Genomic DNA, 123823 nt, shown 5'->3' on the forward strand with positions numbered 1-123823 from the left:
CTGAAAGAAGCACACTTGAAATCACTGGTGTTGTAATGTTTTGTCTTCACCAATACACTCAAGGTCGCTGAGAAAGATCCTTTCAAGGCCAGTTGTCTTCATCTGTTCTGAAAAAAAAAAGAGACTAGAATAAGTATCGTGAATGTAACATCAAATGTCTGTGGCTCATCCAGGCCACACACTGTTAAGATTTCAAAGTACTAGTGGAAAGAAGCCGAAGTCTGCTCACCTCTCAGAAGTTCCCTATCAAGGGATCTTGCCATTCCTCTTGCAGGTTTTTGGGTCGATGGAGGGTTTAGGTGATGACAGTGCTCATGACTGACCTTTCACCTTTACTTTCATGCCAGTTCCTCCTCGTCTTTCACGTCGAGGAATCTGTTTATGTAGACAGGGAGGAGGCGCTACACTTCCTTCTTCTTTTCCTTAGTCTATCCCCGGGCTACTGTTGGACCTTAGGATAAAAACTCTTCTCTGTGTGGGTCATTGTTGACCCACAGACTTTTGTTTTGATGCTCACGGAATGATTTTGATGAGAAATGATGCGGAATCCGATCTATAAAAATCTCCCGGAACGCAATAAAAAAGGCAGGTAGAGAAAGAGAAAATAGAAAAAACAGAAACTACAATGCTTTCTCCAATACTCTCACATCTTTTCTTTGCCCCTGTCCCTTGTGGTAACAGGACACCTGAACCATTGATGTGCTGTGTTTATCAAGATGTCTCTAAGGGACAGTTAAGTGTGGTTCCTTAATGAGACTCTTTTCAGTGGTCACAGAAAAAGTGCACCTCTCCCATGTGATCCATTCTCCATCCTGACTAAAGAGCTAGAACTAAACTGAGGCCGAAACAGACAGCCATGACATGTTAGACTGTTTTACCACCCTTACTGACACCATCACTCTTAAAACGCCTCTGGACATGTTGGATGTTGTGTCCAAATACTTATTTTAGAGGGTTTTTTTTTTTTTTTTTTTTTGCTATATCATGGTCACATAAAAACTATTGGCATTGGATACTCTTTATCATGAGGTTTTGGAGAAGGGGTGGTGTGCAGGGGGATAGAATATACAATTTGTACAGTATAAATCCCAGTAACCCTATGGAATGTCACCATAATCATAGGAATACCTGTGTGTGTGTGTGTGTGTGTGTGTGTGTGTGTGTGTGTGTGTGTGTGTGTGTGTGTGTGTGTGTACCTACTTAACCACATGTTGGAGACAAATTGGTACCCAGAAGTGAGCAAAACCTGACAAAATCAGATTGATTTTCAGCAACAAAGGTGATTTGAAACGTGTATCTTGCTTTGAATGAACTGATTGTTAAATAAATTGAAAGAAGGTCTTACTGTTGTGTTTTGGTGATTAAACCAAATGTTCTCAATACATATCACAATGATCTTGTGTACTGAAACAGTGATTATGGGAAATGAAAATATGCGCAACTACCGGTACAATGAAATCAGGAGATCAGGTTTTGAAAAGATGACTAGCGGTGTTACACGTGTGATCAGTTTAAAGTTTTGTACTAAGAGTTTTGGGTAAAAAAAAAAAATGAACACCTGACTTATGCAAATAGTATCAAAGCAATTAAAAAAAAAAAAAAAAACGGTAATGCTGTAACATGATCTCTGGCTTCAGACAAAGTAGATAGCATTTCTCCTAGTTGGTTCTTATATTTGGCAAGTGTCCGTGTGCCATGATGGTGGTTCAAGAAGTGATGGATGTGCTTGAAATAGAAGGTCACTAAATGGCAGCTGAGGTTCATGGCAGGCTAATGGGGGCCAGATGTAAGGCAAGGGTCAAAGGTTATTTCCCATCTCTCTTCCTCTGTCAGTATGAATGCAGTGCATTGACACCCAAGTCCAAAGAAGCTTAATTTCTGTTCTGATGCGCTAAGCTGGCTATTGTGTTGTGGCATATCATGTGACAAATTTCGAGAGGAAGACAAGCAAACTGCTATCAAAATCCTGACTCAGATGTCAGAACGGATGGTGAGAATAATCTGGGATTTTTTGAAAAAGACAATTAAAGATGCTTTCTCAAGTAATGTTAGTTGACATGCTGATGTCAACAATGTAAATATCAAAAAACTAACACAAAGACAAAATGCAGAAAATCACTGAATAAAAGCAGAAAAACAAAAACAATTGAAATGTGTTGAAAGAATGCAACAATGCTGTAGTATAAAGTTGTGCGTGACATGGCTACAGAACTCCACAGATGTTTTCTGCTGGTTCCAAAAGCTTTATTATGACAAATAGTCTTTAGAGAGTTGCATTGGTCTTGTGGAATAGTCGTTCTCTAGATTTCAACAATTTCGGCGGTGGAATCTATGGTGGAAGCATTGGCAGCCCCTTGAGGCTGATGTTGGTAAACCTCTGAACTCCATCATGTGGTCATGTCTGTCACCACAGGCTTTGATAAAAATAAGCACCACACATCTTGAGTAGATGAACTAGACAAATTCATTTCAAAGTGGAAGAAAGATTATGGAAAAGGACCACAATCAGTGCTGGAGACTAATATAAGCAATGCTGTATTATTGCACTCATTAACTCGTTAACAATAATTAGCAATGATGTTAATTATGTTAAATATTTATTAATAACAGATGCAAACTGGCTCCTGATCAATGGGTCAATCTTCTCCTTCAAAACATATGACAAAATAATATTTTCCCATGTCATTTGTCACATGTGTTTTAGCAGTGAGCTTAATTTGGGTGGATATTAAAAATGGACATTTTCCTCGTCATGATTTTCTAGCAGCTCCAGAGAAATGGCACATGTGTGTAGACCTGTGTGTCAATGAACAAAGATGGCAGAATTCAAACAGCATACATCTTTTCGTCCTTTGCTAGCCGAGTTGCTGCCATTGAGATGAATAGGAATGCTAATGGCTAATGGGTGGGTTTCTCCAGGTATTAAAGCTCCTCGGTTCTCCCAGTAGGGATCTGTTTGGTTGGAGGTCGCATTTTGAGAGTTAAAAAACAAAGAACCTTGAAATACACAAGCTGTAGTTGATTTGTATAGTGTTTGGCTGTGAAACCAGTCTCTTCTTTTACATGATTTACCAATCCATCTGCCATCAGCATGTGGTCTTCATTTGGTTGTACTGTTTGAGGAAGATAAACTGCTTAAAACATACTGAAGCGGGTTCTGGACTGTGTCAGAAGATCTGTGCTTGGTTGATTTTTTACATTGCGTAATTGTAATTATAGCTCCAGTGTTGGATGAGCACTGGAAAAGTACTCAATGTACAAATTCCTCAAAAAAGGGAAGCATACTAACAGGAATAATTAAAGACTTAATCAGTTACAGATTGTTACTATACATCCTACTATAATGGTTCTGTTCCAAAACTTAGCTGTTTGATGTCTACTACTGTACCTACATATGGGCAACATCCTAATTGAAATGAAACCACAAAGTGGCTGATTTTGATTGTAAATGGGTGGCAACTCTTACGCATATTACAATTTGCAATTCTAACAGGAAGAGACTTGACTCAATTGTTTTCAAGAGAGTTTGGTTACTAAGCATAGTGCATTGCACACGTATTGGATAAAACAGTCAATTTTGAATCAGGTTTGAACCAATTTAATGCAATTTTATCTGACACTTAGACATTATTTCGCATTTTTTTCCCAACAGTCTGGAATTTTTATTATTATTTTTTTACATATATATTTATATAGATAATATATTAGAGTATTGTCTTCTCCTCAGGAATTTGGCCAAATTGAGATCTTGCAAAGCCTTAAAATGTGCATATAACAGTTCACTAATTTTCTTAGAATAGAGCTGGTCATACAACATTTGTTCTTTCTGTACTGAAAGTGTTAAAAAAAACAACACCAACGGCAATACTGGCCACTATTTGGGGAACATGCTGAAAAGTTTCATCAGGGAGGATCACAGGGCGACGTAGATTTTCCAATTTTCTTTTAATCATCAGAACTTAATGTACTACAGCTACAGAAACCATAACGGGTCACGACATCTTTGACTGTCTGCTTCCTTTCAAACTATCGTCACTCACCGCTACGGAAAAATCAGTAAAAGGACACAGCGAGGATGATGCTTTCTATTGCTTTGATCATGAATTTCCACAGTCTGTATTCCAGATTCATCACTCCCTTTATCAAGGAGATACAATCAAATCTCAACTGCAATCTAAAGCCCATTATACGAGACTCCAAGACATCACTCACTTTTGTTCCGATAATATATTTTGAGCGTCTTTATTTCTCTTATTATTTTAAGCATGAAAAAGTGGGGTTTATGCTTAAAACAAGGAAAAGATTCTCAAAGTCAGTTCTAATATATATGTATTTGACTTGCTTAGGGGTTTCTCCAAATCATAACAGACAAATTGAGGCAAAGAAAGCCATCACTTTTGATTTGTCAGTGCAGTGTTGTGGGCATCTTTAACTCTGTCTTTGTTTATAGTCAAACCAGATGGGCATAGCAAGTGTAATGTAACACAATGCTGGATTTACAAGGCAAACTGTACTAATATCACTTACACTTGCCTGCATTATGATAATTGGCCTCAAGCGCATTTGGAAAATGTATTTCATATGTGAAATATATCTTTGGAAAATCCCGGTAAGAGGCTTCAAACGGTCCTGTAAGAACATAAGACTTCAGACCATTAGTGTGCTCAAATGTGTCTCAGAATGCTTTTGAGTGATGTACTGAGGTTGTGTGGGTAATACTCAGCAAACCAAAGAATATATCAGGCTAACCAACAGTGTGGTAATTGGCAACCGCAATAAGTTTTGACACAAAAAGGCTCCTTAGACGTCTGGAACCTAAAACTACAGATCGGTACAGGGTGCTGAAACGATGTTTGTCCATGGGTGGCTAATATCTCGCCATCAGCCTGAAATTTGCTTGATTTCAACTGCGGGACGGTGGAGTCCATGTCTTGGACTAATTATGCTCCTCACCTCAAATCTTTTTCTGCTGGGAATGCCCATATTCCAAGTCTTCTGAAGCAGTCAAGTAGCTTCTTGTAAGCAGCAGACTGAAATTTAAGATGCTATTTTCTGAAAAACTGCCTTTCTGCTGTAGTTTTCATGCACACCGCAATCAAGCATGATGCTTGTGACAACATTTCAGAAACACTGACAAAAAAAAAATGAGTGTGAGTACAGTGGAAGATCATGACATCTTTACAATAAATATATCAATTCTAATAAATTGGTAATTACTGTTATTAATGTTCTTACCTACACACACACACACACATATATATATATATATATATATATATATATATATAGAATCTGGTTAAAACCCATCTCTTCCATCTTTGACCCTCTAACTTTAACACTTACTATTCTAATTCTATTTTTTTTTATTCTAACTACCTTTCTTATCTTTTTGTATTCTATTTTCTTTTCATTTATTATGCAATTGTGTGTGTGTGTGTGTATGTGTGTGTGTGTAAAGATCTCTAACACTAGCTTGCTCTATTCTTTTTTTATTCTATCTGTTTTCCATGCTACATGTACTGTGTTAACCTAACTGAGATTTGTTATAGCACTTATATATCATTGCTCTTTTTGTTGTTTTCCACTTCCACTGTCCTCATTTGTAAGTCGCTTTGGATAAAAGCGTCTGCTAAATGAATAAATGTAAATATATATATTGTTGTTATTATTATTATTTTAAAGATTATTTTTTAAATATTTGGTAACTCTTAAAGCCTAATTATATAATGCATTATACAAGTATTTATTTTTGTAATTATACCTTAGTGCACCTTATATGATCTCATGAATACTTTTCTTATAATTCATTATAATATTTATCTATTCATTAATTATTTATTAAAAGATCTAATGCATTACAACGCTCATAAATACCTGCATTGTACATACAGGTTTATTGCAATACCAACTTAAAAATATCACGATGATTTCACAATGCAAAATTCATAAAAAAAAAAATATTAATCAGTTTTTTTTTATATGTCATTGTCTTACAACATTGATATTGACAAGTAAAAGCATCTTTTAAATGAGATTTTAATTGTCTTGGAAGTCATTCTTAATCATTAAGTTTTTATAATGTTGACATATAAAACACCTTTTAAACAAGATTAATTTACTTGAAAAGCAAAATGAATTAAGATTATAGGATTTATATTTCTTACCACTTTAAAAACATATATTTTTACAACAAACCTCATTTATTTTTTATTCTTTTAATGTGCGCCCATGTTTAAAGAAAACTAAACATCAAAATATATTTTCTGAAAATAGTTCCTAATATCTTATGTAATTGCTTTAATATTTCTATTGTACACCTGTACCAGCTTTGGTTAATTAACCCTGTCAGCGCAGTCTCTGGTACTGTAACACCATTAATGGTTAGGCTCTGCCCTCCTGTGGTCGTCATGGCAACTCTCCATCGTCACCTCCAGTCACGTGACATCAGAAAAATCACTGCTTTAGACACCCCCACAAACCCTACGAAAACCTTCTGCCTTCGTTCATGTGCACAGGAACAGTGGTCCCCAACCTTTTTAGCACCAAGGACCGGTTTAATGTCAGACAATATTTTCACGGACCGGGCATTAAGGTGTGAAGCATAAATACAACAAAATAAATTCTGTGTATTCGTATTAGCAGCGTCCTCGTAACATCGCGCCAACACAACATGAATAATATATAATGAGCGAGTACATCATTAATCCATTTTCCAAACCGTGTTTTGGTCTTATCCTTAATCACTATGGTACACCTATAATAAGTGTTTATATTCGGACTATTTTATTCTGGTTGGGGTCGGCAACGCTGCAGAGTAGCGCAGTACCTGTGTGACTCGCCATAGATGTAAACAGAGAGAAGTAGACCGGCTGCAATGTTCTTCCGCCAGACGCGAGCACCAAAAGTTACCGACTGCAGCTTTAATGTAAGTTATTTATTCTTTCTTGTGCGGCCCGGTATCAAATGCCGCACGGACCGGTACCGGGGGTTGGGGACCGCTAAACACTTCCTGATTTGTGGCTGTGTGAAGGACAACCGAACTGAACTGAGTTACACAACTGGTCACCCCCCTCAGCTCTCCAGCTGCACAGCTCCTCTAGAGAGGGTCACTGCAGCACATTCTGTGCTATAGGGCCGGCCAGTGACTCTTTGATTCGTGTTATTCTAACTCAAAAGAGTTGTTTAGTGAACCGCAGCAATGTCAAGTCTTTTGTTTCAGGTCATCCCTCTGTTCTCTTGTTTATTGAGTCTGTCATTACAGATCTCATGCTGATGATTTAAGCCTCTGTTTAACTTGTCATGGTGGCCCGCCTGAGACAGGAACACATAAGCTCCTCATATAACGCCCTGCTGTGAACATGGAGCCGGAATTATGCAAAGAATTATTGAAAACTAATTCAACTCTTCCCTTCTTTTTTTGGATTAACTGATAGCAGACTTCAAAATGTAGGTATAAAGAAGCTGTTCAGAGTGGACCAGAGCTGTTCCCTGTTTCTTGGTGGTCTTTGCTCAGATTTACAGCACTCGTCAGCACTTGTGACATAAAAAAATAACAACAAATTTTTCTTCTTGTTTAGGAAATTGGAAAATAAATAGGGTAATATTAATGTGACTAATATGATGAGAATAACTGTAAAGCTGAATTATTACACAACGTGCAACAGAAGAATCAGTCAAAGTTCTTTATGGAACACAAAAGAAGAGTTTAAAAATGTCACATTGCATGATTTTAATTATGCAGTGAAAGTCAGTGGGGTCCAAAATATTACTGGAGCTCGCTGACGTCCACAAGCATTGTTGAAAATATACAAATATTTTGTTTTCCACAAAATAACTATTCCATTTAAGCAGTGACATGTTTAGGTTCATGAAATTCACAGAGGGGGCCCCAAAACACAAAACATGGCCCTCTCTTTAAAGGAATAGTTCACCCAAAAATGACTATAATATATTTAAATTGTTATTAGCAACATTAAGTGCATTAAACATTTTGTGAAGGAACTATAAAAATGAAATAAAATAATTAAATATTTTATTTGTTTACATGTAAGAAAAACCACGAACATGCAAATGTGAAAAATCTCAAGGGGTACTTCCAGAAAATACATGAGGTCAAAGAGGTTTGTCTTATGTAAATAAGAAATGATGGGAATTTGTGTGAAATATGAACATATAATATAAAACACGAATAATACCTCATGTAATCAATAAAAAAGTAAATGTATGAGTAATGGAATGTAATCAAATTTTTGGAATCTATTTATTTAATCCACATGACTTGTAATCGGTTGCTACACAGCTCTGAAATATAGCATTACATCACTTGCTCATCAATGGATCCTCTGCTGTGAATGGGTGCCGTCAGAATGAAAGTCCAAAAAGCTGTTAAATACATCACAATAATCCACAAGCAACCTGCACAACTCCAGTCCATCAATAAACACCTTGTAAAGTAAAAAAAACTACATTTTTGTAAGAAACGAATACATCATCAAGGCGTTTAATAACTTAGTTAATTTTTTAGCAAATTTCATTTTTGGGTGAACTACCTCTACCTAAACCTTTACAGGGAAACTGTGATTCAATATTTTTATGTGCAATTTGATTTGCGTAGGAAAAGCACCTCTCCGTGGATGTTGTCTTTTAAGTAACTCGAGTAAAGAAGACTGCTGTTTGTGAGCAAAACCGTACTAAAACATACACATGGCTAATAGATTTCATATTCATTTATTGTGTGCTGTTGAACTATGAAACCACACACATAACAGCAGGCTTCAAACGTCCCTTTTAACGGCAGCCAGAGACCACTGTCCTGTTGAGTTTTTATTTCTGACTCTCGATAAAGATTATTACTTATAAAGATAATTCCCTTGAATAACTTTTTACAGACCCTTCGAAGGCCTTTACAGAGTTTTTATGTGACCATGCAGTAAATTTCAAGTCAAGTGTGTAGATTTTCATTACTATATGCACATGTAGGCCATTAAACTTTTGTTGGTCTCGAGCTCTTAATTCGCTTTGAAAACATCTTTGCGTTCTCACATATACACGTTCATCAGTCCATATGGATGTCGCAGCTATGCTTTGATGGACAGATGGAGTCAGTCGCTCTCAACATCTTCAGTTTTGCAGCTAATGAATTCAATGTCATTTTGGGAGAGAGGAATTGCAAACACTGGATCTGTTTGCTGTTGTTTGTATTGGGTTTTTAAAGCGATATGGAAAATTCGACGTAATTCTAGGATGTAGGCTTACTCTGACTGGGTGTTGTCACAACAGTCAACCGCAGAAAGACACACAAATGTGCAACAAATCTGTGATCAGAGAGCGCTTCATGTTGAGTGAGTAACAGCATCAGAATCCTTGAAACTCTTGACAAGCATCCTGAAGGTCTGAAAGCCATCTGAATTTAAGAAAATGCATCTCATGAAATGTATGTTTATGCTTACAGATATGTCAGCTTCTGTAATTATGCATCTACAGGTGCAAATAACAGATAACAGGCAAATGAAATAAAAAAATGAGCTAAATGCAGAAATCAGTGAAACAATAGTGTAATATTGAATATTTAAGTTTTCTTTTCTTCTTTTTTTTACATTTCAAATTTAAAGCTTGCATTGTTTGAAACCATCTTACCAAATATTTTCAGCGTTATTTTAGTATAATAGTATAGTGTAAATATTTATGTATTTTTTGTATCCTTTTCATTTATATTTTTGTTTTAGTAATTGTATTATTTTGTCATTTTAATGTGTCTATATAGTTTTTATTCATTTTTTTATTTCTATTTTTTAGTACATCAAGTTAAACTAAATGAAAATGAGAAATGTTACCAACTAGCTGAAATAAGTTGAATCAAAAAAAAAAAAAAAAATCTGTTAATTTTTTTTTTTATTGTTTTATTTAACTATGAACTCTGATTTTGGCACATGCCAAATATACAGTATATTACATCTATTTATCAGATGAAACTGTAGCTCTTCAAGGTTTTTTTTTCTTCCGAGAAAACTTTGTTGCTGGAAATTGTCACCACTAGTGACATTAAACCCATAATGCCCTACAGAATATGAGATATTTAGTTTCCATGCCATTCAATTTAACTGTTATACCCAGTAACATACAGTAAGTGCACTTTTAAACTGATCTGATGGAGAGACCCTCTTCTATTCATCTTTCTAGACTCGCATCTAGAAATGGCAAATGAATAGAGTCCTTTATAATAACAACATGTGAAGTCCTTTTCAATTTTCCTCTCTTCAAAGAGGTGTGTTCGGCATATAAACCTCACACAATCAATAATCCAGCACTCACTTGCCCCATTACACCTCAATATCCAGAACCAGCACACAGCCAATTTTAAAAGCATGTTCTTTAATGAAATGTAAGCTTTACCTAGTTGGTAACACACTTTATGGCTTACTGTTACTTTATTTACAAATTCTAAAATCAATAAGCAAGCGCATCTAGTTTTAATGAGAGAAGCTCCATGTGAAAGGAGCCATGGCAGAACAAGAGACACATAACAATGCAAAACTGAAAAGTAAAGTTTTTTTTTCCTTTAGATGACAATGATGTTTAGGTCCACTTATGGAGTTAATTATTTTTGACAGAATGGGGTTGTATGGACATATAAATCCATCAGTTTAACGGAAAAGAACAGAAACAGAGCAGATCTGTTCAGCAGGGAGCGAAACTTCCTCTGCAAACGTCTGTGATGTTCCCCTTGAGGGACCAATAAAACCCAGCAAATCAAAATGGCTTGAAAAAAGCTCAGATAAGATTAATTCAAAGGAAATGAATATGATTCACCAACCTATAAAAAATAATTATTCCATTCTGGAATATTGCTTCTATTATGGATTTTTGGAAATTACCTTTCATGCAGTGTGTAACACAGCTCTAAATGAATGAAAACATCCGGCAAAGTTTTAATTTAAAAGTGCACCTGTATAAAGTTATCGTCTCTCAAAAGAAAAGACTCGACTCTGAATCATTGAAACGATTCGTTTTTAAAATGAATCCCAAGCCGTTTCATGTTGACATCAACATGATGGGACATTAGCATATTGCCAGCACACTTGCTCTTTTACCACAGATTATCCTATTAAAATGAGGGGTTTGGAAAAAATAAATCATTGAGCGTATCATTTGGGAGTCGTTAAGCAAGTAACGTAAAATAAATACATATAATACAATAAAAGTGAGTTCCAAAACCAAAATATGAACCTTTCATTACCCATAATAAGGGCACTTAAATAACCAAAAGCCTTATATTCGAGAGGGAATGAACTACAAGAATTCACCTTTCTGGGCTGCTGATATCGGACGAGCTTTATTGTGTTCCCGTTATAAATGGATTCACCTTAAAAATTTTTTTAGCTTAGATCATTATTAACTTACATTACCAACTTAAACGTTAATATGAAATTTAAATGTGTTTTGTAATACACATTTGATCTGATTTTATTGTTGTTTTGTACTTATTTCAATTCATTAATATTAACGCACAAACAAAAACATTTTCATTTCATTTTATGAATGTAGGCTAACATTATTTAATACATATTATCGACTGTTAATCAAGGGCAATTACCAAACTATAGTCAATGTATACAGCCTGAAGTGTTAAAAATGTATATGTAAAATAAAATGAAATGACAATTAACTTAATTCATTTTCTTAAAATCCTTAATTTCTTTTCGACTGAAGAAAGAAAGACATGAACATCTTTTTATTGACATGGTGGTGAGTAAATAAATAGCAAATCTTATTTTGGAAGTGAACTGACCCTTCAAAAAAAGTTAAAATTTTAAATCATTATATAATCCTGTTCCTTTAAAAAAGATGTATCTATTGACAGGTCAGTGTATAAACATATTACCATATACAGACACATTCAAAGAGTAGCATTCAAAGACTTTATTCATCTCAAACGTGTCCCTTCATGTTGCGCCGTTAGAGAAGTCAAGAGGTTAGAGTAGAAGGAAATTCTTTTAGATATTTCTATTTGATTCCACTGTTACTCATTGTCTGAGCTTTGCACACTCCTTTCCCAGCGACCTCAAAGGCAGCTCCCTTGTAAGTGGCCACACATTGTTCATTGGTGCGCAAGTCTGGCTGGACCTGCTCCCACACTTTCTTCTTAGGGTTCAGCTCCTTGTCGGGCTCACCTGGAACAACAAAACAGAGAAGCGGAAAGTTTGAAGTGCTGATTAGTTGGTGTTTTTTCCCCAACAGCTGTTAAAAGACTAAAACAAAAGCTGGTTTTGAAATCAACTCATTATCATTAATATCCCCTTGCACAGACCAATTCGTAATGAATCTAGAACGAGTTTAAATAATTAGTTCGAGCCGAGCCAAAATGAGAAGCTCCAAGAACTCATGGAAACCAGATGAAGACAGGTGTTTTTCCTACTACCTGCAATAAGCGGTCATAAATCAAACCAAAATGAATTCAAAAGCTTGATTTGAATGCAGACGGGGATCCTGTAACTTGCATCTGTTCTGCTGCTGACCTTTTCGCAACCATCATAACCGCTACAATCCAAATGAGATGAGAAATTCACAAGCGGAGGAAGGACTAAGAAAGGTCACAGCCTGTCTCCATTACTTTTAATGACGAGTTACAGATGCGTGCGTTAAATACAAAATAGAAAATGCAGAAATAAAGTCGTCGTATGAATCAAAAAGACTTTTACAGGAGAGAATATTGAACTATTGCGTGGCAATCCATAAAAAACGGCAAAACAATACAAGAAAGAGTAGAAAAAGGTAGTAAAAAAAGAATTTAACAAAATAAACTGATATGACCACTTCTTTGATTTAGAGGTCATTTCTGACTCCCAACAGCTGGAGGAAGTTGGAGAACTGCCTCATTCCTGCTGCGTACTTTGGTTTAGTTTTGGGGAAAAAAAAACTGTGATTAACTTGGAAAAAAAATGAATTGGACAACATTATGTTTTTTTTGGCTAAATGGAAAGGTGAAAGAGACATTATTCTCATTGTGTCCTGTCCAGATGGTCCTCCTCTGCACTCCACATTCACACATTTCCTGGGAATCTCCCCGTTGTTGTGTCCGACTGACCGCAAATGCTACGCTCCTCCAACTTGCCAGATCCACCATATTGTTGCACAGCACGAGAATAACATTTGTATTGTTTGTGAGGTTCTCTTAAGCACTAAAGAATTTGTTTTTTTTTAAAGGGAAAATAATATTAGCTCATATAGTGGAGCACAAACAACTATGTCACCAAACAGAGAACTTCATGCTCTTTACTGCGAGATCTTAAAGAATTAAAAACAGACAGTTGTGGTTATATAACAAAATATTAAGAATCAGACCCACGAGAGGCACATGACTACCTACATGAAGTCTGGTCTAGATTATAGCTTATGTTAGCACCCCGAAAATGCCCACTTAAGCAGGTAGAAACCTTTTGAACAATTGTGACCCTTGAGCACAAAACCAGTCTCAAGTGGCACAAGTATATTTGTAGAAAGAGCCAATAACACATTGAATGGGTCAAAATGATGCATTTTTCTTTTATGCCAAAAATCATTATGATATTAAGTGAAGATCATGTTCCTTGAAGATATTTTGTAAATTTCCTACCCTAAATATATCAAAAAATATTTTTTGATTTGAAATATGCATTGCTAACAAAAATGTATTTGGACAACTTTAAAGGCGATTTTCCTCAATATTTAGATTTTTTTGCACCCTCAGATCCCAGATTTCCAAATAGATGTATCTCAGGCAAATATCGTCCTATCATAAACTATTCAACAATGGAAAGCTTATTTAGTGAAGTAGAAATCTCAATTTCAGAAATTGATCCTTATGACTGGTTTTGTGGTCCATTGTCACAACTTTCAAATGGCCAACCCATAAATATGAGCATCCCTCACAAGATGAAGACATGTTGTGTCAATTTGATCAATGATGTCAACATCTCGTAACCAACACGGCAAACTTTGAGAACTATGGCAAAGGAAGATCAAAAAAACCAAAGACTTGGAATAGTGCATGCATCATATGGATCCATTTCATTGTCCATTTAGAGCATGACAGCTCCTGGTTACCATATGCTTTATTCAGTAAGAACGTTTTATTTAACTTTTGTGTCCCATAGAAGAAAGAAACTCAAACTGATTTTGGAATCATAGCAGAACTTAGATTTTTGTGAGAACATTTCCTTTAATAAACCAGCATGATACACTCAGATTGGCTCCACAAAGCAGATTGTAGATGCCATTGGACTGCTGGGCAGTAATATCGTATTTCATTGCGGTACGTTTGTGTATAAATATATAAAGTTACCTGGGAAGCCCTGGAAGGTAACCCTGTCTCCAGCCATGGCTCCACTTGGGGGATCCAAGATTTCAACCTTCTCTGGAGAACTGGCACACATAACCATGGCCTGGGATAAGACGCCTCTCATCTTAGCAGGCTTCAGGTTGCATAGAAGCACAGCCATACGATTTTGCATCTAAAGATGGCAAAAAAAAAAGAAAATAACTAAATGTGTGGCACAGGAACCGAGTGCAATCTTTTTAAGTGGTTAAAAAGAATACTATAAATTTAATATCTAATTTATTGCATGGCAGAATGAGAAATTATGCAATGGACCAAAACATCAACAGCATACTGTATTATGAGGAACAGCTGGGCAACTTTATAATTGCTGAATTATTTGTTTTTATAACCAAGAACCAGGGATGTAGAACAAAACAGACCATTAACAAAACTAATAAATTGAATACATGCAATAATCATTCAACTCATCTACTTCCAAAATGAACTCTAGACATTCATAATTATTTCAACTTTATAAATGCCCAAACATACTTAAAGCAACTGTGATGTAGTCTTAACCAGAGGGGGGGAAACCCAACATGATTAAATTAAATGAATGAAGGAAACAGATGCGTTTTATGGGTGTCATTAGAATTTCTGACGAGCTGCTAAGAATCCCCTAAACAAATCGTAAACTCGGGGTTCTGGAAAATAAAGCACAAGAGACTGAGCTGTCTGCATGGAGCAGGTTTATGGACCTGCATGAATCGAAGTAGTGCAGACGTTTTATATGAAACAGTAAAACTGAAATATCCCCCTTCTCAATATTCTGACACATAACACCTAATCAACAAGAGCTGCATTCATTTTATGGCAAACAAAGATTGCTTTCAGGTACAGTAGCAAGACATATAAGCAATCACAATTTTTTACTGAATGATGCAACACATCTAGAAATTTGAGATCTGGCAATGATTCAGTTAGTTTTGTGTATGATTCATGTTTCTGTTAATATGATGAGACACTGGAAGGTTTTGTACAAGTAAACAATTTTTTCATATTAAATTTAAATTGAAAAGGAATCTATTTTGAATAAGTCTACATGCTCTAGCTAGATTAAAAAGTGTAGAGTTAATTAAATTCTACAAATCAATCAGATCTGACAATAAAACTTCAATGCACTGATTATAGAACTGAATATCATAATTAATCTGTAATTAAAGCAATTGCATTTCAATAATTTAATTGTATTTATTAAATGTAATTTATTTTAATGTAATTAAAAATGTCATATTTAAAAAAATAATAATAATTAAAATTGTTATGTTTAATTCTAATAATTATTTTAGGTGCTTTATACTTTATAAATCCCTGAATAAATGTGATCAAATTATTTCTTGCATTTCAGAAAATAAAATAACAGAGTATAATTCATTCCAATTACAATATTATTTGTTTATCATGCTATGATAAAAAGTCATGCGACCGATATAGTTTTTTTGACATCCAATGCCTATACCGATTATTTTGAAAGCAGTGGGGCCCGATAGCTGATATAAAGCCGATTTAATAATTTTTTTAGTAGTATTAATATTTAAGAAATTTGAAATCATTTGACAAAGGATTAAAAAAATAAATGTATAAAATAAACATACTTATACTTTAGATGACAGAGTATTTTTCACAAATAAATAAATATTTAATAAAAATATAATTTAAAAAGGAAGTAAACCCTGTAATTAACAGTGCACTTAGTATTCTGGGAAGTTTGTGTGCACTGGGAATCATATTTTTCAAATAAAGCCAGGGTAACACTCATTTTACATACAACACACAGAGAAAATGACATGAATATGACAGTGGGCAGAAGCATAAAGCGCATCATAATTTAAAATCACATTTAAAATTTAAAGCATTCAATTCACAGGGACTGACCGTCATACAGAGAATTCGCGATCATGCAGATCACATGCACACTTCACAAAATCTCACAGCTGGATTCGACTACGTTTGCAAGGTTTGTGAAATTAAATGTTCATTAGTCATTCAAAATAAACGTCCCGCCTCGAACACATCGGCAAAGCAGAAAAACTTATCGACCGATGCCGATATTTGAAAAATGCCAAATATCGGCCGATATATCGGTCGACAACTTATGCTTTGCAAGTTCTAAATAAATGCATTAAATTATTTGTTGCATTTCAGTGATTAGTTATAATTCCAATGACCGTCGAAACCGGACTCAGTGATAAACATGGGTTAGATGGGTAAGTGTACCTGCTCCAGAGGGATGTGTTTGACCAGGCCACTGACAACAGTGCGTGGAGCCGCTTCCCCAACATCCACCTGCTCAACGTAGAGAGAGTCGGCGTCAGGGTGCTTTTCAGCGCTGAGGATGCAGCCCACTCGCAAATCCAATCGAGACACGTCTACTTTCGCCTCTTCCTGAGGAGGCGCCGCTGGCTTCTTCTCCTTCTTCTCTCCTGGACCAAAAGTGCATTACAGAACATTAGATGATGTCTTTCACATATTTGTGTGTTTGTAACTTTAACAATTACAACCATCACCCAACACACCCTAAATATCAGTAAAAAGCACAGGCTGTGTATGTAGAGCTGTTAGAGACATTGTACCAACCTCGGTACACTTTTATTACAGTACATGTCCACCCCAAGGAAATGTGCTTTAGTTTGATAGGTGTTTTTAATGCAACTCTTTGAATGATATTTTTAGCTTGTTCATATTGTTCCCAAGGGAGCTGTTGGGATGCATTTAAAAGTCTGGAACTGGGAATTCTGTCTGCTTTTCATCCGGGTTCTGTTTTTGAACTTTACACAAAACAATTGTGCCAACAATGGCTTCAGTATGGTGTTTGTTTCTAATTGCTCCAGTCATTTTGTACAACCTTACCACTGTTTCCGAGACCTGTGGGGTTTGGGGGAAACCGTTTTTGGAAAGCTACTTCACCCTTAAAGTCTTGAAAATAAAAACCTCTGTGTAGTCTATACAACATTAGCACTGAACACAATGATTTCCAGACGGAGGAAATCAAAGCAACACAGGTCAAAAGTCTAGGGTCAGTTAAGAAATAATACTTTTATTCAGCAGGGATGCACTCAAATGAATAACAGATTTGCAATCAAGGCAACACATTACATTTTAAAATGTGCAGTACTGTAAATACCATAGTAATATTTCACAATATTCCTATTTCACTGTATTTTTGATCAAATAAAGTCAGCCTTGGTGAGCATAAGTGAGATTTTTTAATATCTTACTCCAAACGTTTGAACGGTAGTCTAAGTTTTTCTGAGTTGATAAAATTATTTTACCCTTTTTTTTTTTTTTTTTTTTTACATACCAATTTTTGCCTTTAATACTTGAAAAAGTCATAAGGCACCAAACTGAACTTTATTTGGAAAGCGCCAGTAATATATTCTTTCATAATCGCTCATTTTCACGCACCACTGCAAGGTGACCGGGCTAAACCTTCTTTATTTTCTCAGAAAACCTTTTGAGTTTCAGGTATAGTTGTCAATAGCTGTTAAATATGCTGCCTATTCCAAACTTTTAATAAGAAAAAATGAGTGTAGAAGACAACCCTTCACTCTGCAGACTACGTGTCTAAGTGATTCAATCCCAGCCTTTGTGGTTTAATAATCACACATGGCTATTGTGAATTTCACTGGTGATTTTGATTAATCACGCAGCCCTAAGTTCAGAAAATGTTGGTAGAAAAAGTGCCAAGACTCCTCTAAATGTGAGAAATCATGCAGTTCTACCAAGAAATAGATACGCGTGAACTACAGGTGCTACAGCCACACGGAAACACAGTATTCATCAACAATGAAGGAAAAGAGACATATTTGGAAAATTATGAAAGTCCTTCTAACATCTGGCCAGGAGGAAACACACAAGTTAACTTGTTTTTCCTCAGCCTATAAATGCACAAAAACAATCTGCGATCTGTACTTAGATATGAATAGAGTGTTCCCGAGTTGAAGGGATTTAAGTGATTGGAAATGAAAATCATTTTCATAATAAAGACCATGAAAGGAAATCGAAGCCATTTCAAATGATCTATTCTGTAGGGCAGGAATACTTAGAAATGTAACCCCCAGAAGACATCAGTGAGATCTTTAAATCTGGTTTGCTTTCAGATCTGGTTATAACCCAAATGAGTTTGACCTGCATCCACAGCTCACATCCACTCATGGCTTCCTCCCAAACTCTACCAAGCTTCAAACGCGTTCGTTATGCTGCACTGTTTATGAGTGCAGGACTGTGCATTAGTAAAACGTCTTTCTCATTCATGTTCCTATTTGTAACTGAAGTGTAAATCATTCACATATTCCCAAAAATAAAATTAACTCCTAGTCATGACTCATGACACAGCCTAGCCTTATCAATTCATTTTTATGGCCCTATATTACTGACACTTTCTTCTAATTGCAATTTACAGCCTAATTAGACATAAAAGTTAAGATATTGCAAAGTTTTGGATAGTGAGGCAAATGAATCAATAGCACTGGAAACTTTGCCTGATAGCATCAGTAATATGCTTACCCTTCTTCTCGGCTTTCATCTTTTTGCCGTCATCACTGTTTTTGGCTGGTGGGGTTTTTGTGGTTGGGGCAGGAGCAGAAGGGGCTGCTGGGACAGGTGGCTCTGAGGCTGTGGGTTTAGAGACACATTGGATGCTGGGCTCTGCTGAAGGCACGGACACATCTTTCACTGTAAAGAACAAACCAAATGATTTGACTTCTTTATTGCTAACCCCCCCCCCCCCCCCCCCCCCCCCACACACACACACAATGTATCTGTTAATGCTAAATGCTCAACACAAGTAGCATTTCATTATTTAAACAATATGTTGTGATATTATACCTCCTCTTCTCTTTTCCATTTCCAGAAGTTGTTCCTTCAGTTCCACAATGTCCTTCTTGAGCTTGGCATTCTCCGCCATCAGTTTCTTTTCCTCTTTTACTGTGGCCTGCACAACTACACCGAACGTTGCATTCATTAGAACAAGACAAAAACACATTCATTCAGAACTTCTCAACTCAACTGTCTACTGCTAATCATTTGCTATTTTATTAATATACACCACTGTTCAAAAGTTTGTTTTCGAAAGAAGTCTCTTAAACTCACCAAGGCTGCATTTGTTTGATCAAAAATTTTTTAAAAACAATATTATTCTGAAATATTACTACAGTTTAAAATAACTGTTTTCTATTTGAATATGCAAAAAAAAAATTATTCCTGAGATGCAAAGCTGAATCTTCAGCATCAGTTACTCCAGACTTCAGTGTCACATGATCCTTCAGAAATCATTCTAATATGCTGATTTGCTGCTCAAGAAACATTGCTTTAAATTATAAATGTTAAAAACGACATATTTTTTGGAAACTGTGATACGTTTTGCATGATTTTAAGATGACTATAAGTATCCAAACAACATTTCTTTGAAATACAAATCTTCTGGAACATTATAAATCTCTTAATGGTCACTTTTGATCAATTTAATGCATGCTTGCTGCATAACAGCATTTATGTCTTTCAAAAAAAAAGAAAAAGAAAATACTGACCCCAAACTTCTGAAAGGTAGTTTAAAAACATACATCTTTAAATATCTATAAATAATACAAACATACGGAAGTCCTAAGAGGCCAAGGATTATATATTTTTTTTCTTTCTTGTTTTGTCGTGATAACGATTTAATTTTCTTGTGATCTCAACTAAACAAAAGTTGTTTTATTTGTTGTTGTTTTTTTTGTTTGTTTATTTACAATGATTGTTTGATCTACTGTAAATTAATAATCCATGGCCTCTTAGGACTTCTGTACAAACATCACATTGTTTTCCTTATCAAATTAATATTGTTCTGGCCCAACTGGTATAAATTAATGCTGTCAAATGAATGATCGCATCCAAAATAAAAGTTTTTGTTTACATAATGTGTGAGTGTGTATGGTGTGTATTTATTATGTGTATATATAAACACAAAGACATTCATGTATACATTTAAGAAAAATATTTATGTTTATATATTAAACATTTATATATAATATAATAATGTTTAAACATGTAAATATTTTCTAAATATATACTGTAAGTGTGTGTCTTTATATATACATAATAAACACAGTACATATACATATATTTTGTAAAGAAAAACTTTTATTTTGGATGTGAGTGATTGTTTCACAGCACTAGTATAAGTGTTTGAAACCTCTACGAATGCAAATATTATCTTTCCAAGCTTTTGCATTCTGAAGTCAATTATTAAAAGATTCCTCTTTCTACTTTTGATCCTCTCAGACATCCTCATCGGTCATTGACCCATGATCAGCACACATGCACGCCTCATGCATCCACTTACTGGCTTTCTCCTTCAGCAGCTGGACCTGCTGCTTGAGGTATTCTATGACCTGGTCAGCCTCCGCCGCCTTCTGTTCCAGTCTCATGAGTGAGGGTGTGTGGCCTGACATCTTGAACAGGGATCGTACCAGGAACCTGGAAAACAAGCCAAAGGAGAAGATCAAACGCGGTAGGAACTCTTAGTCACTCATAAACATGTTCACAAAAAGAGGATCCACAGAGACATCCTATCCATGTTTGGGAACATGCGGCACTAGAGAGCACGGCCTCTTTCAGTGAGATCTTTTCAGATCTTTGGCGCACGTAAACACGAGGTGTTTGGCAAACTTTACAGGGTGCTTTAACTTGTAATTTATACCGATACATGGCCAAGTTTCTGTCCTAATCCCCTTCCATGAAGGAGAATTATAATGAAACATCTGACACCAGCCAGATGCTCAACAATAGATCGGCTAGACGCCAGACAACATGCGAAAACCTCATCAAAGCGTACATTCTCCATCGTAATCCCAGTGAACCCTGCTTTGGGTTCGCACTTCAGTACCGCTTGAATCGCCTCGCCACGTCCAGGTCAACTAAAATATTCCTGAAAAAGGAAGTGGATGGATTCAAACCATATGGCATCTAAATGTGTGTGCTCTCATGTCCACAATGAGACAAATACTGCGTAATTGCATCACTGTCCTCTCAGCTCTGTGTTTTGATTGAGGAATCCTCTTTGGTCCCACAACGGATCCCATTCAGTCGGAAGACAGCTGGTGAAGGACCACAGACACTTTACACATTTGGCTTGGGCTCATTCACTGCAAAAGGACTAGGGGAATTTTTACAAGGCGTAGGAAAAGAGAAGAACACATCATAACACACAGTGCAGGGTGGTGCTGGAAAACAACAGCTGGCGCGGGATGAAAACAAAGAGTTCAGATGAGGAAATTAGAAACACAAAAAAGCTGGAGTTGATAATATCGTGGATCAAAGTCTCTTGTTTTTGAAGTTCTTGAACTGCTTTAAATGGGCCTGTGGTGGAAGGATTTATGAGCACCATGTCAGGACTGTTTTCATTTGCATAACCCCTGAAAATGAGTCCCGGAGCCCAAACCCTCCCCCCAAAAAATCCCTAAAAGCTCAGCTGTCACTGTAACCCATAATGCCATTCAACAGAGGTCATAGGCATCATATGACAGCCTATAAACATGAATGTTAGCCATGCAACGGATATAAAATGTATGAAATGCAACCAAAAACAACGGCGTCTGTGAAAGAAACCTTGAAAATGTTCCCATTAAAGGCCAACTGACACCAGTGAATGTAACACTTGCAGGAGCAGCTGTCACTGTCATGCAAGTCTGAATGGTGAGGAGATAATGACCACGCACTTGTGCTGCACATTAGTCAGCACTTCCATTGGCCACCAGCATCAGTCAGATCACAGTAAACACTTCATTATCTTCTATTCATCTTTAAGAAATTATAAACGATCTTAAATACTCTCATCTCTCATCTATTTTATGTAACTGTAATGGTCTACAAATAACTGCATGAGGACCCAAATGAAAAGCACATGAGGTCCTATGCATGTAAACTATTTTGGGACACAAAATGGAATATGATTTAGTTTTAATGAATGTATGACAATAATAACATATTATCGTTTACAACACCATAATGCATTAAGTGACCACACTAGTTTATGATTTCTAAAGGTTATGTTAATGGGCTCATTTATGTTAAACAAATTAAACAAGATTAAGGCTTTTTCATATATAGGTGGCCTAAGCAAACACAGTGTAGTTATGCAATTTGATAAGTAGAAGACATGCACGGTGGCATTTTTATCTGTTGACTTGTTCAGGACAAGTAAATAAATCAGTTTCACAGACTACAGTCATGGCCAAAAGTTTTTGCACTGACATAATTTTGTGTTTTGCAAAGTTTGCTGCTTTAGTTTTTGTTGATTATTTTTCCACATGTGTCTATGGTATACTGAAAAACAAAATGAAAACAAAATAAAGTTTTAAAGGCTTTTATTGGCAAACATTTTTAATTAGTCAATACACTGTTGACCCTTGTTCTTCATTACCTATGCAATTCACTCAGGCCTGCTGGATATTAGCTTCTGGGACAAATCCTGACAGACAGTGACCCATTCCTGCCTTAATAGATCTTGGAGTTGATCAGGACTGAGATCCGGGGAGTTGCCTAGCCACAGATCTAAAATTTCAATGTTATGATCTTCGAGCAACTTCTTTATCACTCTTGCTTTGTGACATGGTGCTCCATCATGCTGGAAAATGCATGGATCATCACCAACTTGCTCACTGGAAGAAGTCGCTCTTTCAGGACATTTTGATACCATTGTTTATTCCTGGCAGTGTTTTGGAGCAGACTTACGAGAGAGCCCATTCCCCAAACATGGATGGTCTCAGGATGCTTCACTGTAGGCACAACACAGGACCAGTGTTCACCTTTTCTTCTCCAAACAATCGATTTTCCAGATGTCCCAAACAGCCAGAAGGGAGCTTCATCAGAGAAAATAACTTTGCACCAGTCTACACAATAATCTAGAAACAGTGTGAATGACCAAAACAAGAGCATACTTTGCAAAACACTAAATTTCACCCCCAAAACCTTTGGCCATGACTGTAACTTACATCCTGCACATAAATGAAAGTAAAAGAAAGACAGACAGCAAAGCAATCTATTAAAGAATTAATAATTTCTAAGTAAATTTTTCATATAGGTTTAGATAATCATTAAGAGGGAAATAATATATTAATCATTGATGCAATTTTTCTCATAAATTATCAAATAAATTAACTTTAAGACTTTAAGGCAGATATCTACGCAACGATGGAAATGTAAACATGATACGATTTTTTATTTTTTTTATTTTTAGTAGTGATATTCATACAGAAGGATCATCGTGACTCGTGATGTCATTTGTAAACTTCTTTATATAGATAACGTTACAGTGCTGACTGTCACTTCACCTTTCAATCTTCATAACACATCCGTACTCTCACAGCTCGACTTTAACTACATTCCTAACACACTGCATAGACAAACAGACAATACTCATATATTAAAACGTCAACGCGAGCTCTGTTACTCACATAAAACTGCAACCGTACGGTTCTCTCCTACAAAAGCCACACGCTACACTCGTCTGTCGTCTCACACCGCCGTCGGAAGTTGTTGACGTCACGGTCACGCGGAGATCAGCTGTTCGCGTGCGCGGGATAAACACGTCATCGCGCGCCTCTGCCGTTTACAGTCGCCGGAAGACTACACCGATCGCTCAAAATTACACATATATCAGAAATATCATCAATGGACACGTGAATCAAATGGAGCAGTCTTTCATTTCAGACAAGCAGGTATGCCGCTAATTCAATGTTGCGTTTGTAAACCCCAAACATCAGAAATCCAACAGTCTAACGTTATTTCAATGATATGAAATTTTGTCAAATATCATCGGTTCGGTTTGTAACCACGTCAGACCAAAATAGTAAGTTATGCTCTAAGATGAAATATACACGTTTTAGTGTTATGATTAATCTAGGTTATCATATTTTATATATAATATTAACATACCTGACGCTCCTAATGAAAATGTACTACAATTTTACTGTTGTAACACTAACTGTTGTTACTGTTTATGCTGTATTTAATGTATAGTAGCCTATACGTGATATTGATAACACATTAAAATGATACAAAAGTATATTCTGTATAACTGTATGTTGTCTGTATATTGCCTGTGTCAGTGTGTTTGTTGAGCATCCGGCGAGTCATGCAGCCCCTCAGAGATGCGGAGCTGGGGGCCTCCACCTTCTTCGCCTCTCCTCTTCCTCATGATGTGTGCGGCAGCAATGGGCTTCCTCTCACCCCCAACTCCATCAAGATCCTGGGACGATTTCAGATCCTCAAGACCATCACCCATCCCAGACTGTGCCAGTATGTGGACATCTCCAGAGGGAAGCATGGTAGGATGGCGTACACGCTTTATTGTCGTGCGTTTCCCGCTACATGACCGGCAAATCATCAGAGGCCCAAATAAGATAAAGTCTATTCAACCCACGGTGCTTTTATTTCCATAGTGCTTCATGCAATACAGATTGTTCCAGCTTCACAGTATTAAACAGGGAAGAATTAATCAACATCAGTGATCTCAATGATTGAAAAATGAGACCAATGTAAAGCAGCTGTAGCAAGACAATAGTGTTTGTCAGTTCAGTTAAATACATTTGGTTCATTATGAGACAAGCTCTACTGAAAACAGCAGTGTTGGTCTTCAACTCGAGTTAGTTCAGCGTTTATTCAGTTTGGTTCAATAACTGTCCATGTTGCAAAATGAATTCAGTTTATTTCATCTATAAAGCAGAAGACAACAGTGTCATTATTCAGCTGAAATTCAATTCGAGTTTTGCCCTCATCCAATAGTGTCAGTGCAGTTAAAACGATAAGGGTACTTAATATGAAATATCTCTTAAGGGTGACCCGACATCAATTGATAAATTACAGTAAATAAAGTTTATTTCCTACAAATATCAAAAAAAAGAAAATAGAAGAAAAAGCAATCTGAAGTGCTATTAAGTTGAAATGTGTGCTTTTTTTCATTTCTCTTAAAAACCTCACCGAGTCTGTTTTTGTTTTCTGGTGCTCTTGAGGGTTTTATCGTCTTTTATCTTAGTGATTTTTATCTTTGTGGTTTAATGGCATTATTTGTGTGCTGATTCTGCCTGTGAGGATCTTTCTTTTTATCTTTAGTTGCTTTATGACTCCTAGCTCAGTATTTATCATGCACGATGCGCGCTGTATCATGCGCGTTGTATCATGCACGTGTCCCCTATGAGAAAACCCTCTGAGATCGATGCATGTGTAGGCAAACACATGTGTTTGAAGTCCTTATGACGATTATGCAGATTTATTCGAGTTATAACTTTCTTTCATGTTTGAGAAATGACCTTGAATGCAGGTCATCATGTCGCTGGAAGGAATAATCCTTTCTGAGGATAATGAGTGGGTTATTAAAGTCAATTTTGAAATGGGAATAGTATGAATGTTGTACATTTTGGAGTGATTATTGCAAAACAATAGCGTTTTTTTTCAGTTGCATGCAGAACAGTGCAAACCAAATATAGAATAAATAAAACACTGATAAATTTACATGAGATGCTAAAGGTTCAGTGAATAATGGTGCTTGCAACACCAAGGTTGTGGGTTAGATTCCCATGAACTCTAATTTGACCTCTTGACATCTTGCAGAACGTCTGGTTATTGTAGCTGAGCACTATGAAAAAAGCTTGAAGGACCTTCTGAAGCAAGGGAAACCAGTCAGGTAATACATGCACACGGAATATAACTGATTGCATATGGTCTGTTTACATGACTTTGCGTCAAGTGAGGGATTCTTTAATGAAAACCATTATTTATTTGAAATACAGGTAGCCCATTTTTGCTCAATCTAAGGCAACACCAATAAATAAAAGCATGGAAATAGTGATTTACAGTGGTATTACCGTTAGATACAACATTGTAATATCTTAATTTAATAGCAATTGGGCCAGTTTGATAACAATTCACTATCAAGGACTGTAGACGTAGATGGTAAAACTTGCTTGAAAACAAGATGGAGGACAAAAACATCTTATTGCAAGCAGTAAAGCTTCCATTTTTTTAGACAGTATATAAAGTATTGAGTAACAATTTCCAATCAGACCAGTCATGTCTAGCAATATTTTCACCACCCCAATTACATATCCAGATTTTTCCAAAGAAACATGTTTTTCAACACCCAGACCTGTCTACAGGTTTCATGACTTGGGTTGCACTTTATTTTACAGTACGTGTACTTACATGTACTTATCGTGTACTTACAGTGTATTTATCTAAGAAAGTTCTGGTAAAACAAGGTAACTACATGGGGTAGGGGTAGGTTTAGGGGTAGTTTCAGGGTTAGTACTTAGTTATTACATAGTTATTGTAATTACTATAATGAGTACATAGTATGTACATGAGAAACAGGACTGTAAAATAAAGTGCTACCATGACTTGGGCAGAAAAGTCAGAATGTACTGTTTATAATATTTGACTGATAAGAACCATCCACTTTAGTTTATTAAGTGACATGAACTTTTCTACCCATATTTGTTTTGGATTTGTTTTTGAGGTCAGACTCACCCAGAAGCCTGTGCTTGTACAGACTGTTTGTCCTCTCTGTCTTCGTTTAAAAGCAGATGAATGCAGTGTCTTTTACTTTCAACTTTTTATTTTCATCCAGTATCATGTTAAACACAGAAAAACTGTAGCTGTCCGAGTGGAATTCACAGCTGAACCCATGATGTATTCACAATACCTGACAGATATTAGCAGTGACTGAACAGCTTCAACTGCATATTTATGCTGCTCTTGTTCTGCCATCTACTGTATAAATCTGATATTTTATTATGAATTAATGGCACTTAAATGAATTGCATGTTCTTATGTTTACTATCTGATTATGCCTTTCTTTTGCCCCATAGTATCTATATAAATATATCTATAAATGTTTGTGCATACATATATTTATTTATTTAATAATAGTTAGACTAATAACTGTTTGTATTTTGTCTTTTTTGGAAAAATTCCAAACTCTACCCCAAAATATGTAATCGATCGTTTATGATCGGTCTTAATTCCAGGAGATGTGATGAATAGTTTAACATGGGTATTTGTGGGTAAGCATAGGTACATATATGGTTGTAATATTATGTAATACGTTTAATTTTTCACGATTTTAAGATGTTCTTGTCTCTCTTAGTCCAGAGAAGGTGCTACAGGTTGCCTATGAAGTGCTGGAAGGCTTGGAGTTCATGAATAAACACGGCATGGTGCATCGTGCCTTGTCTCCCAACAATGTTCTCCTGGACCGCGAGGTGTGTAGACACACAGATAAGCTGTAGGCTGTAAAACAAGCTTTAAATTTAATTTTACTTTTTAAATTTAATTTAATTTAATTTGTATTATTGATCTAAGCCTGTTATTATTATTTTTTGCTCAAACATTTAATAATATTTCATATTTTCAATATAAAAGCTTTATAGTAAATAAGCTGGGAATTCTGACTTCAGTCTGTGTTACTGTTAGCATGAGTTTATTTAATATAATAAGCACAGTGAAATTGTCAGAATGACATCAGAATTGATGTCTTACTGTGAGGTGCTTTCAGCTCACTGTTGGAATCCAATGTTCTTTTACAAATCAACAGGGCAAGGTGAAGCTGGCCAAATTCGGCCTGTATCACATGACCGACCATGGAGCAGATGTTGACTTTCCTATTGGGTACGTCATTCAGCTATAATGTTTTCCATTTGTTTCCTGATCTAACATATTCCTCAAAGTGAAACTCACGTGCTTTGGAGTCTATATAAGGGTGCAGATAACATCTCGGCATCCTTATTGCAGAGCGGAAAGTCAGGGCGAGCTTTAAATCTTTTTAAGATGCATCGCGGCTCCAAATCGAAGCGTCAGCCTTTCATGGAAAAAAAGATGAATGGGTCACGCTGTGCTCTCGTAATAAAGAAAGATGAACTAACATTAGAAGTGCATCATTGTGGCCCATCTTTGTTTGGATCAAAAGCAGATCCTGGATATCAAAGCGGCTTCCTTGTGTGGTATCATAAATAACTTAGCTGAGTGGCACAACTAGGAGCCCTCATGTTCTCAGAGGGCCCGTCTTATAATATCAGGGTTTGTGGGACATGTCTTTTGTAATCTGTCATCACAAGGACCACATCTGCACCCTGCGAGACCTTTCCAACACCCGTGTCTTCTGTTTCTCTGTGTTTTTGTAGGTATCCATCTTACCTGCCTCCAGAGGTTATTGCTCAAGGCTGTTTTTATTCCAGCGACCCCTCGATCATTGAGGCCCCTCTTCCTTCAGGGCCCAAAACAGACGTTTGGTCTCTCGGGGTGCTTCTGTTTGAACTCTGTGTGGTACGCTCTCAGAGTTTTCATTGATTCTGCTCAACAAGGACTCAACTGAATTTGACATTAATGCAAATTATTGTTTCCAATATATATATATATATATATATATATATATATATATATATATATATATATATATATATATATATATATATATATATATATTGTAAGTTAAAAAAACTCCAGTTTTCACTTACAGGTTACATTTTATGCATATATATCAATCAAAGACGATAACGTTTATAAATTCCTTTTCTCCCTAAAAAAACCTTTGTTTGATTGCAAAATGGACACTTTTGCTTGAAATACACAAAATTCTTTTCTAGCTCGAAATGTGCTGAATTACTGAAACATTTAAAAAATTTATTAAATTTCCAGGCCAGTGTTATTTTATTATTATGTTTTTATTGTCATAGTTTTTACTAACATTTTGAATTAGATCCATTTTTATAGTTTTAGTTTTAGTTTTAATTTTAGTTGAATTTGTAATTAATTTTATGTTTAACTAAATTTATGATTTAGTTTTTTTTTTTTTTCAGTTTTAATTTCAGTTTGATATTTATTTTATTTTAGATATTTTAGGTGGTTATTTTAAGTTTAAACTAAACAAAACTGGAATTTAATTAAAAAAATAATAATTTAAATAACACCAATAACATTAGAAGTATATTTAGGTTTTAATCTAATATTTTTAATAGATTTAATTTTTTTAAATAATATTTGATAGTTTAAATAAATAGATTAATATTGAATATTATAAATTAATAACTTAATTTCGGGTTAACAAAAATGTTGTAACAGTTTTAGTTTTAGTAAACGGTAATAACTGTCCCAGGCCAAAAGAAACTAATTGTAAACAAACTTGAATGTTGGCTTGGCAAAGCCTACTTTCTTTTTTAAAAAGAGGAATACAAGGTCAAAACAGGCACAGTGCATTATGGGATGCACCATTGCATTTAGTATGCTCTGTTGTATACTGCACTTTTGGCAAATAAAGAAAAAATCTGCATACTGCAAAATTATTCAGACTGTTGAAATGTGACCACAATGATTTTAACATTAACTATTTGATGTCATGTGACTTGTGTTGTCCAATAGGGAAGGCAGATTCTACAGAACATTGATATTAGTGAGAGAATGAAGTTCATCATCACCTTAGGCAAGTTCGTGCTTATGTGACCCTGTTTATGTATTCACATCACATTATTATGTCTATTTTCTGTTGTAATGCATTGACTGGAATACCTTATTGTCTCTACAGGATGCATGGACGACATAATCACGGTTCTTGCCGAGGAACACGGCTGCTTAGATACAATTAAGGTAAGTTTGCTCATCTTAATGGATAGCCTTTCATCTTTGCACTTTACATTCCTTGATGAGATATTTGATTATGTTTTCTTTTTTTGTAAACCTTTTACTGCCGGACAGAACAATACACAATCAGTCTCATGGTTGGAAATGCTTTATCTCCGGGGTTTCATCTCGAAGGAATTTGACTTTAAAAGGTTTACTTTGAAACCTCTCAGATAAACTCTTCTTAGCTTGACACTGCAGGCTCACTGGTCGTACGGCTAATGTTTTCCAAATGTCCTCATAAAACTTCACTTTTCAGCGGGGTTTATGGCACGAATGACAGATAGTGCTGATTTATCAGAGTTTGGCTGGGTTTGATGCTTTACTAATATACCTGTATCCGTCTTTTTCCCAGGAGCTGCCTGAAAATGTGCAGGCTTTATTGAGGAAATGCCTGACGTTTCTCCCTTCAAAAAGGTTACCTATAATATTTAGCCCTATATCATTTCTTTATGGAAATAATAAAACTCTGATCTTCCAAAACTTTTCATGCAGTCAGAAGGACATTTGGCATCATGACATTATGCCTTTAAATCTCTCGAGTAGGGACTTGCACTTATTATTTATTAATTTATTTTACTAATAAATGTATTATTTAAATTCTTTGTAGGAATGGGCCACATAGTTATAAAATTGGTAGTTTTCATTCATATTGCATCTCAATATTTAAATTTATTTAAACAGCCATTAACACTTCAGAATATAGATATGTAGCAGAGATACTATTATAGTTTTTTATAATTATTTTGAATCAGTTTTTACTACTTTTATATTTTCAGTTCAGTTTCATTACATTTGAGTATATATTATTCATTTTTATTTTTATTTGATTTATTTTAGGACAATGTAGTCAGATTTGTAATTAATTTGACGTGTTTTCCTGTTTTATTTTATTTTATTTTTTATTTACTTTTTAGGTTTAATTTAGTTTTATTTGAGTTTTGGTTTTAGTTCAGTAGTTTTGGTTTAGTTTTAGTTTTTATTTATTATATTTCCAGAATAAGTCTTTAGAATCCATTTAAATGAAATTAGAATTTCATTTTATTTTAATTTAAATTATCAATTATTTTATTTCTCGATTAGTAAGTTTGCTTTTTGTCTAATTAAATTATCACATTATTGGAATTAATATATTAATTAATATTTATACTACAAATAAATAATACATACAGTATGATCTAAAATTAGTATTTTATTTTAACAATAATTTTATTTTTATATTTTACTTTTAGTTAACTGTAATAATTAATTTGTTAATATTAAATATTAATTTATTCATAATGTGTTTAAAATGTCCATACAGGGAATTTGCCCTAATAAAATGTTCCATACTTGTTTGCTTTGGTCTAATTGAGCACATCGAACATCACAATATGGAATTGATGTACTACTTAATATTAATACTACTAATAATTATTAATGCATACAGTATGTAAGTAAACAGAGAGGACCAAACTCATGGTTATTTAATAATAATAGTTAGTGTCTGATTGTTGTTGTCTTTCAGAGCCACTCCGGCCGAGCTTCTGGGAGACTCTGTGTTTGAGATCATTTCCTGTCAGTACACACCCTACCAGAGCCCTGTGCGTCTGTTTGCCGCCTCCCCGCGCTGTGCTCATTTACAGCTTCCCGAGGACATCAGTGAACTCTGGAAAGGTTCGAGTGCCTATATCTCACACTGTGGAAACATTTTTAATGACTATCAAAAAACGAATTCTAAAAATAGTGTTAATGACGATACTGCTGTGCTGTGCAGATGATGGAGAGAACTACCTGTCAGAGAGAGCCATAGATGAGGTGCATCATCTGTGGTGTTTGGCAGGAGGAGACCTGGAGAAAGAGCTGACCAATCAAGAGATCATCCAGTCCAAACCTCCCATCTGCACCCTTCCCAAGTACTCCCACATCTCTGACCCCTTAACGACTGTCTCAGCGTGCAGAATAAATCATCTGTTTTAAACAGCTGTTTGCATTCGTGTGTTTGCTCTCCAGGTTCATTTTGGAGGATGGCGAGTCTTTTGGTCAAGGCCGCGACAGAAGCTTCCTCCTCGATGACACAACTGTGACGCTTTCTCTTAATCAGCTAAAAAATGTAAGGGTGTTTCCTCGTATAGGCCATCAAAATACAATTGTAAATGTATTATTTAAAAAAAAAAAATCTATCTCTCTATCTATCTATCTATCTATCTATCTATCTATCTATCTATCTATCTATCTTTATGTATGCTTGTATGTATGTGTGTATATATATATATATGTGTGTGTGTGTGTGTGTGTGTGTGTTAGGGCTGCCAGTCGATTCAAATTCTTAATCTAGTTGATTACAGGATGCTGCGATTATTTAATCTAATTAATTAATTAATTAATTAGGCCAGTATCTTAACAGCATTAACATATTGTAATCACGTTTTTTTTGTTTTTTGTATAACTAATTAATATAATATTATTATTATTTTATTATACATTTACAATTATCTTCAACATTTAGATATGTAATTTTGATTTGGGTTTATATTGAATATTGTAGACAATGTTTTATTTTATTTTTTGTACATTCATGATTATCTTCAACATTTAGGTGTGTAATTATGACTTGGGGTTTATACTGAATATTGTAAACAATATTTTATTTTATATCGTTCAATTGTTATTATCTTAAATATTGAATGTATAATTTAAGTTTTAAGATTTTGGTTCATATTGAATATCATAGACAATATTTACATTCTTTATTGTTCATTTGTGATTATCTAAAATATTTAGGTGTTTAAGATTTGGGTTTGTATTGAAATGTAAAAAAATGCATAAAATGTGATATATGTATTGATATAGGATTTATGTTTATATTTAATAATTAATTAATGTAATTTTTTTTTATTTTTTTTTATTGATTTATAAATTTAGTTATGTACAATGCTTGACAGTGTTTTTTTTTTTTTTTTTTTTACAAATCCAAAAACATAACGTGAGGTGACACTAAAGCACGGCTAATCTCTCATTCCAGAGGCTGAAGGATGTCGCAGGAGAGACGTACTATCCATTACTAGAAGATGAGTAAGAAATCATCTCTTATTCATGAAGTCTGATCTTGTGTTTGGCAGCAGTCAGTGTGTGTCTGATGCTGTGGAAATGTCCCGTGTGTCCCGCAGACAGTCCAGCCTGCCTCAGTCTAACAGCAGTAATGAACTGTCTGCCACCGTCACACTGCCCCTCATTATCCGGGAGAGAGACACCGAGTACCAGCTCACCCGCATCGTCCTCTTCGACAGACTGCTCAAGGTCCTTCACACACACATTTTCTGAAAATGACCACATAAAAATAGCTGAAGAAATCACCCCATGATGGATGTCCACCCACAAAACAAACGGCTCATTAAGACATTTTCAAAAAAAGACAAATCATTAATATTGATTTACTGGTTCTTTTTCTATTGATTTACTGGTTCTTTTTCAAACACTTTTTTTTTTATGTTGACAATTAGAAATAATTCATAGTGTATTAGTTTAACAGACTTCAGCAGCTCATAAAACGAAGTTTAACAAACCCTATTACTGTAAATAATTCCATAAATGTGTTTCGCATTAATTTTTAGGCGTACCCCTACAAGAAGACCCAAGTCTGGAAGGAGGCGAGGGTTGATATTCCTCCTCTTCTGAGGGGTCTGGCCTGGGCAGCTTTATTAGGAGTTGAGGTACACACAAACACTGCATATACGCCAGGGAATATATTCTAATTGTTCAGCAATAGATGTTTTATGACCGTTTTTATAGGAAACGTGGGCTGGTTTTCTTGAGTCAGATCGAAATGTTGAAGTGTTTGGCGGCTAAAAAGCATGCCTGGCGTTTTCTGGTCATTAGTGGACTATTGATGCATGACGTGCAATCAATCAAATTTTGACATAAATTCAATGCACATTTCACTTTATAGCAACACAGTTGTTGTGTTTTAATATTAAACCTGCCTTTTAGTGCAACACTCCCACATTCAAATCAATCAATGTATCCCGCAGGGGGACATCCAATCAAAATATGATGGCATCGATAAGGACACGCCCATCCCCACTGACAGACAGGTGAGACTCTTTTCTGTGTGTTTAATAGTCTTCGCACTGATTGAGGTTATTGAAAAGCTGAATAATTAATCAGCCTGTTGAATTATTCACTTTGTTTGTGAAGAGCCTGTTTTCACCTTTAAGCCTTGTTAAGATTTGACTGTCCACTGCTGAATATTTCAAACGATCCCGGAGCAAACAGCGCTGACGGAGACGCGTCGCCCACCTAGTTGATTTAAGGCTGCAGATTTTATGCATTTGTCACGCAGATTGAAGTGGACATCCCTCGCTGTCACCAGTACGACGAGCTGCTGTCGTCACCTCAGGGTCACATCAAGTTTCGGCGGGTGCTCAAGGCTTGGGTGGTGTCTCATCCTGATCTGGTGTACTGGCAAGGTGATGGAGCCATGCTCGGGTGGGGTCATGCACACGGTTCCGCTTTCTTCCACTAGATGGCACCAAAGACTCGCAGTGTTTCTGTTGTGCATTGACTGTTGGATAAAGATAGCAGATCAACTCTTGTGCACTCTTAAGAAACCCGTCAAGAACCCATCTGGGTCATATTTCACCCTAAAATATGAAGAGATCAAGCTTATTTTTTAGAATGTGAAGATGTTTTTCATTATGCCTTTTATTAGCATTACAATCAAACCCATGTTCCACCAAAATTATAATTCTCATAATATGTAATTGCTCTAAGTGTGTTTTTATTTTAGAATATGACATGGGCATTTTCTTGACCGGTTTTGTGAGATTGTCCCATGTATGTCATGATTTGATGTTTTTGCTGTAGGCTTGGATTCGCTCTGCGCACCTTTCCTCTATCTAAATTTCAACAACGAAGGTAAGATTTCTGGCCAACTTATTTATTTTTTTACATTCTTCCTGATATTAGTGCCTCTAGGCGGACTAACTCAATCTTGTTATTATTTTTCCTCTCAGCTCTTGCATATGCATGCATGTCGGCCTTCATTCCCAAATATCTGTACAATTTCTTCCTAAAGGACAACTCGCATGTGATACAAGGTAAGGGGACCTTTTCGTTTCTCCATAAAGAACAGAACTACAGTATAAAGATTGGGAATGTGTGAAAAAAGCAGCCACGTTTAATCGATTTGCGGCATGCCTGATTTGTGTGGCAGTTTGCACGTGCTTGCTTGCATTGCAGCTGTTTTTTAAAAATCCTTTAAGTGTTTATGGCTGTTACACTGCAGTGATTGCAGCCGTAAACACTTAGAGGATTTCTGTAGCCTGACATTTGGGCATGTTTGTTGTTGCGTTTGCAAGCTCAGCTGTCAGCACTTCAGGAGCAGAATTGCTTTGTTTAGCTGTCTGACTGAGCTTTGAGCAGAGTGTTTGTCCTGCCATGGGTATAACGTGTTAAAAGTGTTTTTAGCTGGAGTGCAAACGCCTGAATGCTCTTATTCTTCACTTCTCCAGAATATCTGACCGTCTTCTCGCAGATGATTGCGTTCCACGACCCCGAGCTCAGCAACCACCTGAACGAGATTGGATTCATACCTGATGTAAGTGTAAATATTTCAAAAACACATGAGATCACATCGAAATCAAGTCAAATTGACATTGTTTACTTTGTTGCATGCCCCATGATATCAATATTTGATCCATTCCTGTTAGCTTTGAGAGCCGTCTATATGCTAGTTTACTCCGAAAAGTGTTTCCAATGGCAGAACAGAAACCTAATGGGAAATATTGTGTCTAAAATGTAATTGAGCAATGTGTTACTCAATATTAACCTTTTGTTGTGTTCAAGAGTCAATGGATTTCTTCAAATCCACAATACTATGTATGAGCTATAATAACAATGACCCTTGCACTTATAGCAAACATTAATGAGTGAGGCTATTCTTTTATTTAGATAATAGAATACAATAATAATAATTGCTATATTATGTTTTTTATAAAATGTGTGTGTGTGTGTGTGCGCGCGCGCATGTGTGTGTGTGCATGTGTTTGTGTGCGTGTGTGTGTGTGCCGGTGTGAAATGAATTAAAATGTAATGGAGATGGTTTGAAACTTCAGTTTTCAAACTCTGAAGTGCTGCTTATTCAATTTACATTTAGAAAATATATTGACATATTGTTTTCCCTTTCATTTATTTGTCAAATTATCTTTAATTGGTCTTAAAAAGTCTTCAATTTACCCTGGAAAAGCTTGCAGAAGCCTTGAATTTAATATAATTAAATATTGTTTATAATGGTAAATATTTACTTCAATAATGAGTTATTACATTTGCTAATTTGATTTGTTTTTCTGGTTTCACTTTAGTATTAATTTATTTATTTATTTGACCCTTTTTTTTGCATTTAACTTATTTGATGTTTACTAAAAGGGTAAATGGTAAACTCAATTCTGAGTTGGTATTCATATTATTGACTCATACCAGAACATTTAAAAATGAATAAATGTAAGAGCTAAAATGCTTTTGATTGCGTGTACAGTATAATGGCTTGTTTTGACAGCAGATCCTCTCTAGAGTGATTGAGCACATCTTTGCATTCATGTCCTGTCACACGTCAGATCTGCTGTGGCTCGTGTCATTGATGGGCCGCTCACACACGTGGCTGACCCTGAGATTTGATCGCCGGCCAAGTTTTCCTCGAGCGCACACACACCGGAATATTCTGTGATCCACAAACGCTCCCTCTTTATTTTTTCAAATGCCAAGATGATGTCTCTCTACACTGATGGATAGGTGACCTCCACAGACAAATCCACCCACAGCTCTGCGACCGAGGGTCCAAATAAATGATGAGTTGTGGGAATCAACACGGAATTGGTCTTTGATGCAGGAGCAGAGAACCGGCGTTCAGCTCAGCCTCTGCACAGCTGCTGTTATGGTTCGACCGCATGAATCAAAAGAAGACACTGCTGAACTGGAGTCTCTGAGCAGACCATTATATAGGCTTAACCCTGCCATGATTCCCAATGCGTTTGATCTGGAAGTGTTTGTTTTCTTGACAACACAATCCCAAAGTCACCTTGCTGGCTTTTAAAGGGGCCCTGTTAGTAGAATTTAATGCTTTTCTCTGAAGCAAGGTGGACTTTGGCCAGAATACCCTAGCGACCACCCAAAACACCCCAGCTAGATTCATTTTGTGCGCTGTTTGCTTGATGTCCGTTGGTTCTCACTGTTGTTGTCATTTTAATTTTCACTGAGTTGGGATAATATTTGACCCTGACTTGACTTATCTTGTTATTATCAAACTGTCTTTGAGGCATGAATGCATCTTGGCTGATGTTAGTCGAGGATTTGGCTCAGTTCGGTAAAGTCTGCATGAGTGCTATTATATTTGGCAGCACAAGGCCTGGAATTCGCAGGAAAGTGACCTAGTTTTGTGTCCTGCTTCTTGTTGGTATTCTGATAATGTTGGATAGGCCAGGGTTTTTTTGCCAAAACTAACCGATTTTGTTTTGATTTTCTTTCAAAGCATTCGTTGAATTGCTTGGACAAAATGGCAAACGTGTAATTTTGGATCTAATTGGGTAATATTTGTTGTGATGCAATCAAGGGTGACGTTCTGTTACTTTAGAAGGACATTAAAGAGATAGTTCACCCCAAAATTTAAATTCTGTCATCATTTACTCATCCTCATGTCGTTCCAAACCTGACCATAAACCAAACCAGAAAAGAAGATATTTTGAAGATTGCTGGTAATCTAACGGTTAGTGGTTAGCCATTGACTACAACCACTAATATACACTATCTATAGTGTATATATTTTTTCCTACTATGGAAGTCAATGGCAACCTCTAACTGTTTGATTACCAGCGATCTTTTAAAAATATCTTCTTTCATGTTCAACATAAGGGCCGTTTCATAGTCAACGCATCTATACGCATACGCGTCCCCGAGGCTACACATCGTTACGCTTCGGCCGCCATTATGCGTCGGTGCGTACCCAAATGTGTCGTCCTAGTTTTTGATACGCGCCGATGCATGCAATACTATGCGTTGTTGGTGGGGGCGACATTGCAAGTATTGTACATTAATTCAAGTATATTGTGTTTACAGAAGAAGAAGGTTTGAATACAATTATGCGAACTTATAAGTATTCATCCACATTTATACGATAGTTAATCAGCAACAGAATACACTCCTTTTCAGTTGCCATTGTGATCTGAATATCACGCGACCCGACTCTACTATCACCCGACTCTACTACCCTTTGTTGCGTGAGCGGTGTATTACATACACGCATCACCCATGACGCTTGCGTCCTCTGTTTACTGTGCGTTCACACCGCCGGCGTCGAGAGCGTCAAAAATCGCTCTTGCCGCTCTGCTCACGACGCTGCAGAAAGATTCGTGAGCGCTCAGACGCTCTGACGTAGATCGAATGCTTATTTTGTATTTAAAGTGGCCGCAAAGCAAACAAGCTTGTTGATCTCGTGCAGACTAACCACAAGGAGAGTAACGTTATAAGTTAACCTCATTAAATATTGTTGTGGACGAAATATTTTACTTAAAATGAACAATCTCAGACACCTTGGTCCACGTATCACTTTTAATTTATTATTTATTTCCCTGTACGCAAACAGGGACACATCATAAATTATTGCAAACGCGAAAATCATCCTGTCCTTCATTGTGCTTGGGAACTAATGTAGTTGGAGCTGCGTTCTCTGAAATCCTCTCAAGCAGTGGACTTCTACGTTCAGATTGGTTGCTGCCCAACCGCGTCATAGCTAATTACCATAAAGTTGCCTTGATTTCAACTCTCCTCGACGCTCTCAACGGCCAAGTCGCGCCGCGCCGCTCCTCGCTGCTGCTCGACGCCGGCTTACATTGAAAATGAATGACTTCCGGCCACTTTGACGCTCTCGACGCCGGCGGTGTGAACGCACAGTTAGACTATGAAAGGGAGCGCGTCGCTCACGTCGCTCGCGTCGCTTGCTCGCGTTTCTCGCGTTGACTATGTAAAGGCCCTAAGAAAGCAACTCATACAGGTTTGGAATTACATGAGGCTGAGTAAATGATGACAGAATTTTCATTTTTGGGTGAACTATAGCTTTAATGGCGGTTTGGGGTCAGTAAGATTTTAAAAAAATAAATTAATACTACAGCAAGGATGCGTTAAAACAAGTAAAATTGACAATTATAATGTTACAAATGATTACAAATGCTATTCCTTTGAACTTTTCTATTCAGTAAAAAAATTATAATGGTTTCACAAAAATATTAAGCAGCACAACTGTTTTAAACATTGATAATTAATATTTAAACAGTTGATTGATCAGCAAATTAGTATACTAGAATGATTTCTGAAGACTCATGTGACACTTAAGACTGGAGTAATGATGCTGAAAATTCAGCCTTGCATCACAGGAATAAATTGCATTTTAAAATATATGAAATTATGGCTGGTAGACCCAATCAAATTTGTGAACCCGTAGAGATTTTGGACTATCATCTCTTATCGTGGTTACATGCTCACGTGACATTACTGTGCTACGTGGTTATGAAAACCTTTTTGTTTGCATGTGTTTTTAATCATTGGAGTTTAAAAACCTTTTTTTTTTCAAAAAGTGATTTTTGGGCAGCTCTTAAAGTGAGCGCAGTCTAGTATTCCTGCAATCCGTCGTTCATGTTAATCAAACAACAAAATAGAGAAAATCTGACACTGCTCTTGCCTAAATCACAGTGAAGAATATACAGTGTTTGTGTTGGCCTACATTTTATTACTAAGAACAAATAAATAAGAAATGCTACATACATTGTTCAACTATAGTTTTTTTCCTATTGCTGTTAATTCGTTTTTTTTTTTGTCTTTGGTGAGCTTAAGTTTTCCATTTTTTTCTATGGTATGAAAAATGTTGATATCATAAAGTCGTTATTCCTAGCAAGAATAAATAACTACACTGCGTGCATAATTATTAGCCACTTTGATAATCTGATGGTAAAAAAAAAAATCGTAATATCAACGTGCCTGATAATTATGCATGCAGTGTATATTGTGGTATATATCATTCATGTGAAATAAAATTACTCATATTGTGATAAAAGATTTTGGTCATATCACCCACCCCTAATTAAAATGAAAACATAAATTGTGATAATATTTCACAATATTGCATCATTATTTTGATTAAATAAATGCAGCCTTGGTGAGCATAAGAGTCTTTCAGAAACAGAAAAAAATCGTTTTTTTTTTTCTCATTTTAAACGTTAATGTATATTGTTTCTGACACCATTTATTTTGGGTGTCATGATGTCACTGGACCTCGTCCCATCATGCACAGCTCCTCGCTGCCTCTAATTTTGACTCCTTCGGGGCCGTGCTGTCACGTTTAGCAGCGGTCAGTCTGTCTCAGTCAGAGATGGAGCTCTTCCCAGCAGGGAGCTGATTTGGCTAGACCGAAGCCTGTCTCGCGCTCGTCCTCTCATTTCTCCCTAAACCCCTCTGAGGCCGAGCCACCAATCAACTGCTGAAATGGATTATACATCCTACCCAACCGCAACCGAGCAGAACCATGGGAAAAGAGGCAGTGTTGGAACAGGTGCTGGAGGGAGACGGCAGAGAGACGCGGGGATGCTGGCTGTTCATTACACTCCCACACACGTCCTCTCGTTTCACAGAGGGCTGTAAAGCAGAGGCCTGAATGACAAATACAGGTTCCCTCTGATGAATTTAACAATCGCTGAGGTGTTTTATTGGGAATTATAAAAGGGCCCGTGCTGTTTGTTCATAATAATCACATTGTTGCTCATGTAAAAATGTTTTTTTGTGCAAGAATGAATGTTCTTTCTTTCTGTTCCTTTCAGCTGTATGCGATCCCGTGGTTCCTTACAATGTTCACACGTAAGTATCAGTGACTCCTTGGCAAGATTTCATAATTTCACAATTATTTTCTGGATGGGTTATAGCTAATGCACTAAAGAATAATAACAAAGAGTACCTTATTTTGAAGTGTTAAGGCCTGCTCACACCAAGAACGATAACTATAAAGATAAAGATATTAGCGTCCACACCAGCGAACGATATCGTCTGGTTATTCTAAGCGCACGTCTGCCGCTTTAAATTCTCGAACTCGTTACGGTAGTATAGATTCTGTTTGGCTGTCAATATTTTTATTGTTCATCAGCTGGAAAAAAATTGTTCTGAAAGTGATTCTTTATTGTTATATTTGTGGTGTGAACTCTACAAGATTTTTTGAACTATATCTTATCGTTATCGGTATATCGTTATCAGTATATCGTTATTGTGCTTGGTGTGAATGGGCCTTTACTCTCCCTTTTTCTCTTGAAGTCGACTGGTTTCTTTTGTCTTGTGGAATAAAAAATCTTCAAATTAAGGTTGCTAAAACACTGTCAAGATGATTCAGATGATTCAAATTATAGAAGGACATATAACCTTGGCGGTAATTATAGTGATTTGCACTGTAGTAATTTATGGCATGTTGAATTGTTCTGATTACATCTTTGATGATGATAAATGCGTCAGATTTGTTCTTTTTGCATTTCCAAAACAATAAGCACTGATGGACTAATTGTGCATTGTTTAATCATACATTCTGTAATGTGTAGTATCAAAAACGGTAGTATTTTGCATATTATTAATATTACATTAGCAACAAATATTTGCATTAATAATGTACAAATGATGTTTCATTGTTGTTGTTATTATATCATAAAAAATAATGTTAAACTATACTGTGTAATAAACATTTTTAAAATGATAATATTTCAAGATGCTATGCTGTCCTTTGATGGTCAAGCAACAATAAACAAGTTACTGATTTTTTATGAGTACATTTTTCTTTAAATTCACAACAAATTCATGACTTAAACTTAAGAATTGCTTATTATTATTTTTTTTTATGTGGATCGTTCCAGTTCTGGAATCTGAAATCAAAAATTACACAATATAGCAACAGCCATGATACAGAAGGCCTGTTGACCATATTAATGCGCAGCTGTTACAGTGCAAAGACTGCAAAATAACTCATTTCTTGTCCCATTTCCTCTGCAGATGTGTTCCCCCTGCACAAGATCTTCCACCTGTGGGACACTCTGCTTTTGGGAAACTCCTCTTTCCCCTTCTGCATCGGTGTAGCTATTCTACAGCAGCTGAGGGACCGTCTGCTGGCCAACGGCTTCAACGAGTGCATACTGCTCTTCTCAGACCTGCCTGGTAAGAGTCACCAGTGCACATGCACATTTTCTTTTCTTTTACATATTCCTTTGTAGCATTTTATTATTTTTTTCCATACTAAAGTCCATCTACTGTATATTGTTACTTGTAGGTTTTCTCGTAGCAAAAACAATGATTTAGTTTCTCGCGACCATTTCTGACCTGACAAGCTGTTGCTGCTGTACCTTTAAGACTTCTGCGTGTAAATGATATGCGTTGTGTTTAGGTAACCTCTGTGTGCCAGTGTAGTTCAGACTTTCATTCATCAGGTCAAGTTGTTAGTGTTCCTTTAGCTGAAGTGGTAGAGCACTGAGTTAGCAAGTTGTAGGTTCGAATCCCAGGGAACACATCTTAAGAGAAAATTATTAGTCTGAATGCAATGTAAGTCGCTTTGGATAAAAGTGTCTGCTAAATGCATAAATTTAGTTGAATATTGAACAGGCATTGACATGTCAACATGGGTGGTTGTATGCTGATGACAGTTTCTAAATTACTTGTTTTGCTGTTTGGTTAGCATAAATTAGCATTTTGAAGGAAAATTTCTGCACAGTACATTGAGCTTTTATTTAAAAGCTTCAAAGTGCATTTTATTGGAAAGATCCCATTTTGACCTCATCAACTGAGTAAAGGTCTTGTCACATTTTACAAAATTTAGCTGGCAAAAAAGTGTCCGTTGTCTAAGAGCGAAATTGAGCCGATCGCATGGATTCCTGTTAAAATTACTTTGCCCGCAAAATTTTGCAGCAACAATAATTGTGACCACACACTAATTACTAGAATTATGTAGAGCAGGTGCATTGTGGGTAAATCCACTGTATGCTGTAAAAATGCTGAGTAAAGTGCTAATAATGAAAGGTGCTAATAAAGTTTTGAATAAATAAAAAAAACTTGTTCACCCTCATGTTATTCCAAAGAATAACTTTCTTTAATGGATTTGAATATTAGAAACGTGTTAGTGTGTTATGTGTAAGCCAGGTTAAAGGTTCTAGATTTAAACCGACAGAGTGTGTCTGCCTCCTGAACAATGTTAGGAAGGTTATTCTAGAGTTTGGCGCTAATTAGGAAAAGGATCTGCTGCCCGCAGTTGATTTTGATATTTTAACTATTCTCAAATTGCCAGAGTTTTGAGAACGTAGCGGAAGTGTAGAACTCTAGTGCAATAAGAGCTCATTAAAATAGTGAGGTGCTAATCCATTCAGGGCTTTATAAGTAATAAGCAAGATTTATATCTATACAATGTTTGATAGAGAGGTAGTGCAGTGTTGACAGAACTGGGCTAATATGCTCATACTTCCTGGTTCTAGTAAAAACTCTAGCTGCTGCATTTTGGAACAGCTGGAGTTTGTTTATAAAGCGTGCAGAAATGTGACAACCATTATGTAGAGCAGGTGCATTGTGGATCTTTATTAAATTAATTATTCATTTTTAAGTTATTTAAAACTAAAAGTTTTTGTTTTATGGGGAGAATAAAAATAAAATTAAATTAAAATGTTTAAAAAATGAAAATGGTGATTATTTTCCAACTAACGTAAATAAGTTGAAATCCTAGAATTTCTAAAACTAAAATAAAAATATAAATAGAAGCTAAATAGAAATTTTACAAAAAAAATAATACAATTTAAAAAGCACTTAACAAAACCGATCACGTCGATACATATTGAAATGATTGGATTTCTTCAACAAAATTTCACAGAGCAAATATACCTGTGACTAGAATTATGTAGAGCGGGTGCATTGTGGATAAATCTATTGCATAGAAATGCTAAATAAATTTTATTATTAACTGAATAAATATATGGAAAAAAATCCAATACCTCATGTTATTCCATAGTAATGAATTCTTTATTAAATTCATTCTCAATTTTTACGTTATTTGTTGAAAAACCTAAAACTAAAAGTTAAAAACTTTTGTTTTATTTGACAAAAAAGGAGTTCTATTTATTTTCACATTCTCCATTAAAATATTTTCAAACCGATATATGACTTCTTGGAATCAGACAAAAAATGTCAATTAAGTCACCAGAGTTGATTTTGAGAATATGTTTGATTAAATATTAAAACCTACTGTAATGCATGGATCTAATATAACGTTACATCAGTTTTTTCCTCAACCATTAACAAACATTCATGTAAATCATAACAGATTATGTTTGTTTGAATCCTGCCAAGACATATTTCACAATGATGCACTTTATAGGAAATTTTACGCCTTATGCATGCAGTTTGTAAATGTCAGTCAGCCAATTGTTTTGTTTTCATCAGCTTGGGTTTAAAATCATATTTTACCGTTTTGGACTCATGTCACTGAGAATTTGATATGAATATTCCCAAAGCTGGAATGCTGTGCTTTGCAACAATAAACCTGCATCTTATGGTGAGAAGCAGCAGCAGTTGTCCAGTGAACATAGAAAAAAGTATTCCTTTCAGAAAATGTATACTTTTTTTTAAATAAACTCTTCTTTTTTGGGGGAGATTTTGGAGGCTACAGTTAAGGGAGATGCTGAAGGAAAGCTGCAAGCCACGATGACCATTATTGTCAGTATGGGACCCGAATGGTTTGGAGAAGGGACATGCTGCTTTTGTAGCCGATCCCTTTAAATTTGCTAAGGATTTGCTGGGGCAGAAGGATAGTGGAAAGCTGGTCTGTTCACAGTAAGAAAGAATACATACATATACAATACATACAGCGATCTAAAGAGAGAACAGGAGTTGGATTAGTGTGACATCTTTATAGAGTCTGCTGGACCAGAGTCACAGTTTCACTTGTCAGAGCTGCAGTTCTCATACAAAGACTACAAAAACTGCCCCAAACTCCTTTTTCATCTGTGGCAGATTCTGCTAGTTTTCTGGAGATGGGTAAGAATCCCAGAGCACTGGCGAGTGGCTGAAGGGGTATGGATCCCAAAGGAGGAAAACTCAACTCGTATAGATCAGTTCCGCATAATCTCCCTGCTGAGCATAGAAGCAAAGATCTTCTTCAGTGCTGTCTTCAATCGAATCGCACCTATTTGGCAGAAAACACCTATATCGATACATCAGTACAAAAGGGTGGAGTTGCAGGTTTTCCAGTGACAACCACCCATCAGGGCTTTTATGGATGATCCCAGGATGTCGGTGGATTTTACAGGGCCTAGAGGAGCTAATGAAGTGCCCTTATGCATCTTCAAACCTGACAAATCAAGATCATTGGTACTGAAGAAAGGGAAGGTGGAAGATAAACTAAGATTCTACATTGCAGGCACAGCCATTCCAATTATATCAGAAAAGCCAGTCAAGAGTCTAGGCAAGGTGTTCGACAGTTCTACTCAATTGTGGCTTCCCAGGAAAGTTTAAAGCCTGGGTATACAAGCACGGCATTCTCCCTAGAATTCTGTGGCCCCTTCTTGTATATGAAGTACCGATTACAACAGTTGAGATTTTGAATAAGAAAGTTAGTTGCTACCTCAGGAGATGGCTGGGGTTGCTGAAGAGCCTGAGCAGCATCGTGCTTTATGGACATCACAACAAGCTGCAACTACCTTTCAAATCCTTAAAGGGAGGAGTTCAAAGTAACAAGAACTATAGAAGTGTTATAATACAGGGACTCAAGAGACCAGAAAGTAGCCAAAGCAGGGATCCAAGGGAGGACTGGCAGAAAATGGATGTAAGAAGAGGCTGTTCAGAAGGCAGAGGAAAGGTTGGGATCCTCTCCGGCACCACATGTGAACCTCATCAGAAGGAAGAAAAGGAACAGCCTTGTTCAGGAGGAGGTGAGAGTAACTGTGGAGGAGATCCTGCAGGGCAGTGGGAATGAAACAACAAGGAGCCTGGACGAAATGGGCGGAAGCAATAGATAGAAAAGTTACCTGGATGGAGATTTGGAATGATGAGCCACACCATAGTCAATTTCTCATCCTTTCAGTGTACGATGTTCTGCCGACTCCATCAAATCTTCACTTATGGGGAAAAGTAGAGTCACCAGCATACCCACTTTGCTCCAAGCGAGGAATTCTGGAGTATATATATTTTGAGCTGCTGCCCAAATACGTTTGGAGAAGGCTGGTACCAATGGAGGCACAAACGAGTCCTGAAGACCATTGTTGAAGTTATCAACACTGGAGTCCAAAGGGAAAGCGGTCCCGACCCTCCAAGCAGAGAATTAACTTGGTCAGAGCTGGAGAGCAGCCTATTTCAACAAAGAGGAAATCTGCAGGCATTCTGGCCTCTGCAAGGGACTGGCAACTGCTAGTGGACCTAGAAAAACAGCTGAAGTTCCCTAGTAATATTGTAGTTACCATCGGAATCCACAAAACAAGTTATGCTGCTGGAACTGACCGTCCCATGGGAAGATTGCTTGGAATAAGCATTCGAAAGGAAACTCTCCATGTATGAAGGACTCGTCAGCGACTGCAAGCAGGCAGGATGGAGAGCGAGGTGCATCCCAGTTGAAGTTGGATGTGGGGGGTTTGCAGCATGTTCCAGAGTCTACAGAGAGCTGGGCATTGAGGGAGCGAGCAGGAGATATGTGCTATATGTAGCACCACTTAAGCAGCAGAGAGGGCTTCGAGGTGGCTATGGCTGAAAAGAGGAGAGCCATGGAGTACTAAGTGTCCAGCCAGCTGGACACAAGCTTGGGTCTGATCAGCCCCAGCTGGGTCACCTGGAGGAGGGTGTATGATGTTGAAACACCCGATAATTCCAGGAACTTCACTGATGGTGTATCCAGCAGCATCAGAAAATTTATGTGCGACTAAAAGGGAAATTTTTCACATCTTTTGCTTGTAGTTCAAAATTAGACTGCGCATTTTGTGACTCATTTTGACCGCATGGGTGACAAATGTAAATATTTAAGAAATGAAAAATAAACATGGTTTCTTTTCCAACTAACTTAGATAAGCTCAAATACTATAATTTCTGGAAAAATGGAAATGTTACAAAAAAGGGTAATTTTCTTTTATAAGCACGTCAAAATGGATCACGTGGATTCCTGATAAAATTACTGAATTTCACCCACAAAATTTTACTGAGCAATGATAAATGTGGTCACACCTCAAGTATATGCTAGAATTATTAAGAGCAGGTGCACTGTGGGTAAATCCTCTTTACGCTATAGAAACACTGTGTATAGTGCTGAGAAACAGACAGTCGCTGTGGACCCAGACTTGGAAACTGCAGAGTGATGCACACCTGTCTGGTTAGGCGCACTTTGCCTCCCCTCTGTCAAACAATGTGCTTTATTCCCTGTAAGCTTCCTGACGCCGGGACTCAGTTGGGACTTGTTTGCGATGAGCTCAGGATAAGTTATGCGGCTCATGCCGTTCTTTCCATGTGGTATGCTGGGAGAGGCAGCAGGCAGACACCAATGGGCCTGATGAGTGGTGTTTTGGTCAGGACAGCTCTGTGTGTTTCCTCTGGCATCTGCTTGCCACTATTCCCCGAGGTTGCTGTCAACACTGAGCTGCGCGGCGTGGCTGAAGTGATGGACGATGATTGAGTCTAATGTGCGGGAATTAGCTGGGAGCATTCAGCGCTGCAGGAACGCTGATGGTGTGTATACTCAGCCACAATGTAGGGATTACATCCCAAAATAATGTGGAAAATATCACGTTACCGTGGCAGTTGAAAGCAAGACAATTTCTGAAACTTGTCGCTGTATCTTTCAGGCTAAAACACACTGGTGTAAACAATGGTTAGATTTAAAAATGTATTTGTTTATTCATTTTTTACTTTTGTGTGTGTGTGTGTGTGTGTGTGTGTGTGTGTGAAAAGGTAAAAAAAAGCAGGAGAGCGGCATTTAAATGTCTTTTATTTTATTTTATTGGCAATAGATATGCATGCTGCAATACTTTCTGTTTTTCCCACCATCTAAGATAATGTCTATTCCACTTTAATTTGTATACGTTTAAATAAATTTTTGAATCTCTAGAAAATAAAGACACAAAAACATATTTAAATGGGTAGCTAGGACACAAAACAAAATTAAATAAAATAAAAAATTACAAATTTAGAAAATAAACATACAGAGCCATATATAAAGGGCTAGGGCACAAAATTAAAATAAAATAAAATGTTTTGTTTTAGTTGTCAGTTTAGCTTTTCCCTTACAGGTGCAATAGATATTATTAATTTAAAAAAATTAATTTAATTATTAATTTACATGCTTTGCACACAAAAATATGAATAGTAGATTTGACTTAGTAGTCAAATAGTAGACGAAGACTCATCTTGGTAACTACAACTAAAATTATTCAAATATTAAATAATAATTTTAGGAATTTCAATAAAGATGAAATAAAAATATTTAAATATTAAATAGTAATTTAAAAACCAAACATTTTGACTTCACAAGTAACTGAAATGTTTAAGTACTAAAATTACTTCAACTGAAATAAAAATCTTAATAGAAGTTAAACAGAAATATTACAAAAAAAGTAATAAAAATGCAACTAAAATAAAAAAATTGTATATAATGCTAAAATAAGTCAAATCAGTGATATACAAATATATTTTATTCTATATTGATCTTTTTTTAAATAAAAAATTTATTTTACTGACTGTGACCAACATGTCGAGATCACATGACCAGTTTATTTTTTAATTCAGCCAAGTTAATGAACTGAAACACCTGAGCATATGTTTGTTTGAGGCTAATGCTGTTTTATGAATGGTTTGAGAAGATGAATATAAACCAGAAACACTTATTGCACCTTTAAAGCTAAAACGTGCAGCACTAATGGCACCAAACAGAAATGCAAAATATCTTGTATCTATTTTTTTTTGTAGTTTCTAGAGACTAGGATCATCACAAAGATGAGTATGCTTTCACAGGATGCCTGATTCTGTGATGTCTGTCAGGTGGTGCTAGGGATGATTCCAAAAAAAAGCAAAAGACAAGCTAAATTCTAAAGAAATCAACTTTAACATCAGCAAAACCATTGCACCAGCAATCACAGAGAAATCTAGACATGTCAGCGATGTTCAACAGAAGCCCGTGAGACACGCCATTACTCCGTCCTGTCAGGAGACAAATATCCAGCTGGAAGCAAAGCACAAATCACATTTTGACAAAAAGAGGATCTGACTACAAGTGGCTAATAAGCATCTGTCACTGACAAGTCTGGAAATAGCTTCAGAGGTTTTACAGGACAGTCTTCTATCAGATATAGCTGAAAACTTGACAGAATCAGACAATGCGAGGGATGCACTGAGGTTTGATCAGTTCCTCAAGCCAGATTAACTAGTGGCTCTGTGTCAAAACCTGTTTCTCAGTGTTATATCATGTACATCTCCTGCCTGCAGGAGCTTCTGGAGTCTAACGGCATGTAGCTGACTGGATTAGGAATAAGCTGCCTGGGTATGCATATATATATAATGGACTAAATCAGCTGACATCCATTATCCATCTTAAATCAGTGCTGTTGGATATTTTCTTCCATGAAAAAGAGTGCTGTACATACTGTTTGATCTCGTATTTTGTAATATTTGTTTACATTTTTTGTTGTGATGACATTTTATTACCCCTCCTCAGGCTAACACGGTCTCATTTTTTTAATGCATGCAGATGATTTTGATTCTGTCTGTTCTTTCTGTAGACAAATAAGGATGTATGAGATGGGAAAATTGATGGGAAAATATATGAGATGGGAAAATTGTTTGCAAATCTAATTTAAAGCTCATTTATAAAAACATTTCAAAATGTTCGAACAGTAGTACAAAATATGTATTTTATGTAAGTATGAAAATGGCAAGTGGGGCAATAATGAAATTCATTTTAAATACATATAAATATTTTCCTTGAGTGTACACATCTTCATTATTTTCATAATTTGTTATTATTAATGTTATTATAATTTTTTGACAAATTACATGATTTCTTTTCAAATATGACATCTGCTTAAGATTGTCTGAATTCAAATAATAATAATAATAATAATGATGCTGATATTTACAAAACATCATTAAGGGGTCTACAAGGGTTCGCTTTCTAATATCATTTCCAATTGTTTTTTTAAATAGTAATATTTTAAAACTACCACTGTTTTTGAAGATATAATAATAAAATATTATGCCAATCTACAGTACTTGCAAGTACTTGGAAAAACTTTATTACTATCTCCAGAGTTTTACACCACCTTGTTATATTCTTTAAAAAATATCAAAATAAATTGTTTTATCAGAATCATCGCACAAGAGGCGTTTTACAATAATTGGAGTCTGTATTAATAGCATTTTTAATGCAACTTCATAGATGAAAAAGTTATCATCATTGATCCGTGTGTTATGCTTTCTATGCTGTTAAATACCTTGGTTTTACCATGATTTTTTAGGCATGCTACCATGGTAATAGCAGTATTTTGGGACATATCCTGGCATTACCTTTGTTTCTGTTTTATGGGATGTTAAGTGTTAGTTTTGTAGTATTCTTTGATGTTTTTTGGAGTATTAATATCATAACTATAAAAATCACAAAATGGTTGTGGTACCACGTCATAATAGATTAGGACATGACGTGGTACCACAACCAAACTTTTGCAAGGCTCAGCTAGTTGTCGCGGTTGGATTTTGTGCTTCAGAGGAAGACTTTATGAGAATTATTTACAAACATGTCACATTATTTCTCTCGGGGAAGTCTGTAAAAGTTGCCTGGGGTTTTTTGGGCATATGCAAAGCATCAGTATTCACAGAACAGGGAATTTGTTTCAAAGCAGAACTTTTGTCAGCTTACTGACTAGTAACGTTATGCTGCGGAAACCCACGAACGCACACAGGCTCTCCGAGAATTAAACGCCTTTGAAAGTTTCGCTTTTGAAGCCGAGGATGGGTTTGAACGGAGGTCTCCAGGGATTGATGTTTCTTCTCTTTTCTGTCTGTAATTGTGACAGCGGTGTAATTAACACCGCGTGGGGCGGTAGTTCTGACGAACGTGGATGAACATGCAGACACTTACGTTTGAGAAGGTCACGGCTGTCGTTTCCTCCACCACATGCTGTTGAGTTGTCTAATGCATGCCTCGAATGCCTCAATTTACCTCACATGCAACTGCGCCTGCCTCTGCTGTTACAGGATCTCGCTGGCAGGCGTCCATGGTGTGGGCCGTTATCTCACATCTTGAGATTGTTTCGCTTCGTTTGTCTCCAGATCGCTGGTTTTAAATGGCTATTTCCTCGTCAGAGAGGAGCGGGTGGCATTAAACATTTAAAAGCCATTGGAAGGAGACTGGTGTATCCAAACAGGGTGCAGGTCGATACTGCTGAGATTTTGGGATTACATTTTTCTGTTCTTTTTCGCTGGCAAGCCACATGAAAAGTCTGAGGGAGAAAACTCCTTTTATAGGTAAAATATGTTTCCTTGCTGCTTACCAGCTTCTTCTCGGTTTGCTGTAGTCTTTCAGACTTAAACACACACACACACACACACATTTCACTGTATTAGTGAATTTTATATGCAAAAGGTTTTAACTCTAACTCTCAAACCTGTCAATATAGTAGATTTAATGCAAAACTTGATTTTATTTGGTCCAAAAATGTGGTCCTTCCAAGTTGAACTACAAAACCTGCACGCAAATAGTAATCAGAAGCACTTGTTCCTCCATTGAGATTATACATTTTTACAGAGATCCAGCCAACATTGCACAAACATATATGAATCACTGACTATAATTTTTACTAAAGAGCATGCGAGGAGTGCAAGAACATGCAATTCTCCACTAGCACAATGCTACAGTTGTTATTGTTTGCCATTTCATTGCTATACATGTGGTTGCTTTGGAGTTCTAGGTGGTCTCAGTTCACTTCAATCAAGTTCATGTTTTTTATATAGCGCTTTTCATGATACACATCGTCGCAAAGCAGCTTAGCAGAAAATAAATGATTCTAAAGGAACAAATTCGAAGATGTTATAATGAAAATATCATAAAAGTATTCCATATGCACTACATTCCAAATCTTAAGGAGCTGTGCAAGAGCTTTTTGTGTTGAGCAGACTGATATTTAAGGTGTTCTACCTTGGTATTCTTCACTGCTGAATCATTGATTCATTGAGTACTGAATCAGTGTGCTTCGAATGAATCAAGCAATACTGTTGGAATAAAGGTACTTGTTACTCTCGTTTTACACTGTTCTCATTAAAGTGCATTATTCATTTATGCCCAAAGCATTCAATAAAACATTTTTCTATTGAGTCTTTACGCACGGTCATCACATTCCTCGATCCTAGCGTGTTTGTTTGACCCACTTGTTGCTACATGACTGGGTTTACTTTACACACTGTTAGCACTAAATATAGAGTTGGTGAACCAGTGCCTTGCAATTCCTGCCTCCTGTACACAAACGTCTCAACTTGTTAATAACATGTTACCATTTTTATTATTATTATTATCTCATGCAGGTTACTAATTAAACCATAGTGACTGGGTTTGTGTATGTCCCTGAGTGTTTTGTTTTGGCCACAACTGCAGATCCCTTTCGGTAGCAAGTTATATTTCTCTGGAGTAAAGTCTTGGAGGTGAATTTTCCTCTGTTGGCTTTTTTCATTCCCTCATAAAGAGGTTTTAACTAACTGTTATCACCTTTATCAAGGTATTTTTTTCTTATATCTTATGGAAACCGTGGGCTGGAAAACGTTGGCAGTGATGAAATGGATTCATGAGCCGATAGGTGTTAAATGGCCCAGGTTCACTCTCTTTGCACTTTGTCTTTATTTTGTAGACTCTGAATAGACATGCGAATATTAATCCATTCAGGCAAGAGAAGCCGTGAAGCTCCGGGTGATGTTCGGTGTAAGCGCTCGACCAGTGAACATTTGTGAAGGTCCTTACTGATGTTATTATCTATAAAGGAGTGTGGATGATAGCAACTTTTCAGCAACAAATTTCTTTCATTGGAATGGATCATGCAAGACCCAAAAAATCATCCGATTTTCACTCAAGTCTTGAAAGTAGACAATGAAAACCTAATCATATATTTTCTTTGACATTTATTTATTCAGGAAAATGATCTGTGACTGGCAAAGGTATGTGAATCTCTAAGATCAGCAGTTGATTTGAAGGTGAAACTAGAGTCGATTCTGTTCACAGGTGTTTTCATTCAGCTGTCACTGTCTGCCCTGTTTTATTTAAAGAACTGGGATCTATCCAAGTTTGATCATGTTTGTGGAAGTGAATCATGGCATGAACAAAGGAAATCTCTAAGGGACCTAGGACAAAGAGTTGGTGTTGCTCATCAGGCTGAAAAAGGTTACAAAGCTATCTCTAAAGAGTTTGGACTCCACAAACCCGCAGTCAGACAGATGGGGTACAAATGGAGGAAATCCAAGACCACTGTTAATTTCCCCAGGAGTGGTCCACCAACAAAGAACACTCCGAAAGCAAGACATCTAATAGTTGGCGAGGTTGCAAAAGACTCCAAGGTAACTTCTAAGCAACTAGAGGCCTTTCTCATATTGGCTAGGCATGGCTTGAAACTGATCCCATCTGTGAAATATGGTGATGGTAATATCATGGTTTGGGCCTGTTTTTCTGCATCTGGGCCCGGACGGCTTGCCATCATTGATGAAACAATGAATTCTGAACTATACCAGCAAAATTGAAAGGAAAATGTCAGGATGTCTGACCAAGAACTGAGTCTCGAGAAAGTAGGCCATGCAGCAAGACGATGACCCCGAGCACACAAGCTGTTTCAGGATGTCCAGAACTTAATCCATTTGAAATGTTGTGGAAGGAGCTGAAGCAGCCAGTTCGTAGGAGGAAACCCTCCAACATCATAATGAAAAATGGGCTTAAATTCCTACAAAATGTTGTGCAGGACTGATCAGCAGTTTCAAGAAATGTTTAGATGCAGTTATTCCTACTTTTACAAGGCACAGATACGTACCACTGGATCATTTTCCTTTTTCCTTTTCAGGACTTGACATGACAGTTTGGGTCATATAGAAAATTCTAGAAAATTCGAAAGGGTTCACAAACTTTCCAGCAGCACTAATTGTATCAAATAAATGAAATGTAAAATATGGTCTATTTTGGAATAAATATTTTATAGTTTTCTTTCTCTCTACTTTTCAGATTTTTTTGTTTTTCAACTAGGATGCATTAAATTGATCGAAAGTAATGTTAAGGTAGCTACCAAAAAAAAAAAAAAAAAAAGGTTACAAAAGATTTATATTTGAAATAAATTCCCCCAAAAATCAAAGAATTCAAACAAAAATATTAAGCAGCACAACAGTTTTCTGCATTGATGAGAAGAAATGTTTCTTGAAAACCAAATATTAGAATGATTTCTAAAGTGTCATGTGATACTGAAGACAAAAATGGGAAAATTCAGCTTTGCATCACAGGAATACATTTCATTTTAGAATATAGAATATATTTGAGTAGAAAATGGTCATCTTAATTTGTAATGATTTTTTATTTTTTTGCATTTAAATAAAATAATTACAGCCTTGGTAAACATAAGAGGCTTCTATCTCACTGACCCCAATCTTCTGAACAGTAGTGTATATTGTTTTAGTTTTTAACCATTTTAAACTGAACATTGGCCATGGATCAATGCAGATACTGTACAATTTCATAATATAAATTCTGGCTGCTTGTTCATTCTGAAAAAAATAAAAATCTTTCACCACAAGATTCAGTTATTCATGAGGTACCATTTCACAAATTTACCATGATAACCATGTTTAGGAAACATCATAGCTAATACAGTAATTATGATTACAAGCATAATAATAATGTCTATTCCATATCCATATTTTGCTGATTTCACTCCTTCAACCGTATCCGATGACTTCAGGAGAAGTTAGTCTGTCATTTAGTTCTTATCCCACTTTCCCACTGAATCCAGATGACTCCTTCATGCATGTATATTTCATGCCATCTGAAAGTCTGAATAAAGTCTGCAGCTAATACTGTGACGAAAGCTTTGTTTAGAAAGATGGGATGTGGAATGCATAACCAAATCTGTCCTTCGATCACATGATATTTGTCTTGGCTACACTGATGGTGGAGGCGTTTCGTGCAACATTCATGCAATGTGACTGGATGTCTTTACTCATTCCTTCCATGCCACTGTGTAGGGTTGGGATTCGAGAGCGGTGTGGATTGAATGTGGGTCGTGCACGTGGGGTGTCAGTGACCCCTGGTTCGATTGGGAGGATGTTACATTACTGTTATGGCAGAGGTGACGATGCTCTGTAATTATGATGTGCGCGTGTCTTGAACTTCCAGATCCGTCTGTCTTTCTTCATCTCTGCCTGTAGATTTGGGTCAGTGGAAGGCGGGACGGGGAGGTGATGGTTGGAGGAGAGTTGGATCGTCTGTCACGGTCTCTAATGCACTGACTGATTGGTGCCTCATCTCTCATGCCATTTGCATTCATTTTCTTCCTCCTTTCTCTATTCCAAAGCCTTCTTTGCCATCTTAACTGCAAAAGAGCCTCAAAGGTGACTGATTTGAAACCCATCACATAGACAGAATCTCTGTTTGCCATACAAATAGCAATTCTCAAATATTAGGCAACACAGTTGTTGTTTCTTTCTCTCTCTTGCCTTTATTACTTCAGAGGACAGTAATCACAGCCTCTCAGTGAAAGTCCAGTGTTTATAATCCAGTATTCAGATCATATCCTCTTAAATAAAATGAAGCTGTCACACTCGGCTTGATTTAAATAGTAGGCTAAGCATACTAAACCACTTCATTAAGGATATTTTTTTTGTCACTAACAGGATAGAAAGTGAGTGAGATAGCGAGGAAAGGATTCCTGATTTGTTTTTATTATCCATGTGAATCCCCGTTACTTTAATCTCCGGTTTAAGGCACATGGATCAAGGGAGCTGGCTTTGCATTTGAAGGAAGCAGCTGAATCTCCTCTTCTTCTCTTCCTCTGCTGCTGGGAGAGTGTGAATGAAGTGTTGATGTCTTCGCTGAGTTTGTTTGGGACTGAATGAAGCATTGGCAGAGTGTCAGAGTCTTTGGATCGGCTGGAGGGCAACTCTCTGGAGAGGCTTTCCAAGGTCATCCAAGGTTAATTAGATGGAAGTTAGACAGTCTGTAATTCTCCTGTGGCTTTGCCATTTGAGCATAAAGTTGCTGTTCTTAGTGCTCTTGAGATATTTACATTTCCCGTAACAGCAAGTGCTAGATTCAATAGCTTAAGACTCGCTTGGCATTATGAAATAGAATTTGTGTTTACATCACTACGGATGCATTTTGTTTCCACAATACTATCAAGCAGCACAAATGTTTTTAACATTGATAACAGTAAATGTTTCTTGAGCATCACATCAACATATTGGAATGACACTGAGGCCAGGAGTAATGAAAAAGTCAGCATTGCATCGCAGGAATAAATTACTTTTAAAAATGTGTTCTAAGAGGAAACCGTTATTTAAAATTGTAATAATATTTTACAATATTACCGTATTTTTAGTCAATTAAAAACATAAGAGAATTCTTAGAATTAACCCTAAACTTTTGACTGGTTTATGTATTGATCTTTCTCTTTGCTGTTTTGTCAGAGGTCGACATTGAACGCTGTGTCCGGGAATCCATCAACCTCTTCTGTTGGACTCCTAAAAGTGCCACTTATCGCCAGCATGCCCAGCCAAACAAACCTGCCAGTGACAGCAATAGCTTCGGGAAAGCACCTTCCTATTACTCTACAGAATATCAAGACCTGACCAAAACAGACCTGGTAAGTGTCCCAAATCTGCCTTTTACCTCGGAATACTTCGGCTCCATAATCAGTCTCCTCACAAAAAGGTTGTCTTACTGCATTAGGATGCTGGATGCATTTTCTTCTCACAATAACGCTTCTTCTCTCTTATATTACTGTCATGAGAGTAGTTGCTATTGAAGATATAAAGGTAGAAACCCTAAACAACAGAGTGACCTTTATAACAGTAATCGCCTTCGACATCTTGCTGTGTTCCTTTTGCCCTTTTGGACTTTTAAAAATTGCTGTGTGCCGAGAGCTGAAGTCGGAGATTATGAAGGATAGAGCCAATTACCCATTGCTAATCAAAGGATCCATGAAGGTTTGCGGTCAGAACAGAGGTGAATTTAGCCACTGATGAGTTCAGCTGCCCACTGTTCATTTCCTAATGAGATGCTTTAGCTCGCTAGTAAACATTCAAGTGCCAAGGGAAACTGGAAGACCTTAAAAAGTCAAAATATGGGTGGTTTTATTTCAGATTTGTGGGCCTGTACACAATGAAACTCAATAACATGAAACTTTTTTGCATACAGTGGAAGTCTGTGGGGTCCAGTGTTGTTTTAAACCCCACTGACTTTTATGAACTGGACAAAAACAGTGGACTCAAGTTTAGAAATGCATACATTTCACCAATAAATCACATCTTCCAGGAGTTGTTGAGTAGGTGGCAGAGCTGAAGGTCATAATTCAAATTTCAACTCAGTTTCTTTATCATTTCCAACATGATAAGGAATTCCAGCTACATTTGTTCTGGCTGTCTAGAGTTTCTGCTCAAAACTCCCATGTAGGCTACAGGCATCAGTTGACCTCAATTGGCTCGAATGTCGCCGTTAATTTGTCAAAGTATGTCCTAATGCATGTGAGAGTTCAGCCTTTACCCATAAATATTCCATCCTCTGCTCTCATCCAACCTTTCCGATGACCTAACCTTCTGATTGTGCTCGTAACTCTTCCTGTCATATTATGAAAATCTCCTGGTTGACATATACTAAAGACCAAAGGTAATACAAAGACTTTTCATATTCTTATCATAAGCTACTTTTAAACACATGTGACTACTATGTAAGTACTGTTGTTGAGAAATCACTCTCGCAGTTTTTTGTGTGTACATATATATAATAATAGCAATTAATAATTAACCTTAATATACAATTTATTCATAATGGTTTATTAATAATGATAATATTTAATATAATCAAGTTTACTCATGAAAGACAATTAGTTTTATTCACAGCATATACATACATATATATATAATAGTATTTATTAATATTAATAATTAACCTTAATATAAGAATACATTAATAATATTTTTTTATTGTATTAATCAATGTAATTAATATTGTTTATAATTTAGCATCCAAAATTTCATACGTAATGGGAAAACATTTAATAGTGAAGATGAAACATTGGGCCTTCACATACTTGAAATTTAATTGGTGCTTCTGCACAACCAGGATAATAATGATCAGATTGACACCACTTAATAAATATAATAATCCAGCCAGATAATTAAAACAGTGTGCTTATTCAGAAACCGTGCCATATTTATTTATTTATCTATCACAGGTTGTCTTGTAATCATTAAATAACTGATATTAACACTTCTGGAGAAGCTTGTGAGTCTTTAAAAAAATGCATTTCTTAGCACAGATATGACTGGTTATGTCTCATGAGGATGTGAGATGTATTTGGAGTCACACACTGAGAGCCTCTATCTAACCTTTTACCTCTTTGTGTTTGGCTCTCTGTTTGAGATTCATCAGCGATGGGCCCAAGGCAGTGCTGAGCTTCACAAACTCTCATCTGTTGACCTAATCTCGTTCTTTTCTCTAACTGAACACAGCGTGATGTCTGGAAATGCACAGCTTCAGCGATTATATAGCTACATCCGTGTCTGTGAAAGGCTGAGAAATGCTCATGGTCTCACATGCCTACGCACTCGCATGCACATTTACATTGAATCATCTTGGCGAATGCATTCTTGCATAAGCAATTAACCACAAAGTGTCGAAGGTACATAACTGGGTAGAAAGTGTCATCGGAACAGATTTGGAGAAATGTAGCATTGCATTACTCAACAAGAGATCCTCTGCAGTGAATGGGTGCCGTCAGAATGAAAGTCCAAACAGCTGATAAAAACATCACAGTAAATAATCGAAACAAGGATGTCTGTACAGAATCTGTTAGTATTCTCATTCATCTCAATGGAAGTTATGCATTTAAATCAAGTGACTTAATAGTCTTCAGTACATGTTTTGAAACACTTTTCTGTGTTATAGTTTTAGACCCATTCTCCTGTGACTATTTGAGTTCCTATTTATTTTCGATTTGGTCTTCTATTTATTCATCCTTTGTCATGCATTTTCCTCTGTGCAGAATCACTTGTTTTTTTCTCTAGCTGTGCTCCGGGTGGTAAATGGTGCGGTTAGGCCTGCTGTTGATTGTCATCTCCTGGTCATTAGAGCATGATGTGTCTGCTGAACAAGCTCTCTGCTCTCTCTTTTTGTCGGGCATCTGACAGGCGCCATCACTAAAGCCTGACTCCAACAAGTCTGAACTTGCAGCTAAACTTTCTGTGTGCAGCCGTGTGTTTGTGTGTGTGTGTGTCTGTGATAGAGATGATGATACCAGTGGCTTCAGCTGAATCAGAGAAACATCATGTGTACACGGCTGAATGCATTTTTGAGCAACACTTAGTAGTTGTAGATGGTCGCGCTCTGAAATTACTGTCATGATGAATAGTAATAACTACAACGTGCCTTTTATTGCGATGGTTACTGACTGCAATAAAGTATAATCAAATGGTCATACCTGATATGGATGCATAACACACTGAAATGTGTTCTGTAAAACAGAAACAGATTTCTGTGATTGAATTCCCATTTCCCATTTGGTGCAAGATGAAAATTCCAATTCAGTTATGCAATTTAGTTTTGCCATTTTCTGCACTATTCTGAACGTTTTTTTTATTTAAACAAATGTGTAATTTGCAGAATTAGAATCTATTATCTGAACTGGACTGAAAAAGTGCATTTCAGCCAATGTCAATAGTTCTGAAATGTTGTTTTCTTGCTGTGTTCATCAGTCATTTCATCATAACAGGTCTTTGCAATTCAGAAGTTCTGAGATTGTATATACAATGTTTTACAAAGGCTCAGAAAGGCTGTATTTATTATTTATTTATACAGTTATATTGTGAAATATTACAACTTTAAAAAATGTTGAATATATATTGTAAAATGCATTTATTCCTGCGATCAAAGCTGTATTTTCAGCATGTTTACTGTCACGCGTTCCTAAAGAAATCATTGCATGCTGATTTGCTGCTCAAAAACAAACAAACAAAAACAAATATATATACAGTGTATATACCAGGGATGGGAAGATTCACCGATTTGCATCGATGCATCGACAAATTCGACATAAAAGTTAACAATGCGATGCATCGATTTAAAAATCTGCATCAGATACAAGTTGCCATTTGTATTGCAATGCATCGCTTCTAACATATCTGCATATACTGTCACTTTTGCATCAGAAGATCCATGTAGATTTACAAGAGAGTCCTGATGCTGATTGAGTTCTCTGCAGACTTATTTCTGAGCTTAAGTTCGTCCACTCTTTCAGACAGTTCTAGCAATTGTTCTTTGAAGTCTCAGCCATTAAACACACAGTAACTTCAGTTCATTTTGTAAAGAATCCAACCTCCATTACTTGGGCTTTACTAGATGCTTTTAAAGGCTATTTATTGCTTGTTAAGTGAATAAGCTAGTTAACTCAATAACTCAATAACAAGATTCTCAATAACACGCCACTCTAACACAAAGAGCCAAAGAACTGTGGGTAATCCTCTTAAAAACATTCCCTTTGGGCTGTGTACATGGCCTTTGTTTCAGCCTGTTAATGATCGATGTTCGGAATGACAAAGTGCAAATGAATTCTCGCTGAACTGAGGTCATTGTCACAACTGAAAACTTTGAAGCGAATGGACCTGTACTTTAGTCTGAAATAGTCAGTACTCTTGTACTGGACCCTTTTCAATCAGTTTTGCTGTTCATTTTGTTGTGTGCATTGGTATGTTATTGGTCTTTTAAGTTACATGGCATGTGGTATTAATGCTGTCCATTAGTTTCTGGTTGTTTCATTGTCATTGTGTTTCATGTGTTGGATAGGAACCTGACAACTGTAATGAAGTATATAATCTTCCAGCTCTGTAGAAATAAGTAAAAAAACAACAACAACAAAAGCAATATATTCGCAATAAGCCACCAAAACTCCCACTGTGATGTGATTGGTATAAGATGTTGATTCTACAGAAACAAAAATGCATTTTAATAGTTAAAAATAAACAATTATGCACATTGTTTTGTGGGTAAAAACCATTGTCATTTTGTTCACTAGATTTATGGCACTATTATTTGGGAAGCTGGTTTGGAATAATATTTTTTAATGAAATGTTTTATGCAAATACTTTTGAATTTAATTGAAAATGTTTTATATTCTAATATTAGGTAGAAAAAAAACAATACACTGCTAATTTATTACATATATTTCTATATACATTTAAATATAAAATAATTTTTAATATTTTAGATTTAATACAGTGACAAATTAAAGCTGATCATTTATTTTCATCCATTTACTGTGCATGGAAACATATGGCTTCCTTTAGATTTAAGGAAGGATAAGATTATCATCATAATATATAGTAATCATCATATTTGTGGGTACTTGGAACTAAACATTTTTAAAATACTTAGCATATTGCATATTGTTAGGCATGATCTAACAATATCAACCCAAATAATTTGGCAGATTATCTGGGCAATGGAATTATTTAAAGCATAATGCTTATTTTTCATTTTATTTTTTATTTTTTTAAGGTATATTCCAGCTTTGAGGTGGCATGTGACTCTAGGCTCTGATTGGTCAGGAGAGGGGAAGTGAGCAGACCATTGTCTCATTCCCTCAGTCTTAGATCTGTATTATTATTATTCTGATTCCAGACTTTCTTTGAGACTCTCTGTTGTGCGGCAGCCTAAATGTATCACCTATTCCACCGCAGCCAGATGTTGGATGGTTAAACCCCTCTCATGCACCACAGGACATCGTCACATGACTGAATTGATGCAAGATCTTCATTTCTCATCATTTTTGATAGAAGATAGCATATATCTTTTGACAGCTCCTGTCATGTAGATGTTAAGCCCTTCAAACACAAGCTTGTTTTCAGATTTGCACTGGTAATCCTTTTCAGACCATAAATACCCACTGGAATGTTTGCATGGTTTTGGTTATTTCTCCATTTTTAAAGCCAGCTCCTTTCAGCTTTGAGACAAAACATTTCCCGCTTCGACCGATCAGACCAGCTCAGTGGCTTTCGAATCGCTTGCCGTTCTCTGAAACCGCAGAGCATCCAAACAGGCAAGTTCACGGCCTATTGAAATGTCACCACTGATAATAAAAGGTCAAGACTCTTGCCTGCATTTAGAGCGTCTGAAACCAGGGCACAAGGGCCTCCTTTAGGCAATGATGAGAATGCCACGGGCACTGTGGATCTAATGCACTTTAATACCAGAATCCATTGGACATCAGCCGCCCTCCATTCCTCAAACTTACCTCCATTGCTAAGGTGACCTCATAGGTAATTGGCTGCACTCTGTGGGAGGCTGGTACTCCGTGACTGATTGGACTGATTTCATGGGCTACTGAACATTGACATTTACGAGATATCCCCCCACCTCACTACCCTTTCCTGTGCTGTTGCCCTTTGTTTCAGAGTCCTGCACTGAGAAGTGAGGAATTCAGCAATAATGCGCGTTGTTATTAGGGCTTTTACTGTTTATGCAGTGTGGCTCACTGGTGCTTTTCACAAGCATAAGATTTGGCAAATCAATTGCACCATTTAGTAGTTGGAAATAAATTCTAAAAAGCATTTTTTCATCACAGTGGTCATGCTTTTCACAATCATAAGATGTCACTAAACAACTAGATTAATCAATTTGCTTTATACATGCTGTATTGCTCTATTACATTGCTTATACAAACTAATACAGCAAAACAGTGAAAATACTTAATAAAATCATTGGCTAATTTTAGAACTAAATTGCAATTGCAATTTTTACAAAGGGCAAAAGGCGATATAAATATGTACATTACACTACAATAGCACTATGGTATGACTGTATTTGAACATTTTAAATTCAAATGTCAATCATGAATATGGTGGTATTATAGATGTTTAAATAAGTAGAGAATTTACTATACTGTTTACACTGTGATAGATTAATTTAAGATATGTTTCTATGAAATGACATGCTTATAAGTTGTCTGATCCTTTGCAGTTTTGATTCTCAAGTATGACAGTATGTCTCTTCCCAGACATTCCATGTCCCGACAAATGCCGATTCAACATGTTAAATGGGCAAAGTGATGCCATTGAATATATTTTTTAGAACATTTTTACCTCTAAAGAAGCTTTTCCCTTTTATAAAGAACCTTTTGTGCAATGGAAAGATTTTTAAGTTCTTGGTACCATACTGTACTTGAGCCAATAAAGAACATTATTTTTAACAGTGGCAATCAAACCCATAATCTCAGCAATGCTATGACTTGCTCTGCTGTTTGAGCTACAGAATGCAGATAAAGATGTATAGCTCATTCTACTGGAAATCCTGACAGTATTGCTAAAGAAAGGGATTTTACTAAAATTACACACTACACATACTAGATTGGCCATACTGCCCACCCCTTTTTGTAATACACTTGCTGTCGGTGGTTACTGTGGATGATTTGCTTGGGAATTTGGCCTGTGTTAAGGTGTAGAGAGGATGAACAGGAACAGTAATTGTTATCCACGCCTACTGTGCCTATTAAATCAGTCCTTTCTGATAAAGATCTAATGTGCCTGAACCTGAAGTGCAAATTAGAGCTATAATATTGATGTATTGCTTTTCTGTCGACTGGGAGAAATTATATTTATGTGAGAATGAGTGGTTTTCGTTCTGAGTTCAACTGGACCATTTGTTGCTCTGTTAATCGTTGGGATGTGGCACAGATGGAGAAATTTCCAGACAGATGGGTTCCTTGCATATATAGGCTAGATGAAGCTAATTGCCCCGACCGGGTTTTGAAAAAAGGGTTTGAAAATGGATTTAAGATAGCAGGGGCCCAGGACATTGGCTGCAATTGTAGGCCTGAAATTGGTTTTGATTCAGGCAAGTTTGTGCACCCCATGAAGACTTCAGCAAAGATGCAAATGTGAGGATTTCTGACAACAGCTTGTGATAGATATTTTCTAATGGTTAAATTAAGCAGCAGTATTTTGGATACCCTTGAGGGGTCATACAGCACATCCAGGTAGCCTGGTGAGCTGTCGCATTAATAAAAAACATCTAATCTTGCAGAACCTTTCATTTCCACCTAAACAGACAGGAAAAGATCATCGGACTGACATCTAAACACCATTTAACACAGTTTGTATCTCCTTCTGGTTTAGGGTCGGGTGAATAATCTAAGCCTCCGCTATCTGGGGAAAAAAAGTTTAACGAGAAGTTGAGGTTTTTCTGGAGTTGTGCATTATAATGCCTTAAGACTGTTTGATTGCTGTGATGTGTTCACTGGGTGTGAGCTGGTCATCTTCGCAGATATCTAGGGCTTTTATTCACCTTGAGGTAACTGCTGTGTTTGAGAGTCAGAAGCCATCTTGAGAGCAGCTCAGTCTTGACAGGTCGAGCTCGAGGTGTTGATTATTCATTCAGGTTGAGATGTCAGAGGGATATAAGATCACAGAAGTGAAAACAGATAGAGGCATGAAAAGGAGCCCTGATTTTGGTCGACTTGGCAGTGAAATAGAAAAGCTAGGCATTTGGATAAGAAAATCAAGCTATCTGGTATAAATGGAGAATGGTATCGGATCAAGTACAGATCCCTGAGGGATACCTGTATCGTCAGGGTGCAGGATGCAGGAGTTGAATTAAATGTACTCCAGGATTCTTCACTGTTTTTCTTGCTTAACACTTATGTTTACTTGTCTTACTTTCAACCCACTCATCACTTTTTCTTGCACAGTTTTTTTTAAATAACGCTCAGTGCTGCTAAAAATCTGTTGTTTTACCACTTATTTTTTGCACCCTCAGAGCCGCGAGCCACTCAAGCTGAGCGAGCTGAAAGCAGAAGTGTCTCCGCGTATATCTGTGGAAGACCTCATTGACCTGTGTGAGCTCAGTGGACTGGCTTGCTTTAAAACTCCTGTCAAGAGGGCCAGGACTGGGAAACCTAAGATTCTGGCAGTGGACATCCGCAGCCTCGAAGAGTATCCTTTCAGTCTTAATGATACTGCAAATAGATTCCTCACGCTTACAGAAAATAAAATTTTTAGCAAGATTTTTTACTCTCACCAAGCCTAAAATCATTCTAATATGGTGATTTGCTGCTTAAGATACATTACATATTATTATCAATGTTGAAAACAGTTGTGCTACTTAATATTTGATGGGAAAAAAAATAAAAAATGTATTTGAAATATTTTGAAACATTTGAAATATATGAAATATATTTGCATTATATTTTTCATTTTTTTAAGTATTTATATCTTTTTAAAAATGTCTTAGTTACCCTTACCCTTTTTGAACAGTTGTGTAATTGTATTTTCTTGAGATATAACACGTTTTTGTCTTTTTATGTTTAGGAAGATTTTTTGCATTCTATGTGTAACTCACGAGGGCCCAAGCTAGACCTCAGGACATTAGAAACATTAAAAACTGGAAAAAATTTAAGACCAACTCCAAGAACAAAGGAGGCTTTTTTATAAATATACTTGCAGAGTTGCCATAGTTGTGCTTTGCTGTTTGAAAGCAATAATTTGGGAGTTGGCTGTACTCTTATGTAAATGAGGTAAAAATCAGATCAGTTTAAACTGAAAACTAAAAGTCCAGTGTGGGAATGTGTGGGAGAGCATTACAGTAGTACATTTGTTGAAGAGGTTTGTCATTGTTTGCATTAGGGCTGCTTGAAGTAGATTCTAGAGAGCACACAAGCAGCATAAGAGCAGTCATAATAAATGTATCCAAGGCCTTCAGGGAAATTAAGCTGCCGTATAGCAAATATAATGTAAAAGCTGCAGGGCTGGTATATGGATGTAAATATTCATTGTCCTCACATTCTGTATTCTGCACCATTTATGACCATATCAATATTTGATATGAATGTTAGACTAAGACCTTTCTGTTTTAATGCCTGTATAAAGTCTGCATGAACTAATGATTAATGTGAGAATTTTCTCATCCTCTTGAGAAACGGAGAAAGGCCTTGTTAAATGTTTCAGAAAAGTTCAGATCCCGATCATTTTTGTTGAATGACATAGCGCAAAATACCACAGATTGTAACTTTATCTATAGAGGAAGGCAGTTAAGAAGAGTTATGACTCAATTACACTACGCACTCGTTCTCTTTCCTCATCTCATGTTTCTCTCCGGTCACCTGCCGAATTTCATTCAGTGCTTTCTCTTTGAGATACTTGCTCTTGCATGCGCTCATCTTGGTTGTATTCAGACGATGTCCCAGGGGAATTTTCCCCCCACTCTTTTTTTATCTTGTCCTGCACACTTTGTTCTCCGTCTCTTTTCTTTTGTAATGCTGCAGTGGTTTTCGGATGGAGTTGGATGGTTTCCACAAAGCCGATGGATCTATGTGGAGTTTGTTCTGTAAATCCTGTGAACTTCAGCTGACACAGTTACAAACGGCCAGCTCAAGAGCTTACAAGAGATTGCGTGCTGCTTAAAATGTCTTACCAGAACATACGTACACCAAAGTACCTCTGGGTATTCACCTAATTCACTGAAACACACAGAGTAGAACAGAACTTCGTGATGGCCTCCACAGTTTTCCCTTCATAAAAATATTAAAAAGATATAATTTTGGCATGGCTTTAAAATTAATTGTTTAACATTTATAATAAGTGTTTCTTGAGCAGCAAATTAACATATCAGAATGATTTCTGAAGGATCATGTGACAGTTAAGACTGGAGTAATGATGCCGAAACTTCAGCTTTGAATCACAGGACAAATTACATTTTAAATCAGAAAACTGTTCTTTCCGATTGTAACAATATTTTACAATATTACAGTTTTTTTATTTAAATAAATGCATTCATGTGGCCCTTGACCATACATGTGCAGCTTCAGTCGAGGTCACATCCCAGGCAGCATTAACATCCCGTACACCTCCACGTTTGGGCCGGAGGGGGAGCTGCTCCAGTGTCCCGCCACCAGCACCCTGGCCGGACACAGATTGCGTGTCATCGTGATCCTCAGCAGCATCATGAAGAATGCGACCACGGTAAAGTTCTTAGATTTTCCTATTAATATCCTGTTAAATGCACTCACTGCAAGTCACATTATTGAGGCTTCTGTAAAATGCATTCAAATGAATAAAGATGTTAATTCACTTTCTCTTCTCCTTCAGTTTGCAGCTCACCTAGTGAAGGTAAATTTCCCTCGCGTTTGTGTCTTGGATGGAGGGATGAACAAGATGAAGTCCACTGGGCTCTTAACCGTCCCATCCCCGCAGATATAATGAGATGTTCTTCTGTTAAAGGGAAACTTTTAAACTTTTTACATGATGCAAAAAGCGAATACATTTCTCAGCTAATACAGTTTTCTTGTATAAGGCATTATGCATGTCAGCGCTGAAAAGTTTCAACTTGAAAATGAATAACAAAACTGAACATTTTGGGACCAAACAAATAAAAACAAATAAAGTTGTTGTTTTTTTTACAGTATCTGTTGTCAAAATCATTATTTGTAGTTTTCAAATTTAAATGGATTTATTTTTTAAAAGTTACTAAATTGAAAGTTGCAATTCCCATTCTAGTATTTATTAACCTGTTTACTTTAATCAATGTTCCTGGTGTTATGCGTGTCCACGTTATTGTAAAAAGATATTCTGAGCTAGCTCAAAATCTATTCGCTCTTCCTCTTAAATGACTTTCCTTTTCCGTTTACATTTTGTGAGTTATTGGACAATGCTGACTAATAGTCGAAATGTTAATGTTCCAACCAATAGGAAGCCTCATTCTGCATTTTCTCTTGTTAAATATCCTGTTTGCAGTCAGAAATGTTGATCCCTCATGTTGATCCAAACCTGTATGGCTTTTTCTTCCACAGAACACAAATGGAGATGTTGGGCAGAATTTGCTAAACATTACTTTTGGTATTCAGTGCAAGTGATGGGGACTGAAGCTGTCCGTTTATGAAACAGTCTGCCTGAAATTTGAATCATTATTAGCTGAAAATATCCTCCTCATTTATATTCAAATATATTTCCTCAAGATGCATCTTTTTTCTTGAATGCATAAAAGCGGCGGGACATTCTGCATAGCATCTTTTGTGTTTTGTGAATAAAAGAAAATCACAGAGGTTTGGAATGAAATGAGTAAGTGATGCATTTTTTATTTTTAGGTGAAATATTTCTTTAAAACGAGTTGTTTGCATATGCATTGGTCCTGAAAGCATGGATCCATTTAGGGGTACAGGGGTATCTGACCTTCCCATTATCAGTCATGTTACAAAGTGTCTTTATCTTCTACCGCGGACATTGGCAGTTTTCAATTCAGTACTGTTGTAAGGAAAAGATGGAAAAAACGTTAACAGTGTTTCCATGCTGCAAGAATTCAGACTGTGCTAGAGGCGAAAGATGGAGTTAATAAGACTACAGTAGGTAAGTGCACCAAATAAAGTTGCCACTGCAAGTACATACTTCACCTCACAGCTGTGTCTCTTGAGGTGACTGCTGCCATTTCAACAGCAAGTTCAGAGCCAAATGTGCTTATTTTGACAATTTCCCCTTGGGGATCAATAAAATTGATATTTTAGATAACTGCGGGATTTTGAACCTCATTGCTACCCAGCCCAGAGCATACAGGAGAATATAAAAATACACTCATCATTCACTCCTGCTGGCTGTAATGTGGTTCCCTTTAGAGGAACACAACTCTACTACAAGAACAATCTTCTGCAAAGGTTTTTTTCAAACAGCCTTATGTTTTTAAAAGTGTAAAGGCAAAATATTTTACAAGAAAAGAGTAGTATACACAAACACACAGAGAGAGAGAGAGTGTGTGTGTGTATACAGGTGCATCTCAAAAAAATTAAATTCCATAAAGTTTTTTTGTAACATTTCAAAAAGTGAAACTTTCATATTTTCTAGATCCATTAAATGTAAAGTAAAACATTTGAAGAACTTACAGCTCATGAAAGAAAAAAAACTATCTCAAAATATTTGAATATCTCTAATCAAAAAAAAAAAAAAAGATTTGCAAAACAGAAAAGGTCAATACTTGGTTGGGCTCCTTCAGCACCACCTCCAGCATCAGTGATGTGTGCCATGAAAGTGATCAGTCTGTGGCACTGCTGAAGCACTACTGAGTCTTCAACTCGTCTGGATCGTTGAATCGACTGTTTCTCATCTTTCTCTTGAAAATATCCCATATATTCCATGTGGAGTTCAGGTCAGGTGAGTTGGCTGGCAAATCAAGCACAGTAATATCATGGTCAGCAAACCACTTGGAAGTGGTTTTGGCACTGTGCGCAGGTGTTAAAGTCCTGCTGGAAAATGAAATCAGCATCTTTATAAAGCTTGTCAGCAGATGGAAGCATGAAGAGCTCCAAAATCTCATGGTAGATGGCTGCATTGACTTTGGACTTAAACACACTGGACCAACACCAGCAGATGTCACGGCACCCCAAATCATTACTGACCACTGAGCAACAGTCCAGTTTCTTTTTCTCCTTAGCCCAAGTAAGATGCTTCTGATGATGTTGTTTCTGTTTCAGAAGTGACTTGGTAGCTCTTTTCCTGAAGATGTCTGTGGCGACTCTTGATACTCCAGCTTCAGTACACTCCTTGTAAAGCTCTCCCAAGTGTTTGAATCGGCTTTGCTTGATGGTATTCTCAAGCGTGTGTTCATCCCTGTTCCTGGTGCATTTTTTCCTTCCCAATTTCTTCCAGTCAACTTTGCATTTGATATGCTTTGATACAGCACTCTGTGAACAGCCACCCTTTCAGTTATGTCCTTCTGTGACTTACTCTCTTTGTGGATGGTGTCAATGAATCTCTTCTGGACCATTGTCAAGTCAGCAGTCTTCCCCATTATTGTGGTTTCAAAGAACAAAAGATACCCAGAATTTATACTGTAGGTATGGTCATTTAATAAAACTCAAATGTAAATATTCTAATATTTTGAGATAACTGGATTTTTTACTTTTATGAGCTGTAAGCTCATAAAACTTTTAAAATGTTTTACTTTACATGTAATGAATATAGAAAATATAAAAATGTAACTTTTTAAAATAAGTAACAAAAAATATGAACTTTTTCAGAATAATCAAATTTTGAAATGTCTGTGACCCTTGACCACAAAACCAGCTTACTGTAAATCGCTGTGGTATATTTTTAGCAATAGCCAAAATTATCGATTTTTCTTTTATGACAAAAATCATTAGGATATTAAGTAAAGATCATGTTCCAATTAAGATATTTTGTAAATTTCCTACCTTAAATATATCAAAACTTAATTTTTGATTAGTAATATGCATTGCTAAGAACTTCATTTGGAGGTGATTTTCTCAGTATTTAGATTTTTTTGCACCCTCAGATTCCAGATTTTCAAATAGTTGTATCTCAGTCAAATATTGTCCAATCCTAATAAACCATACATCAATGGAAAGCTTATTTATTGCAATGTATAAATCGCAATTTTGAAAAATTGACACTTAAGGCTGGTTTTGTGGTCCATTGTTTTTATATATATATATATATATATATATATATATATATATATATATATATATATATGTATATATATCTGTATGTGTGTGTGTGTGAGAGAGAGACCCTGGACCACAAAATGACACACACATACATAAAATGTTTAAAAATAAAGTAAAAAAATATATATGTTTAGAATTATTATTATTATTAGATTATTAAAAATCTAAAGTATAATTAACATTTAAATGACTTTGAATATTTTATAAAACACTTGTCACTAAAATGGATTTACATCAGAAGATTCTTATTTCCGATGTATACATAAGCAACAGTCATCTGGATTCAAACAAAGGTCAGACGAGGTATGTCCTTGAATGCTTTGTATTATTGAAAAATGTATTTCTTTATGAAAATTACAGTTGATTGTACCAAGGTTATAGCTGAACTCTCTCAGAACAACTCAAAACTGCCACTTCAAAACATATATTTTTTAAATGGCTTACAATGGGACTTGAATTTCTTAGGGAGTTTCACTGATTCATATCAAGGCCATAAGACAGTAAAGCAAAGCAATAAATGGACCTTGTTCATGTGAGAAAATGCAAGCAAGAGCAAATTTATGTGCGAATCACTGAGTTGAATGCAATGATTTTACACAAGAAAGCGTTTTTGAAAGACACACAATAGTTCTGCAGATTTCATGAATGAGGCCTGATGTTTTTCAGACATTAATAGACCGAACCGGATTGTTCGAGCACAAAAGCAGTATCTGAAAAGTATCTGAAAATATACATTTGCATAATTAATTGAACTGACTCAAAAACACACTGGCGAACGGCATTCAACGAAACTGCTAATTTTTGTAATTATTAATCATTTTATTTATAATAATTTTCGAAATGTAATCATATTATAAATGCATATTAGAACTATATTGCTACAAAAAAGACACTATATAGTGCTGTGCAGCTGTCGTCACTGAGTCAAATGAATAAACAAATCATTTCATTGTTTCGGAGAACTGCTTCATTATTGCCTCCGCTTGCTGAATTGTAAAGCTGTGTGCGCAAAACAACATGACAAAAACAATCAGTTTCTCACTCGTCACTGAAAAAGCTTTCACGCTACTGAAAGATTAAGAAAATACAAGACATATATTTTATGTTCACACACCTTTTAATGTCTGGAGATCGTTGCTTCATCTGAATATTAAACCAAGAGCTTTCATATTCAACACGCAGTCTTAAAGGGAAACCATGGTTGTGATGATCATACAGAATGGCTGATACAGCCATTAAGAAGTCAAATTCAGAACAGTTTAATGGTTTGTACTTGACAATATACGTCAATAAAATACTCAAAACTGGGTTGTGTGATGGAAACATTGTCCTGCATCACTTATACGATGAAGAATTCACATATATATGCACCTACAAAGCATATCTGAAATATATTTATATATATACACACATGTATGAATACATTAACAATGATACACCAAAAATAGTTCGTCACTCAGATTAGCTGGTTAACAAAACACGTGGGCTGAATTTAAAAAGGGATTTTGAAGACATCATCATCATTCAGGTGGCAAATAAACAGTTCAACTGGGCAACTTGCATTTACAATGGCATGACAATATCTGTTTGACAGTTCGACACAAATATTAGAAGTGGGAGACAAATTTTACATCTACAAAATTAAAATATACAAAAGTATATTTTCTGACATTTTAGCCAATAGAGCGCTGCAGTAATGTATTTTTGTAGGCAAACCTGGAAGTTAGCATCACCTTGGTTCACTCCACTGAAACCCAACTGGTTTTTGGATTACTGTCGAAAATTAGGTTTGTGATCAACAAAAGTTTGTGATTCTTACGTGAAAAATCAGAACACAACTCACCAGAAGTAAAAAGGTAAATAAACTACACAACGGTCGCGTGATTTCAGCGTCACCACCGTTACACTTCCAATAAAACATTTTCGCTGAAAGTTTGAGTTAAAATAGTTTAAAGGGGGGGTGAAAAATTACACGGTTAAAGAGTTGGATTCCCATGCTAAACATGGACAAAGTTTCAAAAATTAAGTTGTAGGTTTGAAGGAGTATTTTTGTTCCAAAAATACCTCTTCCGGTTTGTCACAAGTTTCTGAAAGTTTTTTTCGAGTGAGGGTCTGTGTGACGTTAGATGGAGCGGAATTTCCTTATATGGGTCCTAAAGGCACTTCTGCCGGAAGAGCGCGCGCTCTCGTAGAGCAGAGCAGAGACATTCACTGATCAGAGCGAGAGACCGAATTGTCACAAAAGAAGTGTGTTTTTGGTTGCCAGGGCAAGACAACCCTGCACAGATTACAAAAAAAAAAAAACAGCATTAAGGGACCAGTGGATGGAGTTTATTTTTACAGAGCATCAACGGAGTTGTGCAAGTGTTTTTGTTTGTTCCCTGCATTTCGAAGATGCTTGTTTTACAAACAAGGCCCAGTTTGACGCCGGATTTGCACATCGTTTATTTCTTAAGGATAATGTAGTCCCAACGAAAAAGGGTCACGATCGTGTGTTGGAACCGCAGGCGGTGAGTAAAACTGCTTCAAATATCTCTGTGTTGTTAACTTAGCTATCGGCGCGTAAGCACATCAAGTAAACAACATGCGATGTTGGCATTAAACTGCACTTTCCACATGTAGACCTTAAAAAAAATAAAATATATATATATATATATATATATAGTATATAAGCAAATATATACAGTTTCAATACATACCACATAGAGACGTCGTTGCTGATGCTGCTCTTGTTAAATTTCAGCCTCTGGATCTGATTCTGGATCATAAATATACGCTGAATCTGACGGTTAGCCATGGTTTGTTTTGGATGTTTTTTTTTCCTCACGGTAATGTGACAGCTTCCAAACGCTCTCAACGCAAAAGCCTACTCGCGCTCGTGATTCTTTAGCTCCGCCCACACGTCACGCCTCCAGGCGCTCGTTTTTTCCGGGAAAAATCGGTACAGACTATCTTTCTCTTATAAATATAATAAAACTAAAGACTTTTTGGAGTTATGAAGGATGCAGTACTACTCTATAGGTACTCAAGATTAACAGGATATTGAGTGAAAACGAGCATTTCATCCCCCCTTTAAGAACGCCATTAAAAACATGAGGCTGTGAAAGCGACGAGTAGATGAGTTTACCTGTTGTGACATTTAATTAGCAACTGCCTTTTTCCATACAAGTAAAAGCTTTAAATAAAAAATTAAAAGGGTTTACTGATGCATTTTATGCCTTAGAATAAAATGTGAAAATATCTTGAGTTTGCCTTTAACCAGGCATTAAATTAAAATCATTGACTTTAGGACGATGAACTAAAGTAGGAAAATGCAAACTTCAAGGATTTGGCCTATAAAAAATATGTCATCCCTGCAGCACTGTACTGAGCTGGAACATGCACTTGTAGCCACTGAGGAAGGCCAGAGGAAGTGCACCGAAACTGTACTGGGACTGACAGGAAGCCACTTCCATTTCTGTAAAGTGTCCGTCTTCCTAGAGTCCCATGAATAAAGCTGGCATTAAAAGTCTCTGTCGGTGTTAAAGTCTCCTCAGATTGTGCTCTTCCTGACAGGAGCCCCGTTTGAGACTCATGTCGTCCAGCGCTATTTCGCCTTTACGGCCTCTCCGCCGCTCGCCCTTCACAACCACCTGTAATGACATAAACCACAAAACACCGATGCTGGTTTCCAGCTGACTTGCTCTCAAACGGTGATGTGAGTGTTGACACTTACGCTTTCTAGCCCATTGCCCCAAATGGTGATCTGCGTCGACCTCCAGCCGTTTCCTCCCGTTCGACCCCAGACGGCGGGACTGTGCTGCCGCCCCTTCTGGACGAACACCTGCAGCATGCCCACGTGGTGCCCTGCCATGTTGTGTCTGAAGGCCAGGCAGAGGTTCCCCTCGTTCCAGGGCGCAGTCAGGGGGAGGATCAGCTGAGCGCCACGCCCACCTCGCTTCTCTCCGCCCTCTGAGATCGTCAGGTAACGCCCACCTTTAATGGCATGGTAAGGTTAATACAAGTTGATTTGTGAAAACATTATCTCCACAAAATGCATGATTCAAAAATGCACGATACTTGAAAAAAAAAATAACCTTGAAGATGTTTAATGTTATATGAAGATGTTATATGAAAATGTTATACTTTATACCAAATATTTACTAAACTTGACCTTTTTAGATTCATTGAATGAAATGTGAAACATGAAAACAAATATTGCATGGCACCTGCATCACTTTTTAATATTTTTTTATTTTTATCATCTGAGACTTCTTCATTTGTCATTGACCCAAAAATATTCTATGAAAAAAATAAATACATAACATAGTGAAAACTGGTCTGTACCTGAAGGATCTGATGTTGTCTCCCAGTGAAGGTCTCCCTCTCTGCGCTGGATCCATGCACAGAGACCGTGGTCAAAAGAGCAGCTCAGGTGTCCAGTCTCTGTGGAATACCACACAATGGCTCAATTTAATTTGTCAGTGTAAAATACAGTGTAAAATGTGAGTTACGAAGCATATAGGGTATTTCCAGAAACATAAGATATTATTAATAAATAAATAAAGTTTAAAATGGGACTTTTTGGGAATAACCAATAACCTAAAAGATACATTTTGATTAAAAAATTATTTTAGTACATGTTGAAATTTAAATTAGCAAAGAGTAATTAATATTTTAGACATTTTTAATGTTAACTAATATAAGGTTAACTAAGGAAGTTCATTGTAAAGTGTTACCAAATACCAACATTTTTTAAATATACCTTAATACTTTTGTAATGTACATAATTTACCCCTGTGGGTGCTTATTAGTATTTATATGGTATATTTGTACCTATGAAAGGAGACGTCACAGTGACAGCTTTTTTTTTTTTTTTACCTTTTTTTGTTTTTAGCTGGCATATTTGTAAATGTCTGTTAGTTTGGAGGAATATGTCTTCAGAATTAAAGTAAATCACAAATATACAGTCTTAAAATTAAAGGTTATTTATTGGCACGAATGGTTCCACAAAGAACATTTACCATCCATGGAACCATTTCATTTCACAAAGGGCTCTTTACAGTGGAAAAAAATTCTTTGGAGTATTAAAATGTTCTTGCACGCTAAGAATTTATTATTATTTTTTTTAAGAACTGTTCACTGAAAGGTTCTTTGGGGAACCTAATGGGTTATTCTTACACTTCTGTGAAATCTCCCTTTTGGAAGCTTTATTTTTTAAAGTGTAAAGGAAATAAATACACTTAGTTAAATTGAATGCTGTAAAATCAGATATCTATATAAGATAAAAATAAAAATCTAATTTGTTTCCAATCACTGGCCTGTCTTGACAGATATCTGTTTCTTAAAGGTTGACCTTCACACTGGTAGATAAAAAAAGCATGTGGCTGGTGGCAAGTGTTAATTTCACACCCTGTTTGCAAACAATCAAAATACTGGTTAAGGCTCTAAGCTGCTATTCCCAGCATTACGGGATCGATTCAAGATGTCCATTAACTGAAATCCTCTATTATCATCATGGCCCTGAGTAACACGCTGAACAGATTGCTCCAGGGGAACTGCCCTTGCAAGCCGCATAAGTGAAACCGCTAAATGAAAAGTAACTCAAAACTGTGCTATTCCTGAATTTCCCACAAGGTTCAGTGTTCACTTCACACCACCGAGGCAATTCGTCTGGAGTGACATCATAGTACGTCAAGATTAATAACGACAATATGCCTGTGAGGTATCAGCAAATGTACAGTCTCACTGTGTTCCCATACAGTACAGCATGTCTGTTTCTATATATACATCAAACACTGAAAATTCATCTGCAGTTTCAGCCAAAATAAAAGCAGCCGTCTCTTACCTGGGGCATCCTTCAGCTCCTCTTCCGTGTTGCCCAGTTCAATGTCTAAATCGATATCAAGCACATTGTTCTGCCCATGATTTCGTGGTACTAGAAGGAAGCAAAGAAAACAAATAGTTAGATTATAGCGAGCAGTATAGTAAAATGATTATGCATGATAGTGAGTAGGTGATTAATCTTTTGAAAATGTAATAATAATAATAAATAAATATATATATATATATATATATATATATATATATATATATATATATATATATATATATATAACACTAGAACTAAATGGCATTGCTTAATTGTTTTTGACTGCATCAGTAAGACACTATATGGTGAATTTAGCAATGGCTAAAGGGCTCGTAGTCGCACAGTTTCTCGTACATTATGGCTTAACTGAAACAAAGAAATGTTGGGGACAAGACAATTATCCCCTCCAATCTTTAACCTATAACCAAAATACATACTCAATGGAGGATTGGATGACTAGTGAGAGTGTGTACGTCAAATATATGACAGGATAACTGGATGGAAGTCAATTCTGTGATTAGTCTACTGATTTCAATAATCCCTCAAGTCCTCAAGTCTTTGCTTGTGAAAGCACCATGTGCAGCTCGTCCTAAAACCTAATGTAATAAACCAACTTCACCTTAGGGTCGTTTCCGAACACTGCAGGTGTTCATGTTGGGGCTGTTCGACTTTGACATGCTTGTTATTGTTTCTAATTGATCAAGGAGACATAATTATACTTCATCCCTAGGAGTCTATTTGCTTTATTTCCCCACTGTTATGTTACACAGAGGCATCATTATTTATTAGGCCTATTTGAGCTCTCGAAGGCAGTGCAGGGTAACTGATTTATGTCCTGAGGCAGGGCCGACTGGTAATGTAATCTCTCTAGGTGTGTCTTCTGTTTTCATTAGGTGCTGTCATCTGGATAGGAGGCTTTGGGGTGCAATTTGCTTCCCTGAAAAATCTGCCTTGTGGGAAGCCCAAGAGATGCCCAAAAAAAGCTTATGAACATGAAGGAAACAACATAGTCCCCTGGGCCTGGAAATGGTTTTCTTGGACAGATCCAAAGGCCTTCATTGCTCAGTCCCAAATGATGCACTCAGCGGTTCTCTGGATTCACACGTTGGTTGCAAAACAGCACACGGGCTGTTGCGAGCTCAGCAAAGAGTGCATTGTCACTGGGGAGCATGTTTCTGAATCATAAAATGATATGGCACACCCTATGGAAAGTCCCATAGCAGCTGTTTCCTAGCTCCAATCGATCTGAACATGGAAAGATGCCTGAAATCTCTAGACATCAAATGTTTGTCAAGTATTCATTTCGATATCTTATAAAACTTATCAGTTTACCCTTGGCTGGGAGTTTGATTGACAAGTGACCATTAGACCAAATGTGCCATTTTTGTCCTACAAACAAACCATGTGAAGAGTAGATTAACATTGGTGGAACTGAATTTGAAAAATGCTGTTTATTGACATTTGGACAGTTGAAACAAGATACCTTCTGATTATTTTTATTTAATAAAATAACTAGTAAAGAGGAACATATGGTAGTTTCATGTTCTGCTTGAACTGAGGCACCACAGCGATCTGTCACGACACATTAAAGAGGAATTTCATAAAATAAATGACAAAATTTGAAAGCTGAGACTTTGTTTATACCAGAAGTAACCTGCTCTGTCTTGTCTGTCGGCGCATTGTCAGTTTCCTCTTTGCTGCGCAATGTTTCACATGATGTGTGGTGTGAGAGCGTCATGGCTTGTCAGACATAGCAACAGTAACTAAGGGGGCGGGACTTTGTGAAGAGATCAAAAAAACGTTCAGGTTGGCTCAACTAATGCAGGGGTATCAAATCTTTCAATCTCCAACCCTAATTTTAACTGAATCAAAGTAGTCAAGGTCTTCAGACTCACTAGAATCTGTTGAGACAAGTTCAGAAAACTGGCCCTCAAGGAGCAGGATTGGACACTTCTGGCTCACCTTCAATTCTAATTAACCTAACTCTAATTCTGAACCAGCTAATCGAGTTGTTTCGGATTCCTAGAAACTTTGAGGAAAGTGTGTTAAGGCAGTACAGAGTGAAAATCTTCAGGACACTGGTGTGCCAGGAGCAGGACTGGACACCACCGTACAGTACATGCACATTCTACAGTAAAGCTGCGGTCACATTTACCAGTGTTTGGCAAATTTTCATAAGCGAAATCCAGAAATTGAGAATTCAAGTGATCAGGAATTTCATGTTGGGCCTAAAGATTTACCCATGCAGATTTAGCAAAAGTTGGTTGCACTAATTTGTCACGTTGACCTGTACAAAAAGCTGCTTGTTTTGAAAGTAACTTCTGTGTGAGTTGCCCAAATTTCATTAATGTGATTGAACTTTAAGGCAGAGGAATTTTGACCTTATTTTGATCTAAATAACACTGAAGCAGATGTACTTACTGTGAACATCCCCTCTTTGTTTCTGGTTATTGTCTTTAATGCTGTTATCAACTGGCGTCACAAATGGGATGAAAGGTCTGTGTGTTGGAATAAAGGGAACCACCGTTGTAACCACCGGGGATTTTGTGGTAGGCTTTTGACGGGATGGGGGCTTAGGTTTGGTCGTCGCCACCACAGGGGGTTTACGTGTTGGGATGAGAGGCCTACGGGTGGTGGTCGTTGGGACTCTCGCTGGAGGGGTGATTTTTTTGGTTGGAGGAGGTTCAGTGGTTATTGTAGGTGAGATCCGTTTAGCCGTCACTGGTGGTCTGATTGTTGTGGTGGTCCTCTTCTGGTCTGAGCCTGGAATTTTATTGCCCCCTTTGTTGTTATTGCTGCTCGGTGTGGTCTTTCCAGGTCGTGGCGGGTCAATTACCACCTTTGGGATGGCTAAAAGAACAAAGAGGATTCTTAGTTTAATCTGAAGTTAAGTTAGTCTCAACCAAGAGTCTATTTCCTCGTTGCATAGGTTTACATCTGGCATAGTTGGCATTCAGACAGTTTAACTGCTTGTCAAGTTGGTCTCCAAGCCTGACCAGCTGAATAATGCCCAAGATTATTTTAAATATAAAAATATTGTTAATTAATACATTTTAAATCATTTAATTTAAATAATATAATTTATATACTACAAATTTACAACATTACAAATGTTGTTTACTGTAAGTTAAGCTAATAATACAACAACTAGACTAACCAGTTGAAAATACACCAAAATAAATAAATAAATAAACTAAAACAAGAAGGCTGGTTTAAGTTGTTTTTCATTATTATTCACGTATTTTTCAGGACCATTAGGTAATTTATTTTTTCCTTTTTTCTTGTTGTATTTTTGCTGTTACTTCAGCTTTGTAATTCACCATAATTATGTCAAATAAAATTTATAATAATAAAAAAGGACCATTCATTTTGGCATTATGAAGTTAGACTCCAGTATAAATTTCCCCGTTTATTTTAGAGGAAAATAAAAAGGATGGTTTCAGCTCATGTGTTCAATGAATGCACGAAAGCCATCCATCACATTTGACGTGAATTGCAGAAGTTTAAACACCATTGTGCTTGTGTCGTGCTTAAAGAAGGAACACTTAAGGGATGAATGTGACAATGCTATCTCAGGTTTCACAGGGGCTTTGATATGCGATTCCCAAAAAGGCAGTAATTCAACCCTTTCAGCACTTCTGAGTTACACCTGGATGAAAGTTTCTAGACCAGATGCTGAAGAGGGATGTGTTGCCTCATTGGTTTAACATTGATTAAATCAGGTGTCAGACTCAAAACAACTATTTTTGTCCACTTAACAAATAATAACAAGATCAAGATTACAGCAATGCAAGTATAACACAGATAAAGCCAACAGCATCTTTATTTTTCTCATGTATTGTTATCTACATGAATGTGCAATGTAACCCTTGATGGACTGTCCAGCTCAGTTCATTCCAAAGATTTTGGGAATATTTCAGTCAGGACTCACTTCCACTCGTGGACATTGTCCTTCCTGTCACTCAGCCACTATTCGCTCTGTTGGCATTGTGCTATGGGATGCAGTCACGCTCAAAGCTTAACAGTCTACCTATGTTCAACTTCCTGTCTGAGACTTTTCATCAAGATTTTGCACCATCCATCTTCTTTTCTTTACTGACAAGTGCGCCAATCCAAGGAAAGGGGAAATGGTCTACGAAAAGGAAATATTTACCACACTGCTGTGGCTGCAGTTGCAGTAGTGGTCTACAGCAAGACCCCACAGGTGAACATTTTAACTAAAAGAAACCAACATACTTTAAAGACAGTAAATTGAGAAAACTGTTTTTCTATTACAAGCTTTCTGAAATGTTATATTTTAAATATATTTTAAAAAAAGTGATTATCTACTGAAAATGCACTCATTAGCATGAATTTCCTGGACAATGCCAGGTTGGAGATTACTGTTTTGTTGTTGACATTTTAGAGTTAAAAGTTTTTACACAGATGATCAGATGATTGGCTGTTGGCAGAAAATACTGCCAAGAATAAAATGTTATGTAACAACCTTCCAAATATAAACGGGAATAAAACTGCAAAGTTTGGTAAAGTGTTACCCAGGTGGAGATTTCTTGTTCAGTGCAGGACAGAAAAAAAATGGAGACATTGCATTTTATTATACATATTATCATTGAAATGTACAGATGCAAAAGTCTAATAAACACTCGAGCGTGTATTTTGTTTCCTTCCTCTAGTCTGAAAGAAGTTGCAACATTAAGGAGGCATCATAAACTTTTTAATAATGTCATTACTTTGTGTCCACCCTCCCATAGAAGCCAGATCAGTCTTTGGCACAGAAATGGCCTGTAGCTCCTTCAAAGTCCATCAATCTCCTGGCAGCGTCTGTGATCAGCCTTTAGCTTGGTACTGTATGCCTCCCACCTCTTAATGATAACCTTGCCTCAGCTCTTGAGCTTGAAAGCCTCTATACTAATGACCCCCGACTTAAGCCTTTCCAAACCTTTATCTTGAAGTGCTTTTGAAAGCACCGTTCCACCTTATTTTACTTCATACAGCTGCTTGTAATCCAAATTAATCAAAATCACTGCAACGGAGAACAGATTGGGACCAATTAAATTGTTGCCTGAGCTGTAATGTGATTAGTTTATGGATGGAGTGTGTTCATTTATCCAAATGAGATATTTTTATTGTTGTGATAATTTTTTTCTCAGTTTGGATTTCTGTATCAACTGTAGCATTGCAGATTGTGCATAAATAAAGGTTCCAAAAAAGAATCTTTCAGTGATCAGTTCTTAAAAGAACCATTTTTTTTCACTGAAGAATGTTTTAATAAACTAAAAGAGCCTTTTGTGGAATGTAAAGATTCCATTGGTGTTCTTGATTGAATCACAGATGCCAATCAAAATGTTACTTTTAGAGTAGCGAGCTGTTATTATATTTTGGTTTCTCTACTCACGTTTGCAGTCGTAGCCCACCCCTCTGTAGTCGTCCTTACACTTGCACTTGTATGAACCAGGTGTGTTATAACAGGTGGCGTGTGGACTACACTGGTGTTGATTTGAAGAGCATTCATTCACATCTAAAATCAATAAATACAAAATTACAATTAAAGCAGGAAGTCACTGGCCGTGTTCTAAAAACCTAGTGAGCAACAATAACCAAATCAAAAGTTTGGAGTTAACAAGATTGTTTTCATGTTTCTCAATGGAGTCTCTTATGTTCACCATTTATCTGATGAAAAAATAAAATAATAATAATAATAATAATAATAATGTGAGCTATTATTAACAAACCATTACCCATGACTTTTGCCTCAATAAAATCCTAATTTGCTGTTTATTAATAGTTAGTAAGGTAGTTGTTAAGTTTAGGTTTTGGGAAGGTTTAGGAAGAATATGGTCATGCAGAATATGTGCTTTATAAGCACTATAATAAACAGCCAATATGCTAATAATAGGCACTCTAATGAGCAACTGTACCATAAAGAGTTATCACATTTTTGGGGGGATTGTCCTGTCTGTGAAGGACACATGCAATCATTTCTTACAACTAGTCAATGTAAGGTTGCCAATGCATTTCGCTCATTTTTTGAAAGCAAACCTATGAGACCAGAAAATGTCTTTTTACAGGCAACTCTCAAAGTTTTGGAACAGAGTGATCTTGTTATCTATTTATAAAACTGAAAAACGTGAAATGTTGTTTAAAACAATTGCCGCTGTATTATTTACAACCTGAACTTGGCACAAAACACCTGCTGTTGGCAGGAATGCGAGGAAAGTGTAAAAACGTTCTAGACAAAAGCAAAGCTTGCAGTATTTCAGAATCTTCCAATCAAAACGAACTGACATCTGTGTTTAGTGGAAACGGCTCACCTGCACACTGATATTTCCCGTTGATGTACTGCAGGTCGAAGCCATCGTGGCACTTGCAGATGTAGCTCCCAAATGTGTTGATGCACTTACGGAAGCGAGGACAAACCGCTTGACCTGTGGCACATTCATCCACGTCTGCAAAACAAACATTTCTCCACTCTTTTACAAGCTTTTGGATCAAATTAAAAAAAGCCTCAGGGAATTGAGGTTGTTACTGTTATTCGTGATCTGTCATGTTGCGTAATGCTGCCAGGATTGTTTATTGGATCTCTGTACATTCCTCTTTTAATATCTTGTGTTGGCATATGCTGCATTTACGGTTTAGCTAAATTGCGATATGCATCAAGCGGCGTGTGAACGCTCTGCAGGAGACGGAGAGCAGCGTGCGGCAAACTCGACACTTTTGTGTGCATGTACAGACATCCATCCAACACACGCTGCCCTCCTCGGAGCAATAAAAGTCCTCTGCTGAAATACCTGAAGAGCTGAACACCTGTGCTGTGAAACATTAAGATGGTCAGTCTCTGATTGATGGTACTCACACTCTTTTCTGCACTCCCCTCCTCATAGCCTCCAGAAAAAGACAGAAAGATGGGAAAAATGTAAAGAGGGGAGCTAGACGTGTACAAAAGTGCGACTCAATTTGTCGCATTGCCTTTGTGATTTAGAGAACTGTGTGGTAAAGATGTGAATATGGGCTTCTTAAAGATGTTTGTGTGAGATGTGGTCTCTGAGACTATGGCATGCCATTAATGCAGTCATAAACCAATACCATAATGAAGTTTCCAAGCACTCAGATCTAAAGACAGAAGCTCAGCTCTGTTGTCAAGGACTATTGCGATCTTTAAGATTTCGGAGCAGGAACGCAGCTGTGAATGAAAGCAACTGTTGTGTGGGATACGAACGAAACAGCAAAATGATGTCATCTTGAGTGACAGCCACAACAGAGAAAGTCTAGATCATGTCACATACTGGATTCAGAAGATGACAAGAGCACAAAGAGATTGCACTCTTTCCTTGTGACTTAAAGGGGTCATGTTTTTTATTCAGTACATTTTTTTTTTTTTTTTTACTGAAGTCTACATCTAATTACCGTTATGCAAATTAACAGATGCTTTCATTCAAGGCAATTTCTGGATAGGCCTATACATTTTTATCACTATCTTTATTCCCTGGAAATAGATAGATAGATAGATAGATAGATAGATAGATAGATAATATGTATTTTTAAAAGCATTAAAAATCAAATATATATTAATTTAATGCGTATAATGATTACGTAAAAATATATAATAATATATAATAATTATATTATATCTACCATTAAGACATTTAATAAATAAAAGAAATATATACATAAAGAAATATATACATTTTATTAAATGTATCATATTTATTGACACTTTTTTCTTAATGAATACCATTGCTAGTATCACTGCTAATGCAAACAGCTGGAGGATTGAAAATTATTAATAATAAATCATTAATAATAAATACTAATAAACATAGAGCTGAAAGAGCGATGTTAATTTATAAATTAATCATTTATAAATAATATATAATACATATTAAATTTAGATATTGTCTATAGTGCTGTCAAACGATTAATCGCGATTAATCACATCCAAAATAAAAGTTTTTATTTACATAGTATACGTGTGTATTGTGTATATTTATTATGTATATATAAATACAAACACATGTATGTATATATTTAAGAAAAATTGTGTTTATATATGAAATATATTTATATATAATACAAATAATATGAATATAAATGTATATATATATATATATATATATATATATATATATATATATATATATATATACATACACATGTAAATATTTTCTAAATATATACTGTATGTGTGTGTGTTTTTATATATCCATAATTAATATACACAGTACACAGATATACTGTATTATGTAATTATTTTATGTGATTAATCGCGATTAATTGTTTGACAGCGCTAATAATTTATATTAAAAAATATATATAATTAGTATAAAAATATACGATTAATCCTGTTAAATAAGCAGCTAATTTATTGGCACATTTAATGACAGATTTAAAGAGATGATTCTTTTGAACTGGGGGTTTATCGGGGGAAATAAGAGTGAATTATTCCTAAAGCTCAAGGAAACTTTGCTTCCCATTTAAAGCAGTGAACTGTGATCAGCTGCTGCAGAAATGCATTCCCCATGAACACATACCTACACAGGTCCTGCCATCTGGAGCCAGCTGTAGACCTGGAGAAGGGCACTGGCAGCGAACTTCTCCTTTCATTACCTCACAGCCGTACTGGCAGTTCGCCATGCTGCATGTCCGGGCATCTGACAGAAACACACAGACGGCAGATCTATCATACAATCACATAGATCTGCCACTTTCAGTTCAACAAAGAACAGCTTACTGTAAGCACTAAAGACATATGAAAAGCAAAATGCACCTATAGATGTTCTGTAAGAAGGCAAGCAAATGAACATAGACAAAAGATGAATCACCACTGAATGGGGTGCAAGGCCACAGGTCAGAGAAGGGAACACTGTTCCACGTTTAGCTTCATGGCCTTGAAGGAAATGAGTGGTGAAGCAGATAACCTTGTGTTATTAGATTGTGCAGTGATCTATTAGCCCTGCGGAGAAACACCACTCCACATTCTCTACTGGTGTTGTCACAGTACAACCCATTTTCCATTAGACAGCGAGGTAAAAAACACTCTAGAGATAAGAGATGGCACATCGCTACTGCTAATGCAGGTGGAAAAACAAAAATAAAACTCTATTATTCCCTTAGTCCCTAAAGGAAACAAAATGAGATGGGGAACTGATGGATGCGTTACAAAATCTCTTTATTCTTCAGTACTGAGTAATAGATCAATATATACTGGGCCAGGACGAAATATCTCAAATAAAAACAATATTAAAATGCAATTAATATGGCAGTCTGAATTGAGTTTTGAATAATTGTTTCTTGAAATAAATGTTTAATTAATGTTTGACATTTATTTTAAGCAAAATTGACTTAAAACTCACTTTAGACTGCCATTATAGTGGGATTTTAATATTATTATTATTATTTTGTTTATATTTCTAAAATAAAAAATAATTGTTATTGTTATTATTAATTTATAATATAAAAATATATTCATATTTTCCAAATGTATTTTTATTCATTATTTTTCATTGTTCATGCAATGTTTTATTTGTATGTTGTTGTAGTTATTAATGTTTTCTAAATGTATTTTTATTAATAATTATTCTTCATTTCAGGTGGAATAACATGCATTTATTTTTTATAATTTACTATTATTTTTTATTATTATTATTATAAAATAAATTAATATTTTTATATCATTATATTTATACATTTTCATTGTAAGTGGAATATTATGCTTTATTTTTTATTGTATTTTTTACAATTTATTATTATTATTATATATTATAAAATAAACTCATATTTTCTACATTTATTTGCATTATTTTTAATTGTAGGCAGAATAATATTCTGTATTTGAATAATTTATTATTATCATTATTGAGTTTATTAAAGACAATAATTTTTTCATCCAGTGACATGAGGTTCTACATTATTTGAGCCAGGCACGTGGACCCATTCAGACTCTTATCAGAGCAGCACCCAACCTTTCCAAACCATGCATTAATCTGTGATTCCAGCACTGAGGATCACTGTAGCACACACAGATCACAGGAGCCGCTCCACACTCTGAGGAGCTCTGTGATTCAGTGGTGTTTGCTGAAGTGTGAGCTGTGGGGAGGTGAGAGAAGATTTATCAGAGACTGGAATCTCCAGGCCTCTGGAAGCAGATTTAGCACCGGGCAAGCACAGGCACGGGCCACTCGCTGTAGTGAGAATCACCTGAGGACAGCAATAACTGGCCTTTACTGGCAGGGCTGAAGTTCACAGCTTTCTCATATGCTTTTGTGAGTCATCTGAAAACTCACTGCAGGGCTGAGGGACGCCCTGAGCTCACAGAATGATGTGTGTATGGGAGAAGAAACTAACAACACACACATTGAAAACAAAAGAATAAATAAATAAAAAGAATAAAACCCAGGAAGGAAAATATTGATTTTGAACATTTTAAATGCATATTTGTAAAATTAGATCAAATCAAATCAAATAATTTTGCTTATGTATTCATCTCTAAACAAAACTATGAATATAAAACTATAACAAACATAATGTTATGCTGTATGCATTTTAGTTTTGCATTGTCTGATTATCTCATTTGTGTTTGGGGAAATAAAATCAAATAAAAAATCTGCTTTTTCTCTAACCGAAACCATAAAAATAGAAGCAAGCATAATTTTATGTGTCAAGCATTTTGCATGGTCTAATTATCTGATAAAACAAAAAATAAATAAATAAAATAAAATAAAAACATTCAGGAAGACAGTACTGCTCTTTGTTCTCTCCTCTAAATGAATTATAAAAATAGAAAAATTCAACAATTTTTTTTTTCTACAGGGAAATAAAATAAAACATTTTAAATGCATCTATGAAAAATAAAATAAAATAAATTAAAAATATAAAAAAAAGTATATAAAATTATTTTTTGTTCTCTTCTTCTCAAATGAAATGTTATGTTGTATGCACCACATGATTTTTGCACTGTAGAGTTGTCCTTTATAAAGCTGTTTTGGAACAACATGCTGAAAAGCCAGTGGAAATCTAGCTTGTAGAAACAGTATACACACATTGCACTTCTCCCTGCTGGGCAGCACTATCATACTTTTCAAGAAGAGCTACTGAACCAGGCGGCGATTGACACAGCTGGACACAGCTGCAAAACAAGCAGATGTGACTCACTTCCACAGCTCCCATCAGGCAGCAGCATGTAGCCGTTTAGGCAGTAGCATTTGTAGCTCCCGTACGTGTTCATGCACCTGTGTTTACACGGCCGAGGCTTGAGGCCACACTCGTTCAAGTCTGCAGACAGAAGAAGAGAGAGGGGGAGGTTAGAGCATCCTGGTGTGAGACGGGAGGCCGAGCGGGGCAGGAATTAGGCTTAAACCAGAGGCCAAATCTGAAAGGTCAATCCTTTCAAACCTGTGAGGAGGCGTCTGCGGGACGAAGCTGTGTCTGGACAGGCCCACCTCAGCGTCTCACTCCACACCACACAAACCTGCACTTTAACTTCCAGCGCTCCGAGCCTGACTCTGGGATTTGATTCTGACGCACAGAAAGGGAACGGCTTGCAAAGGTCAACTACGTACTCATTCCCAAGCTTTGAACATTAAATCATATTCTAAACTTGGAAGCCGTCGACCTATTTCTAGACTTTGAAAAGTAACTAGTCACAACTTTATTCATAAGCAACTTTAAAACAAACCTTCAGGACAGCAGGCTGAGTGCCAGTGCAAGGTGGCAAAAATAGGGTGATACATAATAGAAATTAAAAAAAGCAATTATCAATAAGTTTTGACATCAAATCTGTCATAATTTATTTTGCAACTGCTGTTAATTAACGCTAAAACTCAAACTAAAATGATTCAAAATGGTTTTCATAAAAAAATAAATAAAATGCAAATAATCTTTGGCAGCTAACTTACATAAAATAAGTTAAAGTACTAAAATTACTAAAGTTATAAATTAAATAAAAAAAAAAAGTTGAAAGAAGATTCTATATATTTATATATATATAATAAAAGTAAAGAAAAAAAACAAAATGATTAAAACTGTAAGTAAAATAAAAGCAGAAAATATAACAATAAAGGATCATTTAGATTATTAAATAATAATAATAATAATAATAATAATAATAATAATAATGTGCTGAATTGAAAAGTTTACAAAAATTCTATATTTTACAATTAAGGACATTTTATAATTAAGGATAATGAATCAAACTAAAATTCAAATGAAAGCCGAAAATATTAGAATATAAAATAAAAATATATCATTACATAATAATAATGTGCAGAACTGAAAAGTTTCCAAAAAATCCAAAATATTAGACATTTTGTAATTAAGGATAATTAATGAATATCCAGACTTTTCTATATATTCTATTCTAACACAAAACGTGTGCCATCGATAAAGCAAGATGCAAATAGTTGTGATTTTAATAAAGAGTAAAAATAAATAAATGAGTTTATCAATTAGTTTGAAATAAAATCATATATTTTAATAACTTGGTAAATTATTCTTTTATCTATTTATTCTCAACATTAAATGATTGCTCAAATAATTACTGAGTGGCACAGAAATAGCCCTCATTTGTTAATAGCTCAAATAAATAAATAATTGAATTCAAGATTTTTGTTATTTTACCAAGGCAAAGCAACACTTTGGGTATAACACAAGGGTTGGCCATAGTTTAATCCGAGCTCAACCATATAGTCGCATCAGGCGATATCACTTAGATCTCAATATCGTAGGGTACACAGTCAAGTTTATAGGCCAGACACGTAGCGTGATGCCTGCAGTCTCATCTGCACTGGACTGAAAATAGATTCTCCTGGCTGCCGTACATGAGTGTCTTTGGCATGGCCCAGATCTGAGAGAATGGCGCCAACTTTAGCGGTGGGTTATGCAGGAAATGCATTCTATATTTGACAGGTGCACAGATTGAAATAGATGAATGGCACTGTGTATTAATGCTAATTGGCAGCGGTGGGAGGTCTCTCAGCGGGAATGATTAGGACAGCTACAACCACTTCCTAAATCATCTTAGCATGAGTCGCCTATTATATTCGAAACAAAGATTACATAAATATCTCCGTTGCAAAGTTTAACCACTTCAGTGCAATGAAAAACTATGCATGAATAGAAAAGTGGGCCGAGTCTTTAACACCTTCTCAAACCGTATGACATTTCTCTGCAAGCACACAGCTCCGAGCCACTGAAGCTGTGATTACACACGCAGACTGAATTTAAATGTACAATTAGGCAGCAATTTCATGATGACTGGGGACATAATTGACTAACGCTGACCTTGCGTGACACAGTCTTTTCTTCTGGATTTCATCTGGCCGTTTGCAACACTTTGTTGTTGATAGAAACAAATAGAAAGGGTTGAAAATGGGACTATTGCGATGAATCATTAAATGATACAATATTATTGAAGTATTTCACGTTAATTATTCTAATTCATGATAAAATAATGTTGATATTAATATGAAAATATAGTTAAAAAAATGTTTTTTATCAGCTGTTTGGACTCTCATTCTGACGGCACCCATTCACTGCAGAGGATCTATTGGTGAGCAAGAAATGCAATGCTAAATTTCTCCAAATCTGATGCAATGTAGAAACAAACTCATCTACTGTACACCTTGGAAAGCCTGAGGGTAAATCAATTTTCATTTCTGGTCAACTATTCCTTTAAACATCTGCTGTTTTTTTATTTTTCATGAATATGAGTTGGAATGAGTGAATAGACATTTTATGGGGAACTATCTCTTTAAGAAATAACTACGTATTATGCCTTTCTTAAAACCGAAATATAATAATCAGACTTTAGTGATATGAAATCTACTTCTTCACCTTGACTTTCTTTCTTGTCTGTATTGTGAAGTCTCAGTGGTTCAGACAGGAGCTCGACTCTCTGAGCAGTATGTAGACAAATTCATCTCAGAAAGAAGATTTAGAAAAACGAAGCACCTCGTGCTTCTGTCAGGCGAGGTGAAGAGCAGACTAAGACTCAGTGACGACTCATTGGACTTTTGCTCACTCAAATAAAGCTGAAAACAGCGGAAATGAAATGTCACATTCCCAGAATAGCCATCCTTGACAAGAGACAGCTCCGAGCAGCAACACATACTCAACTAATGATATGAAATCAAAAAATAAATGGTCCAGTCTGAAGGGAGAAAACGGAGGGTAGGAGGTGTGAAGGTGTTGAAAACCCAGAACAGAGAGCAGGTAGACGAAATGAGTTCACACCATAAGGAAAGTGTGACCGCGGCCTATTCTGAGAGCTGCACTTAACCAATAAAAACCTGATTACAGAGATTATTCACCAGCCATCACGCCACCCTTAAAACATTTACCATCTGTCATTCAGTTACAACAGTTATTGTTAATTCTGTAAAAGCAACAATATATATATATATATATATATTTAATTTTCTGAAGAAAATGTGGTGTTAATTAATCTAAAAGTCAATTCTAGAATGTTCTGCATGGTTGATCATTATAATGATATATAATAATAATTATATAATTGTAGTAGTAAACATCTGCTTTTTATAGTGTTTTTCTTACATGGTTATTATTATCATCTTATTATTATTATTAATAAACATCATACATCTTTATATTAAACATCATCTCATGAAATTAAAATGATTTAAATACATTTATTAAATTATATTATATTATATTATATTATATTATTATATTATATTATATTATATTATATTATATTATATTATATTATATTATATTATATTATATTATATTATATTATATTATATTATATTATATTATATAAAGTTGCAAAGTTATAAGAGCAGCTTTTGTCTCTACCCCAGCATCCATACATTATTCAAACAGAGATAAGAAAAAAATAATAATAATAATAACTATTATTCCATAGATAAATAACAAACGCACATAAATACACATATAATTTTACCACCACTAAAAAATAAATGTCACCATAAAAATGACTGCATTGATTTTGGAAATTTGGCTACTGTTACTATGGTCAGTTCACTTGAAACTGACAACCTTTAGTGCAAACAGAATGACCTCAGAGGCAGACAACAACAACAACAGCAACAATAACATGACAGACACTTTTTGAATGACAGGATATTTGTTTGGCAGTAGGAGATGGGCCTGAGATCGAGGAGACAGGCAGAAGGTTAAAGAGAAAGAGAGCAGCCGGGCAGCCACTTGAATGCTCGCAGATGAAAGATGCCCTGCTTTAGAAGTTCAGAGGAACTGACAGACACAGACAGGATGTGTGTGTAGGAGACGGAGAGCAGGGTGAAGCAGAACAGCCTCTTAAAGGCTTTATGTGTGTGTGTGTGTTTCTGCCAAGGCATGCATGGCTTTCTCCGTGTCATTCCGGCCATGCCTGTGGAGGCTTTGAGGATCTGCTAAAGGGAAAGTATTCACTCTCGCTGCACCATGCACTTGGGCCAGAGGGGTGGCGCTTGGGGCAGACGCAGGCATCATCCGGTAAGCGGTCTTACAAGAAAATCACACACAGAGGATTAGCTCACCCTCCGAAGGCACCGCAATCGGCTGGTGGTCCATGGGAACATAAACGGGAGGGCGACTGTGCCATAATGGGGGGCTAACATAGCCCTGCTCTTCTTTAGGAGTGAGGAAAACAGATAACAGATAACAGCACACAGGATAACGTGGACAAACACATTTATAAAACACATCTTTGAGCTGTCCGTGTTCCTGTAGAGGAGAATAATAATATTATTCAGTAAAGATTATATGCAAATGAGTAGATATAATGAAACGGCACTGGCGGCGCTTTTAACTTCAGCATATGCAGAGCAAACAGTGTACAACAGGGCTTGATTGTGAAATTCAGGCTATGATAATGTTCATTAATATCATCCCCAGCTACATCAGAAGAGAGGGAAAAAGTAATACTTCAAACAAATACATATAGAAATCTGAAATAAATAAGTACTTTACACACACACACACACACACACATACACACACATATATATATATATATATACACTGTATAGTGTATATTATAACTTATGTTAACTAAATAAATAGGGTACGTTTTGATTTAGTTTAAAGGGGTCATATGATGCTATTTACATTTTTCCTTTCTCTTTGGAGTGTTACAAGCTCTTGGTGCATGAAGAAGATCTGTAAAGTTGCAAAGACTAAAGTCTCAAATCCAAAGAGATATTCTTTAATCAAAGTTAAGACTCTGCCACGGCCCTCGTTCAAACATGCCCTCACATGTCTATGTCACAATGTGGGAATATTTGCGTAATGCCGCCCAAATGTTCACACAAAGAAAGAAGGCTTGGTTTCATTAACACAGTTAGTGTTGAAGCAGACATGTCAGGGAGATGCTGTGTGTAACTGGGTGAACCCAAAAGCACTTTATTTGACCTTCTGAAAGTAGATGCATTTAGGAACCTTTAAGATTACTTATAACAGAACAGCAATGCATTTTATGGACAACCATTTCGTGAACCTAGGAGAGAAGGTAATTCTGACTTTGCTACTACATTCTGGTGCTTCTGAATCAACTACTGTAAGTATGTTTTGTTATTAGTCTAAGTTGCTTTTGAGTATTGACTGCTGTGTGTGTTGTGTGTGTTGTCTTAACCGTCTGTGGCTTGTGTACTGCAAACACATAAGAGCTTCATCACTGTCTGTCACATCACTCTGTTCCCCTTTCGGGCCTGAACTGATTGTAAAACTAAGGACATTATTAATTGTCTTCACATTTATTTTGAAAGATGAAGCTCGTGATTATGGAAAGGGGCATTATATTTCCGACATTGCTTGAGGTGTTCGGCCAATTACAATGCACTGGGTCAGCTGGCCAATCAGAGCAGAAGGAGGGACTTTGTAGAAACCAAAGCATTTGAGAGAGGCGGGGCATAGAGGACCTACAATAATCAACAGTATTTGAAAAAGAATGTGTTTTTGAACATTAATGTCAACACATTGTGTTAAACTTTAAAAAAAGCATCATATGACACCTTTAATAAATGTCTAGGCTTTTCATTTCAGAAAAGTATGATGGTTGTAGTTAAAGCTGCGGTAGGTAACTTTTGACGCTCTAGCGGTTAATAAACAGAACTGCTTGCGTCTTGCGGAAGAACATCGTAGCCGGAACTACTTCTCTTGGTTCATGTCTATGAAGAATCACAAAGGTACTGGGTTACTCCGCCAAAGCAATCTAAAATAGTCCGAATATAAACACTTATTATAGGTGCACCCTAGTGATTCAGGACGAGCTAAAAACACGGTTTGGAAAATGGATTCATGGTGCACTCGCTTATTATATACATTTTGTGAATTCTGAACACATAAAAAAGTTACGGACCGCAGCTCTGATTGGTTGTTTCTTACCGGGAGCGATGGTATTCCTGCAAATAGCAATAGGACCACTAGGAGGAGCCAGAGGAGCTTGATTTTTTCACAGATTATCTGTCTCATATTCTACTGTCAGGACATAATGACAGGTTTAACAAATATGTAAAAAAAATATTTTTACAAAAGTTACCTACTGCAGCTTTAATTTTTTAAATTTATTGTCAAATGTTTCACTCGAAAATAAAATGTAAATGGGCTGCCAGTACTGTTTCAGGCAATTTTGCTTTTATGATTTCTTTGAAGGAAAAGGTTACATCGCTGGTCTGCAGAAAATGGAGAAAGCAGATGCTGATCAGATGATTTTTCTTTCCTTTTGGAGAAATTAAAAAAAGTGCATAATTACATGGTGAGAACCAACCATCATGACTGGAAAAATTGGTTCCCTTTTTCTTCTGGAGCAGCTGACATTACTTTAGGCCAGTGTTTCTCAAACTTTTTCAGCACAAGGACCACTTTATCTTCCAATTTTTTTCTGAGGACCACCTAACAGAATCCCACTCTAACACGCCCCCAAAAACCAACAAAATAGGAAGGATAAGCTAAATTTAATATGCAACTGTTTCAAGTAAAAAACTAATTATTCAAACACAAATGCAATAATATGATCAGAAATTATTATATACATTTTTATTTAATTTGAAAAAGTAAATGTGAAATGAGTTGCAGCTTAATATGAACAACAAACTGCACATGTGGAAAAAAAACTGCAATTAAACATGCTGTAACAGCCTAGGTCCCACTTAATGCCATTCCAAAGAGCCATTAGTTTAAAACTGAGGTGGTTTGTATAGGAAATCTATGGTTGTAACTATGGTAACAATAAAATGCTGAAAAGAATGTTCCCCTTAATGTCCAATGTCACTGAAATTACTGGGATTTTACACATGAAACAAAAACTAGTACATTACAAAACTAATAGATCTGTGGATTCTAGATTTTGAGATTTCCATCTAAAACTTAACATGAATATTAATGAGACGGGTGGTGCTGCTTATCACACATCAATGTCTGGCTCCAAACACTTGCCTAGTTTAGGTCATCGTTTCGCGGACCACTAGGGGGCGATGGCGGACCACTAGTGGTCCGCGGACCACACTTTGAGAATTACTGCTTTAGGCAATTAACAAGAAGACAAAACCCCAAAATAGTGGTGTTTATAGTCTAAAAATATCCAGTACAGTATCAACGACTGCCTGTGATTGACACTGGAGAAAAGATGAGAAGAGGGAATGGTAGTGTTACAGAACAATGCTTTACAGTTTAATTATATGATGACATGGAAAGAATCCCATTTAATCCCATCAGCTGTGCTTGGCTTTCCGACTCCTAAATAATACCAGGAAATGAACAGAGATTTTCAAAACACAAAACACATTAACCCTTATTATCCCCCTGGCATGCCAAAATGAAACATTGATGTAGACTGTCAGCTTTTGAAACCTGTACGTCCATATGGTGGTGAGTTTTATGGTTTTGTAACAAGAAGGCACCAAGTAAAACATTAAAGAGACTATTTTACACTTTTTACTTTATGTTTGCCCTGAAGACTACATATAAAGGTTTCTTGCATCAAAAAGTCATAGTTTAACTTCACATTTATATATGGCCTACTTCTACTTATATTGAATAAGGTGTTCAAAATGTAAACATTAATATGAACAAAACAGGTTTGAACCTGTCTCTCAGGCTGACCAATTAAAAATGCCCCAAATCAGCCAGAATTCAGTCCAATCAAGCTGAATGTTGTATAGTACATTTTACATGAGCCAACGAATATATCATCTTACTTTTTTGCCAAATGACTTAAAGTTTGACAAGAGACTATGTTGGAACATCTATTTTAGTTATATCTGTCTGGCAGTCATGACAATTTATGCATGATATTAAAAATAATCGCAAACAGCAGATGTTCCATGATATGCTCTTTTTAAAGACAAAAACAATCCAAACATGAAAATTCTGGCATCATTTGTTCAACCCCCCTTGTTTCAAACTTGTTTGAGTTTCTTCTGTTGAGCACAAAAAAAATACATTTTGAAGACAGCTGGCAACCAAACAGTTGACGGCACCCATTGACTTCCATAGTATTTCTTTCTATACAATGGAAGTCAATGGCTACTGTCAACTGTTTGGCTGCCAGCATTCTTTAAACTTTTTTCATGTTATAATCTGCCAACCCAGAAAACGTGAAAAAGAACAACCCAGGAAATTTGTTTGGTAAGCCTTTCTCTGTAAGCTTTTTTTTTTTTAAACGAGCCGTTCAGATTTCAGTCCCCCATCCCGTGACGTAGAAAAGGGATCTTATTATAATTAAAAGTCTCCGTAATCTGCACGTTCCCACTCACAGTGCTGCCACTTTGTTTTCAAAAGTGACAACAGTGTACCGTTGTAACGCCATGGTGAAGGTTTGAGCAAAGCATGCTAACTGTTCTGTCTTTGGCTGCACAGATGAGCACAGAACACTGCCTCGCAGAGTCCCAGCCTCAGAGGAGACAAGAGAGCAGTGCATTTATTGATTTGTTCACTGTATATTACTCTGCTGCCACACAGATCTAATATAAACGTGATTTATTTCCAAGCTGTTTAACTTCACAGACATAATTGACTGTTTTTGTAACTCCTGTATGTTTTTAACATAAACTTGTGTGCATTTGACAGTTTAAGCGCAATGAGACATGAAAGAGAACTTAGTTTAGTGCTTGCATGCCATGTGACAACCACTTTCGGTGCATTCACTTCGGATGTGTGTGCTCAGAAAACACTTTATCTGAAGTAATATAATATACTGATATTTTACAGTGAATAGCAATATACTAACTAATTTGATTTAAAACGCATGATTTCAGTGTGATAAACATGATTATTAAAACCAAACAGATGTTTTTTTTGTTTTGTTTTTTTTCAAGAAGAGCATCTGAGGTACAGTATGAGCTCAGTATATGCACACTCCTATTCAGGAAAAGGGGGCAGAGAGCATTAATTTGCATTTAAAGAGAAATGCACAAAAAAAAAAAAAAACAGTGTGTTTCTGCTTCTGCTCAAGAAAAGGCTTTTTTATATATATATAGGTATTTGCTGAAACTTCACAGACACATTCTGGGGACACCTAAGACTTATATGGAATTGTAAAAAGGGGCATAATATGTCTCCATTAAAATATCTTCTTTTGAGTTCAACAGCTGAAATAAATTCACAAAGGTTTAGGGCAACTTAAAGATGAGTAGAATTTTCAGGTGAACTATCCTTTTAATAAAATGAGTGTTTTCCGTGGATTATAAAGAGAATGACACAGAGGTCGCATTGTTAGACGTGCGTTCCCCAAAAAGCAGATCCATCTTCATGTCTGAAAGTATTTTACGATACTTGACACCCTGTAATGGATTCCTGACAGGCCTTGGGAACAGCAGGTAAGCAGATTCTCATTTACAGAGACCCCCACTGAAAATTAGCATCTTATAAAATTGATTTGATCCACGGAGAGCCGAATGCAGCTCTGTGTCACTTCACTCCTAAATGGATTAGCGTTTTAATGAGTTTATTTGTTCTGGGCAAAGATGCCCATCTGCCTCATATCATCTCCATGACAGTGATGTTACAGTGAAGAGCAACTGCTGACAAAATCAAGCAGATCAAAGGAGCCGAATGCTAATCGCGCTTCAACTGCAAAAATAAATAAATATGATCAAGACTTTGTTATAAAATTAATTCTTGAGATTGCACACATCAGTTAAATAGTGGCAACCGTAAACACATTTTTGTCATGCTGATAAAGTTTGCAACTTCTTTAAAGAGCCACACAGATGGGAAATCAAGAATTAGCTGTATTACAGTGTATGATGTAGCTGTCCATCAGTGTAAACAATGTGCAAAGTAATTAAACCAAAAAGTACACGATTTATAAAGTTATTGGCTTCTAAAGTAAGGAGTCGACTCTGAATCGCTGAAACGAGTCGTTATAGATTTCAAATCTTTTGCCCATCTCTATGTACGTCACTAGGAGGACTTAGCAAAATAATCTCCGCCTATCGTCTTGGGAGAAACGAACTCTGACCTGTCCCGCCCCCCACACAGACGCTCTGGTTGGTGTGAGAGCATCATGTCGAGGAGACAGTGTGTTTTTAATTGTAAAGGCAAGTTTGTTTTATTTTCACTGCCAAAGAATGAAGATCAGAAGAACCAATGGCTAAAATTCACTTTTACCACAATAACAGAGCAGTACAACAAACCTCTTTTGTTGTGTTCACAACATTTCACTGATGACTGCTTTTCTAATCTCGGTGAGTACAAGGCGGGATTTTCAAAGCGTTTGGCCATAAAAGAGGGTTCATTACCAACTTTATTTAGACCAACGAGCATCTCCGAATCACAACGCGAAGTATGATTATGAAGTTATGTGTCTGTTTTCTCCCGAGCGTCTTATCAGTATGTCTGCTGCCTTTGTTTGTGCTGATCTTCATTTACAAACACGTCATTAAAATGAAGTGTAACGCCGTGAATTCTCAACGAAGAGACATGAGAGAGATATCTATAGAAAGCTTGACATGTCTACTTTAAAACGAAACAAGTGCTGCCGAAAACAGATATTCTGTGATAAAGTAATCCATATGAAAACAACGTGATGTCTGTTTTTCACGTCTCCCTTCATTATATCTAATGTGACCACGCCCCTGCGCTGAACGCGCTATTCAGATTCAAACTGAAGCGCGCGGCTTGAATACACCCACACAGAAGAAAAAGCAGCGAGACTGATCAAGTTTTTTATTTTACTGTTTGCTTCGCGGTGAAAGGAATAAGACATAATTCACCCCAAACAGATGCTAACGCATAGTTTACTGTGGAGGTGTGTGCGGAACAACCAATCAAACCTGACTATGTTAGTTGACCAATCAGAACACAGTATGTTATCGAAAGGTGTGGTTTAAGGAAACTGAAACTTTTGAACAGCTTCGCGCGAACCGTTTGGGGATCTCTGAGAATTGAGGTAATTTTAAAATGATATTTTGACAAAATGACAATGTTTTTTAACCTTGGATGGATTTAAACCTAATGTACAGGACTTATAAACAGTGATAGGAAGCTTAGAATTTTCATCTTACTGGCTCTTTAAATGCAACTCATCCAATCAGTATTTCCAGTCGGAATTACATCATTTTATGAAACATAAAATCACGGCCTTTTGTGGCTCACTGCTTTATTACAGATGCTCTTCATGGCATTTTGCAGGCTGCAGTTAGAGTTTGAGTTACATGAACTGCTGTCCTACAGTCACCAGGGATATATGTGCGTCTGTAAAGATCAAGATGACAAATGTCAAACAGTGTTCAACTAAAGAAATGTCTTCAAAATGCATTCCTTTCAAATATGCAATATAACCTAAAGGTAAAGTGTAACCAGCCAAACTTGATTTGAATAAACAAATAGTTTTGCCCCAAACATATGCAATTAACATTTCTAAGCAGTAGTATTTTATATTTACTATCAAAATATGACATTTTAATAGGACTACAGAACCCAGTGTTTGCCCTTAAAAATCAAGCGAAAAATGACATACTTGTCTTTGCATGTTAAACCGGGATAGGTGAAAGTATTTTAAGATGGAAACAGTGACACGTATCACCTTTAAATCCTGATTTGGTTATTTAACTTTGTGGGTGTTATCCCACCTCATTGCCATGGATTTAGTATTAAGCTCTTTATCATTATTTCTGTTCAGCTCTCCTCGTGGTTTATCTGCACACTAATCACTCATAGCGGATCCTTTTAACACTGAGACCCTGGTTTATATATGAAATGTGCAAGTTTGATAGAGCAAAAAAGAAACAAGATATTTCATAACCCTGCATTTTAACATGCAAAATCCAACCTATTTCTGTGTTTTATTTTTTGCATGACTATTTTATACTAAGTCACATATCACATATCTGTTGCATGCAATTGTGCTCTTAATAAATCAGGTTTGAGTGTGCTCTTACATTTATATTGGTATCTTAGCTATATAGATATTATACTGAATATGAATCATAAGAAATGCTTGTTCTGGAGAGCTTTCGGTAATCATTGCATTGCTAGGATCAAACGCTGGAAAGCATCGACTGTGATTTCACACAGGATTCAAAAAATATTGAATAATATTATAAATTATTACATAATCTTAAAGTGATTGGGCATCTTGTGTGGTATAATTGGGTTTGCATGCTGATTGTTTTGCTACAGATAATTGCAATAAACAAAAACACTTAGCGGCTTGAAAAGCACTTCAGTCAGTCGCACCGAAAATTAAAGGCTTAATTATTTGCACTGATGATTTTAATATGCCACCCAGGTGTCCGCGCTAACCAGCACCTGTCAAAGTTTTAAACATGCAAGACAAATAAGCCCTCGGCATGATAATCATCTGTCATTACCTCTAAAAACCATCTGATTCTTTTAATCGCTCTTGCCACGGGAGCCCAGCGAAGCTGATAGAAACGCACGATAAAAGAAAACATTTCCACCCGCTGCGGCAAGGCAAAAGCAGTCTCATCGACCTGACATGAAACCATGACGCAAGGGAAAAATCGAAAAGATTCTATTCCACATTCCAGAGGGGATTGTTTTGCCTTTCCTTCCCGTCTTTTAATTACACCTTCTCCCTTTGCCTTCCAAGGGCACAGAATCCTCTCTTTAAGTCTCCCAGCCTTCTCCTCTCAAATGGAAATGTGCTGTTTTAAATCAGGGGTTATCTCAGACGCCAGCGTTCTTCTGATGAGACAACTTCAGACAGAATTTAGTCCCCCGGCTCCGTTTTATTTTAGGTGCAGGGTTCTTAGGGCAGTAATTGAGATATTATCTGCTTAAGGGAAACCTCACATCCTGAATCACTACGACTCAATACAAAAGCCCATTAGTGGCAATACATTGTTCTGTCTAGCGCCAAAGGGTGACATCTACATCCAGAGGCTTTTAAATAATGCAAGTGACAAATTGGTGCTTTGGAATAGAGAGGCTGATTTGTTGCAGGTCAATCTGAGCTGTTAAAATAATGATTAACATTTTTTTTTTTGATAATTTCTCATTTAAAATCATGATCATGCATGCAAAGTTTTCACATGCATATGTGCATGCAAAATGTTGGGCCAAAAATACAAATATATGAAAAAAAAAAAAAATGTTTAGATATAGGCTCTACTTTTTATACTTCACGAAAGCACACACACACACATACACACGCACACACACAAAAGAAAGGGAAATTAAATAAAAAGTACTGCATTTATTTAAATTGGAATTAAACAGTTACAGTACTGTTTAAAATATTCTTTTTTCATTTATTTAAAAAAAAAGAACAGTTAAAAATAGTTGTTAAATACAGTTTTATATCACATTTTCAAATGTTTTTTTTTTTACTTTAACTCTTACCTTGGTTGCATGTTTTTCCTGTATAACCTGGATGGCACTTGCATTTGTTGGGTCCCACGCATTCTCCGTGTTTGCATCCGTGCTGACACACCGCTGTAGACGAAAAGATCATCAGTATCACTTTACAGCCAATGTCAGAGTCTATGCAGTAGACATGGAAACATGTAACAAAACAGCCTTTAGTTTTCCTGCTAAGAAAAAAGCAGCCTTTCTTGCTGTGGGAAACAAGTGTCTGTACAATTAGACCTCCAGGACACTGTGGCAAGAGATCCACTAAAACATTATTTTGGAACGCTCGCCCCCTACATCAATAATTCATTGTTTGCTTTGGTCATTTTAATGAACCTGGGACACGGTCCACCTCACTTCTGCTTTATGACTCATTAAATCTCACATTTGGATTGGGAAACAGCCCAGAGCTGAGCAACATCAGAAACCTTTGAGATCTAGACTGGAGGAAAACAACCTCAGAGTTGATACGGGGTAAATTTAGGATCTGCATTTTCAAAATATGAGAAAAAGAGGCAAATGACCATTTTATACTACTCTCATGGTAACCCACGGCACTAAAATAATGCAATAAACATTCATTTAACAACACTATGTGTAACATAAAAACCTACTGTACATAACTGACAACAAACGAAATACCAATAAATGTAAGGAAACACTTTAAAGTATAAGATAAATTAGTTTTTACTTCTAAAATCTGTACATTTAACAGTGTTTTACTGTAAAACTAAAATGTCACATTAGATCAATTAAAGTAATTTACCATATGTAGAGAGGGAACTTGCTGCTAACCATTTGACATTTGTACCGTATTTAAAAAAAAATTTTTTACAGTCTTTTACTATTAAAATTACAAATATTTATTAACAGTAAATGTCAAAGATGTCTTGTTATTTAATTCATTTTGCATGCAGATTTATATATATATATATATATATAAAATGGGTCTCCAGTATTAATAAACAAAGGCAAGAGAGGTATGTGTGTGTGTGTGTATTTATTTATTCATTAAAAACAGGATTAAATGTATTAAAAATATTATTATATAATAAAACAATAGTTATTCTTTTACTTTTATTTTATATTTATTTTATTTTTGTGTACACTACCGCTCAAAGTTTTTTTTTATGTTTTTGAAAGAAGACTCTTACCAAGGCCACATTATCTGCTCAAAAATACAGTTAAAAACACTGTCATAAAATGGAATATTATTATTCAATATGATTTAAATAACTTTTTAATTTGAATATGTAAAATTTATCACAAAAATGGTAAGCAACAAAAGCTAATTTTAGTCTCGTCAATAATAAAAACCATTTATAATGAAGCAGTAATGAAACTGAAAACACATTGAGCAGGAAATCAGATTTCTGAAGGATCATGTGACACTGAAGACAGGAGGAATGAAGCTTTGATATCACAGGAATAAATAATATATAAAAATATACTCAAATATATTTTCACAATATTACAGTTTTTACTGTGCTTCTGATTAAATAAATGCTGCCTTGGTGGAAATTTAAGACTTTTTTTCAACAAAAAATATTATAAAAAAAATATTTGACAGGTAGTGTATTCAAAAGAGGTTCCCTATTTAGCCGAGCAACTTTATCCCCTGCAGTGCAGCACATATTTTCCAGACTCATTTGCAGTCTTATTCTATGGAGCCTGAGTGTGCACAGTTTGATCTGTACACTGTAACACAAAACACCAGCTGCTGTACGTCTGTGACATTAGACCAGACCAGACCAGACCAGGCTTACAGCAGAACTCTCAACACTGCTTCATAGCCGAGTCTGCAGTCAGCTGAGACTCATTTTCATTCAAAGCTTCATTGAGTCTCCAATTATGGAGACCTATCAGAGCTGTTAATGTTCCTCACTGGTGCCATTCTCACAATGAGAGAGGAGCTAAGAATACACCACAAGTACACAAACATGTGACAATATGACTAAGACTTAAACATTTGAGGTCTTTGCAACTCAAAACCCACTGGACCCCAGATGGTGAATGCAAGACTGGATCCTGCTGGTGTGTACAGTAGATTAAAGACACACATATCTATTTTCATCCCGTTCAAACTGCAAGAAGGCGGAAAGGCTTTAGCCCACTCTGGCAAAAAATAAAAACAGCGAGATAAGAATCATCCCGTCTCATTCTACCTTATTAGACTGAGTAAGCTTATCAAAGGTACATGTTCACCTCGGTTTTAACCTGCGTTATTCAATATGGAGGCTGAGCAGTGAGATCAAACCCTGAGGTTAAAACACAAAAGGACAAACACGGGCCCTAATTTGGTGGTAAAGCCTCAGCTGGCAGGGGACAAACAAGGAAAGAGGCAAAGTTCTCTGACATTGAGAGTTTATCCGGGCGGCTGCCTTATCTCGCCGTCCAGACAGTTATCAAATGTGATGAAATCATGGATTAATCCAGGCGGGACACCGTGTGATCACAGGCATTGGTTATATTTTTAAGTGCTGACGAATGAAGAGCTTAAGGAAGGCGCTTTAAAGGGAAACCTATCTGCTGCGGTCCGGTTCAGTGAATACCGGCACTTGGAACGCAAACCACAGGCGAAATGGGCCAAAGGAAGTCCCCTTTATTGACAAACCACATCAAATGGTCCCGCTGGCTTCAAAACGACTGGCACAAGTGCTCCTCCATCCCCGGAGACTTTCATTCTCGGCATAGCATACCTATCAGTCCATGCGCTCCGACGCCACATGAGCGGACGGCAGCTTCACAGACATACGCCAGAAAGCAGAATTGATGAATCTGATTCAGAATAAGTCGCACTAAGAATTTGAAAGGCTAATAACGATTTCTCTAGTAAGAGTAGGAAAGATCAATAACCCTTGTTTAGCCCTAGCCTAGTGGTTTGTGCCAAACCTGTCATTCATCCTCAGATATTTGACTGATTGTAAATGTTGTCTTTGTTTAGATACATATAGATAATTCTATAAATTATTAATGGATTAATCAAATTATTTAATAAATTAATGACTAAATGAAGCAATAAATGACAAAATGGCCAAATATATATATATATATATATATATATATATATATATATATATATATATATATATATATACATATATATACACCTGTGTATATTACCATTTATTACATTGTATTTATCTTAAACATAAAAAATCACTATAATTACCCTAAAATATGTAAATAAATAAATACAATTAAATACACATAAAATAAAAAAGCAAATGTATAAATGTGAATAAAGAAATTATATAAAATGTGTGTGTAATACATATATAACTCACTCATATCACATTAATATTTAATATATTTATTTAATATATATATATATATATATATATATGTGTAATGAATAAATGTAAATATATATACACACACACTATGTATATATTATTAATCTATTATTAATATATTTAACTTTCATGTAAAAAATATTCTAGCACTACAAAATCATGTCATGTTAATCATGTTAATCTTCTTTACAGAACAAATAGCTTTTTCCCCTTCTTGTTTATTTTGCTTGGGACATGTGTTATCCATTCTAAGTTACCCACAAAAAAATAGATGGATGACATTTAGCTGCTTTGTGGGTGATGCAAGTTTATATTTGGCTTGCAAAAATTCCTGTTTCCGTTCTCCATTTCCTGTCCTCTCTCTCACATGCTGTAAATAAAAGTATTAAAACGACCAAAAACACTCTTGATGTGAGACCCTTTGAGGTTTACGTTGGGGAGCAAACAAATGAGTGAATATAAACAGTGATATCCAAATATCCTAGAGGGTCCAGATATTCATATGGTGGCAGGAGCAGGTGTAAAGTGTTCACAGGATATCAGGATATTCTCAAAGGAGGAGAGCGTGTGGGGGACTATAAATAAACGGGAACTCGGGATTCAGCGGATGCATGCTCTGAATGACGCTCAGGCAAGATGATTGCAAAGGAAATATGATGTGGCGCTAACCTTGGGGTTGGCACCTCATCCCGAATACTCTGCGGGTTAAGACGTAGAGAGCTGCAAAACAAACGGCCAGACAAAAAAAAAAAAAAGAAGGAAGCTTGGTCCAAATGTGAGATGAAAACATTACATGGGAGCCATGCTGGACAAGCATTACAAATGCATAACATACAATCACACATACACAAAGCATTATGTCACTCACATTTCACATGTTCTCATAATGTATTCATGCATATACACAATTAGGTACTGCCCCAGTGACAGCTTTTGTACCTTTATTTCTGAGAGTATATATATTTTATTTTAAAGAAACTAATATTTTTATTATGCATTCAGTTGATCAAAATGGCACTAAATAAATACACATTTCAAATAAATACTGTTCTTTTAAACTTTGTATTCATCAAAGAATCAACAAAAATAAATAAAGAGGAAAATATTAAGCAGCACAGCTGTATTATATAATAATAAGAAATGTTTCTTGAGCAGCAATTCAGCATATTATAATATTTTCAAAAGGATCATGTGACACTGAAGACTGGAGTAATGATGCTGAAAATTCAGCTTTGCATCAAATAATATGCGACCCTGGACCACAAAACCAGTCATAAGGGTCAATTTTATGAAATTTCTTGAAATTGAGATTCATACAGTACATCACCTGTAAGCTGAAATAATGAGCTTTCCATTGATATAAGGTTTGTTAGGATCAGACAAAATTTGGCCGAGATGCAACTATATGAAAATCTGGAATCTGAGGGTGCACAAAAATCTAAATACTGATCAAATCACCTTTAAAGTTGTCCAAATGAAGTTCTTAGCAATGCATATTACTAATCAAAAATTAAGTTTTGATATATTTACAGGGAATTTATTAAATATCTTCATGGAACATGATCTTTACTGAATACTCTAATGATTTTTGGCATTAAAGAAAAATCTATCATTTTGACCCACACAGTGTATTGTTGGTTATTGCTACAAATATATCCGTGCTACTTAAGACTGGTTTTGTGCTCCAGGGTCACATATATTAAAACAGAAAACAAATTAAGTTGTAATAATATTTTCACAATATTACTGCTTTTACTGTATTTTTAATGCTTATAAGCATGAGAGATGTTAGATTGGAGCATTAGATTTCAAAAACATAAAAAGGCCCACCTCAAACATCTGAATTTCAAAAAATGTAGAAGTAAATATTTCATATAATGCATTAAATGTGTCGCAAAGTGCAAAACATCAAAGCACTGTCCAACAATGCTCAAACTGTTTGCAGAATGAAAAACCAAAAGTCTTCAAAGTTGGATTCATTGAGCCACAAAACAGAGTTGCACTCCTCTGGTTCTCTGTTCTCTTGCCCAGGCGAGGCTGCCTCTGTAACAAAGGTTTCTTTGCAGTTCCTCACTCCCCTGCGAACCACTGATGCTCACACATTTGAGCAATGCTTTGCTGAGCTGGTATTTGGGGAGCAGCTTAGGAACAGTATAGTTGGCCTTGCAGATCGATGTTCAATTCTTAAATCCTGTTCTCTGATACCATCACCCACCTTGTCCTGCCTGACCTTACCCGTCCTCATGAGGGCCAATTACTTCTAATTAACCGATGCTTTTGGCACCAGCAGTGACGGCCACTCACACAGCTTACATTACTCTCGAGAAAATACCATAGTACTTTGATATATGCCATGTAACTGAATCATAACCTTGTTCTGAGATTAACTGGAGCTCAAATTTGGATTCACCAAACTGATTATTAAAGGGTGTTCAGATAAGACACTCACGCAACTTATTCTGTTAAAAACAGCAATTTTTGATTTGGGATTACTCTTCTAGGTGGAAGAACTATATTACCAATGTATTTCATGTATTGTGTGGAAAATGACAGATTTAGCAACAACAAAAAACTTCATATGTTCAATAAAAAATACAGTAAAAACATTAGAACTGTGAAATGTTATTGCAATTTAAAATATCAGTTTTCTATGCTAATATATTTAAAAATGATTTCTGTGATGCAAAGCAGAGTTTTCAGCATCATTACTCCTTTCTTTAGTGTCACATGATCCTTCAGAAATCATGCTGATTTAAAGAAACATTTCTTTTTATTATCAGTGCTGAAAACAGTTGTGCTGCTTAATATCTTTGTTCTTTGATGATTCTTTGATGGACCGAAAAAAACGTAATTTAACTTACTGTAATTGTCTTATACCATTACTTTCGATCATATAAAGGGAAAAAAGCATATTAACCCCAATTTTTTTAACCAATAACTGTCCTTATGGCCTTCCAGTGTAACTATGATTTTTGCTGTTTTTTAACCTGAGGCATGAGTCGAAATGATCATCTGTGGTAATCCACATTATGCCATGAAAGCCGTTGATAGAGCTTAAGTTGTATTGAACCCACAACGTTCCTTTAAAATCCAGCTTTTAGAGAGAGAGATTACAGTCCAAGATGTCCTGCCACCTTTTTCCTTCAGATATTTCACCACACAACAAGGAACTTCATCAAAATTCATCCTCAGCTTGAGATCTTGTTAACTCTAGATGATTAGGGTGTTATGAGTGTTATGAATCTAATTTCGGCTGTGCGAGGTTTAATCTCAATCACCAATTCAGCCCACGAAACCCAGGGCTGCCCCCTAAACCAGCTGTTTGGAGACCAGTCTAATATTGCAGCTTCATGTTCCTGTTATTGCGCTGTGAATGGAGCCAGATATGAGTTCGGCGCCTAGCGAAACCTTTGACTGGAATATTTGAAAAGCGTTTCGGAGGCGAGCACTTCACTTTCCCAGAGGAGTCTGTGTTCGGGGATGCATTCATTACGGCCTTCACTCTCGATGTGTATCTTCACTCCATATGATCACCAACCGGCCAAAACAAACCGCAGCAATTTCATCGAAGATGTGAGATGCAGCGATCCCGTAATCAGTCATGATGGAGCCCTCGAAGTCCCCCCGCGCTCTTTCTATTCTCTGCCAAAATTGCGAGTTCAACTGCTGGCAGCCTTGCCGTCCGTGATAGAGGATAGAATCGTGGGTTCACCGCCCATTGTGCATATTTATTTACTTCCAATTACCATTCTCAGCAGTCTGTGTCAGGCATACTCATATAATACAGTCTTCATTGGGCAAAGAATACTGCACCTCGGTCATGTGAAGTGTGAGAGACATTTGCACACATCCGTACAACAGTCACACAAAGAAAACATTGCTTCATGTTACAAAATATGGTCAGAACAACGGCAATCTACAAGCATAAAGCATCAGCGTCAGCTTTTGGAGCCCCTCAGCATGTGGCCCCCAGTCAATCTGCAATTCTGTGGCAAAGGCAACAGCTGGGCTATCAAGTGCACAAGCCATGCGGAGAATCTCGCGTTTGTCAGGCTGCCCCGTACATTGTCCCGCTAATACCATCATGCATCACGGAATAGCCCTTGAATCATCACCAGACTGCTTCCATTTGGTGATGCAGTCAAACATTCGCTCAGAAGCATGCTGTATCATTTTTAGGTTTGTAGTGAACATATGGAAGCTGATAAATGAAGCATAAGACGCTATTAATATGAGCAGGGGAAGCACATCCTCTGATTCCATGATAATAACGCAATAAAATGAGCTAATCCCTACTTGAAAATCATTATGTGATTAATGCTGAGAAAGATTTGAGAGGCCTCATCACTTCTAGTGTGAGATGAAGGCACTTTTCTTTAGGGATCTCACATTACAGATCTGGCACAAACCACACTAGCACCAACTAAGGGCATTATGGGTAATGTAATGACAAACAACATTTAACTTAAATAAAATGACAACAGCAACAACAACAAATAACCAACAATAAAAAAAACATAATGATAACAATAATAATAATAATGTTATTGTTTTTATTTGTATTTACATTTTTTATAATAATAATAACAATGTGATCATTTTTATAATTTTTAATACTTTTAATAAAGGGCATTATGGGTAATGTAATCACAAACTAAATTTAGGAATAAGAATAAGACAAAGACTAGGACTAAGACTAGGACTAAGACTAAGACTAAGACTAAGACTAAGACTAAGACTAAGAATAGGAATGCTGTTGTCATTTCTATTTATGTTTTGTTTAATAATATTTATGTGATCCTTTTTTCATTTTTAATACTTGCTTATCTTATTTACTTTTCTTTTCTTAATTTTTTCCTTAAATTATTTTTTTTATTAACAAGTGGAGTTTTTTAGACTTCAAACTAATCCTGCAGGAATGTGGTGCTGTTGCAGCAACTGCTCATTGTACCTTTTAATTATTCCAAATGACTGAACCACATAATATTGGGTGTCATGCAGAATATCTCACAGACAAAGCGGACAACTGGCAGGTATTTTCTTACGTCTAACCCAGTTAGTTAGCATGAAATTCAGAAGCATTATGTCCCGGGATGTAGTCTTGCTTATTTCCAGCCCACGTGATCTGACCTTGCAGCTACCGCTTCAGTGAGGACATTACAAGTCACCAGTTCATTCTACAGTGTGTGTTGGAATCAAATGGACCCCGGAAATCAGTATGTCAAACATTATGCCAAACTTAGGACCGAATACTGAATATTGTCCACAGAGGTTTTGTTCAATTTTGTTAAGGTATTCAAATGCATTTCACAAATGGCAACTGGTGACTTGCTGTGCTGTTGTTAAGTGGCTAAAGGAAGGTTACAGCATCATGGAAGTCTAGAAGCACCCTTAGCTGGCCCCCCACAGCACTGTTCACCCCTAAAGCAGCAGTTACTCACGCTGGCACTGGCCCCAGGAGACACGTGTCCACCCCCAGCAGCAGTCGATGCGGGCGCCGTACCGACAGAGCCCATTGGACGAGGCCATCTGTCTGGGCCACCTGTCAGGACACAGTAAGATTAGACCTTGACCAATCACTGCACAGAAATCAGTTACATCGGAATAACATTTCCAAAGAATTACCTTCCATCCATCCATGCATCCATCCATCCACTTGAACGTTTTTACATTTGAGATCATGCAATATATTGTTTGGAAGATTTTTTTAAATAAAGAATCAATTTATTGACATTTCAAGATGATTGACTTAAATTAAATGTATTTTTTTTATGTGGAATCAATGCTCATGTACTTGTCGGACAAGGAATAATCACTGAAGCTTCAGTAAAATAAAATAAAAAACTGAGAATGTTTTAAATACATTATATTTGAAATATAACCAGCTCAATTAATTTTCCCTCTTATTTTGTCTTCTCTGTTTAAATACAGCCAGGCGTATTAAGTCGAAGTTTAATTTTAGGCTGTGTGCTGTGCTTTCCCTGTATCTATTACCCATGATCCATTTACGTTACGTCATCTGACCTGTGCTCATTCCCTTTTCCTTATTTTCACAGACCTTAAAAGGTTTTACTTCTTCACAAAAACATTTGGAGCGCTGCTGGTGGAAAAAACGAAATCTGTAATCCCAGTGTGCTCTGCCAAGAAACTCTCAGATTCAAAAGCACATCAGCTGTATCTTTATTTTCCATTTTATGGAAAATCGGTTTTAAACGGCCCTTCGCCGTTGTTTCCAAGAATATGATGTTTTCCAAAAAATCTGTCTTGTTCGCTCACATCGTTGGGTCATGCAACAAATCTCCTTCTAAGAACATCATTCTTATTTCCCATAACTCCCCTCTAGCTATAGGCAGCAGGAGCACAGACAGACTTCATCTTATCATGGGCTCTGTGTGTGTATCCAGCATCAACATCCGAGAACATCTGCCTCTGGTGTGGTACCGCGCAATGATAATTCACAGTGGTCTTATCTGCGGCACCTGTGTCACTGAGTACAACGGAAGCTTTGAGAATATAGATAAAACCTCAGGTGGCTGACTGATGCAATGGATAAGACAACAGGAACAATAGAAGTTAGCTCATGACTTGCAAATGTGCTAGAATTTGCCAAATTCACATCCTTAGATGATGAACGATAGATAGATAGATAGATAGATAGATAGATAGATAGATAGATAGATAGATAGATAGATAGATAGATAGATAGATAGATAGATAGATAGATAGATAGATAGATAGATATTTAATCTACTAGGCATTGTTATATATTTTTCAAATCAGGCATTACACAAGTGAGGCAGGAAGTGAATTGTGAATTTTGCCCACATGCTGCATCGGCTTCGGTTCCTCTGAATTTAAGGCAGTGAAAATGCTAATGCGGGCCGTCCTGCTGCCAGTCACTCCAGTATGAAACTGTGATGGTGGCACTAAATGAGAGTGACAGGGAAGGGAAGATGTTTGCGTGTGCAGCTCAGAGAGGGAGAGGAGACTTCAGAACGCCTCTAAAGACACAGCGTGCATGTTAAGAGGATTGAGTCCAGGCTCCTGCCTGTCACTCCACTGTATCTCACCTGAAACATACATTTAATCACACACACACACACACACACACAGGCAGACTGGCCAGACTCACTATGTACCAACATATAATCTCCTCTGAGTGTATTAAAACATCACTTTTAACTGACTGCAAGCATGTGCAAGACTTTGGGTGCACAATATGTCATTTATTGCAATAGTTCCCAGGGGTGCACATGCATTTTAATTATTACCAAATTATAACCAAATAATAGGTCTATATATAGGTTGTAGTCAATCTGTGTAGATGGCACACACAGCAGGACATCTGTACATGAAGCCTCCACACATGCATCTTTATTCATTTCACTCTCATTTTTCCACAACAATACAAAGCCCTTTGTGATTTTGCCATGACAACATCAAACTAAACGCAGTTAGAAAATGCACAGAGGATGTCGTTCTCGAGTAGAAGCTAACCGGTGTCTGTTTTCACCCAGAGCATTGCCTGTTTTTAAACATGGTGCTTTGGATTAATGGCCATTTTAATTATAATTCGAATGCTGAGGGATATCCAGTGTAAATATGAATTGCACTGGATTATTATTTTATACATATTTATGAGGACTGGTTTGGTGTTGATGAAAGGGCATTTGAACCTTACTGACAAGGCTATTTAACCTGTTAATTGTCACCCCGTCCCGTATACGGGACACCTACGTTGACTATACTATTTTACAATCAAATCTAATCTAATCTTGACAAACTATATATCGTTGGAAAGGTCTAAGACTCCCAAATATATATTTTACCAATATGTTTTGTTAAAAATTATGTAGGAAAAGTAATAGATGAATTTATGACAAGAGTGCACCCTCAGAAATCTACATTACAAAAGGAGCTTTGACCTTTGTTTAAAAAAAAGACTTCCTCGTTGCCTTTTTCTCTATCACATTTTAGAAATCATCAGAAGTTATATATCACTTGAAAACATAAAATCTCAAAATTCATCCTTCAAAACCCATTTTAAAATCAGACATTGCATTACCATGTAAATGGTACATCAAAATCATGTTACAAAATGTTTTCAGTTATGAATTATAAAAATTTAGGTTTGTATCATGCACATTCATGTCTATCTCCAAAAACGTGAGTGACAGTTAACAGGTTAAAGGTACACAAGAGTGAGAAAAGGTAGGAAACTACTATAAAACAAGCTATTTCTGCTGCAGATTTTACATAGGAAAAGGCAATATAGTATTATATTATTAAAGAGAGTATAAAAGACATTCAAAATATTTGTATTCAAATATACTTCTTTATGACAAACTATAGGAAACAGTAGGTTTAAGCAATAAAATGGTGTTCACAACAGTGATAATAATAATAAGAAATGTTTTTTTATTTTTTTATTAAATCAGCGTATTAGAATGATTTCTGAAGGATCACATGACACTAAAGATGGGAACAATGGTGCCAAAAAATCAGCTTTGCATCACATGAATTAATTTCATATTAAAATAAACTAAAATAGAGAACAGTTATTTTAAATTGCAATAATACTGTATGTCATAATATTTCAGTTTTAACTGTAGGCAAAAAACAACATACAACATCGGCTTAATAGCATAAAAAATTATTCTTTAAATGAAAGTGAAGCCGTATTTAGTCTTAATCACATTTTTAGTCGCTTTCACAGATTTTCATTCAGAATCAGATGAGTCAAAATACTCAGTTTGATTTGCTGCATGACATTTGACATTAATAATATCAAAATATAAGACTTATTTTCAGCTAAAAGATGCAAAGGCTATTTATTAAGCTATTGTAACAATGCACAGTTATACGGTTAGAAGCATTTTTTTTATTTGCATTAGTTGACCGTGACCCTATCAGAACAGCCATTAGTTGAGAATCACTGATGTAAAGAATAATGACTGTCTAGAAAAATAATGAGTATGACAGAGCGGGGTCACAATGCATACGATCATTCACGGTTGGACTCCAGATGGGTTGTAACACCAGATATGTTCCGACTGGCTCCTATTCTGCCTTTTCACCCAAAGTTTGACTTTCAGGGAGGACTGAAAGATTGCTTGATGGAAAGCTTTTCAGGACACCGTGTTACAATACTAAGACTGTGTCTGACAATAGAAGATGATTCACATAACCTTCAGCGCTTAACACAGAAAAGCAAACGAGCAAGAAAGAAGAGAAGTTGAGAGGGACAATGAAAGAAAGACAAATCTCCACGTGTGCAGCACTTGCCCCACCAGAGACAAGTGATTGCGTGCCAGTCAGCAATCTGCAAACTTTGGGCCCGATCCAAAGAGACACTAAACTGAGAGAGAAAGAGAGAGAGAGAGAGAGAGAGAGAGAGAGAGAGAGAGCATCGCCCAGCAAGAAACCGGCGCCGTGCTCACTGAGGTAATAAGGCTGTCACAACAAACCCCTCGTCCACCTGAGAAAGTGTCTTTCCTCACCTTGTTAAAGATGCAGCTATTACACAGTTTCAATTTCCAGCTCAGTCTGGCATTAGCAGATTAAACAAACCACAAATATCTACATAATGCAATTCCGGCCCGGCTGCTCAAAGAAGGCAACCAGGTCACGAATATTAGCAGTAATTTATCTCTGTGTATCTGGCACATTTAAGTCATGAAAAATGCACATTTCTATTTGTCTGCGGCAGTCTGACACTGTTCATGCGGTTCGGTTGTGAGTCTGCACATGTATATGAATGATGACACGCAGCCGGGCTCGGGTGCAAGTGCAGGGGGGTTTAATTACAACCCTTCACATTCCTCCGCCACCTCCACAGGCTGCCAGACAATTAGACACGCGCCTTTGAAACAGGCGCTTCAGAGTCGAGCTGTCTTCATTCACCAGCCTCAATATAGAATACATGCCTCTGCAGACTGACACACCGGTCAAGCAAAGTCCATCTCATCCGGTGCTAAGCGGCAATCCGACACAGCAGGTACAAGTCTGAAATAAATGCACCTCTGTGACAGAATGGATGGATTTAGGACTCTCCCACAGTTTCTGAGAGGTTTATGAGCATTTGAAAACAATTGTGCACAACCGATAAAATTAAATTATATTAAATTAATGCATTTAAATTTAGAAATTAATTAGGAGCTAGAGCAGTATAAACACTGAAAGTAAATTTACAGACTTAGTGACCAATGCACTTCTGGTCAAATGCACATTCACTGGTCATGGCAGCCAACTGCAGGACTGGGGTCAAATGCTGCTCCCTAAGACAATTCAGATGATGAAATCAACTGAAAGACAACAAGGAGGGCCAACCGGACATGGGGACTTCATTTAAGCCCTCTAAACTGGCACATAGTGTAGTACCCCAAGACAATGCGAGGGAGTAACAAGGCACTGTTGACAAAAAATATTAGTACAATCAGGGATGAAGGGATTGTACATTCTACTCCAGTAAGTCACAGAAACCCACTGCTCAACTGTCCAAAACCCCAAGTTGGAAGAGTTTAAAAAGTTGGACACTTTAATGAGTCTGTCTGCAATTGATTACTCTTGTTATCATGTCAGCAAATGACAAGTTGTCGGTTTAGCAGCGAGTCGTCCCTCAGGTGTAGCATAAGCCATTAGACAGGAGCTTAACGGCCCCTGCAAAGGGCCTTCAGATAATGAATGGGCCCCTCACAGTGCACTCATGCACTATATTCTCTCTATGAATTTAGATCGGGGCAGTGAAGCAGGTTTATAAGCAGGCCAAATTGGCAAATAATGGCCCTGGTGACAAGCGAACTCCATCACGACTGAAATTAATAACGTATGCCAGCAGGTTAATGTATACGTTCATTACAGTGGGCAGCTCCCGCTCCTGAAATGCCAGCGCAAGCCATGCCCTGCGGAAAAATCATCAATATTGTGTCGGTGAGTTACACAAACATTAAACACAATGATGTATGGGATGACACGGAGAAGTTAGAATGTATAGAAAGCTATGAATTCCAGAGTCTTGACTAAATGAGCACGCTAAGGTCATTTGGAAAAATATAGATGACAAACAAATATGCATTAGTTATTCATTATGTCTCTAAAATGGTGCTGGTAATGTCGTACCAAAAGCCCATTATTAATGTCCCCCTAACTGTGTTTGGATGTGTTCGCGAAAGCGCATCATAGCTGTGCTCTGCCTCTGGGCAACTGGCAATGATAAATAAGGGAAATATGAAGAAGCAAAAGAACCTAGCTTGAATTTTAACACAGAAAGTACTTCTGCCAGTGAATAAATTTCCAGTCCATTTAGAAGGACAGCTATTGCTCATCTTGCCAACAGGACAAAATGCTTCCCAGCACAGCAGAAGACAAAGAATGCCATAAAGATCACCACACGAGTTGCATTCACAAGTCCAAACTTGGGTGGCCAGTGTCTCAGAGGAACACCCTGTGGGAACTGGGTGACTGCATCAGTGTGAAGCCATGCGTTTTCAACAATGAAGTAACTAGGAGATGCATGCTTAAAACATAACATAATTAGGCGATGCATACTTAATAAATTATGTAATTAAGTTATGCATACTTAATAAATGATGTAATTAGGCAATGCATACTTAATACATTATGCAAGTAGGTGACGCATGCTTAATAAGTGATGTACTGTAAATAGGCAATGCATACTTAATGCATGATGCAAGTAGGTGATGCATACTTAATACGTGATGCAAGCAGACGATGCATACTTAATGCATGATGCAAGTAGGCAATCCATACTTAATACATGATCCAATTAGGCGATGTATACTTAATAAATGTCGTAATTAGGCAATGCATTATGAATATATGACATAATTAGGTGATGCATACTTAATAGTTGATGTAATATGTGATGCATTCTGAATACAGTACATGACACAATTAAACAACACATATTTAAATGACATAATTAGGCAAGGCATACGTAAGTAGGTGATGCATTCTGAATAAATGATCTAATTAGGGAACGCATACTTCAATGGCGTATTTAGGTGATGCATACTGAATAAATAGTGTAATTATATGATGCATAATGAATGACGTAATTAGGCGATGCATTCTGAATACAGGACACAAACGATGCATACTTAATAAAGGACGTAATTAGGTGATGCATACTGTATAAATGACGTAATTAGGTGATGCAATCTGAATAAATGACCTAAGTAAGTGATGCATAATACATGGCATAAGTAGGAGATGCATAATTAATACATGATGGAATTAGGCATTGCATACTTAGTACATGACGTTATATGGCTATGCAAACTAAAATGACATTAATAATCATTGCAAAGTTAATAAATGTTGAAATGTTATTCGAAACCAGTTTTATTTCCATAAGTTTTATTACCAAATAAAAAAGGGATACTTCATAGAAAAATGAAAATTCTGTCTTTCACTCTCATTTTCAAACATGTATGAATTTCAAGGTATTTTGAACCATAAAATGAAAGTCAGCGGGATCCAAAACATCACTGAACCCAATTGCTTTCATTTTTCAAAATATATTTATTTTTGTTCCACAGAAGAAAGAAATTCAAACTGGTTTGGAATGACATGATACCTTTTTCATTTTTGGGTGAACTATTCTTCCATAGGAGTAAAATTGTAGGGCAGGAATCAGTATGTTTTCATATTAAGACCAAAAATGTGCATTACAACAGTTTGATTTTTTGTTGACTTTATGTGAATTGTTATATACTTTAGTATGCAGCATACTTACATAACTTATTAATACATGAAGTATTACCTTTCATATTTAATGAGTAGGCCTATTTAAGTAATACATACTTTAATGACATAATTAAGCATTACATAATAAATGATGTGATTCAGCAGTGCATACTCAATAAGAGATGAGTCATAATAAGCTGACAGTTGGCACTTAGAACTTGCTTTAAAAGCAGTTACACAATGTGACAGGAGAGATCAATGAACCACTGTAATAATCTCCCTACAGCAAGCCATTCTTGAAAGCTGTTGAATATCTCTTTTATTTAGCACATCTAATTCAACTATCATCTCACCAGCTGAGGGATTCATGAACTACACTGGGTGTGTCAGTTTAGTGAGACCCCTATAATGTGCAGCACAGGTGGGCCTGCAGGAAAAGACTGAGAAACCTTGCCCTAAGGTATAGTGAGATACCTCTACTGAAGCACATAGTTAATGTTGAGCATGGATATATGATCCTCTTTAATATCAATGAAGCTTTAAGCAGATTTGAATCTTTGGCACGTTTCTGTTCACAGCGTATTTCACATTACATGTTAGGGCACGAAACAATCGGGAATGTGTGCACTGACTGTAAAAGAGGGAGAATGAATGATTCTTAAACACGCATGCTTTACAAACTGCTGTCTATTTATGTATTCAAAACTACTGATTTTAACTTTTTACTGAAGTTAAAGAATGAATGCCAGGATTTTGCATTTGTGAAGATCTTTAAGAGCAGCTTTAGACAGATGCAAGTTCACAGTTTTATTGACAACACAGTAACAACACAAACTTTAAGCCCGTCCTAAACTGAATTGTGCTTTACACCGGTTATGCTTTCTAAAGCGTTGCTCATTTCATGAAAAGTGACTTATGTAGAAACAAATCTTGAGCATTTCTGTAAACAATGACCTCAGAAATGGAAAAGCTTTCCTTCATGAGGATGCCTATGGTTATTTTAGATTTGTTATCCATCTATACTCTGTTATTAAAATATATATATTTTCATTATTATTATTGATAAAAAGTGGTCATTATTATACTTTCAGAATGTGAGGTCTTCAAGCACAAGTGTCTTCTTGATCTGTATCACATTATCTGTGAGGCTTGTCAAGGGATGATCTTAAACACTCAAAAATGTTATCAAGATTTCATAAATCACACAACTGCTTATTCAAAACTGGATCTTTCAATAATATCAGCAATAAAATAAAATGTTTTGCACTTTATGTTTTGCACCTTGCACATTAATCTAGTAATGGCTTATAATATATTAACTGTAAAACAGTCAACCCTGTTACTTTTAAACTCACACCTCCATAGCCCAACACATATTAATATTTGTACATTTATCTTGAGATGACCCAATGCAGCTTAACACTTGTAGAGATTCCTTATCTGACAGGGTGTAGAAAGTCTTAAAGTACTTAACTTTAAAACCACCTTTAAAAAGGAAACTACTTTTATTAAAACAAACTCAAATGTGTTTACTCTACCCAACACATTGACTGGGTCGTCCACACGCGTTCAGCTGAGGTCTCACCTGCCATCGAAGTCCGCGCTCACTGCGATCCAGCAGGTCCAAATCAACACGAACTTTATGATCCACATCCCCGTGCCTGTGCGGTGCGTATATCCAAACGCGCCGCTGCTCTCCCGTGTTTGGAAGGGAAGGATGGTGAGGTTTAGATCCGTCAGTGTTCAGATCTTCGAAGCGGGTCGAACAGAAGGCACTGACTGCGAAATACCGGCAGCGTGTCTGTCTGTGTGCGCTCCGCTCCTCCGCTGGAGAGCCGTGGACTGGAGTCGATGCGCTCCTCCGTGTGCGTCTCTCTCTCTCTCTCTCTCTCTCTCTCTCTCTCTCTCCACTTCCTCTGCACCCAATAAGGAGAGACGGGAGCGCTAATTCCACATATATAACATATAATTACATATGTGCATATGCAACATTCAGTGTTAATATGACTGTGTAGTATATATTTACTCCAAATACTATGTTTCTGCGCATTAAAATTGAATGTGCCGTTTTCTTGTCGTATTTTAGTAATTACTTTACTAGTAATTTCTGGGGAAAAAAAGATTCAATTAAGCAACAAATATTTTTTAAATAACATCCAATGTAAATCTGTAAATGTGACTGTATAATATATTTAATATCATTAATAAGAATGAATGACGTGATATTATACACACACGCGCGCGCGCATATACTGTATTAAATACACCGTTAAGATTATTGGAGTTTATTTTACACTTTTAATTCAGTGTGTTTATGCCATTTGTGTTTATTCTATTCTGTTTATTATTTGTGAAATCTACTGGGATTTCTGAGTAAAATTTGTTTCAAAGTAAAGTTTTATTGGTTATATTTTAGGTCACTTGTCCAGTGTGATGCTAATAAGCATAGTTTTTTTTTGTTTGTTTGTTTGTTTGTGTTTTTTTTTTTTTTTCAGACAGGAGACAGGAGGGCACCTGCGTTTGTCACGTAAGACTGCTGCAAGGAAGATTTATGGTCCTAACTCATCACTTGAGTTTCAGGCCTCAAGGAGTCGTGTGCAGGGTTACGTCTCATTTTCAGTTCCACCATAGCTTTGGTCAGAGGGCATATGAAATAAGCCTCTGTTTCGACTCCATTTTCATTGGGTGAACACTTAGACATGCAAGTACACCAGACCATATCTATATCTGGTCCCATCTCAAAGCAGTCTACTGCCATATTCATACTCTACACCTTAACAAAGGTACTATATTACACAAAAATGACATGGAAACAGCTCATATTGCAGTGGAGTAGTGAGATATTGGAAAGCCACACTCCAAGTGTAACTATACATAGCCTGGCTGCATTTTTACTAGTGTCCCTTTCCAACTTTCTGCTTAAATTCATCTTCTTGAAATTGTTCAAACAAACTTGTGTTTGAACAAATGATCCATAAGAGCACATGCCATTTTCATCACCTTCTTCACTGTAAATCAAGAACATTATTATTTTCATTAGTACTATGACAAATGTAGAATTCAACTGACAAAAAAAATCCATATGAATTCTTATCCTAATGTTTATACTCGTCTCACACTTGTCAACATTTTAATATGCGTTCTATTTTGTTTTTTTCCACATATAAAAAAAATTGGCCCAGATCGTAACTAAAAATGTCAGATGCAATGCAAATTTTTTCACATGAGGTCTCGGGGACAGATTTGGGCTACATTCAGCTGCATGTACGCATTAGAATATGTTACCGTAAAATCAGATTGCTTTCAAATACTACTGTATGTTTCGGCAACTGTCTTAACTGAACAGAAGATTCCTGCACAGAAAACACAGTCCTGTAATGCAGGTCAGTGAAGAGTGCAAAGAAAGTGAAATATGTCGTTTCTATTTAATGCTAAAGAAGTTCAAACATTCAGTACATGGACAACAACTCACGTATTGGAAAACATAATTCTTAAAATAAAATGCACATCAATAATTCTTAAAATCATTCATTTTGATGAAGCAAAGAAAAATCCAATGAGTAAGATCAAAAAGACTTTAAGCCTTTGATTTACTAATATTTTGTGTAATTTTTCAATACATACATAAAATTATTCAACGACTATAGCTACATCCACCTGACATACTCCGTTATTATACAACAGAGCTTTAAACCTGTAATGCCTCACAGTTTGTAATTGGTGTCAAAGGGAAATGTGATTCATGTGGATTTTCAGTCAAAGTGAACACGAGCTACACAATATATGTTAAGAAAAAGCACGGTCACTATAAATTCATGGAGATCTGTCCACAGTCTCTATGAATGGTGAAACTGGAGAAAAACTCCTTTTCAACCTCTTCAAAACTGGAGAGCCTGCCGCGCTCTCTGATTAGGTTTTGTCACAGATGAATTTAAGGTGGATTGCGGCATGATTTGCTCATGAATTTTGCCGCCTGCCATAGGTAAAATTGCGCATTGCTCTTCTGATATTTCCAAAGAGACTGACTTTCCTGTCTGAGAGGTAGAGAGGAAACGGGAGATACTGTAAAGGAAGCAATGTACTTGTTATCACCTTGATGCATCTTTTCTACCTCTTGGGTTCTTGGCTACACAAGCAGACTTTAATTAGCATTGTAGAAAGCATGTGAAGTGCTGTAGATATAATAATTACAGTTTGACATCTTCTGCAGAAAGCAAATCTCGCTGAGTGTTGTGGGAGCCTGCCAGGACACCGTTATATGGTTGATAAGGTGTTGAGTGGGTCGAATGCCCAATCCCAAGTCCATATGATACTCTCAAAGAGCGCCTTTTCAACTCGAGCCTCAAAGGACTTTTTCCATTTGTTATATTGTCAGCCATGTGAAATTGGCAAGCCTAAAAAAGCTGTGTGATCTAGGCCGCATCAGCTGGGTTTCAGAAGTAAACGCTCCATTTTCTCCACAGGAAAACTGATTTGGAATACCTTCTAAGTTCTGAGGTTGTTAATTGATGGTATATGATTTGTTTTGCAGCTGTCTAGAGCTTTTCCGTGCTTAAAAGCTGAATTAATCACGAAACATATCCATGATGGATACAGACAATTCCACCAATCAGAATGTTGCAATGAAAGTTGGCAGGCAAATCATGCCAAAACCATCACTGACTCATCCTCACATTGTTCTAGACATGTATGAGTTTCTTTCTTCTGTTGAACAAAAAATTATTGTGAAGAATGTTTGTAACTGGACAGTTGACAGTAGAAAGTGACTTCCATAGTATAGTATTTTTTTACTGCATTATGGAAGTCAATGGCTACTATAAACTGTTTGGTTACCAACATACTGTAAGTTCTTGAAGTCATAGAGGGTTAGAACATCACGAGGGTGAGTAAATTATATTTGGGTGAACTGTTTTAAGCTGGCTCGGCTCTGTGTTCATCTTCAGTTCTCTCTTCACAGCAGTTCAGTTAGTGTACTGTTTGAGGTCATGCATTACTCCGGGATATTGGTTTGTTTGAACTCAGAGGGAGTGTCAGCCACATTAAAAAGTTAACAGCTTAAGTCATTTGTGGATTAATGCATATTAGAGACGCAAACCATTTAAAACGATTCAGTTCGATTTGGTGAACTGGTTCAAAAAGATCCGGTTACATCGAATGATTCGTTCACGAACCGGATATCACAAACTGCTTTGTTTTGAACTCTCTCACACACAGACATGGAAGAGAAGACAATGCTGAATAAAGTCGTAGTTTTTGCTATTTCTGTACCAAAATGTATTTTCGATGCTTCAAAAAATTCCAACGGACCCTCTGATGTCACATGGACTACTTTGATGATGTTTTTCTTACCTTTCTGGACATGGACAGTATACCGTACACACAGCTTCAATGGAGGGAATGAGAGCTCTCGGACTAAATCTAAAATATCTTAAACTGTGTTCCGAAGATAAAAGGAGGCCTTACATGTTTGGAACAGCATAAGGGTGAGTTATTAATGACATAATTTTGCTATTTGGGCGAACAATCCCTTTAAGTACACGGTCTTGTACCTTTTCCTTTTTTTACTTTAAATAAAAACAATTGTGATTTATGTGGTCATATAATGCTTTAAAGATAACTCTTTTAATATCTCTATGAGAAAAATGAATTAAAACCTAAAAAAAATGTTTTGGAACCAATGCTGCTGAAAAAGTGGACATGCATTAATGCATTTAGTTGCCCAAATGGAACAGGAAGAGTTATGTGCTGACGTTTAAGCACCGTTTCGCCCACAGAAGCAGTTCTTAAAGCAGCAACATAAATGTGCATAGTGCTTCACCTGGACAATGTTTCTGTTGTGTAACTCGGCTCCACACAGAAAATAGTGATTTCTGAGTTACTGCATTCAATATTTATTTTCAATAAATGCCAGAAAATGGGAGTTCATCACTGAGAATCGAATTTGCAGACAACGAAGGACCATATTTACATCTAAATTGCAATTAGTTCAATAGGAAAGGAACAAAAACCCAAACTGTCTGAATTCAGGAATTTACTTTGCATCGTGTCCAATAGATATCTTTTTTATACAAGATGCAAGTAGTTTACTTTATTACATTAAATCACTCTATAAACACAAATACAGCAAAAGATTATGTTAAAGAGGTTTACATATTATTTTCCACACGTTTTAAGCAGAAGAAAATAAGCTCAACACCAAAATTTGACTTGCAGAACGTCTCCACTTCTGCCGTCAGTATTGACTTTACATGGCATGTTTTATATTACTGTGCAATCAGTACTGTAATTTTTTGGCACAGTGCTTTATATTTTATATTATAAAAATCATCAATTCTGTAGTTCTTTAGAAAGGAGGCAGCAACAATAAAATAAAGACAAAAGAAACAACCTTCCAATATCTGTATGTCAGCATTACAGTAATGCAGTTAATATCTAGTCTCATTTTATC

The 123823-nt window shown here is 36.4% G+C and overlaps 3 protein-coding genes across 6 annotated transcripts; 1 reads left to right on the plus strand and 2 right to left on the minus strand.

Annotated features, from left to right (window-relative positions):
- Nucleotides 1–11904: 11904 nt before the first annotated feature.
- Nucleotides 11905–23918, minus strand: LOC113044054 (aminoacyl tRNA synthase complex-interacting multifunctional protein 1-like). Of its 2 annotated transcripts, none has more exons than XM_026203642.1 (7): nt 23791–23918; nt 20679–20812; nt 19184–19297; nt 18863–19003; nt 16574–16779; nt 14321–14489; nt 11905–12170 (listed from the first exon to the last, which is right to left on the minus strand). In XM_026203642.1, coding segments are annotated over exons 1-7 (933 nt in total). In that variant the 5' UTR covers nt 23793–23918; the 3' UTR covers nt 11905–12003. The 2 variants fall into 2 exon arrangements, with proteins under 2 accessions (XP_026059427.1, XP_026059426.1); XM_026203641.1 differs by having other exon boundaries at nt 18863–19030.
- A 26-nt stretch (nt 23919–23944) lies between these two features.
- On the plus strand, nt 23945–67635 carry LOC113044052 (TBC domain-containing protein kinase-like protein). Its single transcript, XM_026203640.1, has 26 exons — nt 23945–24054; nt 24445–24663; nt 25946–26018; nt 27480–27594; nt 27927–28000; nt 28513–28654; nt 29747–29807; nt 29910–29971; nt 30360–30421; nt 31512–31660; nt 31761–31899; nt 31997–32096; nt 33009–33058; nt 33154–33283; nt 33598–33696; nt 34015–34077; nt 34326–34452; nt 34850–34900; nt 34999–35082; nt 35497–35582; nt 40843–40879; nt 42050–42211; nt 56699–56874; nt 65037–65212; nt 67078–67237; nt 67364–67635. Exons 2-26 carry the CDS (start codon nt 24471–24473, stop codon nt 67472–67474), a joined length of 2682 nt encoding a protein of 893 aa, XP_026059425.1. The 5' UTR covers nt 23945–24054; nt 24445–24470; the 3' UTR covers nt 67475–67635.
- A 6362-nt stretch (nt 67636–73997) lies between these two features.
- LOC113044055 (nephronectin-like) lies at nt 73998–110209 on the minus strand. Of its 3 annotated transcripts, none has more exons than XM_026203644.1 (12): nt 110109–110209; nt 101363–101455; nt 92095–92184; nt 87728–87847; nt 85108–85227; nt 82891–83025; nt 81975–82097; nt 79001–79429; nt 76556–76645; nt 75055–75153; nt 74444–74703; nt 73998–74360 (listed from the first exon to the last, which is right to left on the minus strand). In XM_026203644.1, the coding sequence occupies exons 1-12, from the start codon at nt 110194–110196 to the stop codon at nt 74250–74252; spliced, it is 1758 nt and encodes a 585-aa protein (XP_026059429.1). In that variant the 5' UTR covers nt 110197–110209; the 3' UTR covers nt 73998–74249. The 3 variants fall into 3 exon arrangements, with proteins under 3 accessions (XP_026059429.1, XP_026059428.1, XP_026059431.1); XM_026203643.1 differs by having other exon boundaries at nt 92095–92187; XM_026203646.1 differs by lacking the exon at nt 92095–92184.
- Nucleotides 110210–123823: the final 13614 nt, after the last annotated feature.

The sequence above is a fragment of the Carassius auratus genome, chromosome 26, assembly GCF_003368295.1.
Source record: "Carassius auratus strain Wakin chromosome 26, ASM336829v1, whole genome shotgun sequence".
NCBI classification, from domain to species: domain Eukaryota; kingdom Metazoa; phylum Chordata; class Actinopteri; order Cypriniformes; family Cyprinidae; genus Carassius; species Carassius auratus.

What these genes read in the sequence shown, in the direction of transcription:
- LOC113044052 (XM_026203640.1), top strand. Translation starts at nt 24,471, where the DNA reads ATGCAGCCCCTCAGAGATGCGGAGCTGGGGGCCTCCACCTTCTTCGCC. An exon ending in CATCTCCAGAGGGAAGCATG is followed by an intron (nt 24,664 to 25,945) that starts GTAGGATGGCGT and finishes GACATCTTGCAG; the next exon opens with AACGTCTGGTTATTGTAGCT. An exon ending in GATGTTGACTTTCCTATTGG is followed by an intron (nt 28,001 to 28,512) that starts GTACGTCATTCA and finishes GTGTTTTTGTAG; the next exon opens with GTATCCATCTTACCTGCCTC.
- LOC113044054 (XM_026203641.1), bottom strand. An exon ending in GCTGCTGAAGGAGAAAGCCA is followed by an intron (nt 19,298 to 20,678) that starts GTAAGTGGATGC and finishes CGTTCGGTGTAG; the next exon opens with TTGTGCAGGCCACAGTAAAA. An exon ending in AATGGAAAAGAGAAGAGGAG is followed by an intron (nt 19,031 to 19,183) that starts GTATAATATCAC and finishes TGTTCTTTACAG; the next exon opens with TGAAAGATGTGTCCGTGCCT.
- LOC113044055 (XM_026203643.1), bottom strand. Translation starts at nt 110,196, where the DNA reads ATGGCCTCGTCCAATGGGCTCTGTCGGTACGGCGCCCGCATCGACTGC. An exon ending in ACAAAGAGGGGATGTTCACA is followed by an intron (nt 76,646 to 79,000) that starts GTAAGTACATCT and finishes GCTTCCTTCTAG; the next exon opens with TACCACGAAATCATGGGCAG. An exon ending in GACAACATCAGATCCTTCAG is followed by an intron (nt 74,704 to 75,054) that starts GTACAGACCAGT and finishes ATGCCATTAAAG; the next exon opens with GTGGGCGTTACCTGACGATC.